The 144,179-nt window shown below is 34.0% G+C and overlaps 5 protein-coding genes and 2 long non-coding RNA genes across 19 annotated transcripts; 3 read left to right on the forward strand and 4 right to left on the reverse strand.

Moving 5' to 3' along the window:
* Positions 1 to 1,301: 1,301 nt before the first annotated feature.
* Positions 1,302 to 3,542, forward strand: LOC108337937 (uncharacterized). The gene is made up of 6 exons (XM_017574522.2): positions 1,302 to 1,914; positions 2,209 to 2,311; positions 2,464 to 2,529; positions 2,690 to 2,845; positions 2,999 to 3,095; positions 3,420 to 3,542. Exons 1-6 carry the CDS (start codon positions 1,407 to 1,409, stop codon positions 3,540 to 3,542), a joined length of 1,053 nt encoding a protein of 350 aa, XP_017430011.1. The 5' UTR covers positions 1,302 to 1,406.
* Positions 3,543 to 5,027: 1,485 nt separating this feature from the next.
* LOC108336890 (L-gulonolactone oxidase 3) lies at positions 5,028 to 17,293 on the reverse strand. The gene is made up of 3 exons (XM_052880984.1): positions 16,485 to 17,293; positions 11,856 to 12,114; positions 5,028 to 5,992 (listed from the first exon to the last, which is right to left on the reverse strand). Exons 1-3 carry the CDS (start codon positions 17,247 to 17,249, stop codon positions 5,163 to 5,165), a joined length of 1,854 nt encoding a protein of 617 aa, XP_052736944.1. The 5' UTR covers positions 17,250 to 17,293; the 3' UTR covers positions 5,028 to 5,162.
* A 25,658-nt stretch (positions 17,294 to 42,951) lies between these two features.
* LOC108338283 (ultraviolet-B receptor UVR8) lies at positions 42,952 to 57,975 on the forward strand. Its single transcript, XM_017575069.2, has 5 exons — positions 42,952 to 43,153; positions 43,266 to 43,430; positions 55,938 to 55,973; positions 56,096 to 56,259; positions 56,499 to 57,975. The coding sequence occupies exons 1-5, from the start codon at positions 43,063 to 43,065 to the stop codon at positions 57,783 to 57,785; spliced, it is 1,743 nt and encodes a 580-aa protein (XP_017430558.1). The 5' UTR covers positions 42,952 to 43,062; the 3' UTR covers positions 57,786 to 57,975.
* Positions 57,976 to 65,219: 7,244 nt separating this feature from the next.
* Positions 65,220 to 65,935, reverse strand: LOC128197977 (uncharacterized). The gene is made up of 4 exons (XR_008250742.1): positions 65,852 to 65,935; positions 65,627 to 65,743; positions 65,357 to 65,434; positions 65,220 to 65,253 (listed from the first exon to the last, which is right to left on the reverse strand). It is a non-coding gene; the product is annotated as an uncharacterized LOC128197977 (long non-coding RNA).
* Positions 65,936 to 66,534: 599 nt separating this feature from the next.
* LOC128197954 (uncharacterized) lies at positions 66,535 to 67,661 on the reverse strand. Its single transcript, XR_008250711.1, has 3 exons — positions 67,411 to 67,661; positions 67,168 to 67,273; positions 66,535 to 66,654 (listed from the first exon to the last, which is right to left on the reverse strand). It is a non-coding gene; the product is annotated as an uncharacterized LOC128197954 (long non-coding RNA).
* Positions 67,662 to 70,288: 2,627 nt separating this feature from the next.
* Positions 70,289 to 81,683, reverse strand: LOC108338284 (uncharacterized). Of its 13 annotated transcripts, XM_052880863.1 has the most exons (10): positions 81,227 to 81,683; positions 81,013 to 81,152; positions 80,844 to 80,933; positions 79,114 to 79,169; positions 78,821 to 78,889; positions 78,558 to 78,628; positions 76,548 to 76,632; positions 76,204 to 76,265; positions 75,575 to 75,619; positions 75,095 to 75,480 (listed from the first exon to the last, which is right to left on the reverse strand). In XM_052880863.1, the coding sequence occupies exons 3-10, from the start codon at positions 80,854 to 80,856 to the stop codon at positions 75,342 to 75,344; spliced, it is 540 nt and encodes a 179-aa protein (XP_052736823.1). In that variant the 5' UTR covers positions 80,857 to 80,933; positions 81,013 to 81,152; positions 81,227 to 81,683; the 3' UTR covers positions 75,095 to 75,341. The 13 variants fall into 13 exon arrangements, 9 of the variants coding, with proteins under 9 accessions (XP_052736818.1, XP_052736817.1, XP_052736823.1 ...); XM_052880858.1 differs by lacking the exons at positions 79,114 to 79,169; positions 80,844 to 80,933; positions 81,013 to 81,152; positions 81,227 to 81,683 and adding exons at positions 70,289 to 70,925; positions 78,993 to 79,071; positions 79,605 to 79,899 and having other exon boundaries at positions 75,365 to 75,480; positions 78,821 to 78,884; XM_052880857.1 differs by lacking the exons at positions 79,114 to 79,169; positions 80,844 to 80,933; positions 81,013 to 81,152; positions 81,227 to 81,683 and adding exons at positions 78,993 to 79,071; positions 79,605 to 79,899 and having other exon boundaries at positions 74,885 to 75,480; positions 78,821 to 78,884.
* A 5,110-nt stretch (positions 81,684 to 86,793) lies between these two features.
* Positions 86,794 to 111,256, forward strand: LOC108338635 (nuclear pore complex protein NUP85). Its single transcript, XM_017575638.2, has 18 exons — positions 86,794 to 87,228; positions 88,078 to 88,180; positions 88,291 to 88,401; positions 88,507 to 88,590; positions 94,561 to 94,632; positions 94,721 to 94,777; positions 98,210 to 98,326; positions 98,414 to 98,614; positions 98,766 to 98,876; positions 99,023 to 99,060; positions 99,203 to 99,359; positions 99,682 to 99,783; positions 99,881 to 99,937; positions 105,112 to 105,258; positions 105,373 to 105,443; positions 105,546 to 105,633; positions 109,671 to 109,727; positions 110,816 to 111,256. Exons 1-18 carry the CDS (start codon positions 86,903 to 86,905, stop codon positions 111,008 to 111,010), a joined length of 2,094 nt encoding a protein of 697 aa, XP_017431127.1. The 5' UTR covers positions 86,794 to 86,902; the 3' UTR covers positions 111,011 to 111,256.
* Positions 111,257 to 144,179: the final 32,923 nt, after the last annotated feature.

Consider the following 144,179-nt stretch of genomic DNA (forward strand, 5'->3'; position numbering starts at 1 on the left):
GCCGCCAATTTCTTCGATATTTCTATCATGGACATAATATGATGTAATTTACGTTTGTATATATTTTCATATATTTTTATTTCTCAAGGTATAGAAATAGTATTCTATAATTAATTTTAACTTTTAAATAATATTCTTTAAATATATTTTGACTTTTACATAATATTCTTTCGATATTTTTGAACTTATACATGATATTCTTTAGATATTGTTGAACTTATGTCTGTTTATAAACTGTTTAGTGTATGAGATGTTTTACTTTGTGGCTTTTTCTTTTTCCATGCATATTCATAAATTCTAAACAGGGACTAAATACAATAATGTTGCAAATTTGCAAGGATTGAATATAAAAGTTACAATTTGATTTGAGGGACTGAGTTTAAAAGACTTATTACTGGATTTTTTCATATTTCATGAATTTTTCCTTGCAAATTTGTTATAAAATTTTTAAAAATAAAACGTTTTTTTTTTTTGTTATTTTTTCTATGAATTTTAATTAGCAAGTAAGTTTTCGGTGAAAAATGTTTTGAGCAAAATATTTTACAAAAAAATTGGTAGCAATTTCTTACAAAATTATTATTCATAAAAAAATTTACAAGCATTTTCTAAGAAATTGTTTTTAAAAGAAAAACTTTGCAAGAGAAATAAGAGATTTTTTAGTAGTGACCGAAACATTTATGGAAATGAAATATTGTTTTAACAATTTGACCGTGAGGTGACTTTCATGCTACTATAATGTGACTCTTACAAGAGTGAATTTAACATTCGAGACAACTTGTTATAAAACAAATGAACGGGGAGGAAAATTGTTCATAACATTTTATAGAGTAAAATAGATGACATATTTATAGTGGCAAAAACTTACTAAAACAAAATGATCTAATTGGAGAACTAAGACAACTCCACAGAATCTTTAAGGTTACCACAGACATGCGTTGACACATATTATTTTGAATTATTATTCAATTATGTTTGGTCGAGGAAAAAACAAAAAAATTACGGTACGACTTTCGAATTCTGAAGGCGCACACGATAATTGTCTTCTGAAACCACACATATTCATTTACAAAAATATTAGAAAAAGAAAAAAAATATATGTGAACACGTAGATGACATTTACTGAAAAATAAAATGAGTAGATATGACATTGGTAATTACTAATGCAAGCAAAAGGATTTAGAGCCGTTCATGCATGCTAACAAATTTGTTATATAAATATAAATTGCAAAATAGGTCAACTTTAGTTTAGGTGTTCTCATTCGAACAAGGTTCTATGTCCCCTAATCAAACTCTCTCCAACCATCAATAACCGTATTTCCCTCTCATTCTTCTCTCCATATTATCTTTTTTGTTCCTTTTCCATAGCTTCTTCTCTGAGAGACTCAAAACTCAGCCAGCAGCCGAAAATGTCAAAGGCGGTGGTTTATATCCTAATAGCCACCGCCGTGTTGCTCTACAAATGCTTGTTCCCGTTGAGCCAAGATGAACCAAAGGGTAGTCTTAATCGCAGGTTTGGGTACAAGCTACTTGAACGAGCACCCAACTTTGACCCTCTTGTGGCAGATATTGAGAGAGAGGTTGAAAAGAAAACCACACATTCGGAACCTGTTCCTCGTACGTCGACCACTTTGGACAATACCACGTCGCCGAATGATGTTTCAGGGACATACCAATATCTTACATCTGGCGGTAAATTGAACACCACGTTAAGGTTGATCATCTTGTTCCCTTTGTTAGATAGAGAACCCAAAGATGGGGTGGTTGGTTTTGAAGAGTTAGAGGCATGGGTTACTCAGCGAGCATCAGAGAGATTAGATTATCTCACGCAAGCAGAGCTTGATTCCAAAGACAAGAATGGGGATTTGGCCATTTCTTTTAAGGAGTATTTACCTCAGTTTTCTGAAAAGCGTATAGGTAATATAATATGTTTTTTTTTATCGTTGGGTTTTAAATTTCTTCTCTTATTCAACCACCTTCATCCTTCATGTTTCATGTCACTTACTCGGGGAGATACGTAATACATTAATTAATTTTATATTTTTTTAATTCAATCCTTGCTTTAACCCTTTTATTAATTGAATGATGTTGCTTTCGTCATTTTTCCTTTTTGTCTTCTTGTTAAAATTATGTAGGTTCTCTATTTTTTTTTTCACTTAAAAACCAGCGATGATTGATAAATTTGACGTTGAATTCTTTATGCTAAAACAGAGGAAAACAAAATGCTGCATGGCGAAGCAGGATGGTGGAAAGAAAGATTTGAAGTTGCAGACGTTGATCACAATGGGCTTCTGAACTTCACCGAACTTAGAGAGTATAAATAATTGATCACTTTTTTTCTTTGACTTTCTCCTTTCTCTTTTCTATGTTGTTTTAAACATTTATTTGTAGGTTACACATATAATGTTGAAATTGTCTACATTTCTGCGATGAAATTTAGCTGAAGAAATTTGTCTCCTTTTGCAGTTTTTTGCATCCAGAAGATAGCGACAATAAAGAAACGCTAAAGTGGATGTTGAGAGATAGGCTAAAGTAAGCCTTCTTTTTTTTTAATTGAAATTGAAAGTAACTTGTGATGGTTAAATATCTTTTTTAGGGTTAATGAATGAAGTTCAATTTTCTGAATGATGTTCTCGAAATTCCTGTATATACACATTGACTTAGCTTATATTTTGTTTTGTTTATGATATAGGCGCAAGGACGATGAAAAAGATGGGAAAATGAACTTTAATGAATTTGTAGATCATGTATATGGTACATACGAAACTTATATGACCTTCGAAACTCATGGAGGATCGATACCTTCTCCAAAAGAGGAATTTTTCCAGCTTGATGTAAACAAAGACAAGTGAGTTTTCTTTCCTGCCTAAAGTTTTTGAAATAATTATTCAATATTTGAACTGTGTATTCGTATTATATATGCTAACAATAAGATTTTGTGTTATTATGAATTATTGCTCCTGCTTATTATCAAAATTTACTTTTGCTATATATTTGGCAGGTTTTTGTCACCAGAAGAATTGATACCAATACTTTCTTATATCTACCCTGGCGAGCTAGCTTATGCTAAGTATTTCACATGCTTTTTTATGAATGAGGTTAGTTCCCTATCCATAAAGACATATTTAAGTGAAATACAAAAGAGTCAAATACAAAAATTCAAAACAATTTCTTAAGAAATATCGTTCATTAAAACTTGGTGGGTGAAAATAAAATTATCATTGAATAAATGGTGTTTTGCAAGTGATATTAATTAAATTTATTTATATTTAAATTCACTCTAATTGACAATTTTTTTTATTTATATTTAGTTTCAGAACTATTCACAAATTCCATTTATATCTCAACACGCTGACAAATATATGCATTGACAGAAGGAGAAGGTAGCTGATATGTGAGATTTTTTATTCTATTTGATGCAGGCTGATGATAATGGAGATAGAAAGTTGACACTAAAAGAGATGCTTGATCATGAATCTGTTTTTTACAGTACAGTTCATGCAGATGGCCACCAAGAAAGTGACGATGAACATGATGAGCTTTGATGTATGAACCAAGTTACCAGAAAAGTTTTACGTATTTCAAATAGCAATCTAGCTGTTCTCCTTATTTATTTTTTCTCTGTAATATAGAACTCAAACACAATCAATTTTTCTATTTTTCACAGGACTCATGATTAACATTTTTAATTTGTCTTCGGGCATTATTGTGACAAAATTTACTAATCCTAATCTAAACATTCACTTTTAATTATTAAACCATGATTAATGAAAAATGTTGGGTTTTCACTATGGAAAAACATAATAGAGATTTACATTTTATACAAGAAAATAAAGACACCACTTCCAACCTAACATTTTAAGACAATCAAATCTAACACTTCAAGACATTAGTTGTGTGAGTATTATTTGTTTTTCTCATTCCTAAAAGTTTTTCACTTGCAAGTTTCTTCCACATACTTTCCCAAGAGCAACAAGTTCTGAGGTAGAGAACCCGAGCGGGTGGTTATGCTAATAGTAGTAGATTTTGCAATAATTTGGTCTTTTCGTTGCACTCACAATCGCCGAAGAAGATGAACATGTGTGGAAGGATGAAGGAGAGGATTCACTCGAGGGGCAACAAAGGAGCTTTAAACGATAATGGAAATCCCATCTATGTGTATGAGTTAACTTTTTTTAACAATTTTTTAACAATACATTATGTATTAATATTTTATTGATTCGTATATTTGAAACGGATCAATGATAAGTTATAATAGATGATTGCAAAAAAAGATGTCAAAAAAATATTTTCCTTTCTGTTGAACTGTTTAGTTAGATAGAATTGTTTAGTTGGATGTGATCTACTTTACCACTTAAAGCACATGCTAGTGCTTAGGAAAGTGACGCGATGAGCGTGATAAAGAATAGAAACAAATATTACAAACTAATCCACAGCATTATGAAAATTCTAGATCTCTTACTATAATTTCCCTAAAGAAATAAAATAAATTATTATATTTATTTAATTTCAAAATTTTATTTTGAAGTGTTTGAACATTGCAAGTGATGTGAATTCGTGAAAATTCCATTCCTATGCATGCGTAAAGCATTTGATAACATTTTGTTGTTGCTTGTAAGAATAGCATTGTACGAGTATCGATTGATTATGAAGCAACACTATTTTATATTACGAATTTACTTTTTTTTTTTAATTTTCTCTCTCAGTCACTCGAATTAAATCTCACCAAACATATGCTTCGACTTAAACAAAAATGTTGAAATAATTAACAAGCAAATTTTTCCATATATTGAAAGAAAACATTTTATTTTATCAGCACTGACAAAGCAAACTCTAAAACTGACTTTCATTCTCTAATCGATTGATGGGCCAAGAAGAAAAGTAAAGGCAGAATCATCAACTGAGCACCAAAAATGTTTGGTTTGGAGTTAAGATTCATATTCATATTCAAATTGAAATTACTTTAAATAGTTTCAAATTTTAGTTACATAATTTTCGTTTTTCATATTTGAAATGAAGATATAGAACTCTGAATGTTAAATCAAACTATTTAGCAGGATATTGTAGTTTATTTACTGCATTTGTAGTCATATATATGTTATAAATGTCACACTTTTATTCAAGTGGACACAGTTTAAAACAATTATATGACATAAAAAGACACATCATGCTATGGTTGATGACGGTGACATTGATGATTGTGAATATCTACAAACTCTAGCTTCGTTGTAGACAAGGCCATGGCTGCAGTAAAACCCTTTTTGTGGGCTGCAATGTCTGTCTTCGCTACATATGCAGAGTCCCTCCAACGCACACCCATCAACTTTTTCTGATTCCTTCCCATAAAGTATAGCATCAGACCATTCACTGGAGAACACATTTTGAGGATCCATTTTTTGTTTTGCTGCAATGAACATGTCAAACTTTGGATACTTATGCTGCACCCCTAGGAATGCTACATTCCTATTCTTAGCCCAATGTGGCTTAGCCCCATACTTGAAGAAGGCCAATTGCTCCACTTCCTCCAACAGATCTTGGTTTAGTCTAGGATTTGAAGGGTCGTTTGCACGATAATAGTTGAAATCAACCACAACTGAGTCCTCAGGTTGCCCTAGATATGCACTTGAGGCTTTGATGAAGCGAATTAGCAACCCGTTATAGTTGTCCACCCCACAGAAATTTTCTGGTTTTAGGTCTCTCAGTTTTCTCACGTCACGGACGAAGTCTCCAAATGCTGATGCAGGGAAGATTGCAGTGCTCTCGTAGAAAAATAGCCCTTTGATTCGTGGATCCCAAGCACATGATGTGTCAAATCTTGTTGAATATAAGCATGAACCTGAAGTTTGCATTGTGCCTTGGTAACCCACTACAGGGTAGCCGCTGAAGATTTGGCCATTGTTCTTCAACCCATTTCCTACAAATCTCTTGAAGCCCAAAGTTGTAGCTGCTGTTAAGCATTTCCCATTCGTGTTTCTCGTACTCTCTAGTAGTTTTTCTGCATTTGGTTTTTTTTGGTAAAATAAGAAAAAGATTATTTGAAAAAAAAAACATTGATTTGATTGATAAGGGCAAAATAATTATAAAAAAAATAATGTTTTGTATCTGAAAAGAAAAAGTGAAAGTGATAAAGGATAGTACAAGTTAGTGTAAAAATTTATTGTGTGTAAAATTATTACTTTGTTTTCGTACCTATAAATATGGTTGGGTACATTATATTTTATCATTTTAACAACTTTAGGTATCAAGGTTTTGTCTACCAAAAGAATTAGTCTCTGAATTGGTTATTAATATTAGATATCATGGTTTTGACTACCAAAGAAATTGGTCTCTAAATTGGTTAATAATTATGAAATTGGTCTTTAAATTAGTCTCTAATTATGAAATTGGACTCTAAACATATATTTAGTCACTAAAATGAGTCATTATTTAAGAGTTTTCTTGTAATGAAATTATTTCATTTGAAATTTACTATTAATCTCTACCATAACATATGATACAAGATAAGAATTCCATAGTGTCAAACAAAAATTATTAAAGAGACTAAACTTTCCTTATCTAAATTCTCACACAATTACATCAATTTCCATTTTATTTAACTATATTTAAATTATTACGTATATTATTATTATTATTACTTTTAATTGAACACAAGTCATCATAACTTAGTTCTTAAAAGTTTTATATTTACAATTCTTCAAAAAATATATATTACAATTGTTAGATGTTAAGATGTGTGTTTCTGTTATTTGGGCTTAGTGTATTCTGTATTAAGGGCATTGGCCCATATCTTACAATATAAATAAACTACCCTATGTGTATGCTAAACACACAAGGGATATTTTCTCCCAATCTTCTCTATTTCTCATATCGTATCTAGAGCACAAGAATAGTTCCAGTCAACTCCACGGTTTCCGGCACCCATCATTGCCGCTGTCGTTGCAATCGCCGCCGCTGTCGTCGCCTCCACCGCTGTCGTCGCCGGAGTTCCAGAATCGACCGGCGACCACACCATCGGAATCGTCTCGACCGGGCGACCACCGTGGTACGAAGATCGCGGCGAACAGACCACCCACGCGCCTCCACGCACCGCCGCAAGAGTCACCGCTGCCGGCGCGCGTGCCGGCGCGTCGCCGGGGCTTTCCGCCGCCGATCAGCACCGTCGTGATCGCCTCCTCGCCCTCTTTTTGGATATGTGGTCGTTGCGTCAATCGAAGCACTTTGAATTTTTAGGGTTTCTCCCTCTCCATGGCGTCTTCCTCGTCTACAAACACCTCTATTGGTGGCTCATCTTCTGATCCCTCAATAAATACCAATTATGTGAATGTACACTTGTCCATTGACAAGTTAGATGGCACAAATTATGCAACATGGGCGTCCGACATCAAACTTTGGTTGAAGAGTCAGGGGTACTTAGATCATCTTACTCAAAATGTGACTACTGCTCCCATAGATGACACTTCCCGCTGGATGAAAATTGATGCTCAGTTATGCATTGTTATAAAGTCCACCATTCACTCCTCACTGAAACAAATGTTTCGATCCTATGAAACATGTTCAGAAGTATGGGCACAAGCGAAGTTGTTATACACAAATGACACTCAGCATCTTTATGGTGTTTGTGAGGACCTATTAACTGTTATTAGTCCGCGCAATCCTGGTCCCATGGCAGAATATTTGGGTAAAATGCATGCCCTTCTTCATGACTTGAATGATATATTACCTCCTGCTTCCACTCCTGCTGAAGAATTGGAACAACGATCAAAGTTCTTCATGTTGTTGGCATTATACGGACTCTCTGATGATGTTTCTCATGTCCGTGATCAGATTTTGGGTTCTCCTGTCATACCCAACTTTACTTCTACTTGTTCTGCTCTTTTGCGTATACCGAGCAAACCCGTCACTGAGACATCCCCTCATACTGATGATTCCTCTGTTATGGTTGCTCAACGTGATGATCGAAGTCGGTCTCGCAAGCCAAGTAAAGGACGTCCAAAATGTGACCATTGTGGCAAGTTACGCCACAAGATTGATAGATGTTATGCTCTCCATGGACGTCCTTCTCGACCTGTAGCAATGGCAAATTCTGATCCACCTCCCCGATCACCGTCTGCAGACCATCCTACTTCATCTAATACTGTAGACAAACCTGCAATCTTTAACGAATTTCTCAGATGGTATGAGGATCATCAGCACTCTGGTTCCACTACATCTGCATCTATTGCACGTACAGGTACACCTTTTGTTGGTCTAACTCACTCCCTCGGACCTTGGGTCCTTGACTCAGGCGCCACCGATCATATCACTGGTAACAAGTCTTTGTTTTCTTCCTTGTCATGTCCGGATAATTTACCCTCGGTAACAATGGCTGATGGGTCTAGAGTCTCATCTCATGGTATTGGTACTGTTAATATTTTTCCATCCATATCCATTGATCATGTACTTTATGTCCCTAGGTCTCCCTTCAACTTATTGTCCATTAGTCGTTTAACTCGTACTCTTAATTGTGTTATTTCATTTACTAAAGATTATGTTTGGTTGCAGGACCGGAGTTCGAAACACATGATTGGCACAGGATGTGAGTCTCATGGCCTTTATCATCTCCGCCCTTCTCCACATGTTGGCGTAGTCATGGAGTCATCATCCCTTCTTCATGCTCAGTTCGGTCATCCTAGTCTTGCCAAACTACAACAACTTGTCCCGAGGTTGTCCACATTATCAAGTTTGTCGTGTGAGTCTTGTCAGTTAGGGAAGCATACTCGTAGTTCCTTTCCTCGTAGTGTCTCACAACGGGCGTCGTCCCCCTTTTCATTGGTTCATTCTAACATTTGGGGACCTAGTCGTGTTAAGTCCATTTTAGGTTTTCAGTATTTTGTTACCTTTATTGATGACTATTCCAGATGTACTTGGTTGTTTTTAATGAAGAATCGTTTTGAGTTGTTTTCTATTTTCCAATCTTTTTTCAATGAAATAAAAACACAGTTTGGGGTTTCTATTCGAAATTTACGTAGTGATAATGGCCGTGAATACCTTTCTCAACCGTTTAAACAGTTTATGGCTTCTCATGGCATTCTTCACCAAACCTCATGTGCTTATACCCCTCAACAAAATAGGGTGGCTGAGCGCAAGAATAGACACCTTATTGAAACAACTTGTACACTTCTGATTCATGGTCAAGTACCCTCACGTTTTTGGGGTGATGCAGCTCTCACAGCATGTTATCTTATCAACTGCATGTCATCTTCCGTCCTAGATAACAAAATCTTTCATTCTATCTTATTTCCTCAAGACCCTCTGCATCCATTACCTCTTCGAGTTTTTGGGTTTACATGTTTTGTTCATGATTTTAATCCTAGTCTTGATAAGTTATCTCCTAGGTCTCACAAATGTGTCTTCTTAGGATTTCCACGGTCACAAAAGGGCTATAAGTGTTTTTCCCCTTCCCTCAATCATCATTTTATCTCTACTGATGTCACTTTTAATGAGTCTTCTTTTTACTTTTCACATCTATCTTCTAGTTCTGTACCTCTCCCTGTTACTGTTGATATTCCTCTTATCTGTGATCCTCCTAGTGATGCTCCACCCATTTTGTCTTCTCCTTCTTTAGACTCTCATTCACCACAGGATCATCCTTCACCTCCACCCCTTCAGGTTTATAGTCGTCGTAATTGTCTCCCTCATGACTCACTTCCGGTGCCGCCTCATGTGTCTCCTCCGGCTCCAGCAATTGAGTCTGACTTGCCTATTGCCCTCCGTAAAGGTATACGCTCTACCCGTAACCCTTCCCCCATTATACTGTTCTTAATTACCACAAATTATCTCCATCTTTTTATACTTGTCTCTCATCCATTTCTTCTGTGTCAATTCCCAAATCTGTGGGTAATGCCTTAACTCATCCTGGTTGGCGTCAAGCTATGATGGATGAATTAAGTGCTTTACAGGAAAGTGGAACTTGGGAGCTTGTCCAATTACCATCTGGAAAGTCTGTTGTTGGTTGCAGGTGGATGTATGCTATCAAGGTTGGTCCTGATGGCACAATTGACCGTTTGAAAGCTCGACTGGTTGCCAAAGGCTACACACAGATTTTTGGTTTGGATTATGGTGATACTTTTTCTCCAGTGGCAAAAATGACCTTTGTTCGCCTATTCATTGCCATGGCCGCTCTTCGACAATGGCCTCTTTACCAACTTGATGTCAAAAATGTTTTCCTCAATGGTGATTTGCATGAAGAAATTTATATGGAGCAACTGCCTAGCTTTGTTGCTCAGGGGGAGTCATCTGGGTTGGTATGTCGTCTTCGCAAATCCTTATATGGCCTAAAACAGTCTCCTCGGGCCTGGTTTGGTAAATTCAGTTGTGTTGTTCAACAATTTGGTATGTCTCGCAGTGAAGTGGATCATTCAGTGTTCTATTGCCACTCGAGTGCTGGATGTATCTACTTAATAGTGTATGTCGATGATATTGTTCTCACAGGAAGCGACTATCTTGGCATCTCTCAGATGAAACAACACCTTTCTCATCATTTTCAAACCAAAGATCTTGGCAAACTCCGGTACTTTTTGGGTATTGAAGTAGCACAATCCAATGATGGTATTGTCATATCTCAAAGGAAGTATGTGTTAGACATCTTGGAGGAAACAGGGTTAATGAACTGTAAATCTGTTGAGACACCTATGGACCCTAACATCAAACTCCTACCAAATCAGGGGGAGCCTTTCTCAGATCCTGAACGGTACAGAAGACTAGTTGGTAAATTAAACTATCTTACTGTTACGCGTCCTGACATTTCCTTCGCAGTTAGTGTGGTGAGTCAATTTCTAAACTCCCCATGTGAAGACCATTGGGATGCAGTTGTTCGCATACTGAAGTATATTAAAAGATCACCTGGAAAAGGTTTGCTATATGGCCCTAACAACGATACAAAAATTGTTTGCTATTCAGATGTTGATTGAGCTGGTTCCCCTTCTGATAGGAGGTCTACTTTTGGATATTGTGTCTCTATTGGTAGCAACCTGATATCTTGGAAAAGTAAGAAGCAAAGTGTTGTGGCAAGGTCCAATGCAGAAGCAGAATATAGAGCTATGACATCAGCTACTTGCGAGCTTGTGTGGCTTAAACAATTGCTTAGTGAATTGAAATTTGGAGATGTCACTCACATGATACTTATATGTGATAATCAAGCTGCTCTCCATATTAGCTCTAACCCTGAGAGAACCAAACACATTGAAGTTGATTGTCATTTCATTCGAGAAAAAATCATATCCGGAGATATCAAGACTGAGTTTGTTAACTCAAGCAACCAGTTGGCAGACATATTCACTAAGTCCTTACGAGGACCTAGAATTGATTATCTTTGTAACAAGCTTGGAACATATGATTTATATACTCCAGCTTGAGAGGGAGTGTTAGATGTTAAGATGTGTGTTTCTGTTATTTGGGCTTAGTCTATTCTGTATTAAGGACATTGACCCATATCTTACAATATAAATAAACTATCCTATGTGTATGCTAAACATACAAGGAATATTTTCTCCCAATCTTCTCTATTAATCTTGTAATGACGTTCACCTTATTCATTCAAAATATTTACTTTTCAAATAATTTATTTTCCCATCTGTTATTTCCCCATATTTGCTGAATCCTCCATTATTTTTAGACGAAAAGAAAATTCAGTTTGAAAAATCAAATTCTGACTAGTTTCCAAACTAAGCTGCACCCATTTCACATTGAAGAGAATAAAGGTATTTTCTTTTATCAGCAAGAAAGTAAAGTGTATAATTTGTATGAATAATAAAAAGATAAAATAAAAATTGTGCTTGCTTGAAATTTGTAGGAAGTAGTGGAGAAAATAGAACAAATACCTGCTGCTCTAACAGATTCTGATATCAAGATGGAATTGGGTTGAAATCCAATGAAGTCATTAACTCCATCACCGGAGGCATTTAAGGGAACCCTGGAATCATATCTGTACACCACTGTGTGCCTTGATGGATACCAAGTTATATCTGCAAATTCATACTTTTTCGCATGCTCTACGTATACATCTTCGATCGCATCATCTTTTTCTGAGAAATCGTATCTTATGCTTCTTTTGAACCTATGCTCGATTGATAATTTTACCTGTACTTCAACATTCATATTAATTTATTAAACTTTACCCACTATTGGTAAAAGTAAATTATTTTTATTATAAAATTATCATATAAATAATAGTTTATTATATATTTATTGTTCAGTTGGGTTGCATCAAGTTGTGGATTTTTTAAATTACTAAACATGATTCAAAATAAAATTCAGCACGATCAAAAATCTAAAATTAAATTAGGGTAGAAAGTTCACGAGATAATTCACCTCTTACAATCCTAAGTATAAACGGTTTAAAAAGTTGAAATATTACAATAGTGGGTTTTATAACCATACATATTTAGTATTAAAAAGTAAATTAAATTATATGGCTGTTTAAAATATGTTATAATAATGTCGCTGTATTTACGAAATTTTACTCTACACGCTAGTTATATATTAGTTCATTATTTAAGAACTCCTAATTATTGTGAAAAAATATTTAATTAAAATAGTATATTCAGTTTCCAACCTCGTATCATCATTAATTGAAAAATTAAAATCTCATACATAATTTACCTTTAAAATACCCAATTATTCAAAATTGGATATTTAATTACATAGATCACCTAACATGTAACTAAAATGAATAAAATCACACAAAATAATTTATACTTAGATAAATCGTATAAGCCGTTAATTTTACATTAATGATTTTAATTAAATATTCTCACTTTTATTATTATAATTAAACATATGCAAAAGTAAGTTCGGGAAATATATTGTGCTTAAATATGTAATCAAGCATGATTATTTCCACAAAAACAAAATAGAAAAAAGAAACGTTAAGAAATAGAAATACATAAAAAATAAAAATGAATTTTTAATTATATGCCAACAGTAGAAATGTGAAAGAAAGTACTTTGAAAAGTGAATAATTTAAGTCAATTAATAGATAGTAAGATCAGATGAATAAAAATAAATGAGAGATAAAAAAAGGGTTTTAACAATTTTTCTCTTCCCTCTTTTCTAAATCAAATAACTAATTATATTTTCCTCAACAAAACTAAATATTCAGAGGCCAAAACACTATTCAATCAAATTACATAATTTTAAAATATTTGTTCTATTTTTACTTGTTTTTATTCTATTAAATAAATAAATAAATCATTGAATTTAATTTATTTATTAATAACATTTTTGTTTATATTTGTTTCGTTTTTATCTTTCATAATAAAAATAAAATTAATAGCATTATATACTTTAAAGACCACAAATAAAACCATTCTGCTTAACCTCACTTCTCAATGTTATTAAAACCCAATATAGTATTGAACCGTGGAATTATTGGAACAATAAATCACTAATTGAATTAATATAAATTTTAAATGTGCATAAAAAGTTATATAGGGTACTGATTATTTGACACAATAAATGCTTATAACTTAGAAACATGTTACTTTTACACTTAGTAAGTTTTCATATGTCACTTTATTTTTACTATTTTAGTTTTTCTTTTCTTTTTTATAAATATAAAAATTTATTATTTTAAAGAGCATATTACTTTCAAGTTTCTTATTTCTTTCACAAATATACAAATTTACTATTTCAATGATTATATTATTTTTAAGGTTTAATCCTTTCGGACATCCCTATTTGTGTAGGATTGTCTCAAATAGGTTCTCGTATTTACTTTTATCTCAATTAGGTCCCTATTTTTGTAAAATTGAGTCAATTGGAACCTTATCGTTAATTTCAATAGACGGCGTTAAATTTATTGAGTCGTGACATGCTGACGAAGCTGGTGGCGGACGCAGCGTGCATGCAGAGGCTCAGGGAGGGAGTTCTGCATGGACCACTGTAGAAGATGGTGGTTTCACGCGAGGCTGTTAGCGGAGGCGGAGGTGGGAGCAGCAGCGGTGGAGAAGGTGCTGAAGCTAGTGGAGGATGCAGCGTGCGTAACGGAATGCTGAACAAGGTTCTGAAGGGGTGTGGCGACGAAGATTAGGGTTAATTATTTTGTTATCAGTTATAGTATAAATTAGGTTTAATTATTTAAAACTTGAAATAAAATAAATTACACAACCACGTGCCATGTCATTAAAATTTGCTTCGTCAGCATGTCACGACTCAAAATTTAACGTCGTCTATTGAAATTAACGACAAGGTTCCAATTGACTCAATTTTACAAAAATAGGGACCTAATTGAGATAAAAATAAATACGATGACCTATTTGAGACAACCCTACACAAATAGAGATGTCTAAAAAGATTAAACCTATTTTTAAAAGTAAATTTTCAAGTGGCTAAGGAAGTTATAATGCTCTGAAACTTATTTTTAATGTATAGCAACTAATGGGATTTATTATTCGTTGTAGGAATGTTTATTATATTTTCATTTATTTCTTAATAAATGCAAAGACTTTATTCTTAAGATAGTAAAAGGGGTAGTTTGACTCATTTTGTCAGTCAATCACTGATAAGAACACTCGTCATTTTTTTTTAATTTGCTTTCAAATTTTTTATTTGTTAAAGTTTGTTTATATACATATAAAAAGGAATAGTAAAAATATATTTAGTAATAGAAGATATTTTCTAATATTTTAATTAATTAATTAATATTTGTAATTAACTAAATTATAATAACTATTACATGTTAAATTATTTCAATAATTAAATAAATGTTAATTATTTAAATTATAATATTATTACATATTTACACCTATAAAAAATATAATATAAAAATAAACTTTTAATTAATTTTTATTTTAATTTTAAAAAAATTGGATTAATCTGATCCACATTTTAATCCATTCAATTGACAGATTAGACAAATCATATCATAATAAACTTCTTAGTTAAATTCTTCAACCTATCTCTTTTAACATACACTAATCCGGACCCAACACATTTTTTCATCTGTAATTCAATGCACTGCATCCAAACTGAAAAGACTTTCTCACAGCTAAGACTCCATAAATTTGAACCAGTTTTGAAAGTAAGGACCAGATAAGTTTGAATAAATTTTTAAATTTGAAAATAAATTATGTTTTATGATATAAACTAACAGGAAAATTAGAACTCTCAAAACGGGTCATCCGATCTGACCCACCACAGATTGGTCACTTAGTGAGCCAATCCAATCCGGATCATTTATTAGTGAGTTAGAAAAATTTGAATCCGGCTTGACTTACCACGGGGTAAACGAGTTAGTTCACCGACTCACTTAATTAATTTTTTTTAAATAAAAGAAAATTACAAACTTTTTATAATTCAAATCTAAACAAATTTCACTCCCAAATTTCACTCTCAGTTTAATTAATTTTGAAAATAAAGAACTTAAATAATTTTTTCAAACAAAAACAAAATAATAAATATTTTTTTATAAAATTAAAATTAAATTTTAATAAAATAAAATTAGGTAGGTGGGTTGGTGGGCCAATACCAATGAGTTCAACCGCATAAGTCGGGTTTAAATGAGCCGGATTGAAATTTGACCCACATAAAAAAAACTATAATCTTTTCAAACCCAACCCGACTCAAAACCGTGATGAACCGGATTAACCCGCAGAGTATGACCCATTTTGATAGCTCTAAGATAAACAAATAATTTTGTTATTAAAGTTCTATACAAATTTAAATAAATTGATGAAATTTAAAATATTAAATCTTAAAATTGATATTTTTATTGCAATTCTTAAATATATACTATTTTTAAACTAAAGATTTAAAAAAAAGTAATTTTATAGATTGAAAAATGAATCTTTACAAACACAAAGAAATCATTAGAGATTTGAAGTAATTTTATAGATTGAAAAATGAATCTTTACAAACACAAAGCAATCATTAGAGATTTGAAGTAATTTTATAGATTAAAAAATAATCTTTACAAACACAAAGAAATCATTAGAGATTTGTTTGGGGAACAAATATTTGACAGAATAAAATTCTGTCAGAATAACCAGGATAACCTGATTTAATATCAAATGTCAAAATGGAATAAATGGGTACAATGAATTCAAAACATTTCAACAACTTTTAAAAAATAAATACATACTACTTGTATATTGTTTTTAAGAATATAAAATAAAGTATTTATTTTCTTCTAAAAATATTATTATATATCTCAAAATTCAAACTAAATATTATAATATGTTTATCTTTGTGTATTTTAGGTTTTAAGAAGTTATAAATATGTTATTGTATTAAGTCATGTTGTAATATTTATTTAATGTTATTTTAAAAAATACTCATTTATCAATATTATTTTAATAATATTAAGTAAATTTATTGTCCTAACTAATTTTATTAAACAAAATGATTTCTTAAATTATAAAAGAGTAAAAGAAAATCTTAATCTATTAAACAAAGAAATCATATATAATCAAGCTTTAAAAAGAAGAATAAAAGGACGAAAATACCCTGACCTTGGAGATGGCACCGAGCACTCCCAGAGACAGCTTGGCCGCATTAAGCATGGGGTCCTGCGCCTCCAACCTCAAAACCTTTGCATACCCTTCAGATCTGGAAGCAGGGACTACAAGAGTAATAGCCAGAACATGATCATGAACAGAACCACCTTTACCCCACCACGAACTACCGTGTGCCCCCGTGCTAATAACTCCGGCAACCGTCACACCCTCCCAATAAGGCGCAGCCACCAAGCTGAACCCTCCAGTCTCAACCGCGTCAATCAGTTGGCGAAGCCCCACACCCGCGTCCGCAGTCACTGCCATATTCGCAGCATCGATTTCGATGCCAGAGTCGTATTTCTCTGTGCTGATGAGCAGAGTGGCACCTGCACTTGCTCTGGAACTCCCTTGGGGACATGCTAACTTGGGAATGGTGTGCGAAAATTTCGTGACCACCTTGACTTTGAGGTTGTTTCGGACAGCGTAGGACACTGCCGAACGAAGCTGTTCTTCTGTGGTTGGGTATGTCACGTTGAGGGCAGAACAGTCCCGGCGGTCACCCCACGCACCGTAGGAGTTGCGGAGAATGCACCCTGAACTGCTGCATTCAACCGGGGACTGTGGGACCATGCCGTAGACGGTTGTGATTGAACACAAAAATTGAAGTGCGTGAATGAATCCCAAAATCTGAGAACAAAGCCGGTGGCTACCACCCATCTTGAAGATTGAAGATGGTGGTGATGGAGTCGAGGGAAAGTTTTTTGGTTTGTTAGGTATCATCAGTGTTATACTGCGGATGTAGAAGCACTCACGAAAGATAAAGCTTTGTGAGGAAAACAAGTTATTAAAAGTTGCTTGGAGTGCAAATAAGGGGTAGACTTCTTTCCAAATAAATTAATTTTAAGAAATTGGAATATTTACCTTAATGACATTTATTTATATTTAAGTTTAATTGTTTTCTTTGTTCTAATTTTACTGTTTCAATGTCTCATTGGTTCTATCTTTTAAAAATAATTTCAATTTCATCCGGTAAAATTTGTTCAAACATCCCTTCAATGGAGTTAATTGTAGGCCGATGTGGTAAGAGTTTGTATTTTCTTCTATCTCTTTAATTATGGGCGCGATATTATGCGAAATCTTTCTTTTCTTTGACTCATAAAGAAAAAAATATTTTCGTTTTTAATATTTTCTTTCTCTCATTTTTTACCATGGAATTTTCCAGAATTTTTTTTTTATTACTGTCAACCAAAAACATCAACAACCGATCTTCCTCCACCACTCTCTTCAACTCCTCTCTCGTCTTCTCCATCACTTCTGGCTTATTCAACAAATTCGAAATAGAGAGAGAAAACGGAACCATGTTAGTGCCGTATTATCCATTTTAAATTTCAAAATTAACATAATTTTTTCAATTATATATTTATTTTCATTTATATTATCATTTAAAGTTTTCTTAACATTGACTAGAGAGAGAAATAAAGGAAATATAATTAGTAACTAATTTAAATTTACATTGAGAATAAAATAATTAAATTAAGTTTTTTTAGTAGTTTTTGGTGAATAAAACTTAAAATCACTAATGTATTGATCGGGTCTTATTTTACTTTATGCAAATAAATTATAGTATCTTTGTAAAATCTTCTTATGATTTTTGTTTTAATATAAAATTATTTTAAGATATATATTTCAATAATTTGTAATTCACATGTTAATTTCTCAAATTTTACAATATATTTTAATAAAGAAGCGGTGGATGGGTTATTATTATTATTATTATTATTATTATTATTATTATTATTATTATTATTATTATTATTATTATATTATTATTATTATTATTACTATTATTATTATTATATTATTATTATTATTATTATTATTATTATTATATTATTATTATTATTATTATTATTATATTATTATTATTATTATTATTATTATTATTATTATTGGCTTCAGGTCATTCTGGTTGGTGGGACCAAAAAATCTCTCACTAAACATGGTTCTTGCTAGACTCGTGAATTTGACCTCCTTTACATGGTTTGGTCTTGATTCTCGTGGGTTGAGACCAGAAAGGTCCACAGAGTTAAAAACTTCCCATAGAAAAAGCCCATAGGGCTAAAATATCTACAAAAGCCCTATGGGCTAGGATCCACCCATGGACGTTCTTTTTTAAAAAAATTCATTTTAAATAAAAACAATGTAATTAATTCTCAATATCAACCATGATATGATAAAAGAGCCTAATCCAATTATGCAACATAACCCCTACTCTCACTAGTAAAAAATCGCTCTTTTAACTCGTAGATTACGCTTCGGTTCCAGAGAAACCAAAGCGTATCAAAATGCAGTGACCTTTTTGTTATTTTCAGCAAACTATATGCCTCGATTATCCAGGAATCGATGCATAAAAGGCATACTGCCTCGGTTGGATGGGGAACCGAAGCCTATAGGCCTGTCATCCCTTCAAATACCTCTGCCATGCCTGACTTGGTTAAGAAGAAAAGACATACTACCTCGGTTATCCACAGAACCGAGGCAATATCTCCTACCAGCAGCCTGCTCACCTTTACCCGAGAACGTTCCTAATTAATGAAAAGTCATATCATACTGCATCGATTCAGAATAACCGATGTCATACTGTGTTTATGCTTCAGGTAGGCGGTCAATCAATGCCTATAGTGTTAAAATATTTTTAAATTTGAAATTTACTAAGTGCTTTAGGCATCGGTTTCACTGAAAATCGAGGTAGCTAGTTGTTATTGCTTCGGTTAATTGTAGGAACCGAGGTAATAGTGTTTTTACTTAGCCAGATTCACGAACAGTTTTCTTCTCACACGAACTTTCCTGTTCCTCTGTGAATCTCCTCTATTGCTGTCGCCTGCTCGTCGTGCCTCCCTCGCCGCTTTTCGTCACGCCTCCAATGCGTGCTCACCCCACCTTCGTCACTCCTTCTTCTTTCTCTCGCGGTCTCCATTTTGTTTTCTGTCGCGTTTTTCTCGCTGCGTCAAAGGTCGTGCCGCCACAGTTCGTCCACCACCGACACCTCCATTGTCTTTGTCCCAATTGGGTGGCTCTATCAGTCGCGCGAATTGTAGGAGCATTCTCTCCAAGCGCTGCTTCCCCCATCGTCCCCGCTGCTCCGCCACTGCTTCGCTGCTTTTGCTGTCGTTCGTCACCGCTACGGTAAGTTCTTAAAACCCTTTGCATTTTGATTTTTTTGTGATTGATATGTGGTATTTGTTTGATGTAGTATTTGATTGAAATTAGATTAACATTATATGTATTATTTGATGTGTATAAGAAAAGTTAGATAATTATATATTGATTCAACATTATTTTTTACATTAGAGTCTAATTAAATTAGATATAGATTAAAAAACCAGTGTTAGAGTAATTTTTTCATATAATTAAGATGGATTACTATAGGAGTTAAAAACTGAAATTAAGGACTACTATAGGGCAAATGTTACTTTTGGTTCCCTTATTTTAGATAATTATCCTTAGGCTCTTAATTTAGATAGACTACTATAGGAGTTAAACATTTAATTATCCTTAGACTCTTAATATTCATTCTGAAACAAATTATGTAATTATTTATTTGTTTGAATATATTGTTTACTTGATTGTATGTTGCATATATACTTATTTGTTTGCTTTAATATATATTGTTGTTTTGAATTAGCCTTAGTTTCCCGTTTGAGATTCAATACAAAAATTATTTACTATCTCCAGATTTTTTTGAAGAAATGTACCTTTTAAAAATGAATAGATAGGAGATGATAATAATAATTTACAAGTATTGAATCTTTAATTGTTCGGTATAAAGAATTTACTTGTTCAATATTAAGACATGATTGATTTACTCGTTGAGCAAGAGTAAAAGTCACGAAGTCAGGGATTCATGTAACTCCCTAAATTTCAGAGTGTCACGAGTTATTCACAAATCGGTAAAATTCAAAACTTTATCATAGCGCGGAAATGTATTTTCAAAAAAAACTTTAAAATTTAAACGACATAATTTATTCAAAACATAATAGTTCCAAAACATTGGTGTAATGAAATAATGAAGGAAATAAAATAACTTCAATTACATTATTTTAAAGTTCAAACGTAATAACTTTAAATAAAAATTCCAAGTCTGTCCCCGTCATCTCTCGAATCTATCATGTCTCAGCATCATCTGCAATATCATTTACTCTCACATTATGATAATAACATCATTCACAACGCACAAACACAAACACGTATGAGGTAAACTACCGATAAAATAATCATAATAATAATAAGATATAAACACATTGAATATATCAACCACAAGCCACCCTATACCCAACAGTAATAACAATAAGATTCTTAATCCTCTGACATAACAACTTAATCATAATAATTACTCAATTCTTGATCCTTGATCCTTGAACCTTGATGTCATCACTAACATCTCACACATAGACCCTTGATTAATCCGCTCATTAGCTCCTAAGCTAACTACCTACTATAACCATTATAGTAACACAACTATCAACATAGCATCACCTGGGAATCCTCAAATACCATGATCATCATCATAGATACACCACCATCATGACTATCATAGTCATCAACAACATCATGAGCATTACCATACAATAACAACATGTACCCTACCTCACCGACTGTAGCTAGGGATGAATAAAAAATTCGCGTCAGCGAATATCCGCGTATAAAATCTGCGATGGATAGTTGGTACCTGCGGATATTTACTACCTACAAGTTGCGGATAGTGGATATTTTAATTTGCGTGTAGTATATTATCCGTACCCGAGGATATTTACTACCTGCCAAAAATAAAAATAAAAATATAATTTATATTTTATTAAATTTAATTAAAATTAACATTAATTTATATTTTATAAGGTTAAATTTAATTAATATTAAATTTTATTTTATATTTAATTTAATTTATGTTATATTTTAATTTTTTTTATTTTATTTAAATTTTATTTTAATAATTTATAAAAATATATTGTTTTAAATATTTGTTGGTATCCGTGGGAATTCACGGGTTTTAAACTACCCGCAGGTATTTTTTAAGCGAATGTCCGTGCTGGTAGCGAGTGAATTTTTTTTTTGTCGGGTCAGGTTGCGGGTAGGCATTATCCGTGCCCGATCCGACCCATTGTCATCCCTAACTATAGCTGCTTCTACAGCATAACCTGTAGCATCCCTATATAAATACACTCGAGTAGTCCCACAATCCAGCTAAGAAACATGTAATCCTGCCACACAAGGACAATACTCGAACAACCCTTCCTATGCACACAAGGCAAAGGAAGCACCTATCCGTAGATAGAACCAAGATTTACAAGGTATAACTACTAGACTTATCCTCTACTCTCATGCTCATCAACCATATACTCAGGTACACCCCAACACTCACTCATGCTCCAACCTCAACAACAAGTCAAACTTGACCCTAAACATAACCACTAATCTCATTCTTTGATTATCATCACGTTTTACAGCTCCTCATGCTTGGTCCACGTCCAATCTTCATCAAAACGCATCGTTTCCAATAAAAATACTCTTTGATAATTGACTATCATGAGTGATAATCGATTATTCCCGAAACACACACATGTGATAATCGATTATAACTTAAGATAATCGATTATCTTAGTGATTCTATACAAAAAATCACAATAATTCATCACGTATAAAGGGATAATCAATTATCATCCCAAATAATCTATTATTTCCGAAACTCAACTCAACCAATGTGAAAATAGTCGATTATAACTAATGATATTGCTGAATTGAAATACATTCTGGACAAATACCAAGTGTTTAAATATACATGCAACAACCCTATATCACGAGGGAAACTCCTCTAAAACCTCATGCATGCATTCAAGCCTCACATACCTGTTACCAATAAGGAGCATTGGTATCTTGAAGATAATGATCTTGATTATGTTACAAAGTGAAGAATAAGAAGACTTATGTTGTATGAGTTTAAAAGCAATTATGTATAAGACATCAGGACCGAGCAATTAAGGTCGAACGGTAGAAGGCATGACCAAGACCGAACGGTAGAAGGCATGAAGGAGACCGAGCGGTTGGAAGGTGAAGTATTGATAGAAAGAATTGAACCTGGAAACCGAGCAGAAGCATGACTAAGACCGAACGACCACTATCAGTCAACGGCCAAACGCATATGTAGACCGAACGACTACACACAGGATGAACACTGACCAAACACAGTTCAGGACCGAACGGAGTTGAACATTGGCGAAACTCAGTTGAGTACCGAATGGTCACTAACACTAGTCGAACACAAGTTGAGGACCGAACGATATTGAACATAGATGAAGGCCAAACACAGCTTAAGGCAGAACACTGTTCATGGCCGAACACAACTAACAGACCAAACGACATATAATAGTTGAAGGTTGAACGATGTATAACAGTTCAAGACCGAACACAGGATGAACACTGGCAAAACATAGTTCAGGACTGAACGAAGTTGAACATTGGTGAAACTCAATTGAATACCGAACGATCGCTAATACTGGCCGAACACAAGTCGAGGACCGAACGGTATTGAACACAGTTGAAAGCTGAACACTGCTAAAAGGCTGAATGACGCATAGCAGTTGAAGACCGAAAGATGTCTAACACAAGCCGAACGAAATTATGTCCAACTAACATTGTAGAAGAAAATGTTAAGAGTTGGAAAGTTTACAAGTATTGAGCTGAGCGGTGGGAAGCATAACCCAGATCGAGCAGTTAGCATCGAACGCTGGAAAGCTGTGAGGAACCTAACCGGACAGTAGAAGGTGATAAGGGGTTTGATGAGTATGAAAAATACATGTTTTTAGACTTATTAATTAACTCAAAATTTGTATTTATTCATGAAATAATGTGTTTTCCTCATTGAAAAGTTGTAATTAGAAGTAGGAAAGTGTGTAGTAAATTGTATAGGAATTTATACATCAAAGTGGAGTGCTATCAGATGTTTCTCGCTAAGCCAGCATTAAATCACTCAGCTAAATAGAGTTTTATTCGCTCAGCGCACCAGCACAACTCGCTGAGCGAATAAAGGACAATTAAAGATATCCTGCAGTTGAATATTCGCTTAGTGCATAAAGAGTTGTGCGCTTAGCGAATTAGTTATTTTTTCAATTGGCTTTTAAAGTGGGAAATAGACAGAAAGAACTCCTGACAGAAGTTTCGGACAAAGGAAAGAAATGAAAACATTTCAGGAACTTCCGGAGACTACTTCAAGGCATCAAGAAACCATTGTTGCAAGGGATTACTTCAAATGTGTACGTTCGTTCTAGATGTCTAAGAGTAGTTAAAATTTTCTTTCGTTGGAATTGGATGTAATGAACTCACTCTGATGTAATTTTCCTGTTCAATATATCGTTGTTCGTTCACATGCTCTTTCTTGAATTTACTATCATTGTATGAAAATATAATGTTATTTGAATGTCTTTGATTACTGGAAAGTAACTTTGAAACAAACATAGATAGAGCACCTAAGTGATTTGGGATCTAGGGATAGACTCAATAACTTGGTCATTTTTAGCATTGGACTTAATGCAAATTGTATGTTAAATTGACTAAGGGATTAACATTTTGATATATAAATTTAGAACTAGTTGCTAAGGGATTAGGACTAGGATGCCTTGATGTGAATGTTTGAATGAAATAATGATATATTGTATAGAGTTTTATCTTCATATGATTCATGAAACCCAATTCCAACAAAGTTTCTTTTAAATATAATTCCTTGCACACTAATTGTTTGATATACCAAAAAGAGTTTCTTGTGTTGTTTTGTGCATTTTGATGTCTAATTGAGTTATAAAAGGAAGAATTGTCATGTGTTGCACAAGTCCTTTGGGAGAACGATACTCTGAACTTACTCTATATTACTTGGAACGATTTGGTATACTTGCCAAAAAGTTATCGGGTTGAATCGAACGACATGAGGATGTGTCGAATTAAACCGAGCAACAGGAGGTGAAGAACTAGATCCGAACAGTCGAAGAGTTAAATATCCTAATTGTTCCAAGTCTCGCATATAATCGATTATAACTTACAATAATCGACTATCATTGGCAGTTGTAATGCGTCTTTTCCTTTTTGGACCAGTTGGCTATATATACCTTTGTCAAACACTTTAGAAAATAACTTTGCGAATTTGAGAATACAGTGAAATTTGAGGAAGTTCTCAAGTGCTAGTTCTTGCTCTTGTCAAGTCTTGTGAATAAGAGAAGCTCGCGCTTTCTGTGTCAAAGGTCGGAGCAGTTTTCTTCAAGTTGGCAGAGTTGTTGCTTCCGGTTCTTTTGTCGAAAAGGAAGCTCTTCCGGTTCGTTTGTCGAAGAAGGTGTTTTTGTTATTGTTATTTTCTATTCACTTTCATTGTAACTGTGAAACTGTTTTATTAAAAAAGTTAATCACTATTTATTCATAGTGATTAAGGACTGGACGTAAAATCTTTTGATTCGAACCATGATAAAAATCATTTGTGTGATTTTTCTATTCCTTACACTCTTTATATTTTTTGCTCATCAACTATTCGATAAAACGCTTATAAGAAAATTAAAGGAACCATTTTTAATTTGACCGAACACGCTTTTCGTAATTTTTTATTTCGCTGCACGACTCGAAGATACCGGTTGTTCTAACCAACATTACCCTTATGAACAAACCTTAATACATACATTACATCACTTGAATCATCCAAAACCCATCATCATAGAGATTATAACCCAACAAACTTAATATTCTGCATATAATTATCATACCTTCTTTATAACATACATTTGCATGATAAAACCCCAAATTATCATAACTTTGTTCCCTCTTAGTATCAAACCATATTATGGGATAACCCAACAAAACCATACATACATTCATAGGGAAAACCTAACACAACTGTTGATAGGAGGAGTTGTGCATAGCTGAACCCATCTCACTTACATGTTTTTGATGATGAACAAAAGAAATGTTTTATAGTTTCTTGCATAATAAATGACAAAACAATTGCTTGATTATATCTTTGTTTGTGCTTGAATTGTTTGGTGTATGTATTCATTGATTGGAAATGAATCATTGGTTGAAATACATTGCACATTGCATATCTGCATGAAATAATCGATTACACTGTTTGCATAATCTGTTAAATTTCGTCAGATATCAGTATATGCTTATCAAGGGCAAAACAATTATGTTTTAACCGATTACATTAATTGTACAATTGATTAAAACACGTTGTTATGCCAGTACATGACTGCTGAGTGCACCAAAGTGTTTTGAATTGAAAATGTTTTCAAATTTGCTTAAGTATGGAACTTAACTGGTGACATTATTTTCCTAATTAGTTAAAATGTGTTACTTGTGAAAATCATTTTCTTGAAAAGCTATAACTTTCATAACAGTCATATTTTGAATATTGTTGGCTTGTATGTTTTTTATAATCGATTGCATGCGATTTTAATCTATTAAATTTGATACAAATGTAAAACTATTAAAGCATAAGAAAAAGTTTAACAAATTACATTAAAGCTTAATGGATTAAACTACATCAAAGTTGAAAAATCTATAAATTGACGCATTGCTCTGTGTCTCAACATAATTCTATAAGCTTACACTTTCATAACTAACTTGGTTGTTGAGATTTAATTGCAGGAGCGTCCTAGAATTCTTAGAGAATCAAGATCACTCATTTGAAAGGAAATTCATAAAGATTCTTGCAAGAACATTGTGCTTTCACATTGCTGATCAAACTTGCACATCTGGTGTGTTTTATCTGGATCAGTAGTCATCTTCAATTAAGAAGATTGTGTTTCCCTGTTGCTGTGAGTCAGGAAGAGTACCTTGTGTTTTCTAGTTCTTAAAGTTGGGATTGCTCTAAGGTGACAGAGAGTGGAGATAGCTTTCTAGGTTGAGACTGTGAGGTGTTCATGTCTTGTGCTATAAGGGATATTGAGTTTGAGAAAGGAGAGTGCATTTCAGAGGGGAGTTCTTTGTATTCTTGCTTATACAAACTCTATCATTATAGTGGTTCCCTTCAACTCAGGTTGATTGAAGGAAGACTGGATGTAGGTTTGGCCGAACTAGTATAAATACCTGTGTTGATCTTTCTATCCCTTCTCTTTTACATTGTTCATATACTTGTTTGATTGCATTCCAAGAAAACTTCAAAGATTTCAAAAATCTTTTGAAAGCACAAATTTTTTAAAGGGATAACCAATTCACCCCATCCCCTTCTTGGTTGAGATTATTGGCTTAACTTTTTCTACAATTGGCACCAGAGCTGGGAATTCGAATTTTACTCGAATTTTAATCGATTAGGTTTTAAGTATAATCGATTAAATTGTTCCTGATGGCCAATATATCTCAGATTATGAGCGATGATGGCATACCCCTAGCCATGACCTAGCACATTCAAGAAGAGTCAGAGACATCTATGGAAGGTGTGCCTAAACTCTTTCTCTTGGATCATCTTAAGTCATCATGAAGATTTATTAGAGTAAGAATAATTTTGGACCTTGTATTTTGGGCCAAGTAGTCTACATTTTATTTGGGCTTTGTATTATAGGCCAAGTAGTCTAGATTTTATTTGGGCTTTGTATTATGGGCCATGTAGTCTAGATTTTATTTGGGCTTTGTATTATGGGCCTAGTAGTGTAGGATTTCAATTGGGCCTTGTATTTTGGGCCAAGTAGAATAGAATTTTGACCAAACAAGTCAATAAAGGGATAAGGCTCAAAGTTGACTATGCTTGGACATTCAAAATGGGTGTGTTGACCAAGTGGTCAACATTTTGGCTAAGCTTGGAGAACAAGGGAGCAAGATTTCGTCCTACAAATGTGGATGCTTCCCATCGAAGAGTTTTCTTCCTAGTTAGTGACCATGTGTCACTCTTGGAATGAAGAGTTTTTCCATAGGTAGTGGCCACATGTCACTCTCTCATTTGAGAGGATTTTTGCCACTTGTCTCCCTCCTATTGAAGAGGATTTCTCCTTGCTTTCAAAGCCAACCAATGTGGCTCTTTTAGGTTAAAGTTTCTGCCCATTTTGAGACACCTTAGCCTATAAATAACGGTGTTCTCCATCATGTAATAACTTTTGATTTACAGTAAAGTTATGCTGCCATTTTTGTGTCACACTACTCTTTTAAGGTCACCTTAGGCTAAAGCAACCCAAGTGGTCTCCTCTAGCCACCTTCCTCCAAGAGTTGGCCTAACCTCTCTTAGAGAACCCTTAAACACATATTTCATTACCATATATCACTTTAAAACCGCAACCCATCCATCATTCCATACCACCACAAATTTTGCATGCAAAACCGTGAGCTTCCATGGCTTGGTTGCTTCTAGATTTGGCTTGTCCTAGCTAGAGCATTGTCATCAAAAGGTGTACGTGATGATGTTTTCTTGAATTCAATAGACAAAGATATAAAACATTCTGTGATTAACTGTTCTCATGACCTTATTAAAACAAGAATACCAAGGAGATCAAATCAAATGAAGAAAAGAGTCACCAACTTCATTGAAATTGAAGAAACTGACTTAATGGCAAAAAGGTTCTTGAAATTCCTGACGAGTAAAAGGAAATCTAACATGAATTTGCAGAAAATCAAAAGCATTCTAAAGACCAAGATTCAAAGCAAAATGAAGGCAGTGAAGTTGATTGCAACCACTCAAAACAACAAACAGATTTAAGTATGATGACAAAATTTGCACATGCTGGAAGCAATGAGGAAAAAGATGAAAAAGAAGCCATGTGATATTTGGACAGTGGATGTTCCAGACATATGACTGGATATCCTACAAGGTTCATCAGCCTATCCTACAAAACAAGTGGTCAGTTACATATGGGGACAAGAATAAGGGTAAAATTGTTGGTATTGGTAAAATACAAACACCTTCCTCATACATTATTGAAAATGTGTTACTTATTGATGGGCTGAAACATAATTTTCTTAGTATTAGCCAACTGTGAGATAAAGGATTGAAAGTTACATTTGAATCTAATCATTGTTTAATTTGTCATGCTTCTTCAAATGAACTTGTGTTGATTGACATGAGATGTAACAACATATACATGGTTGATTTTTGAAAGACTTCTTTTAAATCTGTAATATGCTTGTTGTCCAAAGAAGATGAGCCCTAATTGTGGCATAAAAGACTTGCTCATATTCATATGCCTCATTTAAATAAACCTACATCTAAAGGTCTTGTTCTTGGGCTACTAAACATATAGTATGAATCTGATAGACTTTGTGATGCTTGTCAAAAGGAAAAATAAACCAAAACATCTTTCAAATCCAAGAGGATAATATCTACTACTATACCTCTTGAGCTTTTACACATGAATTTGTTTGGCCCTTCAAGAATCAAAAGTCAAGGAGGAAATCTTTATGGTTTGGTCATTGTAGATGATTAGTCTAGATTCACTTGGACCTTCTTTCTTGCTTCTAAGAGTGATACTTTTAAAAACTTTAAGAAATTTGCCTCTATTATCCAGAATGAAAAAGATCTTAGGATAAAGGCTATTAGAAGTGATCACAGGAGAGAATTTCAGAATGAGAGCTTTGAGAATTTTTGTGATGAGCAAGACATATCACACAACTTCTCTACTACTAGAACACCACATCAGAATGGTGTTGTTGAGAGGAAGAATAGGACGGTAGAAGAGCTTGCAAGGACTAGAGGTGTCAACTTGACCCATGATCCATGGGTTAGCTCTAACCCATTTCAAAAGTCCCATTTTAGGAAGCCCCTCAAGTGGGAGCCAAAAACAACTCCAACCCCCAAAGCCCCTTTTCAAGTGGGTTGGGGTCAAAGTTAAACTGGGTTTAGCCCCACTAAATAAACTTAAGTCTACTTTCATTCTCTTACTTTTCACAAATTCATAATTTAGTTATTTAAGACTCAAATTCTTTATATCATTAGATTTTATGTATTTTTAATTTAAAAAATGTGAGATTATTTTTCATGTTAAAAATTCAATTTTAGGAAATTATGAATTTGATTATTTTCTTAATTATTTATTGATTACTGTTATTAATTTTTCGGTTCAGTATTTATAACCATAATTTTTCGGTGCAGTATTTTTAGTGAAATATTTATAACCATAATTTGATTATTTTCTTAATTATTTATCGATCACTATTATTATTATTTAAAAGGGTCTAAGTTATTGTTACTTTTTCTAATATGAAATTTCTTTTTCCTAAAAATATATCCATTAAAAATATTATTTAATTAAAAACATTTAATTAGATATTTAATTAAATATTTTTTAAAATATTTAATTTAATATTAATCATCAACTTTTAACTTATTAAAAATAAATCATAATTCAATTTTAATGTGAAAAATATTTACAAGTAGATTTTAGTGGACATATCTAATATGAATAATCTAATCATAAAATTTTTAAATAAATTCAAACTCGAAAATTTAAATAAAATTCTATTTTGATCAACGATATCTTAGAGTAATAAATTTAAACAACGTTATTGTTATTTATTATTATTATTATTATAAAAAATTAATAATAGTTTTTTGAATTATAAATAACTTACAGCACTTATTATTAATCCTAGTGGAAATATATGAAACATAATAAATGTTTGACCGAATTTTAAGGTCTCGTTTTTTTTTTAAATTTCTCAATATTTATTATGGTTATGTTCTTAGTTATTTATTGATCACTGTTATTAATATTTTTTTTAAGGAGGGTCTAGGTGAGTTATTGTTACTTTTTCTAATATGTATTTAATAAATAAATAATATTTTCAGTAAAAAATATTTTTCAAAAATGGTGTTTGAAATTTTTCTAAAAAAAGAATAAATTCGAAGAAGGTAGAATCCAACTTTCTTAAACTAAAATATAGTTTCAGAAAGTTAATTGTTAAACTATTTTATATGGCAATGAATTGACATATTCTTTAATTTTTCAGTCATTTTATCTTGAAACAATCATTTAACAAGTAAATTTCTTTTAATTAAAACAAGGAGGGTCTTTGCATTGAAATAATTGGTTGAATACAAATGGGAATATAATACAGATTACAGATATGCAAAATTGAATCATATCAGTAAACATTTTTCTGATATAACAATCAGTTCAAATATGGCTGTAAAAATTTTCATCCATATTTGTAATACCTGAACTCTATTTGGACACAATTTTCATCAGCATCAGTGAATCTAATTAAATTAAAGCAACACTTCCTTCTGTTTATAAGAACAAATTACTCATGGCTATGAAAACTGGTTTATTATTCGATAGAAACAGATCTATATATATATATATATATATATATATATATATATATATATATATATATATATATATATATATATATATATATATATATATATATATATATATATATATATATATATATATATATATACTTTACTATACTTTATAATAAATTTATACTTTATTAGGTATACATTTAAACAAATTTGCCAATTATTTTAAATAATTGTATGTACACTTGATTATGGGAAATTTATAAGAACTTGAAATTTGATGAAAACCTGTCTCGTGAAGTAGACATCAGTTCAGTCAAGAGAAACGACATCGGTTATTTTCGTCTATAAATAACGGTTCCTGAACAGAGACATATACAGGCAAGGCAAAAAGTCTACACTTTTATGCCTCGGTTGTGAACCGAGGAAAAAAGATGTAGGATTTCGCCTCAGGGAAACCGATGCAGTAGGTTTTTTTTAAGGACTTTACGCCTTGGTTCCTTTTGAACTGAGGTAGTATGGCGGCCTCTACTGCCTCGATTTTGGTCCCAACCGAGGCAGTAGAGTGTTTTTATTTTTTTGCTTTTTCGCTGACTTTTTGCCTCTGTTGTTGCCTTAACCGATGCCATAGGGGGCCTTTCTGCCTCGGTTATGGTCACAACCGAGGCGTATTCCACTATTTTTTTTAAGAACAGGTTTGTTTCTACAACATTCTCAACTGTAGAAACAAACTTGCATATAATTTTACAGCCAGAACAGTTTAGAACAATCCAAAAGCATATATTTTGAATAAAAATTATATTAAAACATAAATGCATTAATGTAATCATAAATCAACTTCTTAGAAGCATAAATCAATCCAATGTAATCATAAATCATATTTGAAGCATAAATCAATTCAATGTACAAAGTTAAACTAATAATAATGTACAAAAGCATAAAACAACTTAGAAGCATAAACTTAGAACTTACTATATCCTAATATCTACTACATACTATTATATAGTTGAATTACATATTTAGCCAGTGTTTTCCTCACGAGTTTAAGTGACTTCTTTGGAATTGGAGTAGTCATACTGTATCTCTACATAAAACACAATGATTTCAATTAGTGTATATGAAATATAAACTATAGAGAAAATAAAATTCAAATCTAAATATTATCGTTTCCCATCCACTAGTGGAATGTGCACGAATAATGGTAATCATCCAATACATTACGTAGTAACCACACTTATATGACCCGGTTTATCTATTACAATACAATATATCATCATAATTATAAAATGTTAAGTACCATCATTGGAATGGTACAAAATGTAACAAAGTATGGACTAAAATATCAAACCTTAAGGTTCACCCATGCAAGCTTTTTAGCTATAGTAATAGATCTCTTAGACAACATCATAAGTGTTGCAAGGGAACTATTAAAAAAAATTGTTTTAGCATACATTTATATAATAAAGAAAGTTGAAACATTGAGGTTCTTACCAATCTACTACATGTCTAAAAGGGCTGGGATGAGACTTGTGCAATGCACAAAACCAGACAGCAGTGTTCTCCGGTATGGAGATCACAAGTAGCTGTCAATGACGCCTGAAATTGGTAATAACTTAATTGTCATATACCGAAATTAATAAATGAAACTTTAAAGTTAACAAACTTCACTTACCCAATTATATAAGGGAGAAAATATATGTCATTCCCTATTGCAAAGTAGGTGGTGATGTATGCTTGGATATTGTTAAGATCTTGGCAAATGTATTGAATCGTATCAGGTAATAATAAATGGTAAGACCAAGTATCGTTTCCCAAGAGACTCACGACACTAAACAGTCATGTAATTACTTAACTAATTAAGACTTTGAAGAACAATTTAGGGTTTTTAAATGTAAATACAAGAAATTAAATATGAATGCAATTTTGATCAATTGAAGAGAAACGCAAAAGTGAATGATGATGCTGGTACTATGAGATGAAGATGTTGTTGGGGTTTAGATTTCACCTAATCACTCTCATGCATATAAGAATTCTTCTTCTTTATTAATTGTCAATGTCACTTTCTAAATTACTTAGAACCTAATGTCTCGACGAAAGAAGTCTATCCTTAATTACTAGACCACAATGTCTTGTATCCCTAATAATAAATTTTGCATTACGAACGGAAGCTTAAGACAACCAAATGTTTTATCCCTATGTCTAGGCAATAATTCCCTTGGGAGAAATTCCCCAGTTCTAGGTTTCTAGGTATTTGCCAATAACAAAGAAAACCAAAAATCATGCCATGAATGAGTTAAACATAACAAGCATAGAGCAAATGAGAATAACCCTAACAATTAATGAAAGAAGCATATATAAATTGCAATCAATTCAAATACATGAGAGTTTAGAGGTTACATCTTTTCCCAACAACCAATGAATTTAGTTCCCCTTTGTCATGAAGAAACTAGATGTACAATAGAATGAGAATGAAAGATAAACCCTAAAAATCGAAAAGGAGAGCTTCCACATCCAATTCTGCTCCAAAAAGGTGAAAAAGTCTGAATTTACGTCTCTTTTGTCAAAATATACCCTCCCTAGAACATGCAAGTCCTTAAATAGGGTTGAATTGGATCATGGCCAATGTCGTAAGCGCTCAGGGCCCCTACTTAGGGCGCCTAGGCGAGCTTACGAGAGAAGTGGCGCTCAGCACCCCAAGAAGGGCGCCAAGGCGTGAAACGGTGCTCGAAGACTAGTGCTCAACATCCTTGAAAGGGCGCCCAGGTGTGGTTACGAGACCTTCAACGCTGAGGGCCCTAGAAAAGGGTGCCCAAGCGTCCCACGACCTTTTGCAACCTTCTCTTCTAATGCTCTTTCTGTCCTTTCTGGGTTCTAACTCCTTGATATTTTAACTCCTCTTCCAGTTCATCCCAATTTCCTACAAAATCAAGGGAATTTAGTATAACTTAAACTCTCTTATTCACAAAATCAAACTAAAAACATGAGTTCAAGCAAGCTTCTAAGTAAAAAAGGGTTGATTTATTATTAAAATTGCATCTCAAATAACGGTATTTTCAACCGTTATCAGATATCATCAAATTTATTTCTTTCATGAGTCATATAGGGGTCAATGAAACCGTATACATCATTGAACCCCATCTTGTTACTGACACCAAACATATACTTGAAATGAATAAATGATCTGATATAAGTAACTTGATAAAAAAAAATTATATAAAAACGTTCTCATAAACTTACATCATCCACACCTGAATGAGTGTAATATTAATTTCTTCTTTCCCCGACGCAAGCTTCCTAACATCTTGTTGATGCAAGTACAATGGGATATGAGCTTCTCTTCCAAATGTAGTAGAATCCCATGGTACAATCATTGGCGTATCTGAAATGATGTTAACAAGCTTGTCTAACGCACCAAAAGGGTCGTCCTCAGATAAATGAGTCTTCTTCGGTGTAGGACTTCCCTCTTGATCTGTTTGTTGTTACATGAAAAAATGGTTATGTTATGACATCAATAAGAAGTAAATATTAAAATTGAGAATTATATAGTAGGAGTGTTTATCGGGGGGTCAGATACATCACCAACCAAATGTCTAGGCCAGGCGATGAAGGACTTAAATTCCTCTTGCATAGTGAAAAACTCCTCTGTAAGCACAGGAACAAGGGCATCTAGTATGACAACTTCATCCATAGTGACCTTGACCTCATCTTCTGCTAGTTGTACACCATGCACTACAGTAGTTGTCTCATAGACTATGCCACGAGCCACTAGCATGGTCCCGGTAGGAGAGAAAATATATAGCTGACATGGACGAGTGTCGTCCATGTCGTCCCCTAGGGCACTGGCAGTTGAGCAACTTCCTTTGCCGCTTCTACTTGTCAAATTAAATGTTAGGTTATACAAAAAGTAAATTAATTAACAAAAATGATTGTTAAGTTTACCTGTAGGGGGCACAACATGTTCTGCTACAGGAGATGGCGGAGGACGATTGCCATAATCCTCATAACGCTGTTGGAACTGGCGCGCAACCATTTCAACAACTTCATCATACAACTCTGCCCGGACCTTCTTTGTGATCTCCTATGTAATCTCTTTTTTTATGTCCTCCTTCAGCTTTTCGTATGAAGATGGACGCGAGGAAGACCCAAATAACTGTCGTATTTCTATGCCAATCCCAGTAGCACGCACCTGTCCTAATGCTCAGGTCGTCCAATAACTATGCCAAGAATATCCTGACGACCTTCTTGTGTGAATTGACCTTGGGAGCTCTGCTCAACCAAGGAGTCATGTAACATAACAAAACTTCATAATTATTTGAAAGATCTATGTAATGTATATATAACAAAAATATTGTAAAAGTATGTGAAATGACATCTTACAATTCTTTCAGATATCTCTCTAGTAGTGTGGGAAGTGTAGGAGCCCGATGATCTTATACGGGCTAACTTCCACTTCTTGTGCCGAGATGGTGGTAAAGGAGGATGAGGACGGTCACTACCCTCAGAAAGTTGAATTCTACTATCTGACTTCTGCTTCATTATTTTTTCCGTAAGCTTCCTGTATCCACCACGAGACAGTATGTGTGGATTTTTATTTTGAGCACTTATACCCTGTGCTTTTGACCTTGTTTGCTTTGACAAAATGAAAAAAATTATTATGATATAAAATTATGACAGATGAATTGAATGATTTTTACCTACACTTACCTGCCATGTCGTAGATGTCTTAAGCTGTACAAACTGATGCCATGTTTCTTCGTCAATTGTAAAATATTTAGAACATGGAGTTTCATTACTTTTTGATCCAAATATATATCTAGACGTCAATTTTGTCTTAAACCCTCGAAATCTTTCTCCAATTGCAGATAAACACCTATTCCTTAGGCTGGCGACATTTGGGATATCAAATGTCATTTACAATAAAGAAAGTAATAACCTTATACCAATACAAATTTATCAATATAATTAAACTAGAAGTTGGAGCAATATTGATTAACTTACCAATAGATCTTGCTAGATAAGACTCTGATCAACCTCAAACACATGGTCAAAGGATGGAGTAAGTATAAAGATACGATCACGTGCTAGTACTCCAAGGTCAGACCTAAATTCATTTGCATTTGGTCCATATGCTACTCCAGTGACCACGTCAATAATGACGGGTGTCCTCTCACCTACATTTCTTCTAAGTTGAAGTTGTCTACACCTTGTCGCTTCTCTAGTGGGTCTAGAAGTGCGGACTTCATCCCTAGACGAATGTGGTGCCTCAGCCATATATTTGTCACAAAAAATAAGATGAAAGATTAATAAAAAACTTATAAAATAACAAACAGATTAATAAAAGATTAAAAAAAGCCATAAATTTTTACACAGATAGGAAATTCATACATAATCATATGGATTCGTCATATGTATATTCCCTCAATGTGATCTTCTTGAATTGCATGTACATCATCAATTAGAGGGTCGTCATCCAAATTTATTGTCGGGTTAAATGGATGGTTGTCAGCAATATGAAGATTACTTATATTCTCTTCTTTATCTTCAATTTGTCTTTTTCCTTGAAGAGCGAAATATCAATGGTCAGACGCAGGATCTTTGACATAAAAAACTTGACTTCCTTGATATGCCATGATAAACGGTTCGTCTCCGTAACCAACCTTTCGAAAATCAACTAGTGTCATACCAGATTCATCTATTTTGACACCACTCTTATTGTCGACCCACTTACATTTGAAGAGTGCAACAAAAAACTTAGTGTAATCAACCTCCCATATCTCTTCTATTCTACCATAATATATCATTGATCCAATTACAGGATTTTGATCTTTGGATGTGGAAAATTGTAGCGACTCAACTTCTAGACTGACGCCACTATTTTGTATTGTGCTTTTATCATCTAAAGTCTTTGTATAGAATGTACAATTATTAATTTCATAGCCTGTACAACATACAACATCAAACTTCAAACCATTTGCTAGTCACAACAAAGTCTAAGAAGACCGTGATTCTTTCAAAACTTCATATTTGAACCATGACAAGAATGTTCTGTTATGCTCCATCAACCCATTTCTCTCATTGTCTTGGATACTTGTCCTTTACAACGACTTTGTATGCTTCCAAAAACGGGATCATTTCATTGGTGTTGTTTAATATGTACAGATGTGCTTGCATCAATTCTTCACGACTTTTCGTCACCATATTCACACCTCAGATGTTTTTACTTGTAGAATATCTATTCAACCATGATGTTCGATGGACTCCTATCGGATTTGCTTTAGTCATATAATCAGAGCAAAACTCGATACTTTCTTCAGCAATATATCTTTCAATAATTGAACCTTCTGGACGATATTGATTTTTGACGTATCCTTTCAAAATCTTCATATAACGCTCAATAAGATACATCCATCTTAAGTATACTGGTCCATACAAATTTATTTCTCTAACCAAATGAACAAGTAAATGCACCATCATGTCAAAAAAGGATGGAGGGAAAAACATTTCTAGCTGACATAAGATGATGATAATGTCGTTTTGAAGTTCATCTAACTTTGTAGGATCGATGACTTTACTACAAATTGACGAGAAAATTGAGCACAATCGAGTTATGGTCTGCCTAAATTTTTTGGGCAAAATTCCACGAATTGTCACTGGTAACAATTGTTGCATTAAGACGTGGCAATCATGAGACTTGAGTCCAACAAGCTTTAAGTCCTGCATTGACACTAAGCTCTTGATATTTGAAGAGTATCCTTGTGGTACATTGATACTCTTTAAACAAAGACAAAAACTTATATTTTCTTGTCTGGACATTGTGAAACATGCAGGGGGCATATAAGTACGTTTACCAATCTCTCTTGGTGCCAACTCTTCTCGGATCTTCATGTCAACCAAATCCAAACGTGCATTCACTCCATCTTTTGTTTTTCCCTAGATGTTTAGTAATGTATCAATCAAGCTATCACAAACATTCTTCTATACATGCATGACATCTATGCTATGTCTAACATCTAACTTTGACAAATATGGAAGATAAAAGAATATTGATTTCTTCGTCCAAGGGGTCGTTACAGAAGACTTCTTGGACGTTTTCTCAAATACATGATGTACTCTATTAACTTTTTCAAGAACTTCAAGTCCAGTAAGTGGAATGGGTGCATTGTCTTTCTCTTGTTGTCCATTGAATGCTTTCTTTAACCTTCAATATGGATGATTAGATTGTAAAAATTGTCGATGACGCATATACATTATCTTCCTTCCGTGTTTTAATTGATGTGCTGTAGTGTTTTCTTCACATATAGGACATACTTTATGACCCTTCACACTGTATCCGAAAAAATTACCGTAAGCTGGGAAGTCATTAATGGTGAAGAATAATGTGACATGCATCATGAAATTTTCTGAAGCAAAGACATCAAATATTTCAACCCCATCAACCACAACAACTTCAAGTCTTCAACTAGTGGCTTGAGATAAACATCTATGTCATTTCCAGGCTACTTTGGACTAGATATCAACATTGACAACATCATGTACTTTCTTTTCATGCACAATCCAGGAGATAAGTTGTAAATTATCAGTATAACGAGCCAACAACTATGATTGGTACTTAAATTACCAAATGGGTCCATTCCATCAGTAGCTAAGCCAAACCTAAGATTTCTACATTCTTGACCAAATTAGGGGAATTCTTGATCAATATTTTTCCATTTGAATCAACTAGATGATGAAGCAGCGCATCAGTTGGTCTCCCATCTACTTGCCATCTTAGGTTTTTAATGTCTTTGGGATTTGCGAACAAACGCTTAAGTCTGGCCACGAGTGGAAGGTACCAAACTACTTTCAAAGCAGAATCATTCGGACATGCATGTATCCGTTTATACTCCATACCCATCGGACAAAGAATTTTTTTTTCATCCTAATTACGAGTGGGTAATGTATTTCCATCTGGCAATATTTCATTCAATAACGACAACAACTTTATAAAACTCTTATCAGTCCATCCATTGCCCGCCTTTAAATTCATGAGCCTTAACACCGTTGACAACCGTGTGAACTTAGTTGAACCGGCATACAAAGGAATCTCTGCATCAGTGAACATCGCTTCATACACATGCGTTTGGGCAAAAGCTTCTATGCCAACATCGCGAATCATGTCCTCTAAATTGTCTTCTTCAGGTTGATCTTCCATATCCATGGTGGAATCATATACATTTTCAGTTGAAGAGACAGTTGGAAAGTCTGTTATTTTGCCATGCCATATCCATGTTTTATAACTTCATACGAAACCATCACAGATAAAATGTTCCATAATATCAGTTGCGTTCAACTTCCTCCCATTCAAACAATTCACATAGGGACATCTAAACTTGACTTCATCATCACCGCTTGTACTCGCATTACGTTGCGCAAACTCTATAAATTCTTCTACCCCTCTCTCGTACTCAGTGCTGATGCGTGGTAAATTAATCCACCCTTGATCCGTACGCATGTTTACTGAAATCGTTTACAAAATTTCAATAATCTTGAATGATCACTTTGATCATGTTTGTATTCAAGGTGTGACCCTATCCCATTCAAGAAGATTCACTTTTTTATTTATTAAACATATCAATTTTAAACAACATATCTAAAATTTCACGAAATTTTGCGAGCATTTCGCATTGGTCTTCAAGTTACACGAAATGAAAGTGATTAAATCACAATCAAATATGCACCCGAAGATCAATACAAAATAAAACTACAAAATTTCATGAAATTTAAGACATGTATATTACTCGTATATTACATGTTCGGTATCTAAACCCAATCACATTATTGAACAAGTAAATTCACATCATACACTAAATTCAAAATTAAAGAACAATATCAATCTAAAATACAATCAATTTTAAATAACTAACTTCCCTTACATGACTATGGGCACAATACACTATCTCCTTTTCCTCCAAGCATGCCTAACCACAAAGAAGACAGTACTTGCATAAAGAAGGCTAAGATAAATTTTTTGAACATACCTTGACAATTCTAGTTGAACATAAATTCATTAAGAGCTCTTAGACCAGACATGCAAGCTCCAAGAACTATGCATGCAAACTAAAGACCAAATGACTTTAAAAAAAGTAAAAAAGGAACTTACTTTATTCAACAAATTGATCGAATAAAAAAATAGACATCGTCACCAAGAGTCCTGATCTTTAAACAAATGGATAGAAAATTCAAAAGACTTAAAAATATTCAAAAATTACTTTTTATAAAGGCAATTTATACTAGTTATAATTCACTTGTTATAATAAATAACACGATGATAAAATTGCAAACAAGATATAAAGTGTTAATAGAAAGTGATAATAGAAAATGATATAGAAAAAACACTTTTTATGCTTTTTTCACCTTAACCAATACAAAAATAATGTTTTTTTCTTATATCGAATTTTCCTTTTTCAATTGGATTTTCTATATAGTTTCAAAATTGATATAGAAAGTCTATTTTATATATAAGTTATGAAATCGTTATAAAAACTTTTTTTAACCGGTGTAAAAAGGTTTCCTTATACTAATGGATTCTACTTTCTAGATAAATAAAAAAATTTATAAAATTGAACTTAATTAAACTAATTTCTATTAACAAAATAATTATGTCTCTATTATAAAAACTATTTCTTATATTTTATAGAGTTTTATATATTACATGTGAAATTTTTTATTTATTTCAATATAGATAGATTTAAGATATAATCACAGTTGCTTTTTAAATTTACTTTAATTCTATGCTTAAGATATTTATTCATTTTTCTTAATAAATTAGTTATTTACTTTATGTAAAAGAGTGAACGCAGAGGTCTTTCTCTTTATTACTTTTAGATTTTAGATGTATTGGTTTTGGCACATTTTTAAATAGATATTTGACAAAAAGATGTTAATATTGGAAACCGAAAGACTCCTTTCTTAATTGGCAAAGGCGGTTACGTCTATTGAAGTTCAACCACAATTGTTTTTCGTCGTCATTGTCATTTAGAACTTTTGCACGAATTAATAATTAATAATAAGAAAATGATAGATCAACATCTTAGATATTACACGTCACCTCAGAGCATCTACATGTTAAGGGATTTGTACATTTTTAATTCATAAAAAAAATATACGTATATTAAAATTTACGGACAACTCACGATATGTTAAGGGAATTACGTTTTTTTCAATTCGTAAAAATAAAACACATATTAAAGATTTTCAACAACTCGCGTACTCTTAACTAAACATATGAGGCTTTTATATATAATTTATTTAATACATGAACAAAATTGATATACGTTTATTTTTAGATAATTATACTTTGGCTTTTTTTTTTTGCACGTATCTTGATTGATAGAGGTTATTATCTTTTTGAAATACTCTTGACTTTGTCCAAAAAATTATTGTGTTATTCTCTTCGTAGGTGGAGGTTGTTTATACAAAATTTTATTTGACAGTGGAAATAGTTTTTTAAGGTACCAAATTCACTCTAGATATGGATGAGAAGGTCCAAAGGTTATTATCACGTGTTTTATTTGAGTCGAGTTGATATAAGCTAAAAATTATGATATAAGCTAAAAGTTAAGTTGAGTTAGTTTAAGCTGACTAATTCAGTTGAGTGGGCTCTGATCAAATATTAAGATAAGTATATTTGATTTAAATTTCAAGTTGAACCAGTTTAAGTTGAATGTTGAGACAAGTTTGAGGTCGAAAGTCGAATTGAGACAACCTTAGCAGTTCTAACTGAAGGTCGAGACGAGTCAAATTTTGTATAGATAATCAGTGCAAATCAATCTTAACTGAAAGGTGAAATGAATCAAGATGAGTCATGTTTAATCAAATTGGACTAGGTCTATATCGAGTTAAATTTGGTTGAGTCCAACTTTATCACAAAGGTTGAGACAAGTCAAATTTTGTATAGATAATTAGTTAAATGAACCTTAATCGAAAGGTAAAATAAACTAAAATGAGTTATGTTCAATCAAATTAGACTAGATTCGTATCAAATTAAATCTGATCGAGTCTAGCTTGATTACAAATACTAAAATATAAATAGAAACAAAAATTTCAAATTTTTACTTTTTCGATAAGTTTGAAATTCTTAATTTTATATGTAACTCAATTACTTTAATATGTTATTGTTAGACATTTTAAATTTTTTGAAAAGATATTCTTTTAAAAGGCCTTGAAATTAAAATAAAAAGATTAATCTTTTTAAATAAATACTCTCTTGTCATGTTAGTCATACAATATAATGTCACTATGTTTTACTTTAAAAACTTCTAACATCTATAAAATAATTTAGTTATTTATTTTAAAATGAATATTAAGGATAACAGTTAGTTATTTAAAATTTTATGGGATTGAAAAAGAATACAGAGACTAAAATAATGATTCACGCTTATTTATAACGACTAAAAATTATTTGAAATATTATAAAAAGCAAAAAAATATGAATCAAAACTTACTAATTTTACATAAATCGAAAAAAATATTTAAAATTAAATATTACTTAATTGTTAAATATGTTCTTTAGATTATATTATTTATAGCTATCATTTTGAGATTTGGTTAAGTGACACAAGTTTCTCTATTTTTTACGTTTATAGTCATCTCCCTTTGGGAAACCCAAAGCAATGTTTTTTAAACAATCAAGAAAAAAAATGTAGCCTTTAAGAAATGTTGGTATAGTATTTCTTAAAACCATTATAAAGGGTTAGTATTAAAGTAGGAAAAAAAGAGAAATTTTAGGTAATTAAAAAGTGTACGTGGAAGATTTATTTTATTATTTATTCGTTGGTCGTATATATTTGTTGAAATTCCCACGTTAACTAAAATAAAATTAAATTATAATATATAAATAAGATACAAATTTCACTTTACAAGTTGATTTTTTAGGGTTGAATTAGACTTAAAATTCATTTTTAAATATAGTATTATAATCATGGTTAAAGTTTATCCTAATAAGTTCTAAGTGATATTTGAAAATCAAAATATATATAAGAATATCTAAAATAAAAATAACTAATAATATAAAAAAACTAAAGTGTGAATAAAATGGTTAATTTTTGTGATAATATATCTAAAATTTAGGATGATTTTGAATTAATAAAGAATGCATATATGGCATATATGCTATGATGTGATTATATAAAAATTAAATGTATATATATGAAATTAGAGACGTGTACATGGGAGGGGTAAAATGTTTTGACACGTGGTCACAAAAGAAAAGTGAGAGAATGTTTGGGCGAACCTTGGTCATGCCTTAAATAAAGTTATATTCTGTTGTGCACATCCTCTGTTTCTCTTCACATGATTACCATGGACACCGCGACTTTGCCCAACCTATCCACCAAAGTTTGCTCCATTGCTGCAGGGGAAGCACACACTCTTATTCTCACCGGTGACCATCTAACTAGCTGTTTTCTTTCCACACGAATCATACGCATAACCGTTTCTGTAACATGTTGCAGTTATTCGCCGAGCGGTAATTTAAATTTATTTATGGTGTGCAGGGGATGGCCGTGTTTATTCTTGGGGAAGAGGAATTCTGGGGCGGCTTGGCGGAGGTTCTGAACACGACGACCATCTTCCCGTTCAAGTCAGGTTTGGATCAGAAGAATACAGGCTCAGAATAGTGGGAATCGCCGCTGGTGCTTATCATAGCCTTGCGTTAGCAGGTTCTATTTTATCTTTTTCTAATAGTTTTTTATATTTAATGGATTTTTCAATCATTTTAATCTAAATTTATTTTATAATTTTTATATAGATTATTATCGATTAATATATGTCTTTCAAACTATAATTATTTAATTTTAAAAAGAATAATTATGGTGATGATGTAAAATTATAATGTAATAATTAATTTATAAAATATTGATGGTTTAATATTTAGTGTAAGTATTAGTTCTTAATAAGTTAATTTTTGTACGTGGAGGGATTTGAAGTTTGTACCAAATTTAATGGTGAATTGATTAAGCGTGTGCTTGAGGTGAAGTTTGCAACCTTATATCCCGATTTTGGATGTAAATAACATATTCATGTTTGACTTAATCTAATGTTTAATTAAATATGCACCAAGTTTGCATTTTTATTATTATTCATTTTATATTTAAATAATTATGTCGGTGAAACTTTTCTTAAATTCCATACTATTGAATATTTTTTATTTGGTGATAATTTTTAAACTTACAGTTAAACTAAAAGTTTCTTGTTGCATATATCTCTGACATCAATTTTATATTTAAAATTATTTAATACTCCATTTATACAAATCAAAATTGATTTAATATATATTTTACAAAATATATCAAATATAAATAATTTAACCATACAACTTTTATTATTCAATTCTAACAAAATTTAATATAAATAATCAAAATGTTATGAAATCAAAATGAAAAGATCGATAATTATTCTTTATATATAAAGTTGACAACGTAATATTTAATAAAAAAACAAACCATATTTTATTTTGATTCCTGTCGTGTATATATCTTATGAGTGTGTTTGAGCAAATTTTGATTTTCAATATTTAAAATATTATTAGTTTATGTTAATCTAATGTAACATCTCAAAAATTCTCTCTTTAAAATTCAAAATTTAAAATATTGTAATAATACAATTACATTAACACCATGTAACCTCAAACTTAAATCTATACATAAGTTTTAAGCTCATAGTTGACTGCAAAGATATCATTGAATCCCTCTAATCTGTTCTTCCAAATCTTCCTTCATCTACACCAGATCATGCGACAATCCTTCCTCTGCTCCCGTATAACAAATACGTTATACGATCATCGCAAAAATATAATTTTCCGGCACAAACAAATAAATAAGGGTGAGTTAACATGCAACACCGCAATTATAAAACAAGCATAAATGCTTTGATATAAACATCATATAAAATTTATGTCAGACATCCTCATATACCATCATACCACAGTTCCTACTCGACACTCATCCGGATGATACGTTGATGAGCGGTCACGGGAGGTTATGCACTTGTGATGACTTCTACTTTTTCTTATAAATACACTTCCAAAATACTTCATACCATTCACAAGGTTAGTCCCCTCACTATGTCCAAAACCGGCACATAGACCAGGACCTCCTGCTCCTCTCACCACATAATTCATCCTTCTCTACTTGAGACTGGATGAATTATTAGAGTATCAGGATAACCTCCAACTACGGGACCCTCAACATCAACATACACACTAATAACATAATATTACATAATCTCTCCATGAGATTCATACCATACTCCTATTCCTCAACTCACATTACATCATTACAAAATCTAACACCATAAAAATTAATATTAGAATGAGCATTATTCACCAAACTCTTTTGAACGAACGCTACTAGACGAACGCTACTGGACGAACGCTATAAGATCTAACCTGGTCGAACGTTCTATACTGATCACTATTCAAACGAACGCCATCTGGTCGAACGCTATCTGTCGAACACTAACTGACCGAACGCTATTTGGCCGAACACTATTCCCACACACTAGTCATCGAACGCTAATTGGACGAACGCCACTATTCTAATTGGACGAACGCCACTATGCTTAATGGACGAACGCTAATGAGACTCAACACACTCATACCGAACGCTAAAACCGAGCACCATAACCGACCGAACGCTATTTGAACGAAAGCTAATTGCCGAACACTGATCACTATTTGGACGGACGCTAGAAAATCATGCTCTGTAGGTCGAACGCTAAAACACAACTCCGTATTGACCGAACACTCTTAGAACGAACGCTGTTAGATCAAACCCTACTAGGCCGAACGCTCAAGAACGAACACCATGTTGGATTCAACACTACTGAGCCGAACGCTAAGATCAATTACTTAGGCCGAACGCTAAACCATTAGACACCATATTGAATTTTTCACTGTTTGGACGAACACTACAACCGAACATCATTTAGGTTGACTACAGTTTGGGACGAACGTTTAAGATCAACTTCTTAGGCTCGACACTAAAACATCAAACGTTAATAAACCGAACACTATTAAACCAGCGAAAAGAACGAACGCTACTAACCTAACACAAGAGCGATCGTTACTAAACCACAACTTGATGCGATCGTCATTTAGACCAATGACCGGACGCTATTAATATCATCCCCTAAAACCGAACGCTCTCCAGACAAGGACGAACGCTCCATATAGGGACAAACGCTAAATATTACACTTAAGGACGAACGCTCAATAAAACACCTAAGGACGAACGCTCACTACAACATTTAAGGACGAACGCTCACTATTACACTTAAGGACGAACGCTCAATATAACACTTATGAACGAACGCTCACTATAACACTTAAAGACGAACGCTCACTATAACACTTATGAACGAACGCTCACTATAACACTTAAGGACGAACGCTCAATATAACACTTAAGGACGAACGATCAATATATCACTTAAGGACGAACGCTCAATGAGTATTAATTCACTAATATCGAACGTTCAATATCCAACCTAAGAAAATCAACTTGAGAACGAACGCTCACATCATTAATCTAACAAAAACCGAACGCCTGAGATTACTTTACTAGAATACTAAGTTAAGGACGAACGCCTAAAGACATTAATTCACAATACGATTTGGACGAGCGTCTAATATAGTACTATCTTTACCTAAGGACGAACGCTAATACTCGCTAGCTTTAAATGACCGAACGTTCCAAACTGGCTGACATTAGTCGAGCACTATACGGACGAACGTTCTAAGTTGTTTGATTCGGGCGGACGCTCAGAACAATTAACGAACGTTCAGAATTTGGCTGACCACTATTTGGTCGAGTACTGTTGGAACGAACGTCCAATTTTGATTCACCAAAATTGGACGTACGCGCGTTCTGCAGAAATTCTGCAGAAACGCACCAGAGTCCAGAAACCCAGAAAACCTCCATCTTCATCTCCTTCTTCCCAATTTTTACCCAGATTTACAACAACCACAACATATCTCAAAAATTAAGGAAATAAATCAAACTCCCCTTACCTCTTGAAGACTTCCTTTGTAAAATTTGTGATCCATCTCCTCCAGTCATACAGCTCCAGATCTCCTAGCAAATTCAGTACGTCTCCCCTTTCTCTCCAGATCTGGCTGCAAGAACTCCCCTCTCACCAGATGCCCAACCCAGCTCCTCCTCTCAGCCCTTCAGAGTTTGTATAGCTTCCCATGGTTGCCCTTTGGACAGCTGGAAACGGGAGAAGGTTCCCTCCCTTTGCTGTTCTCCCTCTCTCCCTCTCACATGCCAATAATCAGGGCTTCTTTTTGCCAAGCCTCCCCCGTAAAATGCCCCCCCCCCTTTCCTTTTCTCTCCTTCCCTCATTATTGCACTCCAATAATGCGAAAGGTGGGTGACCACCGTGTCCCACCACCAAGAAAAATGTGGTCCTTACATCTAACATATATGAAACTATAAATTTTGGTCTCTAAAGTTATTTTGAGTTAAATAAGTAACATGGAATCTTAAAAGAAAAAGGTATGCACCAAATGTTGATCTTATCCTTATTATATGAAATAAATTGGAAAACCTTTTAATAATCTAAGTTGTTAAGTATCACTTATAGTATAGGGATCAAATGCAAAACTTCAAATTTTAGATATGAAATCAAAAAAAGAAGTTATATGAACTAAATCAAAACTTACTAATTTTATGTACACTAAAATTATACTTAAATATATATATATATATATATATATATATATATATATATATATATATTAAAATATTTGTTTAATTAACTCGAAATGTCCAAGATATTTGATTCATTATATCAAATTTTATGCTCTCAAATGAGAATTAAGAATTTCTCATTGTTATAGATTCAGCTACAATTACAAGTTGATACAAAATTCATCACATCGATATTTATGAATTAGTATTTTACAATCATAATTCTTATAAATTTAATACTAGAGATCACATTATTGACTCTAACAATATATAATAGGAACTTATTGATATATTTTAAAATAAAAAATAGTTGAGATGTCAAATATATAATAATATCTAGTATGATCATATTAAATTTTAACAATTTTATTTAGCACTAATTTCATTAAAGGATTAGGTAAAATAAAACTAATCGTGTTTATCCATCTTAAATCAATCTAGCATTTATGTAGACATGTCGCAATAACCAATATTATGCAGTAGTATATTAGTTTTAAAATTATAAAGAATTTAATAGTCAACTAAAAGAATTATTGAAACTAAAGTCAGAATTTGGAATATTTTGTAAGATCTAACAAATGTATTAAACTCGCCAAAGTCAGAATTTGGAATATTTTGCAATCTAGTTCAGTATTTACTTGATAGTGTGAAAAACAAAAGTTTGTTCTTGTAATATTTTCAGGTTCATGTATTATAATATATGTTTTAAAGTTTTTCTTCTTATTTTAAAAACGCTTAGCTTCTTTCAAGGTTTGCGGAATTTTTAAGTCACCAGTGAAAAGAAAAATATTGAAAATTCATTGAAAAGTATGTAAGTTGTATAGAATACGTTTAACCGAGGGACTAGTTAAACTTTATATTAAAAACGGGAAAGGTGACATATTTGAGATTCGTATGTCAAAGTCTTTATTATCTAATGTGGAGTATAATTTGCGTTCATGATTCTCTTGTTTATCTTGTTATTGATTCCACGTAATTTAGATTAAAACAAGAGATTTTTTTTTTATATGTATAAATGTATATAAGACTCGTGATGCTTTTTATTCTTCAGGAACATTATAAATCACTCATATTAGGAAGGTTGTCCTCTCCTCATGAGCACAAATCAAATGACGATATTGATAGTTTTTCTAATTCAGTAGAATATGCTTAATGAAGGTTATTTAATGCTGGAAAAGATGCTCATGTGATGATGGCAATCCCCTGGTTAGATTGGGTTAAAACTAGAAAGAAAGTCATGAAGGTGATTTTAGATAGATGTTTTACGGAAAATGATGATGAATAAAAGTTAATTGTCTCGGCCATAGGATGTTTATGGTGATGGAGGTAGTGTTTAATGATGTTCTAAGAGAAGTTAGGCCAATTTTGGAGGAAGGTGGTTAGAGGAAGCCACTTGAGTTGCTCTAGCTTAAGGTAACCTAAAAAGAGTAGTATGACACAAAAATAGTAGCATAACTTTACTCTAAATCAAAGGTGAATACAAGAGTGGAAGACACCTCTATTTATAGGCTAAGCGAGAAGCTAAACCTAAAAACCCTACCTTGGCTAACTTGGAGAGCAGAGAGAAAATAATCTTGAGTGGCCTTGGCCCTTTATTGACTTGAGTGGTCAAAATCCTATCTACTTGGCCCAAAATACAAGACCAAAAATAAATCATACACTATTAGACCCATAATACAAAGCCCAAATAAATTCTAGACTACTTGACCCAAAATACAAGGCCCAAAATTATTCTTACTCTAAAAGCTTCATGATGGTCCAAGAGATAAAGTCTAGGTCCACCTTTCACATATGACTTTAACTTTTCTTGAAAGTGTTTGGTCATGGCTAGGAGGTATGTCATCATTCACTCCCTCTTGAAAAGGATTTGTCCTAAAATTTTCATTTTTTCGTGATAAAACCCTTTTGTTATTATTGGTCAACTTGTGTATCACTCTTCCAGGATCAAAAATCCATATGCAGTAATCACCAATCAATATTTCATTAAACCTTTGTATCACAGACAAAATATATCTCAATGAAAAATTAGAAGACTTTCAAGGCCTACTTCATAAAAGTGTTTTTGTCTCCTTTGAGTTAATTATAACCTAGAAGGTAACATCAAATCAAAGTGTGATTTTGAATTATCCAAGGAGAGTTTATAGCAATGGAAGAAAGTGGTAAATTTGAAAAGTTTTATGATTATGTAAGAATTAAGAAAGATGAATTAATGTTAAATTGAGAAAAATATAATGATTGAAAAACTCCCTTTATCATCTTAGTTTCAATTATTTTTTAGTGAGTGGTAAGTGTCTTCAATAGTATTTTTTATTTTTTTCTTCTCCTAATCTTTTCTTATACTCTTCTCTTCTTTCTCTTTTATTTCTTTCTCATCCCTCTCTCTTCTATTTTTCTCTTCATACTCTCTTCTTTTTATCTTCTCTTTCTTTCTTAATTCTCTTTTCTTCTCTTCTTTTCTCTTTTATCCTCTATTATTTTATTTTAAAATTCTAAGTTCCTCCTCTAAAATGAGAAGTTAGACATTTTTTTAATTTTTTTTTCCTTTTGTTTGGCCTCTTGCTTTATTTTTCCTTACTCCTCTTTCTCCTTTTTTTTTCTTTCTTCTTTTAATTTTTTTTTGTATTTTTTTTAGTGTTAATTAAGAATTCTAAGCTCTTCTTCTAAGGAAGCAAGATATTTTTGCCTTCAACTCTTTTTTTTTCTTCTTTTTGGAGGGTTTCTTGCGTTTGTCAAATTTTTAGTGATTTTAGTTCTTTGGCCATATGTTTTAAACTGGTTGGGCCTCTTCACTAGAATCACTACCAATTTGGTAAGAAGGAATCCTGTACATTCTTAAAGTTTTTTTCTCAAAAACATGCTATGCATAAATACATTACTTAATATTTTAAAAGAAATTTCTTAAGAGACTTAAGGAAGAAAAAAAATACTCAAGTTCACTTCCAGGAAAGGGAGGTGAATCACAAAGGATTGCTTAAGAACTAATACTTTTCTAGCCAAAGCTTACCTTAGGTACTCTTCCTCCAAACTTCTCAAAGGAAATTAAAATTGAAATAAAACTACATACACATTAAGCTACCACAATTAAAAAAACAATAAACTAACTAAGTATGCAACCTAATGACTAAGTTAGAAGAACTTTGATTCCTAAACCTAATCAACTAAAAAAATGAAATTCACTAAGGTTTAGAGGTTCTTGTTAGAAGATGGGATTTAGCACAAAAAACTTTCCTAAGACACCTAACAAGGTCGAAACTTACAATGAAAAAAAGGAAACAAATGGTTCTTCCTCCCAAGTGTTTCTTTCTTTTTTATCACTCTATACTCCAAGCTTCCTTTAGGTCTTCACCACCTAAGATAATACCTCAAGGATATTGGCTCACCTAAAAAAGAGAACCTCCACCATAAAATAAGGGAAAAAACCAAGAAGATGGAAATCAAAAGGAAAAAGTAAGAACAAGTTTAAAACAAGAAAGGTTTTGCAAAATGATTTTAAGTATGATAAAACTAAGAAAACCAAGAAGACAAACAAGAAATTAAATGGTAAGAAAAGAAGGTTATGCACTAAAAAGAAGTCCTAAAAAAGGTACTAAAATAGATGCACAAAAACAAAAACTACTAGAATATGAAGTGGGTAGTTCTTATCTTTGGCAAACTTTAAGCAAATAGGGCTCTAAGACCACTCTTTTAGCGTCATTGGTCAATACTTAAGCTGCTGAAAAGTGAAATAAAATGCTCAAAACAGTGAGAAAAACGTTTCCAAGCAGATTAACCAATCAAAACAGTAGTAGTGGTCAAATGCACACAAATTTTTAGCACTTTTCTAAACTCTCTTTGGCACTTCTTTTGAGGCCTTTGCTTAAAAGCTTTTAATATTTTTTAGTGAAAAACAAAACCACCACACACTAGAAATAAAGATGATATTTTGGTTTTGAAAGTTCAAAGAACAAGAAATACAAAGTAGAAGAAAACCTACTATAATTAAAATAGAGTTTGAAACTTCAACACGACAATAGAGAATTTTTTCTAATGAACTTATGGATGATCTAATGGCAAGTATAAACCCACAACTATAAATATAAGGCACTCAAAAGGTTGTGTATAATTCAGTTTTGAAATCTAAGTTGTATATAATTTTTGGTGATTTTTTAAAGCACACACTAGAAGTAAATGATAATAAAAGGACTATACATGACTCTAGCAACATGGATGGATTAGAAAATCAAAATGACTCAAAATATTGAAAGTGACTGATTATATATGTAGAAAAGACTAAAAAAAAACTTAAAAGCACACAAACAATAGCCTAAACTACCAAAACAAAACCTAGAAAACGTTGATGAAAACATTATAGTAGTTTTGGCCTTTACTGACTATTTTGATCATAACTTTCTCCACAAAACTCCAAATGAAATTATTTTTTCTTTGTTGAAAACTAGACTCAAAGGGCTTTAATTTGATTATAAATAAGTATTTTTTGGACCTTTGAGCTAGGTGCAGTTTAATTTTGAAAATTGTCAATGTTAACTATAGAGTAAGAGAGATTGATTTGGACCATTTCAAAATAGCTACAACAAGACGATAAGGAGAAAACATGAACAACATAGAATTTAAACACGAAGATAAATATCAAGATACTTAGCTTTTGAAGAACCTAAGCTCTTGATACCAAATGATAGTAATCTCCTAGCTAGGTTCAACCGAAACTAGAAGGAAAGCCATGGAGGTGGTCATGGATGGGTGTTTTGTGGTAAATGATGATGGGTAAAAGGTTAAGTGTTTCAGCCTTAGAGTGTTTTATGGTGATGGAGGTGGTGTTTAATGATGCTCTAAGGTTAGGTCAACTCTTTGAGAAAGGTGGCTAAAGGAGGTTACTTGGGTTGTTCTAGCCTAGGGTGACCTAAAAAGATTAGTATGACATAAAAATGGCAACATAACTTTACTATAAATAAATCGAAGGTGAATACAAGAATGAGAGACATCTTTATTTATAGGCTAAGGGTGTCTTCTAATATGTAAAAGCTAGACCTAAAAACCCTACCTTGGCTAACTTGGAGATCAAGGAGAAAATACTCTCCATTAAGAGAAAAACAAGTTGCAAAATTATCTCCCATGAGAGGGGAACATGTGGCCACTACCTATGGAGAATCCTCTCCATCCCTAGAGTAACATGTGAGCATTAATTAGAAGGAAAAACACTTCAAAGGGAGGACGACACGTGTCATGTATGACCCACTCTCTTTGTACACCAAGTTAGGTGAAAACTTTGATCCCTTGGCAACTAAGCCAAATTTGCTTCCTACTTTGGTTAACATTGGGTCTTAGCCCTTTGTTGACTTACGTTGTCAAAACCCTATTTTACTTAACCCAAAATACAATACAAAAAATAAATCCTACACTACTAGGCTTATAATAGAAAGCCCAAATAAATCTTAGACTACTTGACCCAAAATAGAGAGCTCAAAATTATTCTTACTCTAAAAGTTTTATGATGACCCAAGATGGCCCAAGAGACAAAGTCTAGGTCATCTTCCATAGATGACTTCAACTCTTCTTGAAAGTGTTTGGTCACGACTAGGAGGTATACCATCATGTGTCTTGTTGTATAGCTAGACTAGTTTACATAATATTATAAAAAAAATATTTTATAAAGTTTTATTTATAAGACTGTAATAACTTATGGGTAATAACTATTTAGATCACACTATATATATATATATATATATATATATATATATATATAACATTTCTTGAATGAAGTATCGTATTGTCAATATGTTTCCATTGGTTAGACACATGTTTATGTGAAACAACAAACAACACCAAATCATTATGAAATGTTATTTCTAAAAGTAGTCTACTTAATTTGATTCTTATTTTCATTTCTTAGATAATACTTCTACTATTTACTTCTTAGATAATACTTCTTTAGCTATTTGCATCCTTTATATTAGTCTTCTTTTCCTTTTAATTCTTCATTTTCTTGTCACTAATCTTTTAGACAATATTTCTTCATTATTATTTTATTCGTGTGATAAGCTCTTCTATAAAAAAAGTTAGTAAAGTTAGATTTAATAATACGATCATATCCAAAAAAGATTGTGATTGTTTCTAAATTTGGATTTATTTTATAAAATTGATGAATTATTAGACAAAATAAACTAGAGAATAAAAATTGATAAAAGTGGAGAACGCAAAATAAGATAGTGATGATAGACATCACAATCTAGTAGATTGATAAGTCAATGAAGATCCGTCACAAAGATATCAATCTTTGATAAGAGCTAGCATTTTATAACAAGAACTAAGAGAATCATCTCTTAAATGGAATTCAATTTCATAAATAACCAACCAAAGGTACATTTGTTTTTTATAAACATATAAACAGACTTAAACACTTATGAACTCTAAACCAAACACACCATATTGTAAAGTAACTTAAAATTAAAAAAAATAGATAAATAGAACGAACTAGTCGCCCAACGACCGTTCACCCAATGACACTTGTCGCTTAGTGAAAATTACGGTTTGTAAAACCCAAAATTAATGCTTGCCAAGTAACTAGTGGCTCGTCCAATAAACTTACGAGACTTAAAAGAAAATTACATTAACTCAAAATAATTCAAAATTATTTCATAAGTGAACTATAAGTTATGATCTTCGTATTCGTATTCTTTGAATTTCCAAATTCTTGTATTATCATGAACTTTGAAAATATTTGTTCTTCTAATCTTTTATTCTTTGACTTTGTCATAGGCCTTTTAAACGATTGTGGTTCCTCTTTAAGTTTCTCTTCTAATTCTTCTTGTATTAATTTCTGGAATAGTTCTCTATCATTTAACATATTACAATTCATTCCTACAATAAGAAAACTCATTGTGTTCAATAGATGACAGAAGAGAAACTAACAAATTCATTCAACAGTACAAATATATGAATTAATTATGCTAGAAAACTATAGTTATTGAGTAAATGTAGCATATGATGATGCATTAACATTCTTTAAAATATTTGCAAAGTACACTAGTATAGATTATATTCTTTGGAGCAACCTCTCAAGTGATACGACCTCACTTTATTTTTTAACACCTAAATAAAAGTAACCCATATATGAATCATATCACTATTATTTTATAATTGAATACAAGTAACTCATATATACGGAGACAATAAAATAATACAAAGTTAGTTATAAATGGAAAGAGAAACTTAACTAACTAATAAAACAAACGAATTATTGTTAGCCACTATATTGTCCAGCCAAACGTGATCTAGCACTTACACTTAAAAGTAATTTATCTATCAATATGAACGAAAAAATTGTGAGCTGAAACCAAGTAAATTTCAAAATTACTACAAGTTAAAAGTCACCTATAAGTCATCTTCTATGTACCCGATTTAAGCCTTCTTTCTTAACATAATTTTTTCATATCATTATATTAGTAAGTTTTCACAATATAGTTAAGAAAATGGATTTTAACTCTAACTCAACATTACAAAACCAATTTATAAGGAGATGTTTGTTTTTATTTATATACTATAAATTAGCATTATTTCTATTCGATATGAGACTTTCAACATACTTTCCTTATACTGAAACATATATATCTCGAATGTGGGACTAAACATTAATTTATAATCCAATAGTAGTCTGATAGTGAGTGAAACAATAGATCTAACAAACAACAGACTTCGTTCAGATAGACTCTAACTTATGGTTCTGATATCATGTTAAGAAAGTAAACTTTTAACATAACTCAACCTTACAAAATCGGCTTGTAAGGTGAGATTTACACTCACTTATATACAAAAGATTGACTTTATCTCTAGTGAATGTAAGACTTTCAACAATAAAAAATATAATTTATAGAAATTTGTGTATTTTAATTTTTAATACTACAAAAAAAAATTGGAATTACTGAAAACATTAATCTGTCGGAAACAGTCAAAGTCCATCGATAAAATTTTATTTTATATAGTTTACAAAACAATGTAATTAAATAAAAATGACTATAAGTAAAATCACGTGTTATAGTACTATATAAAGATTTTTCTTTCTTCATACAAGTTTATTTTATTATCATTGCATTCTATATAAATAAAATTCAATGTTGCAATGCACATAATTTGTTCTCGTTTCGATTTCGCGATGCCAAATTTATTTAACAATGTTTATATTCAATACATGATATTTGAAAATATAATTTAAAACTAAGTTTGATGAAGCTTCGAAGTATAGTGTAGTGAGATATATTTTTAACACTTTTTTTTCTCGGAGTTGTGAAGTTAGAGTTGCAATCTTAGGAGCTAGGGAAGTTAATTTCCTCTCTTACCTTTGATGATGGGACACATATTCAAGTGACTTAATTATTACTAAAATTTAATATTGTGTGATTGACAGAACTTAGGGCAATATCATAAAATGAAATTTAAGGTTCTTTCCCCTATCTAATTGTTCATACTACTTTTGTTTGACAGATGATGGATCTGTTTGGTGTTGGGGCTACAATATATGTATCCTTAATATTCTTAGTCTATTGGTGAAATTAAATTACAGAAATTTCTTCTGCATTTGTTCTTTGTTATAATAATGAGCTGATTTATATAGTTTATAAACATCCTTGACTATTATATGGATGGTCAACTTGGTATCAATGGAGAGGACTTCCATGGTGAAAAACATAACGATGGTGATTATTCTATAGTGCCATGCTTACTAAATAAGTTTCTCGACTTGCACCCTCCTGTTTCTTCATCAGCATCAACTATTCCAGAAGCAGAAAACGAATCATCATTGAAGGTAAGATATGAAGAGTGCTGATTACTTAAAACACTTTTTTTTATCCAACACTCCGACAGGATTACATGTTGTGTTTTAGTCCCTCGCAACACGGTGTTCGATGACTGTTGAAACTATAATAGGTATAGGTGTCAATTTATGTTTAATAAGTACGAACTTCCCTTATGCATTTATTTCTAAACAAAAAAGCAAGTCAAGCTTTATGTCTCATAAGTTATGTGTTTTAAACTGTTTCACAGATAACTGTTGTGAAAGCAGGAGGAATGATGTCTCTGTGTATTGATAATCTTGGGGCCCTCTGGATGTGGGGACATTGTCCTGGAGAAAACAAAGAAGGTGGCGTCTCTCTTATAAGCAACTTCACTCCAACACCAGTATGGGATTTTCATGGTCACATTGTAGTTCAAGTAGCATGTGGAAAGGAACATGTTGTGGCACTTGTTACTGCTGGAGAATCATACAAGGGTGTGGATGATCTAGTGTGCTATACTTGGGGTAACAACAGTCATGGTCAATTAGGGTTGGGGGATAAGGAGAATAGGCCAAGACCTGAAGTGGTAAAAACATTTGACCTGGAGTCCCTTTGGGTAATTTATGAGGTAACATGTGGTGCTTTTCACACAGCTTTGCTCACTCACAGAAAGAGGTCTAGTGACACATTAGAAAGCACATGTTGGACATTTGGCCTTGGGGATAATGGACAACTTGGACATGGTACAACACAAAGCAAACTTCTTCCTGAACCTGTTAAGGAATTGCCACAAAATGTGCATCTGGTTTCTGTTGACTGTGGCTTGTTTCATACTTGTGTTGTTTCAATTGATGGGTATGTATGGTCATGGGGAATGGAGAAGGGTCTTGGCTTATGCCCTGATGATAGTAATGGTGGAACACATTCTGGTGATGCTCTTTCTCCCCTTCTTGTCTCATGCAATCCATATCAGACTAAATTTCCAAAACCTATTCAAGTTGCATGCGGAGCTGCACACACTGTTCTTGTTGCGCAAGAGGGATATAAACTTTGGTCTTGGGGTAGAGGAAGGAGTGGGGTTCTTGGAAATGGTAAAACTACGGATAGTTACACTCCCACCATTGTGTTATGGCCTCCACTGATTCAAGATTTCGAACAAGAGAAATCACATAGCTCCGGAGAGCATGATAAAAAGGAGAGTGAAAGAGTCACTGAGACAAATGACAAATTATCTTCAGCACTGAACAAAGTGAAGCTACTTCAAACAAAGTTATCCGTAATGGAAAGATATGCGAATATGCTTCATGGTTTTATCTTTGGAGAACCTTTTGATGAACAAGATATACCTTCTTCATTGCAAAATTCTGGTGAATTTGATATTTCAAGGGAATGGGAGAACATTTTAGAGGCTGCAGATAATACAAAGCTAAGTAAGTTGGAAATGGTCTACCAAAGTATGCTTGCTGCTGTGAAAGATAAGCTAATGAAAAGAAAGATTAAGGAGATTGTAAATGAATGCCTATCCTCCTCACATGCCGAAAATGAGCATATATAAGTTAGAAACAAGCATTATGTTCACAGGATTGTATAAACAAAAATAGTAAATTCTACTCAAATTGATAATGCCTGGGTCTATTATCTGTTGTGTCGTAGACAATATTATTGTAACTCTCTTCTATGATTGAGTTTTGTACAAAGCTGAGCACCAATTGCCATCGTTTTGTATGGCATAAAGTTTGCTGTTATTCAGGAGATGTATCCGTCCTCTTAGTATGACTGATTCCTTACTCACGTTGGTCAATAGAAGCTATGATCGGTTGATATTTTATGAGTTGCACGTGTGTTTTAAGAAATGTTAGGTAGCACTGTGTAACTAAATGATGTAAACTTCGTAATGTTTTATTAGAAACGAAAATATTTGTTAAAGTTTTACTGAAGGGCTCATTTAATTCATAAAATTGTCACTTGCTATATTATATTAGTCTCTATTGGATTTAATTTATTTTCCGTTCATATCTATGTTGGAAGAAAAGAATAATCCTTGTCCTGAATTATTCTTGATATATCTCAGGATTTTTATTGCTGCTGCATAGTGATCTTCCAAAGGATTGGAAAGAAATTGACTGAGAGTACTAACAGCGAAACATAAATATGGTCTTGTGTTGGTTAGATATAGTAACCTGCCAAGAAGTCTTCTATAGGCCTGCACATCTGAATAGGGTTTCCCTTCTGTCTTGGAAAATTTTGTGCCTGGCTGTATAGGAGTAGAAACAGGTTGACATCCCAACAATCCTGCATCTTCTAGTAACTCTAGAGCATACTTCCTTTGTGACAAATTAATGTCCTGTTGAGATCTTGCAATTTCTAAGCTTAGAAAATACTTGAGTTGGCCTAAGTCTTTAATCTTGAACTTTGCATTCAATAGAGCCTTCACAGTTTGGATTTCCTGGATGTCATCACCTGCCAAAACTATATCATCTACATAAACAAGTAAGATGGTAATATGAGCAGAATCACTTTTGACAAAAAGTGAATAATCTGATTTTGATTGTATGTAGCCCAAAGAGAGTAAAGTAGTTGTCAACTTGTAATTCCATTGTCTAGAGGATTGTTTGAGTCCATATAAAGACTTCAACAACTTGCAAACTTGTCCTAGTTTTTCAGTTTTATAACCAAGAGGAAGAGACATGTATACTTCTTCATCTAGATCCCCATCTAAAAAGGCATTAGTTACATCTAGTTGATGTAAATACCAATGTTTGGAAGCTGCTAAAGCCAGAACCAATCTTACTGTTGTGAGTTTGACAACAGGTGAAAAAGTCTCAAAGTAATTTAAACCTTGTTGTTGTGTGTAGCCTTTGGTTAATAACCCTTCCTTGTATCGTTCAATACTCTCATCAACATGCCTCTTTATTTTGTATACCCATTTACATCCGATAGGTTGCTTTCCATTAGGTAGATCAGTCAAAACCCAAGTTTTGGTATTTTCTAAAGCTGCAATTTCTTAATCCATGGCATTTCTCCAACAATCATGTTTGATGGCTTGGTTATAGGTTTTACGTTCACTAACTTGGGAAAGATTAAGGACATATGATTTATGAAGAGATGATAATGCATCATATGATAGATATGAAGAGATGGGATATAAGGTACCTGTGGATGACTGAGTGGCGGAAGAAGTAGATAACATGTTGCAATGATAGTCCTACAGATAAGATGGTGCATGTTTTGGCATGGTAGATTTCCTTTGTGGAGTAGCAGTGACAGGTTCAACAGAAACAGGCTGAGAAGAGAAAATAATAGGGTCGAAAACAATATAAGGAGGAGATGTAAGTGGTAAAGAGGGTTGATCAGTAACTTCTGAGAAAAGAGGTGATGGAGGTGAAATAATTTTGGTGACAAAATTCAAGGAATTTTGTGTATCAATAGGTGAGTGCTTGTCACTAGTAAGAAAAGGAAATATATTTTCATAAAATACTACATTCCTTGATAGAAAAATTTCCCTAAAGTTGAAATCTAACAAAAGGTAGCCTTTCACTCCTATTTTAAAACCTAGTAAAACACATTTTCTTGCACGAGGTTGAAATTTTGTTCTATGAGTTTGAAGAGTTGAAGCATAGCAAAGTGAGCCAAAAACTCGTAAGTAAGTAATGTCAGGTTTAACATTGTGTAACAACTGAGATGGAGAAAAATATGCCAAAACTTTGGAAGGTAAAATATTAATGAGTTGCACAGCATAACGAACAGCAAAAGACCAGAAAATTATGGGCAAATGGGATTGAAACATTAAAGATCTAGCAACATTGAGAATGTGTTGATGTTTTCTCTCAACGACTTCATTTTGTTGAGGTGTTTCAACACAAGATAATTGATGTTGTATCCCTTTTTGTCTATAAAAATCTGTCATTGCAAACTCATTACCATTATCTGATCTAACAGCTTTTCATCAATGCCAAATTGTGTTTTTATATAAGAAACAAAGCCAATAAGTTGTGATCTTGTATCTGATTTACTTGCCATTAATTTAATCCATGTGTATCTAGACATATCATCCACTATAGTTAAGAAATATTTGAAACCATCAACAGAAGAAGTACTATAGGGCCCCCAAATATCAACATGAATTAAATCAAAAGGAGCTTTTGAAACATTAGTACTTAATTGAAAAGGCAATTTTCTTTGCTTAGAATAATGACAAGCATCACAATGAGTGTATTTTGTTTTAGGTAAAGTGGCATACATATTGCGTAATTTGGTATAACAAGAAAAAGAAGGATGCCCTAGTCTATAGTGCCAAATATCTATAGAGTTATGTCTTATTGTAGAACAAGCAATAGAATTCTCAGAAGTAATAGCAGTTGGTGAACCAAGGGGTGTGGGTGCAGGAACTATCATGACATACAAGTCATCTCTTTCTTCAGCTTTCCCAATCATCTGCAGGGTTGACTTGTCTTGTATTTCACAGGAAAATTCAGAAATGTTAAGTTTACAAGATAGAGATTTAGTTAACTTTGTGACCAAAATAAGATTGACAGAAAAATTAGGAACAAACAAGACATTATGTAAAGTAAGGTGTGGGCTAAGTGAAACTGTAATTTGTAAGATTCTATGATAAGAAATAAAATGAGACAAAGAATTGGATATATGATCAGTAGCACCTGTGTCTAGAATCCATTGGGAATAGATATTACCTTGAGCCTGAGAAGAAGTGGAAGCATTATGAGAGCTCACTAGATTGATAGAATGTGGAACACTGGGATTAGATTGAGGAAGAAGTTCCAATAGACCATGAATTTGCTCTTGAGAAAGTCCCAAAGTTGAGGAATGTGATTGTGCCGGAGAATTATTATAAGAAGGAACTACTGTAGAAGAATTTGTTGTAACATTGTGGACTCTTTTGGATTTGAGATCAGGTGGTAATCCATATATTAGAAAGCAAGTATCAATGATGTGGTTTGTCTGCCATAGTGAGTGAATTGTCGAGGTGCACCAAACCTTCCCCTGAGGAACGAGCCTGAGAACCTTGATAACGAGCTTGAGAACCTTGATATGAAGATCTTCCCCAACCATAATCATTGGCAGGAGAGGGTTTACCTCTGCCATTGAAGATAGAAAAAGAAGGTTTAGATTGAGAAACTTGTGACGCCATGACTAGAGGTTGAGAAAGAATTCCTGATTGTAATTGTCGCTCATGTTGAATTATCATCGAAAAAATTTTGGGTAAAGAAGGCAAGGGATCCATGAGAAGGATCTGAGAGCGAACAACAGAGTAATTATCATTCAAGCCTCTAAGAAAACAAAGAACACAATCATTTTCACGATATTCCTTCATTGTCTTAGAAACAACACAACAAGAAGCAGAAGATTGACATTCAGGAATAGGACAAAAATTGCAAAGTTCAACCCAGAGAATCTTCATTTTAGTGTAATATGCAGTGACACTTAGGTCAGATTGATGCATTGAATAAAGATCTTGATGCAATTGTGAAATTCGAACAGAATCACCTTAGGAGAAACGATCTTTGAGATCCTTCCATGCCGCAGAGTCAATCTAGATAACACTTGTAGCAATCTCATGAGAAACAGAATGATTGATCCAAGATAAAACTAGATTATTGCAACGCTTCCATGCTGGAACCATGGGATCTGTATCAGCTGGACAAGGAATGGAACCATCAACAAAACCAAATTTATTCTTCATTTTTAGTGTCATAGACATCGAGCGAGCCCATCCATGATAATTGTGACCTTCAAGAATTGGGGAAACAAGCACTAGTGAAGAATTCTCGTCAGGGTGAATGTAATAGTCGTGTGTTGTATCTTGCAACGATGCGAGAGTAACAGAGGGAGTAGCCATAGAAGGAGAAGAAAAAGACAGAAAAGCCAAGAACGAAAGGTAGAAGATGAAGATCTGGGCAGGAAAAAAATTGGTTGCGGAAGAACATGATAAAAAATTAATTTTCTTCTGATACCATGTTATAAGAAAAAAAATGATAGAAATTGTATTTCTTATTCCATAATCAGGAGAGAGTACAATTTACATATATATAATTGTTTGAAACAATATATAAACGAAATATAAATATAAAAATAGAATATAAATATATAAACATAAATGTACATATCGAAAAATAAATTAAATCCAATAGTCTCTTCAGTAAATAAAATTAGAAACAACAAAGTTCATTAAATTATAAATGCTTCACTCACACTACAAAAATCTGTATTTTTACCGGGAGTTTTTTTAAATATTACCGGCGGTTTTAACCCCTGCAAATCATATTTCCCGCAGTTGGAAAAACCGGTGGAAAAACGTCCGTCGCCAAGCAAGTACCGGCGGTTCTGGAAAAAACCGCCAGTATTAGCGAGAGTTTCCAGAAACCGCCGGAATTTCCAGGGGTTTTGTAGAAACCGCCGGAATTAGTTGGGGTTTTATCAAAACCGCCGGAAATAGCGGGGCTACTCAAAAACCGCCGGAACTAGCTGGGGTTATCTCAAAACCGCCCCTATTTTTGATGGTTTAGTTTACCGGGGTTTTAAAACCGCTGGGAATTTGTATAGTTCATTTTTTTTATTGTAATAAAATTATATTATAATAAAAATGATTTTATTGACAAAACAAACAATAAATTAATATGAACTAAAATTTAATAATATTGCATAAAATAAACTACATTGTTCAACCTAATATCATTCATATAACTAATTGTTCATACATAAAAATTAAAAAGAAACAGGTTCATTATGTTCAATATAGATGTTCAATACTAAAAGTATGACTCATAAAAGTATTCAATAACAATATCTAATTTTTTTCTTCATTACATCCATTGTTTGGCCCACTCTCTTGATCAGATACCTACAATATAACATAATAGTTAGTCGATAATATATTTAATAAAAAAATCATACAAATAAATTTAACAATTAAAAAAATCATATGTGCAACATACTCCTAGTGTTTACATGATCATATAAAACACCATTTCAGGTCCACATGTATCCCCTTCATCACCCTTCAGTGTATCTTTTCAATCTTTCAATTAGTTTCCAGTCTCATGTATGACATTCAATTAATCGAGAAATCATTTTATTTTTGAACAGAGGTGAAATGGATTAATTTTTTAACTTCGTAATAATGACTTCTTTTATTTTATTCAATAGAATTTAGAAGCAATAATTTGGGGATGACTTGCTTCTTATTATATCTTTTCTACTATACAATATAAAATAATAATCAGTTTTACAAATTTGTATTTGATAATTTAAAATTAAAAACATGTATATATAATATAATTTGTAAAGAGGGTATTGCTACTGTTTTTATCTATGAAGAGTAGTATTATCCAGTATAATATAATCAGATTATATCCCAGTTCTAAGTTGGATTAAATTTTGAGATTATTTATAATTTCAAAGACTGAATTCACATTATAACTTATATTTTTAATTCCCTTTCTTTTTATTTATCTATTTAATTTTTTATCTTGTTAGATTATTTCTTACCCTGCTTTCTTAAGACATTAATTTTGAGGTGATTTAAGAGGAAGTGGCTATGTGTTGAGTGTGTCCCACACTAATCTTATATTTTGCTATATCACATAATGATAAATAACCTTTTTATCATCACGTCAATGATATTTTCATAGCTATATATATATATATATATATATATATATATATATATATATATATATATATATATATATATATATATATATATATATATATATATATATATATATATATATATATATATATATATATATTCAACAAATGAAACACTGATATAAATACTGTAAATTTAATTATATCAGTTGTGTCAAATTATATGTACAGTACACACATGCATTTCTAAGATCAAGAATATGGTTGACATTTGCAGGAACAACTTGAACAAGAAATAGATAAGGATATTCTTACCAGAAGCTGTAGTCTCACCAAGAATATCCTTGAATTGGTGTGAATCAAGTTTAGGACCTGAACAAAGCATTGAATAGAATAACCTGCAAAGGGAGGGAAGTTTACCAGATATCAAGCTAGAATCCTTTATCTGACAAAAACGTTCTTGCTATCACAATGTCTCTACCTATTAATTATATTAGAAAAATAATTACAAATTTGACACTTCATATTGTTTTCTTAAAAAAATATTTTTCATATATTTTATTACTGTTTTTTGTGTTGCCAATTAATATCCTAAATTAGTAGTTAAAGAGTTAAAAATATATAATGAAAATATGACGAGTTTATGATATTAAATAATTAAAGGAAAAATATATTGATAAAATATAAATAATACGGGAATGAATCAGATAATAAAGTTGTTTTTATTAAAGATAGAAAAGATAGGAGAAACGTCTAATTACAGGAATTAACCGATAGTAGCTTACGAACTTGAATCACTACAGCTATAAAATCACAAGGTTCCTTTCATCAATTCCTAAATGGAACAAACTTCATTATGATCAGAAGCCACAAGGTCCCAAGCAACTTCCATCCACTACTTTTTGCCATGCAAATTTTGTCCTTGTTCATTTTATTTATTTTCGGAACACAGCCCAAGATGTTGAAGATAATGCTCTAAATACTTGCAATAAGAATTTAGTTAAATAAAATATCACCAAAATATCAGAAAAGATGAATTTAATTAAAAACTATAAAACCAAAACCAAAACCAACGGAGAAGATTTAAATAAAATACCTCTTCATCTGAATCACTAGTACTTGAGGTCTTAACAGGCTGCTTAGACACAGGCACTGACTTGGCATTGGAAACCTTTTTGGCAGCCTTCTTTTGGAAACACAGAGACATTGGGTTTGTTTAAGTTCAATATCTGATTTACTTGATAAAAACAATCACAAACAACTAATCATTTGCCTTCCAGAACATGAACCAAAAAGCACTATTAAAAGATAAATAAAATTAGTAAATTTACATTGTCTTCATCAGAGCTGCTATCATCAGAATCAAAACTATCAACTTTCTTCTTTGACACAGCAGTTGCAGAGGGCTTGACATCCTGTATATTAACAATTATAAGAACAGAACATAACGCCCAATAACAAATTTATAAGAGTAAAATAAGCTCAGTTATCAATTGCATCCAATCACCCACAACTTACATCGTCTTCATCAGAGTCTTCACTTGAATCATCGTCTGATGAAGCAGGCAGCTTTGTAGTTGCAGATATTTTCTTTTTCTAATATTATCAAGCAAGTAAACCACGAGACAAAAAATAGAAAATTATTGCACAATGTTCCCACATATATTGGCGAAATAAAGATTGTCCAAACAGAAACACACTGAACAATCTACTTGATATAATTTCTTATTTTAATTCCAGATAAAATATACAACAATTTGGTGATGTCCCACTGAGTATAAAACTTACATCGTCCTCATCAGAGCTGCTATCAGAATCAGAATCAGAACTTCCACTTGGCTGAATTTTCTTGTTAGAAGAAGTTATATTCTTTGCTGCAGCAGGGACCGCCTTAGTTTTTGGAACCTTAAAACAATATGGAAAAAAGAGGAACCGTAAATATTTCAACAAACAAAAATCCCAAATACTGATTTGGTTTTCTCTAGTTGAGACATGATGAAACGTGTTACTCACATCATCCTCGTCAGAGGATTCCTCAGATAAATCAGAAGAGCTTGCAGCTGCAGCTGGCTTACCTTTCTTTGCAGAGGCAGTTACAGAGCCATTCTTGGCAGCAGGTTTCTGAAACCAAAAAGAAAAAAGATGACAAAGCCCATAAAAATACAAATGTGAGTGATATTTCAACTGACGTAAAATTTATATTCTGGACCAAATAACAATAAAAAATAGTGAGAAACGATAACAATCACATGAAAGTTAGGCCTACTAATGCATGAAACCATGAATATAAAAAAACAGTAATTATATTCTCAATAACTCTGTCTGCAATTCAACAACTTATTTTTCTAAAGAACGAGTAGCAACGTCAAAATCCTGAAACTCCTCATATCACCTTCTTGATTTTCGGGGTTTGTCACAAAAAGAAGAAAACAAAGCTAAACAAAAACCAACTATAAACTAACACTGAAACCAAATACCAAATTCATAAAACATGCATCATGTAAATAGAGAAGAAAAAAGCTTTTTGAAGCCATTCCACACTCAAGTATTTGACTTACTAATGAATGAATAAGTGAACTAACATTATTCTTACAATGTACAACAATCAAACACATATATGGGATGTACCTTTCACAGGGATCTCTTCATCACTTTCACTTTCCTCATCACTCTCGCTATCATCATCCATATACAATTTTCAATGATGGAAATTATCACATAATCAGATAAGAAAAAACAAGTCATTATTTCCATAACAAATTTACCATTATCTTGACCTTTCACTGGAAGATCCTCCTCCTCCTCTTCTTCACTGTCTACTCAAATTACACAAAACAAAAACATGCTTGACTATAAAAACATGCCATAGTGTATGCTTTCTAGGTTGAGGACTAGTCTCCTTGAAGAAAAAAGGTTGTCTTGCGAGTTGCAATACACAAACACATCAATAGTTCAATGAAAATGAAACTGAACATTCAGCCACAACATACGTGTTTGTATTATTGCATTGTAAAAGAACACTCAAAGTAAGTATACAGAGAGGTATGTGAACAAATTACAGCTACAGTCAACGAGCTAGGTCCCATATCAAGACAATTTTCCTTAAGTGACATGATATCTGACCACTGGATTTCCATTTTTCTCTTTAGTTTGCCTTCAAGAACTTTCCAAACTAGATTTCGTTTAACGAAGTAACATTTTGCCACTAAATCACCCTCATGTTTTAATTTATACTGCCACAAAGAGAGACATCTTTGAGTTATTTAAAACTCAATGAAAATAATAGTTTCCCAAAATTCTAGAGACAAGTAGTTATATCTAGAATATACCTTCCACGAAGCAATTCTTAAAAGTGAAGCTGGGAAATTTGAAGCCTTAAGCTTTTCAACAGAGCTTGATGCAGCCGCAGCCGGACTTTCCCCTTTCAAACTAGAGCTTAAATTTTCATTTTGTGTATATGCAATAAAAGGTAAGTCATGAAACTCGTTAGTAGAACCATGAAAAACTTTGAGTGAAGCAAGAAATGGTGAGTCACAAAAACCCTTAAAAAAGAAAAAGAAAACCCTTTCAACCTCTTTTCTTCAAGACGGAACTGTGTTTTCACAGTTTGGGTGGCGCAATGTTGCTCGTGGTAGCGGATTGCAAATTTTGGTTTTTTGCAGGTGCTGATTTGTGATTTGTGGTTGATCTATTCGTAGACTGTGGTGGTGATTTAGGGCTTTGCGTTTTGATTCAATGAGGGAACAAAAATGACGTTGTTGTTGATTCTGATGACTCACGGTGATCGATACGGGCGCGAGGTGGTGGCTGGAAGATGAAGAAGATGGAGATCTAATGAAGGTGGTGCAGTGAATGACGGCGTGAAGGAGATGGTGGCCGACAAAGATGAAGAGTCGAAGAGGAAATGAAGAGTTGAAGTGGAGATGAAGAGATGAACTCAAAACGGCAGTGAAGGAAAATAAAAACGCGCCAAGGAAGGCAGATTAGGTTAACCAAAATAATATTTTACTCCGAAAGTGATTTTTTTTTAAAATATTTATAACTTAGCTGCAGTTTCACGAAACCGCCAAAACTTAGCATAGGTTTCCCAAACCGCCGGAAATAAACCTCTGGTAAAATTGAATGTTTTTGTAGTGTCATCTCCAGTTATTTTCTCATATAAGTGTTTACAAGCACACAGGCGGATGGCTTTTATTCATTTAATTATTTATTTAATTATCTTGTAATTTACATATTTTGTAATAATCATATTTATAGTTTAAAAGGAATAAACTATATTTTAAAAACATTGTAATGTGGTGTGACAAATGTAATATTTTCAAAATATTGTAAGTAACCACATTTTAAAAATATTGTAAGTTTGTTCTAAATGAATAATTTTATTTTATAACAATTTAAAAGTATTATCTAAACTGTAGTTTTATAGAACTTAAGCGTACGGCAACACCATATAAAATGTTGGCTAATATTCAATTATTTTTTACATAACAGAAAAAAATGTTAAAATAGTATGTATCGACTAAACATTATGAATAACATTATTTTCCAAAATTTTCTAATAATGTGGCTTATTGTAACATGGCAACAATATTGAAATATGTGATCTTAAAAAAGAATATTGTGTAAGAAAACTCCACAACTGTAAATTTATTGTTAAATTATTCTAAAGTTTAAGTTAATTATAGATGAACTTTTGTATATGGAAATTATTATAATTAAAATAGTATTTATTATTTACAAATTTTAGAACTTTAATTTCTAACATATATTTTTTGAATTCCTCAATAAAATTTGTCAATAATATTTTTTAATAAATTAAAATTTTATTATTGATAAAAATATTCGTTAGTAATAAATTCATCAATAGAATCTATCAGTAATAAATTTGTTGATAAAATTTGTCAAAAAAGTTATAATATTTATTATTTATAAATATTTTCATTGGTAAATTTTATCAGTAATATGAACGCTAAAATGTTTCGTTTTGGAATTTTTCATAAGTTGTAAACTTCGTTGATAAATCCAATGGTAATGGAATGTTTTGAAAATTCGCCTAGATTGGATTTTATTAAAATTGGTCACTAATGATGTGAAGATGTGAAGCAAAGATGAAGAAATGCAGAGAGAACTAAGAGAAAAAAAGAAGATGCGCGCAGAGTGAAGCGTGAATACAAGGAGTGGGTAGAACATTTAATATTTCACACCGGCTCTAAGTAAAATAGGTGTAAAAATTATTTTCTACAATGGTTCTGAGTGTAACCGGTGTAGAATTATTTATTATTTTTTACGATATTGCCACCATGTTATTTTTTATACCTATTTTTAAAGTAACTAGTGTAAAAAAGTTCTCTTTATTTACCATTTTGCCACTGCATCATTTTCTACCCTTGATGAATTTGAACAGGTATAAACAGATGCTATAAAAAGTCTATTTTGCACTAGTGTTGGCTCCTTAATTGAATACGCAATTAATACAATCGATTCTCATTAAATGCTTAGTCAAACATATTTAAAAATATGACCGTTATAGTAGTTAGACAAGCATAAATCAGTTTTCAAATCTTAACAGACTTAATTGAATACACAATCCATGTAATCGATTAATCTTTAACACTTAGAAGATTTTTGAAAACTTTTCTTTCCAAAATTCATCACAGCACATTTGAAAAATGATATGTGCAAACACACGAGTTTTAATCGATTTACCAACTAACGTAATCGATTCAAAACTTATTGTTTTGCCACAGTTTAAAACTCAAGTTGTCTGATGACCTTAATTGATTATCACAACACTGTAATCGATTAAGTCATGCATATATGCTTTTGTGCATGTGGTTTTTCTATTTCAAAACATATATTTTTGTTATGACCTCAACAAGTGTATCGAATCGTATCAAGTAATAATAAATGGTAAGAGCGAGTATCGTATCCCAGAAGACTCACGACACTAAACAATCGTGTAATTACTTAACTAATTAAGACTGAAAATCTATTTTGTTGGTGTTTAAATGCAATTGCAACAAAAGTAAATATGAATGCAAATTGATCAATTGAGGCTTGACACAAGAATGAATGGTGTTGATAATATGAGATGATTATGTTGTTGGGGTTTAGATTTCACCTTCCTTACTTTCATGTATATAAGAATTCATCTTCTTCATTAATTTGTTAACGTCACTTTCTAAATTACTTAGAACTCGATCCCTCGGCGTAAAAAGTCTATCCTTAATTATTAGACCACAATCCCTTGCAATTTTTAATAATCAATTATGCATTACGAACAGAAGCTTAAGACAACCAAACATCCTATCCTTATCCTTAGGCAATATTTCTTTTGGGCGAAATTATCCAAATCAAGGTTTTTAGGTATTTTCCAATAACAAAGAAATCCAAACATCATGCTATGAGTGATCAAAACATAACAAGCATTGAGCAAAGGAGGAAATCACTAACAATTAATGAAAGAAGCATAAAATAATTCAAATCATATTCAAATACATGAAAGTTTAGAGGTTACATCTTTCCCAACAACAAATGAGTTTAGTTCTCTATCGTCATGGAGAACCTTGGTGTACAATGGAATGAAAGTGAGATAAAAAACCTAGAAAACGAAGAGGAGAGCTCCCGCATCCAAATCTGCCTCCAAAGGGTCAAAAAGTGTGTTTTTGCGCTTCAGCCTTCTTGAGATGTGAATCCTAGGGCGTGCAAATCCTTAAATAGATCAAAAATAAGTCCAAAGGCCCAACATGCTGGCGCTCAGCGCCCCTACTTAGGGCAACCGGGCGAGCTTGCGAGAGAAGTGGTGCTGAGGGCCCTGAAAGGGGCAACCAGGCGTCTTGCGATACCTGAAGTCTGGCGCTCAGGACCCCTTAGGGGGCAAGCAGTGCTAGTGCGTGACTGCTGGCGCTGAGGGCCCTAAAAAAGGGCAACCAGGTGTGGTCGCGTGAGAACCTGCGCCCAGGGCTCCAGAAAAGGGCAACCAAGCATCCTGCGACCTTTTGTAGCTTTCTCTTTTGGTGCTTTTTCTATGCTTTCTGAGTTCCAACTCCTTGATACTTTAACTCCTCTTCCAAATCATTTCAATAACCTACAAAATCAAGGGAATTAGTGATAAAAATCATCAAGTATAACCTCAACTCTCTTATTCACACAATTAAACTCAAAATGAGAGATTAAGCAAGTTTCTAGTAAAAAAGGGTTAATTTAGTATATAAATTGAATCACAGATAACGATAAAATCAACCGTTATCACAATCCCAAACTTGAAACTTAGCTTGTCCTCAAGCACAACAAAATGTAACTTAGCCTAAACAAAATAACATCACTACAAAGGTTTAACACACTAAAAAGCATTTTTTTTTTCTTAGACAAGTAAATTACTCATGTCTGCTCATCACAGAAATATCAGTCAAGATGTAATGATGACTTAACCCATCAAGCTTAACTATGGTGCTCACATACTCAAAGAATATACAACAGATGCAAACCTTATGACTGATCGACAACCAAGCAAGAATGTTATCCTATAGTGCATGGAGTTATTCCTCACCAAGGAAAGTGTTTCACTCAAGCTCAAAAAGTGTATAGTGAGGTAACACTTTCACTCTACTATCACAATGTCACATAACTCAACTTTGCCTAGATTAGTGTTGCTCGAAGGAGATGATCGCTTTGGGTGGTTTTTACGGTGACATTGGTGATGGTAGGTCGAGAGGCGAATAAGATGGTTGTAGTGGAATGAACCTGTGGCACCCATTGAGAAGAGGAACTCATGATGAAGCTTCTGCAGGTTGGTGAGACTTTGCACTTTTCGACACGGTGGATTGTGCCAGGTTAGTCCGGTGAGGTGATTGTTTGCCTAAAGAACATTAAAGGCGACACAAGGAAGTAGAAAGGAAATTAAGGTTTCTGGTGGAAGAGACGAAGCTGACATGGTAGAATCTAATAAGGTGGTTGCCTCTTATTGGTTGTGTAGAGGATCACCACACGTGGCAAGATATGATTGGCTCATCTTTGTATGCTAGGATTGATGCATATATGGCAGCCTTTGATTATATTTGAGCGGTAGGAGGGGTGTATGCATAGAAAATTTAGGGGTGTAGGAGAAAAGGCTAATTGTTTGACCGATTGCCGAAAAAAAGGTGTATCTTTGTAAAAATAAGGATGCCTTTAGCACTTTGTAATTTACTTTTCTTGTATATACTAATTTTTGGCTTCATTTTTAAACTTGTAAGAAAAGACTAACTTATTTTCATGTTTTGAATCAATCAAACTTTAATTTCAGTTGCATCAACAAACATTAGACTATCCAATTGTCACAACTAAAAATCACTTTTTAAGCTTTTTTAATTCCTAAACCTGATAAATCTAATTGTCACAAATTTTATTCAAATCACTCATTCAAACACTAGAATTCAGTCAAAAATTTGAATTTAAACCATAAATGTGAGCATAAATATGCACCCATCAGAAGAATATCTTGTTAAATTGGAGAAGGAACTTAGAGTTCACAATGCTAAACAAGAGATGGCATAAGAAAAGATAAGAAAGAGTAAGAGTAGAAGTAGAAGTCACATTAGGAGGAGTTCAAGAACTTCAACTCAAAATACACACACTCCCTCATATCTTGAGGTAGATAGTAGGGTTCTTAATCAATACTATCAACCTCCACCAAATACTACAAGAGGGAGGGCAAACAAGTAGAAGAATATAACCCTCTAGGAATCTAGGGAGAGAAAAGAGAGAGGAAAGAAATAAAAGAGAAGAAAAAGAGAACCATGATCACAGTAGTGAAATCAAATTATTTAAGTGTCTTAGTAGAGGTCACATTACATCACAATGCCCCACCAAAAGGACCATGATCCTAAGGGGTGTGGATGAATATAGTAGCCAAGAAGAAAAAAGTGGGAGTGGGAGAATTGATGCAAACAAGCAAGAAGAATGTGCAAGTAAGGATGTCAATCCTTGTGAGGGAGAACTTCTTATGATAAGGAGGATTCTCCATAACTAACCTAGTTCACAAGAGTTCACGCAAAAAGACAACATTTTACACGCTATATGTAAAATCTTAAACAAAACATGTTCTCTTGTTGTGGATAGTGGTTCATGTTCAAATTGTTGTACTTCATCCTCTTACACCTTCTCAAGTGGAAGAGGATTAAGCGCAAATGAGAAAGAAAATAGAACAAGAAAGAGAAAAGAAGAAGAGGTAAAAAGAAAATAAAATACACCTTTTGTTCTAAGTGCCAACACATGATGCACAATTCTCAAGAATGCTCCAACAAGAATATTATGATGTTAAGGGATAAAGGCTTCTGTAAAGATCTAAAGGTCTCCTTACCATCTTCCTCTAGAAGCATGGCAAGAAAAGACCCAAAGGATCCTTATGTTGGAAATAAAATCTTCAAGAAACATGTTTTTACTTTCCAAGACCTTAATCATTCATTTGATTTAAGGTGTATCCTTCTTGGGAGCTATATCCTTCACATAATCATAACACTTGTTCTAACTCGTGCTATAAAATGTTTAAAGTTGAGGGTGTTGATAAGTGTTTGATATTGTCAACACCCAATTTTGTCTGGGTAAATAAATTCATCACAAAAATAAATATAAAAAAAAGAACAAAAAAAATAAATAATAAAAATACTATTTGTTTTACTGTTTGCACCTATAAATTACCTTTTTAATTCTTAGTCCAATGGCCCAAAATAATCCCACATTTTTTTTACTTCCTCACCACCTCTTTTTTTCTTAACACACCCCACTCTCCACATCACCTTCCACCTCATCCTCCACATCATCTACCTTTTTCATTTATTTTTCCACCTCATTTCTATATTAATTTTTATATACCAACTTTTCTAATTATTCCACTCACATTTTTAATTTATACTTTATCCATCACCTTCTCCGCTAACTTTTTTTATTCTTTCCTTCATCCATTTTCTTCATCTACTTTTTCACCACCTTTTTATATTAAATTCTCTTTCTAACTTTTAAATCATATTTTATTCACCATCTTCTCCACCAACATATTTTATTATTTCCTTCCTCCATTTTCTCCATCTACTTTTCCACCCCACTTTTATATTAATTTCTCTTACTAACTTTTATTTATTCCATTCACTTTTCTCCATCTACTTTTCCATCCCACTTTTATATTAATTTCTCTTACTAACTTTTATTTATTCCATTCACTTTTCTAAATCATATTTTATTCACCATCTTCTCCACCATTATATTTTATTATTTCCTTCATCCATTTTTTCCATCTACTTTTCCATCCCACTTTTATATTAATTTCTCATACTAACTTTTATTTATTCCATTCACTTTTCTAAATCATATTTTATTCACCACCTTCTCCACCAACATATTTTATTATTTCCTACATCTGTTTTCTCCATGTACTTTTTCACCCCACTTTTATATTAATTTCTCTTACTAACTTTTATTTATACCATCTACTTTTCTAAATTATATTTTATCTATCACCTTCTCCACCAACCTTTTAGTATTATTTTCTACATCTACCTTCTTTCTCTAATTTTGCCACCCACTTATTATATTATTTTTATTCATCAACTTTCTCCATTCATAACTCTATAAATACCCATCCATTCTTCACTCCACACACACACACAATTACATAATATTCATCTCTTCTCTCTCAAAATCTCTTCATTCCATCCCAAAACTCTACTTCATTTTTCTCTCACACTTTACTATTTCCTAATCCCATTATACATATTAAATCACATACCATATTTCTACTTCAAGGTCATCTTCTTCACCTTATATCTACCTCTTCTCACAACTTATTACACACTACAAGAAAAAAGTGTATTATATACAGCAAAAATCCGTATATAAGACCCAAAATCCGTATATAATACCGTCGTAGCTAGGTTTATATACGGATTTATCCGTATATAATTTATATACAGAAATTATATATCCGTATATAATTTCTGTATATAAATTATATACGGATAAATCCGTATATAATTTCCGTACATAAATTATATACGGATAAATCCGTATATAATGGTTTAAGAAGAGCTAAATAAATGCCCTGTATATAGCAGTTTCCCATGCACAATATACAAGCAGAATAAAAGTTCTTATTCTATTGACAAACCTTCTGGATTAGACCAATAAATATAAATATAAAAATTAATGTTAACCTATCTAAACCAATATTCATTATATATTCTAATTTCTCTGCATATGTTATTTTATATATATATATAAATTATATAAAAAGAAATTGTGATGTTCACCATATGCTTAAAATTCCTCAAACTCATGGTATAACACTTTAATGGAGTGATGTCTAATATTTAGTTTAATGAAGCTCAACCTAATAAGAGTAATTTGCTGACTCTTAAGAAAGACCCAATATATTATCAAGTTCAGAGTTAAACAACTATTAATCAACAGTTCCAATAAAAATTAACAAGTAGCTCAGAACTCACTGTCTCTAAAATAGGTTTTTTAAATGTTAGATAATCGATAGGGACATACCACTAAACAGTTTAAAAGACGTGGGAAGGGTTCTTCGTTGAGTGGTCAATGCTAAATCAGATTTCTTTGATAAGTAAAGGGCAGGATCAATAATGATGGGCCTTGCTCTTTGATTCCTGCATAGAATAAGTAATATAAGTCAGGGGAGAAAAACATGCAGAATATAGTCTACAAAAAATTTTCAGATGCATAATAATCAAATTCACTTACAATTTCCAACCAGCAATGTGTGTATGCTCAATGAAATTTAGATTCCTTGACAGATTCGAGAAAACATAAAGCAAATATGCAAAAGCAGAAAACAAATATCAAATGGGTTTAGGGAGTAAACTTTTTGCATGTTTGTCTTGATAAATGCTTAAACTAAAACTATAAACAGCATGGAATGATCTATACGAATCTGGATTTATGCCAAATGATACACTATCAGACAGAAAGAAGATGTTGAAACCAGAAGACTAAAATCATTGAGTACAAAATACCATGAAGCAAATTGTTACGCAGTTATGCAGGTACTATAAGCTTTCCTTCTTGGTAGCAGAATCTATTTCAACAACTTAAAGAATAGAAGAAAAAAATCAAGCAACCTCAAAGAAAAGTGAGACAAATTATAAGATAATATATTCATATGTACAATAATCATATAAACTATATACCATGAAGCTGCAAATTCAAGTGCACAAGTCTCATTACTATAGTGCATGTGCAAAATCTTAACTACACTGGCCAATTCTTAAGCAATCAACTTTGCAACAAAGGAGTTACAAGTTTTCAGAACAACAAAAAACATTAATTAGCAAATATAAGCTCAATCATTAAATAAGAGGATATCCTAGTACCATAAATGCAACCAAAAATGCACTGCAAGGTGGATGGGAAATTGTTTTCTGCTGCAATTGACCTGCAGAATATAAACATCAATCTTTTAACTGTTTACAACTATTGATAGTACATATAACTTCACAAAAATGCCAACTAATAAGAGTAAATTTCAATGTGCAGATTAGAAAAGCTACCCTTCAAAGTAGACTATAAGCTTAAGCGATTAAAGGAACTCGTGGTCAATAAATTTTTGTGAGTGGAAATTGACAAGCTATATAGACAGCACAACTTGCACAATCTAAAGTTAAATATCCACATGGTTAAGAGAGAGGAAAAAAAATAGCACATCTTGTTTCCTTACTAATTCACCACTCAGATTCATGTAAGTCCGAGGAGGCTTTGCAAGGAAGACAAGAACTTCACCAACAAAACCTGCAACAAACCAACTTGCGAAAAAATTTATCAATACAATAAACATAGACAGAAAAACAGAAAATAGAAATATCTAAGCAAGGCAGTGGGCAAACCTTTTCCGAAAATGGCTTTGGAATAGGAAGTGTTCATAGGAATCCCCTAAGATTCAGCAAATGCATCAATCATCTCAAAGCCCATCTAGACAATCATCAAATCAAACTTGTATTTCAGATTTAGCCATTTGTTCAAGAGGATTTATTTTTTCCTATTTAGCTATTGATCTGATCTCTGTTCTTATTTACTTAGCAGTCTTTAGAAACTTATTTTTAAATGTTTTAATGGTTTAATAACATTTTAACCATTTTGACAGTTTTAAACAAAAAAAATGCCAAAAATAAAAGGTGACCAAAGATGAAAGGAAAACAGCTACATTAATAAATACATCACCATATGCTATAAGCTTGTGCAAAACAACCATTGATTAATCTTAAAGAAAAGTACAAACCAGTATATGGACAAAGCAATTGAACATCAAAACTCTGAAACTCAAGCAGAGCAATGTACTATATTTAAAGAAGCATGTAAGTGTATGTATGTTACATGAAAATTCAAAACCATCAATACCTGCCCCTATACTCATTGTATTCATCTTATTCAAAATCAAATCACGTTACTGGATAATTAAAACCAAAGGTTTCTGAAAATGTGAGTAATATTTTTGCAATTTTTTTATATTATCATATTATCGTTTCTGTGTATATTCTTTTCCCCGAATAATTTATCATCTAAAACTAAAACTTGTTTATTTTATTCCCATTTTAAAAATATTTTTATGAAATGAAATTGATAGTGTAAATGAGAATTCGTTATCACCAAAGATTATATAGCATGAGCTATAAGGATCTATTACAGTTAACAAGCAAGGAATAACTATACAAAACAAAAAAGAGAAGTTAATTCATGACATCAAATGATTAACATTTAAAATAAACACTACTAGTAAGGTAAGTTTTTTCTCTGCTATTTTTTATTCCAGTAAGCTTCAAAGAAATTGGTCAAAGTGGGAAGTAAGGCATGGTGCATGATGACACACGGCTGAAAACAATAAGTGGAGGACCCTTTGTGACATGGAAAGCACTATATTATTGGAGAAATGAGAGACTTGATACGTGAAAGAAGAAGGGGGCAGTGTGGAATTAATGGAAAGGAAATGACCTCTTTTCTTGGCTGAAACAAAGTACATGATGACAAGGAAGCCACCCACATATAGGACAGACTAAGGAAGAAAGTGGAGAGCACATAGTTAATCACAGTGAAAAACAAATAAGTAAAAGTAAATAATTAGCATGCATGGGTTTTACTGTTACAGAGTTAAGCATAAAAAAAAGATAGTTATGGGAACTGTCAACCTTCTTGGCCTTGTTGGTGGCTTCCTTGCTGATGCCAAACTTGGGAGATACCTCACTGTTGCCATATCTGCAACCATAGCTGCTGTGGTATGTTAAAAGATTTGCATATTTTGATACACTCAATAGTCACTTAACTCATTTCTCTGGCTTTTAACCACACTTAGGCAACCAATTTTCTCTCTTCCCTTAAGGGAAAGTAGTTTTCAAGTGCAAATTATACAATTAATTTTAAAAGAATGTTCACTATTACTCTTAACATCTTTCTATCTATACTAGAAGTCAGTAATTAGTTTTCATGTCACTTGTCTTGGACCAGGGAGTGAGTTTGTTATAAAGAGACTGCATGTACCCAAAAAAGCTATATCTTGATCTTTTTTATACCTGACATAAGAAGATATGTATGTGAATTCATCTGATAATACTAGTTGATATTTTAAGTTTCTTCATATTTTAATCTAGTGAGAAATCAAACATTAAATAGAAAAAAAAACGAATTAAATATGAACCATACATAACTAAAATATAAAATGCTTTAAAGCCATACTTACAAGTCCAATATTGTAGGGATAAGCCTTGGTAGGGAAGTCTTTAACTGTACTCGTGTTATGAGACCTACCATCTAAAACAATCAAGTAAAAAAGTCATAAATTATACACTAAAATACTCATTTATGTTCATCAACCACACAAACAGAACATGTTCAAAAACTTAACTTTTATAGATGTATCAGCAAAAAAAGGATCCAGAAAATTATAAAGACTCCTATAAGGAGCAGAATGCAAGAACAAAAGTAAAGAAAAATAGTAGTGACCTTAAGGTCTCTTGAAGCTGCCCAAACTCTCAACAAAAGCTCAAAAGCTGAATTTAGAAATGACCTGCACTACATAGAGAATTAGAGATATTTCTCACCTACAGATAAGAAATAAAGGGAACAAGATGTGTTGAATCACAAAATAAACTAGAAGATTGTATATTGATCTCACATGACATCAGCATCTTGAGGAAAATGTGAAGGAAAGTCTATACTATATTGCCAAGACGCTTGACACCAACACTTAAATGCTGAAAAAAATTATAAATTATGAGATAACTGGATCAGATTACCAGTAACAGTAACATCTTTGAGCAATGTTGGCCAAAAATCATCCTCCCCCGTTCGCCTACCATAAAAAAATGAAAGCTCAACACAAACGGATCATAAATTTTCAAAATTTATATTTTAAAACAACTTAAAAATATTTCAATGATGTATCAGTCATAATATAACACATTACCAACTAAACCTAGAGTGAACTTTAGAAAAACGTACAAAGAAAATAAAATCACCAAAATTGACATGCTCCAAAACCAGGTAGCCAAGATTTTCACGCCCATGCTAATACAAATCTCCAATTTTAGCATCCATTCAAAATGTTAGCCTACTAATAACACCAATTTATCTTAAAATGTTTTTCTTTGGCCAATGTCTCTTTAAAATTCCAGAAACCAAAAGATGCACGTGTCCTTTAAAAATCAAATGGTCTAAAACTACAAAAATTTCAACAAACCTTGCCAAATTAATCAAAATCCACAACTCAAACCATCATACAACTTACAACTTCTCTTTAGCTCCTTCCTCGTTAACGTCTGAATTCTAGCAGTAATCATATGATTTCTCACATGACTCAAATAACAAGTTCGGACACCATAGGCCTAGCCATAAACATTTTCTTTGATAGAAATGTTTTTTAATACCCTCTGTACCAACCAACAATATAAGAATGATGTAAACATAGACAAAGAATAAATTAGCTCTCCTTATTCCTTAATTTTGTTAGTTCCAACTATATATGTAGTAACACTTTTGAAGTTCATAGTGATCATATTGACCAAACTCCAGCTTATGCACTGACTTACTTTAATCATGTGACCACAGCTGGCATCAGTGTGTCTAAAATCATCAACAGGTCCAGCATGTGATGCCTTTTTTTTCGAGTCCTCTAGTAAAGTGAATTTCAATTTTGACAACCTTCGTCCAAATCTTCTCTCCAGGCAAATTTGAAACCATTCAATTTCCAGCAAATTATTTGTCCATGTGGAAAATAAATTGGGGGAAGGACAACTTCATTTCAAACCTTGAATCACTTTTTGTTCAACCATCTATTAAATGAAGACTCAGGAATTATGCTTATCTCTCAAAAAAATTTATGTCAACAAGCTTAACATCCAATCCCCCAAAAATCAGACAAGCTATTTTTTTTAGGAAATCATCTTTCAAATTAAAATCAACATAGTCACGGTCACCTTAAGCTTCCTTATCATCTATTAAATCATCTAACAAAGTAAAATCACACAATAAAACAAATCCATCAAATGTGAACATAACACCAATTATCAACCCTTCTAATCCTCAACACTCTTGTCTGGATCTTAAACTGATCATGGCCAATGCAGCATCACAGATAATATCCATATTACGTGTCAGGTAGATAAATTAAAATCTAGCAACAGTATGCAGATATAGAATCTTTGCAATTGGGTAACATATGCCAGGATCAACCATAATTTCCAATATGCCAATATCTGATTTGCTTCCTATGCCTAAAGACCCTCATATAATGCCAACAAGTCTTAATGGTCAGACTGATTCATCAGAGCGCACACAATATAAGTCAATGGAAGATCTTGGGTCAAGACGTGGTACGAACACAATATAACAGAAAACCACATCATTTCCACTAACAATCGAGACACACAACAAACAATTGTACTAAAATAGACGGTCATCATGAGAAGACAATACTCATTTTCAATAATATCAATTAAACACAAACCCAAGTCTAATGAATTAATACCTGGAAGGTGCATAAGGCAATTGGAGCTCCACCTTATCTCTTCCAACGGGAACAAACCAACCTAGGGTTTCAAAATTCGGGATTTCCAACCTCCAAAGAAACAAGAACAATAATCGGTCAATGTAACATTATAGATACTATGAAAATGAAGCAAATTTGGATTACTTACCAGATGAAGGTTTCAACTAACCACGGAGGTCGTCCTACAATGTTTGCTGAACGAGATTGTTTCGGCAGGCAACGACGCACAACCACATTTAGGAAAAATGCTTCCAAGCCCTTTAGTGTGTTCGATAGAAGAGCCTTTCACTGCGTTCGACAGAGGAGACTTCAAGTTAGCCTTTGAGAGAGGTTCAACGAGGGAGAAGGTTGCAGTAGCATACAGAATAACGCTCCATGAGGGAGAATAAGCCTGAACGAGGGAGAAGGTTGCAGTGAGTGAGGAAGATTAATGACGAGAACGAGGCATAGGTACGAGTGGAGAAGGACGAATAGCTAGGGCTCGAGAAGGGGAGAAACTTGGCTCGAGGGAGGGAGGGAGAAAAGTGATACTTCTATATTATTTAGTTTTATTTTTTAATTATTAATTATCTCCATATCCGTATAAAAAATCAGCGGGTAAATATTTTGTCAACTTACATACGGTCTTACATACGGATCTATCCCTGGAAAAGGTCCCGCTTACACACGCCAATTTTACCCACCGATATTATATACGGATAATCCGTATATAACATTTTACCTCATTATATACGGATTTTTCCGTATGTAAGGCTATTCCACAGATCCGTATATAAAATCCGTATATAACATCCCTGTTATATACGGATAAAAATCCGTATATAATAATCTGTATATAATTGTCATTTTTCTTGTAGTGACAAGTAAGGTTTTGCTTTATCATTCAAATCTTCGACAAGGTACACATATTCTTTTCATTCTATTTATATATGCATTTTGATCATTTTTTTTAGTTTATAAATTTATCTTGTTTTCTACCACAATTTTATCATATGCTTTTTCACATTTTTATGTCATAGATATTTCAACTCATCTCTCTTTCTTAATAAAAAGCAAATAAAAAATGACAAAAATATATAAAACTTTAAAAAATATATAATAATATAAATAACTGTATGAGTACTCGTGCGATCGTACGCATCAGCCTAGTACTCATTCCCAAAATATAAAAATAAACAAAAAAATCGTATGAGTACTCGTGCAATCGTATGCATCAGCCTAGTACTCATTACGCAAAACAATAAAAATAAACAAAAAAAGTCGTATGAGTACTCGTGCGATCGTACGCATCAGTCTAGTATTCATTACCCAAAATATAAAAATAAACAAAAAAGTCGTATGAATACTCGTGCGATCGTACGCATCAGCTTAGTGCTCATTACACAAAACAATAAAAAATAAACAAAAAGCTGTGTGAGTATTCGTGCGATCGTATGTATCACCCTAGTGCTCATTATGTAAAATCTAAATATTATATCAAAATACCAAAAAAAATATATAAAATCTCCAAAAAGTAAAAAAAAATATCAAATTCTCATGTATTTAATCTAAGCCAGAATTACGTGATCCTTGATTCTCCATCAAAAGTGGAGATACGTAGGAGCAAGGTCAATCCTTATCGGGTTCACCTCCCAAAAATCCAAAATTACCCATAAGCATTCTCAAAAAATTTCTAAATCATTTTCAAACATATTTTTAAAAGAAATACGTACCCTTGATTTCTCACACAAAAATACGTAGGAGCAAGGTCAATCCTTGTTAGGCTTCCTAAAACTAAAACAATAATTTTCTTTTATTTTTATTGTCTTGCATTGTTATTTTCGGGGAAAAATGACATTTTGAAAACCATATCATCTTTGCACATTTAATTAAAGGTACTGCTTTTGGGCAGGCGTTGTAGGATGCTAATACCTTCCCTATGCGTAACCGACTCCCGATTCCATAATCTTTTGTTTCGTAGACAATGTCTTTATTTTATGGTTTTTCTGTAGTTTTCCAGAATAAACTATGGTGGTGACTCCAAACTCTAATTTTCAAAGATTAATTATTTTAAAAAAAGTCTCGCCATCAATCCCTATCGTGATCCCGGTTGCGACAAATATTAGTGAAATTCAATGTTTAATTAACACTTATCTTATTTTGATTACTTATAAATTCTATGATAGCTACCCCAATTTTACTTGTTTTGTAGAAATACACGAATCTAAGGAGTTAAATTTGCAATTTTAAGAAAAGAAGAAGAAATCCAACCACTTTTAGAAGAATCTGCCTTGTCATAGCTAAAGTGCCACCTGAGGGCTTGAGCTATGAAGCAAACTCATCCATGAAGGTTTCCTTGAGCCATGAGCTGGAGTTTGAGCCTTAGAGGAATGCTTCAATATTAAGCAACCTTGAACAACTCTAGCCCATGATTTCATAGTCTGAGCCATGGAAGAAAGCCATAAAGGAGGAAACCTCAACGTTGGAGCTATGAGCTACCGCCTGAGCCGTGATACGAAAGTCTATAAAATAAAACATTCTAGATAGATTCAAAGAGAGGTGGAGCAAAAGAGAACTAGAGAGAGAAAATACTTTGGTCTTAGCCATCTTAGGGTGATTTTAGAGAAAGACTCTAGCGAGTCTCTCACACATCATCCTTGTAATTCATAGACACATTCTTAGAGGATTAGGAGATGTTTTCCTCCTCCTTCATTGTACTTATTATCATACTCATGAGAAGGTAGACCTCCATTGTTGTTGAAACATAATGTAGTATATTCAAACTCTTTTGTATTCAGTGACACTTTCATTTACACAGTTTTCATTTGATTTAAAGTGGTTAATTGATTTATGTTTTATTGTGGGATGAATTGATCACTTATCCTGTTTAACTAGCTTAAGATTGAGCAAAAGCTATTATTGAGTTGTGGTCCAATCAGTTTTCCTGTATGTTTCTGGATGAAATAAGCCAGGGATGTGCAGTTGGAATAGAGTCTTATTCGTAATGCAGGTGAGTCGTACACAATCACTAACATGTTTCATACTGGACAATGGGCAAAATACTAGTCTTTGGGTACCGAGATGGGCCTAGAGTACCATATAGAGCACTCCTAAGACTTGATCACTTGAAGCTACAGACTTGAGGAATATCTGATATAAGAGAGGAGGAATATGTGAAATCAGACTCCAACACAATTTTAATTATTATAATAATTTATTTGATAGCTTAAATCAATTTCTAGATTAAAGTGACAATACTGTCGACCTCCATACTCACTTTTTACACAAAACGGTGTCATATTAAAACATGGAAAATGGGGACTTGAGGTATGTATCATGATGCAATGATTAAATGGGCTAGAATGGTGTTGGGAGTGGTATTTTTGGACAGGTGCAATTGCTATTTGGTTGTCATTGACGCTGGTTTTGTTATACTTTGGTGTATAATTTTATTTTGGTTTTTCTCTAGTTATCGATGCAAGTTCAGGTTCATTTTAATTTTTGTTAAGCGTTGCAAGTGATGGAATTGGAATGAGGCCTAATGCCCAATATTTAAGAACTACTGACCCACTTAACATGCTGGAATTTAGGTAGTTATACGCTTTATCTGTCACTTGGTTTTAGAAAATGATTTAGACTGTATTAAAGCTCTTTGGTGCAGGTTTTTAGTTGATGTCAATGTTAAGTCCTTGGACATGTTCTAAGGCTAGAATGATGACTTTGTGGTGGTTTTTGCAAGCTATCTTGGTGTGGAAATGTGATACTTGGAAGTGTACATGCTTTATGATTTAGTGCAACCTATACTTTAGATATTATATTATTGAGTTTATAATGATGGCGTGATGGTGCAATATATAACATAAATGGATATGGGCGCTATATAGGTTCAATACTTTTTAAGTATATAAATTGTTTGTTATGAATGATAAGGAAGTAGATAGGTTTTAAAGTTGGAGCATTGAATTAGTGGTAGCATTGTGAGAACTAATGAGAGAAGACTATTAGATTTGTACTATACATGGGTAGCCGACCGTCCTAGGAGAGGACCATCTACACCGACCGGTAATTCAATGATTGTGAACCAAGTAAGATGGATGTCGTTAATGACCAATTAATACACTTGTTGACCATATTAGTGGGAAATATACGGTATTTATGGGCAGTTAGCAGGTATATTATTAAATATTAATGGTTTGATTGCCGTATCAAATATGAATATACGACATTATTGCCATATCCAATATGAATTAACGAGCTTGATTGCCATAAGCCCTATAAATATAGGGTTAATGTCCAGGTAAAGACATCTTTATCTATTACAATAAAATATAGACCTCTTTATGAAACATATCTGACTTGAGCGTCGGAGTGTCTTCTGTAGGTCAACAACCCATCGGAGTGGATTACGTTCTCGGAGATGATTGAAGATCAAAAGAGAGAGGACAGAGCAAGGAAGGATGACTGATCCTCGGACCAATTCAACCGAAACAAGATCTATAGGTTCAAATGAACTGAAGTGTGGGTATAGATAATGCATGCAATGTGAGTTCGTGGCATGAACATGATAGTCTTATTGAAGTGGAATCCATCCATGTAAGTGTGGGGAGGTGTGAATGAGGGAGGTAGGGAGAATTTTGGTGTAATTATATTATATATAATATGATGCATGTAAACATGTGGCATATGGTTACGTGAAGTGGAAAAAGGGTGTAGGGTCACATGGGTGTAAGTGTGTTTTGCATCTAAATGATGAAAGGAAGTTATGTGAGAGTGAAAACATGAGAGGAAAGTGTATATAATTTGGTGGACCCATGTGGGACCCACTTGGGGATAAGTGAATGATTTTTCGTGATTAGGTAAAAAAGAATGATATGATGAAGTATGGAAGATGACACATTTGTAGAGATAGTTAGTATTGACACATATTGCCTTTAATTGACAGGTTGTGTAAAGCTAATGGGTTGACCATGATTTTGTTTTAAGGAAAAGTATGGTTTGCTATTATATTGCTCGTTATAGTCTTGTTATATATTGATGTTGTTTGATGTATAGGGTTATAGTATGGACTTAACGACTGAATTATAAATGTTGTATTGGTGTTTTGATGTTTATTCTGTTAGCTCACCTTTTCGTGTGTTTTGTTGTGCAATGATCGTATAATTTGTTTTGTTATACGGGAGGAGATGTTAATATATCTATTTCAGGAGATGCTTAGATCGGTGAGGTTACTGAGAGAATGAGAATTTTATTTTCTTATGGGTTATTTTAAATGTTGTTGACTATTAAGTTGGAATGATTTATTAGTTTTTTGAGATTGTATACTTTTGTTTCAAACTTTTATTAATGACGTTTAAAGGATTAAAACTTTTATTAAGATTATTGGTATCAAAATGATTTTAATTGACTTTTTTTTCCATAATAAAATCGGTTTGGTCAAGACATCCTAGGTTAAAATATTACAAATGTAAAGTTTAAAAGTAAAATGTTTGCATCAAATTGAATATCCTTAAACATAATAATGACTCTCTTAACATAAATAACTAAAGTTTAATGTCTTCACAAGGGCCAACCAAGTAAATCTTATAGACTCCTTAAAGAGTCAAGAGTCAAAACTACTCTATGAAACCTCATTTAATTTTATAATAATTAAATAATACTTACTCGGATAGAGTATTCACAGATATTTTTTTTCTCAAACTCTTGTCCAATTATTTAAACCCATTTTATCGATTTTAATTTATACACTTTTATCGAAACCTTGAAAAACCGACCTATCAGTTATGTCTTTGGTCGGGTATCTCCTTTTCCTCCCCTAGATAATGGAATGACTAAGATTAAGATTGGAAAATGATGATCATTCTTTTATATAAAAAAAAATATTACAAGTGTTAGATGAGTTTTAAAATTATAAATATTAAATAAAATATAAAATTCTTTAGTCGTCCTCTGCTAATTATTTCCCGCCTAAACATTTTTTTGTCTGCGAACCTGAGCGTAGCTTGTTCTATTTGCTTTTCCCTTAAAACCCTCTAAACCCTAAAACACTCCCCCTTTTGAAAATGCCGTCGGACACCGTCGGCAACGGGGCTCTGGTCCCCCTCACCGGAGACCTGCCGACGGTATACCCTCTCCACCATGGCCTTGCCTCTTCGATTTGTAGCCTCTCCATCTCCTGGTCCCGCGGTAACACCCTCCACCTCTCCCTTTTCTCCGCCACCGCCGCCAAGGTCGTCGAAGTTAAGCTTACCAGTGAAGATCCAGAGATTCCTGATGTTCACTGGCGCCGAATTGCCTACGGCTCTGTTGCGCCCTTCGCGCTGCTTCAGAGTCGGAGAAGCTCTATTTCCGCTCTCTTGAAGACTCCTTCTCCGTATCATTCTGATTGGTAATTGACCACAAGTTTGGGTGCCCGCTTGTTTAGATTCAATTTCGGAGAAACAATTATTTTTATGTTATTTTAATTAATTTTCTTCCTATGAATCAAAATAGAAATGGTTTAATTTTCTTTAATAAGCTGAGCGCAGCCAAATTTTTTGTTCTGAAAAGATTTGGATGATGTCTTTGTTTCTTCTAAGGACCAATGCTATGAATGTAGTGTTGTTAGATTCGTTCAACTCAGCAGTTTATCCGTCTCGGTTGTTAATGAGATTGAGAAATTGAAGGCACACGTTATTTCTCTTTGTAACATTAGATTTTACTCTTAATTGGAGGCTTCCAGTGTTTCCATGTAGTATGTGCTGTATCAAATGTCAATGATGATCTTCAATTCTAATTTTTATTTTTCTATATTGGCTTTATCTGTGCGTTGGCAAAATTGATTATGAATGAAATTTATTTTGTAAAACTGATTTGAAGTGACGTGATTTACATTTGGATGATTTTATTATTATAAAAGCAAGTTATTAATATAAAAGCAAGTTAGCAGTAAAACTAAGCATAAATGTATTATCCAACTAAAGTTATCTAAAATTACTTTAGCTCAGAATCAATTCTGGACACATTCAATTCTTCAACGTGATACTAAACACGTGAAAATGCAACTTCAAACCATGTTAGCGGGGATTTCAACATGATTTTGGAGAAAGCAAACACAGTTCATCTCTTTTCTAGGGTTATTTACTCTGGTTTCATTGGAAGTTTCTCACTTATATTACATGTTTTGAATCGTGTTTTTGCTTAGGAGTTTTGTGTAACTGTGCCTGTTGACAATAACTTCATATTGTTTTACTTTCAGGTGGGAGAATGTCCTTCAGTATAGCAAGGAGATAGGTTCTCTTCTAGGGGTTTCAAAGTTGCCCCCAAGTCCTATAATTGATGACTCAAAGACAATTGTTAAGGTGTTGTTTTAGGTTCTAAATTGTTTTACTGTGCATACTGGGGCTTAGTCCTGCTTTGTGGGACTTACAATATTGAGAAGTCAATCACTTGCTTTTAACGCTTGATGTAGAGAGATGAAGAACCAACATCTTTGAAAGCTGCATGGGAGTTAATTGAAATATTTTATGTGGACAAGCAATCTCAATCATGGCTACCTGAAAGGCTGGTTGATTGGTTAGCTGTAATAATCTACTTTTATTTTCTTGATTGGATTCGTAAATGGTTGCATTTTGTTTTGACACTGATCACTGTGCTTATTTTAGTTTACTACTGCATTGTATGACAGGATTATGACAGCCTATTTACTAGCACACATGAAACAATTCATGGCAAGCTTGTTGATTTTCAGAAAGAACTAATCAACATACAGGTCTGGTCATAGCTGATCTGATGAATAATAATAAATATCTTCTTTTGTCTATGAAGTCAAAGTATTTGGAATGTTTAGGTCTTAATTCAATAGTCTTGAAATGGGTGAATATATATCTCGTTTTCCTACAGAGTCTCATTCCATATGTCATCAGGTTGTCAATATAAATATGTTTTGTAAAATTTTTTTCTCAAGACTCAAGGTTATACTGCATTTAGTTTTTGCTTCACTTGATGGTATATAGTGGATCTGTCTATTGGGTAGTAGACTCCTTTTATTAATGGTGTTTTCTTGACTTCTAGTTCTATCCTTTTGATACAGTTCTCACATCTGCAATTTATCGTGTTTAAAGATTACCTTTTCTTGGAATCTCTACTAAATTTTTTGATAAATTGATTGTCATTGTGCTCTAAATTGGATATTCTCTTGGACCTTAGTTCAACACTTTTGTCCTCTATCTTAGATAGAAGGTTTTGGTCTTATCCTTCTGGTATGTTTTTTTGAGTCTTACATGTGTAATCATATGCTGAGTAGGGGTTCCATTTCCAATTTGATGAACCTATTTGGAAGGACTAAGTTCTCTTAGCTAAATTAATCCTATTTTGAAACCATCATTGTTAAAATAAATACCACTTGAGATTGAAAACAGAAAAAAATGCTTTAGAAATAAATAATCTCTAAGCTTATTTATATATTTATTGGGGCCCTTACATCAAAGATGCTTAAAAAAGATATGAGCAACCTACATATAGGTGACAAATCAGTAATACAAAATAGATATGTTAACAATTGGTTAACCTATTTTGACAATGTAATCTATTCAAATAAGTTAAACAATTCTGACACTCTTTCACTTGAAACATATAAATTGAATTCCAAGTGACCAAATGCTCTCTAACATACTGCCATGTGTTGATCGTGGTCAACTCATCAGGCATGTGTGTACCATGTGCCGCCTTTCCAGTGTTAGAATTGCACTTAATTGCTCCCTTTTGTCTAATTGGTGTCTTTTGGGCATGTTTCTACCCTAGCCCTTAGTTCGTTGCATCTTGCTTGCTCCCCTAATGGATAGGGTTTCTTCCCCTCATGACTAGGGATTTTTACCTCTCTCATCATTTGTTGTAATTTGAGATAATATCTTTAGAATCTTTCTAATTAGAGAAAATAGATATATAATCTTTTATTTTATTTTACTTTCCTAGTTTCCCTATTTCCCTTTATTTTACTTTCCTAGGAAAGTAAAATAAAGGGAAATAGGGAAACTAGGAAAGTAAAATAAAATAAAAGATTATATATCTATTTCCTCTAATTAGGAAGATTCTAAAGATATTATCTCAAATTACAACATCATTGTTTGGGGTTGTCTTTGGAATGACCTTACCTTTTTTTTTCTACTCCTATTGTCTCCATGACAGAGCTCAATTGGAAAAATTTCTTATATTGGTTTGTGTCTATGTAGTTATGGTTCCTTGGTCAAAGATATCTTGACCATTTGGAAAAGGAAGTCAGTTTTGTTCCAAATGAAGAAAGATCTCAGTGGTAGAAACTAGGCTTCTAGTTATTTTCTATATTATGATAGTCAATTGAAAAAGATGTCTTAGAAATACTTAGATCCTTTAAGACATGTTCTTTTTGGAAAAAGGGCATAGTATGGACAAAACTTCAGGTCAATTTTCATTAGATAAACCTAAGTACATTTGGAATACTCATCAATAAGATTAACTAAATATCTAAAAGATGAGACACGACTTGGTCCAATTATCAAGAGGGATGACAGAAAAGACAAAATTACATCTTGATTGAAACTTTTTAGGAAAAGAGCTAACATGTTTTTCTTGTTAAGTTGACTCAAATTCTAGTGCTTGAAGTCTATTAAGTTTAGGAACTGTTTTCTTTGACTTTGCAAGTGAATATGATCTAAGTGATTATGTAAAAGTTTTGGAGATGGGGATGCAAAACAGGAGGTAGATCAACTAGTTCCAAAATAGTATAAGCTTTTAGATCCATATTCTGTGTTCCCATTTAACAAGAGAATTGACATAAAAGGTTATTAAACAATTTAGAAGGCTTGGTTAATTCACTTAAAGATATAAGATTGAATGGACATGTGGGAACAAGGAGAGCATATTTTTTAAATCTGAGTAATGAGAAAGGGACTTGATCAACCCTTACGAGATCAGGATTTTTAGGAAAAGAAAGGGATGATAACAAAGTGGTATTACTAGAAATATTATTAGAAGAACTTGAATCAATTATCTATGGACTTTGACTTTCCACAAATTGTGAGATCTAAGCTATTAACAAGCTAGGATTTGTGTATGATTTTGTGTTCTTGTATATTTTATCCATAAATATTCCTGGTAATCTTTATAGAATTTGGGTTCAACAACTTTAAATTTAGACATATTCCCTTTCTCTTTCTTTAGACTTAAATTGTGTTCTATTTTTTCTTCCATGCGCCTCATCTCTTTAAGTCAATTAACACAAGCCATTAAATTGTTGTATAATCTTTGATGTTTATTCATTTGTTATGCAAAAGGATGGTATAGGTCGACTTATTGGCCCATTTGTGTCATTCACTTTAGTCAAAATTAAAACAAATGGTTCATGAACTTTGTAAACTTCATGTCTTAAGAGTGTGTGTTGTGTCAACTTGGACAACATGTCAAATCTTCTTTTTCCAAGCAAAATGAATCAAGATGTAAATTTGTTTTTTCTGTCATTAACTTTGACAAAAGGGATGTAATGCCCCAATTTGGGTGTCACGAATCGTACTTAAAATTAAGATGTTTCAAAATTCTTATTTCACAAAAAACAGTATTCATAAAAACTTTGATATTTAAAACTTGCGGAAATAAAATAAAGTCCTAACTGTACCAAATTTATTATTCGATTACATAGTTCCGAAATTAATGAAATAAACAATGAAATAAAATAAACCCAATTACATTGTTTCTAATGTTTTTAGTATAAAAACTTTAAATAAGGCAAGTCTTTTCCCCACTCTCGTGTCTCTATCATGCATACAGAGCATCTTCAACATTCTCTGCTCCCGTATAACCAAAGGTCGTACGATCATCATAAGACACAACAACAAACACAGACAATTATGGGTAAACTACCCTTAAAACAACCAATAACAATATAATATATGAATAGCAAAGAAACACGACATAACAACAAAATGTTCATCCCAACATTATCCTTAATAACGTCATCCTCATCAACACCATGATCGTCGTCAATGTCCTTGTCATCAATATCATAACCATACTATTATTGTCATACTCATCAATTTGGTCTTCAACAACATCGTCATCATGAACCTCAACATCGTTATGAAGGACCTTAGTCTACCTCTTGTACCCAACCTCACACACTTGTTCTATCGAACAAGGTGATTCTAGTCGTCTTGCCATCGCGACTAAAGGACCTGCTTTCCTACTCTACAAGGACTTACAAGTAAAAATGTTGGCACATCGCACATCGGGCACTATACTCAGCAAACGAGTCGGAGTCTAGGCAAAACATCATTGTTCTCTTACCGCATCGCACAGTCGAAAAGGGTGCATCACTCGAACTCCACTCTCTTCCCGCATTGCAGGATCGAAGAGAGTCTCTTTCTCGCATTGCATGTTCGAAAGCCTAAAACTCAGAATTTACTAGGTACACGAGTAGACACGTCCATCACCTTATAGGCATCCAACCAAAAGGCAAAACCCACATATAATAATTCGTAACCCATTCAATGCGTCTTCACATATTGATATTAACAACTACTATCATATAAAGTCAACCAAACACATACACAACAAATTATAAAACCTCATCCATATTCTAATGTGAACCCCCCCACGGGTCCCACCCAAATAATAGGTTACAAATGCAAACCAATCTAACATCAAGCGAAATAACCACTCAATTATTCAACCATATACTTATTGGAATCCAATTTATATTTCTTTTCAAGCCCAATTACTTTTATTCCAATTTTATTTCTATTGTTGGCCTGAACTAGTTCATAGGTATATATTTATTTTTATTTTTATTAATGTTTCCATCTTCTTCCTTGTGGGTACAACTGCCCCATCTATCCACAAGTCGAACCAGCTAGCAGGTTCACTTGTGACGTGTCGGTAACCACCACAACTCCTCACCCTAAGCAATGGAAACCAATTGCAAAAAAATTGGCTGACTCCTCCTTAACTAAGTCAATTTATGAGAAGGAACTAATAGCTTTGGTGTTAGCCATTCAGCACTAGAGACCATACCTCTTGGGTCAAAAATTTATTGTGCACATAGATCATAAAAGTTTGAGGTATTTATGGAACAATGAATAACTACTCAAAATCAACAAAATTGGTTGGCGAAATTGTTGGGTTATGAATTTGAGATTGTGAATAAAGTGGGGCAAGAAGCATGGTGGTTGATGCTTTATCATTGAAATTTGAAGATTCAAGTGAGGAAGAACTAGAGTTGGGTGTGTTATTAAGCCTTTTTAGTTGGAAGTGCACTTGATTGATACCAAAGTTCAATGAGACATGGTTTTAAAATATAATTGTGAAGACTTATAGACCAGTCCAGATTTGCATGGTCATTGTACCCTCGAGCATGACCGGCTATGCTACAAACATAGATTAGTTCTTTTAGGATCTTCAAATCGACACTAGCATTGCTACATGAATATCACAACACATATTGGTGGGTGGGGGGACACTTGGAAATGTTTTGCACCTACAAGCCCATAACGCAGTCTGTTTAATGGAATGGCATAAAAAAATGATAACAAATTTTATAGCTGCATGCCTGGTTTGTTAGTAGAATAACTTCTATACAAGGTCTTCTTCAACTGCATCCCATTCACCTGGCAGTATAGGAAAATATAAGCATTGATTTTGTAACAAGCCTTGATGATAAGAGATGAAGCATTTAGGCAGTTGAAATTTCATTTGGAAAGAGCTCAATGACAGATAGCTAAATTTGCTAACTGACACAAGATAATTTCAAAGATCAAAGTTGGTTATTGGGTATATTTCAAAATTTGTCCTCAGACATGTATCAATGCCCACAAGATTATACCCAAAGTTCTTTCCATGTTTTTGTGGTTCATACCTTGTCCTCAAACAAGTGGGACCTGTGGCTTACAAATTACAACTCCCTGAGACAGAAAAGAGCTGCTAGTTATTCATGTGAAAGGAAAGATCTCCTTTGTGAGCATTTTCTGGTTTTTTTTCCTAAGCGATAAAGACAGAAAGAACACCAAATTTAATCAGCGGTGCTTTGGGTTCTTTTGTTCGTCTCTTCGATCTTTTGTTCAAGTATCATATCAAAATTTTGATTCAATGTTCCCTCTAAAACATCTGACTTGCCAGCAAATCTATGGCTTCAGATGTAACATCAATGCAATATTAAGTCTTCTTACCTTGTGTGAAGCCTCTTTCCCATTGAGATAGAAGTTAGTAAGAAGAGGTTAGGGACAGGTAGGAGGAGTTTAAAAAGCAGTTAGGGGAAGTTTTAATTAGTAATAGTTCTGGTTGTTGAGTGTTTTATTTCTGAACAGGGAATGCCCTGTGTAGAAGGGTATGTTTTCCCTTGAAGACTGTTGATTGTTTTTAGTATTTTCCATTCAATAAACTGCTGCCTCATAGGGAGGATTCATTTACTGTTTCTGATTGTTTATTTTGAGATAGAATCTAGGTTTCTTGACACCAAGAAACCTAACACACACACACACACACATATATATAAAATCACAGTCTTAATGTTTGTTCTCAACTAATATTGAGCTATTTCTCTATTCTTTGTATTCCAAAAGAATCTACCTCAACAAATATGTAATATTGTCTATTACTTTTATATTATCTCTCATGTTACCTAACATGTTTTTTGTTTAGCTAATGTCTATAATCAATGTGTTTTATCAATTTCTTCAACGATGAGAAAATAAAATTACAGAATCTATGTATGCAGGTTATTGAGGATGATCCCAGATACTGGGAATTATTATCATCTGCACTGTCAGTTGGTTGGCTCGATATTGTGGTAATGCTACTGCATTTCTGACATTTTTCTTCAGCATGTATTTCCTTTTAAATAATGACTTTTATATTATGCTGCTTTTTACTTGTAGGTGAAAATGCTGCGGTTGCATGGATCTTACCAATTAGATCAGCTCAGTAATCGGGAGGTTGGCATGGCAATTATGAAAATGTTATTATATGAAAGAGATGAATTTACGCAATTTTGTTTCAGTAATTTTGTAGTTTGTATGTTACTTTCTTGGTAAAAATCCGTTTTTTATTGTTGCCTGTAGATGAAAAGTACTCAACTAGATTGAAATCTCTTTGATAGTTTGATCCTTTATTTTTCTACTGGTTTTTGTTATTGATATTTTACTTGAAAAGGAGAATGATTTTTATTATTATCATTCATATCTATTACATTTTCCTTACACCTATTTGTAACAATTCAATCTTCCAAAAAAAGGAAATAAAAAAAAAGTATATTGAAAAATAAACTAGAAGATTTGTTAGAGGATTAAAAGTATATGAGAGAAGGAAGAAGAAAGGAGTGCTTAGTAAGGAGAACTAAGAGCGGGAAAGGTGGTTGATAGTTAGTTAGTAGAGGGCAGGGGAGTAATACTATAAATAGGAGTCTGTTTGCGTAAGGGGGGGAATTAATTCTTTTGTACATTTGAGTATAGACTGGATCATTGTTCCGGTGGAGGGAGAGAGGCTTCCTAGAAGGGGTGATTCTTGTATTCAAATTCTCATAACATCAATATTCAGTTCTGTTTGTGTGTTTTGGTGAGAGGAGAGAGTTGATTGACTTCTTGACTAAAGAAGCCTATCAAGATTTTACAAATATTTTCTCTAATTAGGAAGATTTTCCTCTAATTACAACACTCCCCCTCAAGTTGGTAAATGAATATCAATCATTCCCAATTTACCTAAAATATTTTGAAATCTATCATGAGGGAGCCCTTTTGTAAAAATCTCTTATATCTGAAGTTCTATAGGAACATGAGTTGTAATTACAAAGCCTCTGGGTAGACTATCTTTGATGAAATGCTTGTCAATCTCAATGTGTTTGGTCTTGTTATGTTGTACTAAATTATGGGCAATGCTCATGGCAAACTTATTGTCAGAATATAATTGCACATGGTTATCCACCTTGACTTTAAGGTCATCCAAAATGATTTTCATCCAGAGTCTTTCACACATTCCTTGAGAAGAGCTCAAAATTCAGCTTTTGCACTAGAACAAGATACTCCGTCTTTCTTTTTGCTCCTCCATGTTACTAGACTATCTCCAAGAAACACACAATACCCAGAAATAGATTTTTTGTCAGTAATAGCACGTGCATAATCAACATCAGTATATATTTTCATAGTCAATGTGTCTTCCTTTTTTAATAATAGCCCCTTTCTTGGACTTGACTTTAAATACTAGAGAATTTTGTCAACTGCTTGCATGTTTCTCTCTCTTGGATCATGCATAAATTGGCTCACTACACTAACTGCATATGCAATGTCTAGTCTTGTGTATGATAGATAAATCAGTTTTTCTACCAATCTCTGATATTGGGCCTGCTCTACAGGAGCACTTTCTTCATTTTTAGTTATGTGATTCTATTCTATAAGAGCGGTTGAGGTTCTACATCCTAACTTTCTTATTTCTTTGAGGGGATCAAATACATATTTTCTTTGGGAGATGAAAATTCCGTTCTTGGAGTAAGCAACCTCTATTCCAAGAAAATACTTGAGTTTTCCTAGGTCTTTCATTTAAAATTGGGTTTCCAATTTTTCTTTTAATGTCAATTTATCTGTTTCATCATCTCTTGCAATAATCATATCATCCACATACACAAGCAATGGAGTGAGTTTACTTGTAGAAGAGTGCTTTATGAATAGAGTATGATCTCTTTTGCTCTGTTTGTATCCTAGGGAAATCATTGCTTTTTGTAAATCTTCCAAACCATGCTCTAGGGGATTGCTTAAGACCATTCAATGCTTTCTTTAGGAGGCATACCTTGTTTCTTTCATTTTTCACTTCAAAACTTGGGGGAATCACCATGTACACTTGCCTATTGCTGTTGCACACTTGATAAAGTATATTAAACACACCAAAACTTCTTTGTTTGTTATGATCAAAACCTGAGTATCTAATGTTAGAACTTAAGGTATTCAGACTTTCATCTTATGAGAGCTTAACTTGTCTTTGCCATAACAGTTTTATGTTACAGCAATGATTTCTCTTGTCGTAGCGGTGATTTCTGTTAGACTGGTGGTTAGCGTAACCAAGGTAGTTAAAATCAAGATCTTACTCAAGATCGGAAAGGAAAATATAAATCCTAAATCGGAATATCGTAATATGGATCATAAGATCCTACAAATTTTATGAAATTTATATTCACACAAAAAATCACTTGAGATTAAAAAAGAAAGTATATTTCTAGAGGACTTAGTTGATCCATCTTACAATTTTCTATTTATAATAATAAACCGATACAAGAGTACATGGAAGATTAAGGGACAGCTGTAGACACCTAGGTGCAGAATTAGGTACTACTATAGATACAACTCATAAAAGCTAACACACTACACCCTAAGTAGGCCTAATGATGATACATAGATATAATTATTCTAACAAAATCATTATGTGCCACTCAAAATTTATAACTGAACTTCATAATATATAAAATGAAATAGTACATAATTAAATAGCTCAAAAAAAAGTGAAAATTTGTGTATTTTGGGGATGGAAGAGCAGCAGTCTAAACACATTTTGATGAAAGGAGAGCAGGGGATTCACTGTGGGAAGAGAGGGAGTCACATTGTGGCAGTTTTCTCATTTGTAGAAGGGAGGGGAGTCACGCTTTTATTTCATCAGTGTGTGGCAGTTTTAACAGAGTCACTTTTTTTTTCTGGGCGCAACAAGGGCTGCTTCTTGAGAGGCACCTTCTTTTTGTTATTCTTTGGGTATAGTAACAGTTTTAAGTAATTGGGCTTAAATGGGTTAAAGTTATTAGGTCAGAAAACAGTTTCAACCTATTAAGAAAAACCCTAGAGCTGTTTCCCACCACCCTTCACCAAGAGTTTAACAGTGAGGCCAACGGAGGCCACCACTAACAGGTAAGTTGACGCTACCAGAGTTGCTGCTGCGAGTTACTGTTGATAGAGGTGGCGCCAAGAGAGGCGTCACTGCTGAGAGAGGTGGCGCCATCGATAGAAGCACCGCCATGAGCTCTGTCAGCTTCTCCCTCGTTGGGAGGACTGCATTGCAAGAATTGCTGCTCTTGCTGGAGTTGCGATTTATAAGGCCAATCCACTACAGTCTATGAAGAACGTGAGTTTTAAGTGAAGCGAGATCAGAGAGGGAGTAGAAGATCGTAGACTAGTACGATCTTACGATCTAGGTCCTGATTTTGACTACATGAATGTAACTATTTTGTTAGACAGTTACAACTAACTTGTAACTAGTCTGTATATAGTCTTTGTCAACGGTGTCTCATATTTATCTTGTGTCTTTTACCCTTTTCATAATAATAAATCAATGGATCAATTTTCTAACTGCTATATTTCATTATTTTTTCTCACTCTCCTTAATTTTTTGTACAGTTAGAAAATGGACTTGTAGAGACGGTTGCTACTCTTATTTCCAAAATGCCCCGCTTTCACCCTGAATCTGTTGGAAAATTAGGTGAATGCTATAAATCCAAGCCTGACTTTATCAAGGTATTTCCAGATTCCATTTTATTTTAAGATGTACTATTACATTTGCTTCTTGTCACGATTGTGCTGTTGCATATTTCTATTCTATAGAGCTGGGAAAAATGGAGGTCTCAAATTACAAAACTGGACTGCAGTCCATTCTGGATTCAATGTGATAATCAGCAAACTGTTGAGGGCCTGAGAAATTTGCTACAAATTATGCTGGGTAACACTGACAGTCTCTGCATGGCTACATGTTATTGGATTGAATTATATATTTCTCATTTTCTATACATCAGGCCATTTACAATGGTATGTTCAATCTACATATGCAACTATTAATTTTAAAATTTATTTTTGCTCATGCTGTTGGCTTAAATGATTCCTTTCTTGTATTGCCTGTTAATTAAGTGGACCTTAACATAACATTGTATATCCCCTTCTCTTCTCCTTTTGCGAACAGGGAATAGAAAGCATGTGTAGTTTGGCCCAGAAATGCATCCAGTTAAAACCACAATCTAATACCCATAGGTTGGCAGGACTTATGGTCGGAATTCTTGAGGAAAATACTGAGGTGATTATTAGACTTTTACTGTCCATTCACGTTTTTAAAAAAATTGGGCCTGCTACTGCATATTTTCCACCATTATTCTGTTATTTAATTAAATTCTTCTTTCTAAATTTTAAACATGAATGAGCATTTTACAATGTATGTCTCAGGTTGTTTTGGCCGAGTGTTCCAGAGAATTTGGCCCTTGGTGAGATGCTTGCATTTCATTAGCTTATTTTGCTTTCAAAATAATTGTTTCATCAAAACTCCAGACAAATTATGCATAGTTTCTCATGTAGTTTGGTTTGGTGATAATGGCACTGTGTATGTGCTATGTATCAATAAAATAGGTTGGTGGCACATGCCATAGAACTGTTGACTGCAGGGAGTGAGCAAGCAGAGGTTCTTCTGCATGAGCAACGATATAACTTGGGGGGAATCAGCATAGTGGAACTACACCGGCTTGTATATGCTCAAATTCTATCATCACATGCATTGACTTGGCAGGTAAGTTTAGCTACTTCTGCATGAATCATGAATTACATGAAACTAATCAAACTAATGAATCATGAATGTCTTAATTCACATCAGAATTTGCTGTTGCACATAGATAAAGGTCTTGGATTTTGACATATATGGTTGATAGATTGAAGTAAGGATGATACTGATGTCTCATATAATAAACAGGATTTAGCAATACCAAGAGACCAAAACAAGCTTTGCGAAATGAAAGTTTTTTATGAGATTAGATTTTGATGATATATGATAATGTTATTTGAGCAAGTAATCTCTTTGGTGCTCTTATGGGATAATATTTACATATCTGCAGATAGCTCCAATATATTTATCATCGTGCGTGAAGCAAGGAATGGGCTTATTAGAGAATTTATTATATAGGCAATCTATTCAACACAATAATGTGTTGCTTAAGGTAACTGTTTTAGCTTCTTAATGTTCATTACTATTTGTTCCCAAGTATATTGTTTATATACATTTGAGTGACAGACATATACTTGCTACTCTTGTAGAACATTGAGATATGCCGGTTGTATGAGCTTGATCATATTAGCTCAAACATCATGAAGGTAACTTGCACATCTTGATTGTGTGTTTGGCTTCAGTGTTAAAAAACAGCCCCACCGTTCTTTTCACTATATGCACTAGACACTTGAACTATGTAAGAAAATAAAGAATTATTTTATTGATAACAATCACATCAATTACACGGTCAAAACTTTTGATTGTGTCGGTATATGTAGTACTTGAAGTTGAGAGAAAATGAAAAGTCTTGTATTTTGATTAAGAAAGTCTGATACAACTTACTACTGTATTTATAGAAGACAGTAGTTCTGAAAGATAAAAGGGTGGGAAACCCCTAACAAAACCCTAACATAAATATTAATAATAAAATAAAGACATTATACTTCAACACTCCCCCTCAAGCTGGAGCATATAGATCATATGCAGCAAGCTTGGAACATATAAATTGAATATTAGGCCCCCTTAGAGATTTGGTCAGAATGTCTGCGAGTTGTTCATTAGAGTTGACAAACTCAGTAACAAGATCCTTTGACAATAACTTCTCTCTGATAAAATGACAATCAATTTCTATGTGTTTTGTTCTTTTACGAAACACTGGATTGGAGGCAATGTGAAGAGCGGCTTGATTGTCACAGTACAACCTCATCTGCTCATTTTCACAAAATTTCAACTCTTGAAGGAGTTGTCTAATCCACACAAGTTCACATGTAGTTAGAGCCATAGATCGATACTTAGCTTCAGCACTACATCGAGTAACAACACTTTGTTTCTTACTTTTCCAAGATACAAGGTTCCCTCCAAGTAAAACACAATATCCTGTGGTAGATCTTCTGTCAATTGGACAACCAGCCCAATCTGCATCACAATATCCCTCAACTTGAGTGTTTCCCTTGTCCTTATACAACAATCCCTGTCCTGGGTTCCCTTTTACATATCTAAGAATGCGAATCACTGCATTCCAATGATCAACATGTGGATTTTGCATAAATTGACTCACAACTCCCACCGGATAAGAAAGATCAGGTCTTGTTATGGTAAGATAGATGAGTTTTCCAACAAGCCTTCTATATCTCTCTGGGTCTGAGAAAAGTTCACCTTGGTCTTTCATTAACTTTTGATTTGAGTCCATAGGGCTATCAATGGGCTTGCAATTTGTCAGGCCTGTTTCCTCCAAAATATCAAGAGCATATTTTCTTTGTGAAATGATGACACCTTCCTTTGATTGTGCCACTTCAATACCAAGGAAATATTTTAGCCGACCCAGATCTTTGGTTTGAAAGTGGTTGAACAAATGATTCTTTAATTGAGCAATTCTAGTGACGTCATTTCCTGTAATGACAATATCATCAACATACACCATAAGATAAACACATTTATCAGGAGAAGAGTGACTATAAAATACTGAATGATCCGCCTCACATTGTTTCAATCCAAAATTCTGCACAACCCGACTAAATTTACCAAACCAAGCTCGAGGTGATTGCTTCAAGCCATAGAGGGAACGGTGTAATTTACAAACTAACCCAGACTCCCCCTGAGCAACAAACCCAGGAGGTTGCTCCATGTATATCTCTTCTTCTAGATCACCATGAAGAAAGACATTTTTAATGTCCAACTAGTAAAGGGGCCAATGACGAATGGCAGCCATAGCAAGCAAAATACGAACAATACTGATTTTAGCCACAAGAGAAAATGTATCACAATAGTCGAGGCCATAAACTTGAGTATATCCCTTAGCTACTAGACGAGCTTTTAGACGATTCCAGTAGGACCAACCTTAATAACATAGACCCATCTACAACCAACAGGCTTCTTACCAGGAGGAAGAGGAACAAGGTCCCAAGTGCCATTGTGTTCAAGTGCCTGTATTTCATCAATCATGGCTTATCGCCATCCAGGATGACCAAGTGCCTCATGAACATTATTAGGAACCTTAATGGAAGATAAGGAAGAAACAAAGGAGAAATATGGAGGAGACAAACGATGATAACTCAAAAAATTATAAACAGGATAAGGATTACGAGTAGAGCGAATACCTTTTCGAAGGGCAATAGGCCAATTATTATCTGAGTCAAGAGAGGGTGAAGAGGATGAAGGATCCATGGTTTGGGAATCTGATGAAGGAGGATCTGAGTCTCGAGGATCTTCAGTGTTCTGAGTTTGAGATTGTGTCCGACGCTGATATGTCAGAAGAGGTGGAGGAACAATGCCATTTGCATTTTGAGTTTGAGGTAAAGAAGCAGGAGTAACCAAGGGATCACATGATGATAGAGGAAACATTTGTTGAACAAATGAACGGTCCTCCATGGAGGACAAGAAAAAAGGTGTATCTTCAAAGAATGTGACATCAGCAGACATATAATACCTCTTGGTTGAGGGAGAATAACATTTATACCCTTTCTGAAGGCGAGAGTATCCCAAAAAGACACACTTAATAACTTTTGCAGAGAGTTTATCAAGATCTGGAGAAACATTATGAACAAAACAAGTACACTCAAATATACGAGGAGAGACATGGAAAAGAGGGTCATTTGGAAAAATGATAGAGTGAGGGACTTTATTCTCAAGAGAGGAAGAAGGCATCCAATTGATCAGAAAACAGGCAGTAAGCACTGCATCACCCCAATGATGAACAAGAACATTAGTATTCAACATCAGGTAGCTTGCAGTTTCAATGAGATGTCTATTCTTTCTCTCTGCAATGCCATTTTGTTGTGGAGTGTGGGGACATGTTGACTGGTGTAAAATTCCTTAGGAAGATAAGAATGAAGAAAATGTTGCAGAAAAGTATTCCTTAGCATTATCACTTATGAGGATTTTAATTGTCTTCCCAAATTGGTTCTTAATTTCATTAAAAAAGGACACAAATATAATATTGCCAAAAGTTCAAATCTCTCTTTCATTAAATAAACCCAAGTACATCGAGAAAATTCATGAATGAAGGTTACAAAATAATTAAAACCAAAAGAAGTAACATGACTTAGTCCCCAAATATCAGAGTGAATAGTTGAAAAGACAAAATTACATCGCGTCTCAGACTTTTTAGGATAGGATAATCTAACATGTTTTCCTAACTGGCAAGACTCACAATCTAAGACTTGAATGTTTTTGAGACTTGGAACCATCATCTTCAACTTAGATAAGCTTGGGTGGCCCAACCGATAATGCAAAAGTTTTGGGGATGAAGTTGCAAAATAGGAAACTAAGGAGTTAGGTTTTAAGAAATAAAGTCCTCGTGACTCATGTCCTTCTCCAATCAGACGACCTGTACCATGTAACTTTGCCAATCGACTCAAAGAGATTAAATTGTAAGGACAATGAGGAATATACAAAATAGAATTCAATTTTAGTGAAGGAGATAAGGAAACTTTGCCAATCCCCTGAGATGCAACTTTGGATCCATTGGCAATAGTAATGAAATGAGGAGTTTTCGAAGAGGACATGGAAGAAAATGAAGGGATGTTACCAAAGATATGATCTGAGGCACTTGAGTCTAGAATCCATGGACTATGACCTTCCACAGATTGAGAGATGCAGGTAGTTGACACATTTGGCATTGAGGAGGATTGGCTAAGATTAGAAGATTTTTCAGACTTGTACCTCAAAAACTCTTGGTACTCTTCATAAAAAATTCTAGATTATGAATTATCAGATTTAGACACATGAGCAGCTTTGTCTGGAAAGCCATGCAAGGAATAACATTTATCTTGGGTATGACCCATTCCCTTCCAATATGAGCATTGAGGACGTCCACTTTGACCACCACGTCCTCCTCGATTGCTCCTACCTCCTCCTCTTCCTTGCGGTGTCACCCTTGCTGATGTTTCAATAGGATCACTTAAATTCTCGTCTTTTACCCATGAAGGTACCCGAAGGAGTCGAGTAACTAAGCCATCCATCGACGGGATTTGATCACTAGCTAAAACTTGATCACGTAAATGATCAAAATCAGAGTGTAAACTTTTCAAAATTAGGACCATGTAAAACTTGTCAAGTTTTTTGTTGAGATTTTCTAATGAATCAGCTACAAAGAAGTTCTTTAACTCTTCTACCGCAGCTTGAGCTTTTGCTACATGGGAAACCATATCATGGTTGACTTGTTTGAGACTCTTTGGGTTGCATCGAAAAGACGTTGTACATCATTAGCAAAAATATCTTGGGCCCTTTTCCAAAGAGAGGAGCATGTCTTATAAGGTCTCAAGATATCTAGAACCTCTTGCTCAACCGATTGCCACAAAACAACACATAACTAAAAGTCTAATTTTTGCCATTGGGATTTTTCTTCATCTGGGACCATAGAAATATCTTGTTCAAGGTGATTATGGTGTCCTTGACCAAGAAACCACAATTCCACAGCAGAGGACCATGATAAATAATTTTTCCAATTCAGTTTTGCAGATGTAATGATAGGGGTAGCAGGTAAAGACGAATTACTTCCCGTAGAAGAAGCCATTTTAAAACTGTGAGAAGAAATGGGACTTAAGGTTTCAAAAACATGAGGGAGAAAACCCTAGGTATGAGCCCAAGCCAACGAAACAAAGAAACAGGAACCAAAACACACTTAAGAAGTCCCGGCGAGACGGTCTGCAGTGATGCGGTGTAACTCCGGCACTGGGAAGACGGCGCGTGCAAAACACGCGGTCGAGACTGGCCGAAAAGAAGCTCTGGTGCGGAGGCTTCAGAGGACGAGACCACCAGGGTTGGGTTGCGCTTCTCAAGGCGCACCTAACCCTTGACTTCGTCGGAGAAAGCAACGTTGAGCGGCGGTGGCTGCAGAAACGGCGGCGACGACAGCGGACAGCGGAGCGAACGACGGCAATGATAGAGAGACGATGCCGCCGACGATAGACAAAGAAGACACAAGGGTCTGGCTCTTGATACCAACTTGAAGTTGAGAGAAAATGAAAAGTCTTATATTTTGATTAAGAAAGTCTGATACATACAACTTACTACTGTATTTATAGAAGACAGTAGTTCTGAAAGATAAAAGGGCTGGAAGCCCTAACAAAACCCTAACATAAATATTAATAATAAAATAAAGACATTATACTTCAACAGTAGTAATCAAAACCTTTGTAGAAGGAAGTAAAAATATGCTGAAATGAATCGGAATATTTGAAGATATATTTTCCTAATTACTATGTAGATGTTGAGACTATATTTTATCCTAATAATCTTCTGTTCACAACAAGAACTGATCTGCATAAGAAATATGTAGATAGCTGGAGTATACCACTGGAAGCATGGTCATAAGGGTGCTGGGGTATTCTGGCTACAACAAGCCCAAGATTCTAGTTGTCTTGATAGGATTGCCCAACAGTTGTTTGATTCTGTTGGAAAGTCAATATCTGATGAAAGCTTCAAGGTAGTTCTCATAATACTCCAATAAACAAGTTACTGAGATTTTCATATATTCCTATTAATGAATTTGTTTTCTTCATAATTATTTAGATTTCTAATTTTTTCCATTCTTTTACAGCAATGGGAAGGCATGATTGAACTACTGGGTTCTGAATCTAAGCCTGCTGGGGGTCTTGAATTTTTGCACAAGTATGAGTGGCTATTCAATGCATTTTCTGGTTTCCTTGTCTTTGTCTAATTATATATTATTTTCATAGTTCTTGCATTCATTGAATATTGTAAAAATATCAGGTATAGGGATTTCAAGAAATCCCTTCAGAAGGTATCTGTTGGAAAATCAACTGAGATAGCCAGGCAAGCTGTAGGCTCCCTGATGCTGGTATTGCTCACACTCCTGTGATTACTTTTACTATTGTAAAATTTTGTGCTGATTGAACAATATGGTCTTTTCACTTGTTATTAGCTGATCTAGTTGGCAACACCTTGTGATAAGCACCCAAGCACTTGAGAAACCCATGCTCAAAAGCTAGCTTTTAAGACTTAAATACATATATTACTCAATGTGAGACTTATGCACCCATAATAACCAAGTCCCTATCATAGCACTGTCCTAAGAACCAAATCTTAGCTACTTTCATTTTATGAATCTTCACTCAACTATCGAGCAATCCACTGGTCATACTCCTTTGTAGGTTCCTTTCTGAGACACCAATGATCCACTTTGGTAGCGATAGATTTCTTTTGTAAAGAAATCAATCTATCCCTCAAAACAACACTCACACACACAGTTTACTGGAAAACAAGACTGTATGATTCTTCTGATCAAAGAATACAAAAGTACAGTTCAAAACTCTCAAGGGAACACTTTCTCTCCATAGGAACAACTCCTATCTATACAAAGAATTTACCAAAAGCTACCCCTGACACAAGACCTCCCTGCCTTCTTATAAAGGCTCCCCAACCAACTAACAACTAATTCCTAATCTGTTTCCTTCTATTTTGCACACATTATATCCTATCACATTATATTCTATCATTACACCCTGCTGCAGAACAACCTTCTCCTCAAGGTTGGAATCCCGAAACTTGATCTCATGGCTCATCTTCATCAATGTGTTATCATATGAAGGGAACCCATTGGTTACTGCTTGCAAATTCAGGTTTGGAGACTTGGGTGGTGGACGATATGAGAGAATTGTTGACTTCTTCTGTTCCATTAATGACTTCTTGTTAGTTTGAGCCGAAGCCTACCAGAGTGGTAGTGGACTTTCCGGGGTACAATAGGATAGCTGCTTGGGAGGAAAACATCAACAAGGAATAGGCGATCATGATAAGGTGTTCCCTCTTCCCAAGTAATTACCTCCCTAAAAAAATCTATTATTGATTCATAAACTTTGATAAATATTGAATCCAGAAAATCCTCCTCCAATGACTTCTACTCTTCCTGGATTCTTTTATCCCAATTTTGTGAAATCCTCAAAATCTCATCTCTAACTTCATCGACTCTTGTAGCAACAACACTTTCGGCAACTGCTGCTCCATTATTTCCAACAAAACTTGATTTAACAGTACAACTAGAGAGTGGCTAAAAGTGAAACTTTTTTCAACCACATATCATTACTAAATCTGGTTCTAGGAAAATGAAATGAAGATCCAACCAGATTTGAATGATTCACAGGGTTACCTCCATCTACTGTCAAACTCTCACGTAAAATTTTCACACTCACTCCCAATCTGTGTTACTGCTGCCCAACTCTCACATAGCATGCTTCTCCTATTCCCTTCGACTATCCTCAGTAGAGTTGTTGCCATATTTTTCCAAGAAAGGTTTTGGATTTTTGGTTCCAGGTCTTGAACCCTTGGACTACATTTTCTTCGCTATTTGGGTGTACTTTTGTTTATCCTATGGTGTTCTGAACTTCAGAAGCATTTGTTGCCCTTGTTTGACCTTGGATGTCTGTTAGGGATGGAGAGTTTACGAGTGAAGGAATAAAACATTAAATGCCTAACTGCCTTAATTGCCTTAGCAGTTAGGAAGAGCGGGGTTATTGGTTGAATAAATAGCAAATAATCAATTGTAGTGGGGGGTCGATTGTTTTGATTGTAGTCTAACAGGGTTTGTCATCCTGAGGAGGGAGGTTAGGCTCTCTAGAGGGAGGTTATGCTCCCAAACCCAGTCCTTGTAAAGAGATTTGTTTACGGTGAATAATAGCAAAACTCATTCTTTCATTTCTGTTTCTATCTTTTGAGTGTTTTCTTGTTAGGTTCCAAACCCAAGAACCTAACAATTGGTCCGACCTGCCGTTTCGAAGTGGGGGTGAAGGATCAAGAAACTGCCGGATCCCAAATTGGGCGCAAGAACGAGTTATGGAGAGAACGACGAAGGGAAGACTGGAGGCGTTGGAGATTACGATGGAAGGGGTGAAGGCTGAGTCTGCCGCTGTACGACGGGAATTGCAACAATTAATACGGATGATGGAGGCGCGGACTAATAACCATGACGAAGACTCAGATGGAAGTCAAACATCCGTAAATGATAATCCGGGGAGGCGCGATGAGGAGAATGCAGGAAGAGGGAGCAACGATCATCAAGGGGTGCAACATAACTGGAGGAAGAGGGTGGACTTACCCACGTTCGAAGGGCTGGAACCTCACAGTTGGATCAATCGGGCGGAACGATTTTTCGATATCCAGAAGGTAGCGGAGGAAGATAAGGTGGAACTCGCGTATATCAACATGGAGGGCAGCGCGAGTTACTGGTTCAAGTTTTGGAAGGAAAAGGCCACCAATCGTTCATGGGAGGGCCTTAAGGCAGCCATGATCGGCCGATTTTGGAGTGGATTTTGGGGGTCCGTATTCGAACGAATGGCGACGTTGTGGCAGGAGGGAACTGTGGAAGAGTACATTCGCGAATTTGAGGTGTTGGTAAGGCAAACCCGTGGCGTACTGGAGGAGCAGGTGTTGGGTTATTTCCTTGCCGGGTTGCGCGAGGACATCAAGGGGTAGGTGCGCATTCAGGACCCCCAGGAGTTGAGGGTGGCAATGAGAATCGCGAGAGACGTGGAGGACGCGGCGCTCAGAACGAAAGGGGGAAGTTGGAATGTGACCAAGAATTCGCAATCGTGGGAACGAGTGATCGGGGCAGACACAAGAAACGAGATCAATCACCCAAATCCGAGTTGATCGAGCAGGGCAGAAAGCGGACGATCGGTGAGAAGAGAAGAAGTCGCAACGAGTAGTGTGATGAAACTGAACGATAAGGTGGGGCAACCGAACGGTGAGGAACCTGCCCTATCCTGAGTTCAAGAAGAGGGACGATGTTTTCGATGTGGAGGACCATTCGCGCCCGGTCACCATTGTCCAGAAAGGAGCCTGCGGGTGGTACTCTTAGCAGAGGATGAGGAAGACGATGAAGAGGAGGATTTGCCACCACCCAAGCCTCCTGATCAAGCCGAACGGTAATGGGGGACAACCGAACGGTATCAACAGGATAGACCGAGCGATTGCGATAATAGACCGAGCGGTTAATGGGCAGCGATAACAGACCGAGCGGTTAAGGGGTAGCGATAACATACCAAGCGGTCGAACGGTATCAGCAAGAGAGACCGAGTGGACAAGTTTCCCGTTTCCAACCTTGAGGACAAGGTTGTTCGGCAGCGGGGTGTAATGTTAGGGATGGAGAGTTTACGAGTGAAGGAATAAAACATTAAATGCCTAACTGCCTTAGCAGTTAGGAAGAGCGGGGTTATTGGTTGTATAAATAGCAAATAATCAATTGTAGTGGGGCGTCGATTGTTTTGATTGTAGTCTACCAGGGTTTGTCATCCTGAGGAGGGAGGTTAGGCTCTCTAGAGGGAGGTTATGCTCCCAAATCCAGTCCTTGTAAAGAGATTCGTTTACTATGAATAATAGAAAAACTCATTCTTTCATTTTTGTTTCTATCTTTTGAGTGTTTTCTTGTTAGGTTCCAAACCCAGGAACCTAACAATGTCAGTCCCTTCATAAGTGGACAACTCTTCTCTTTCCACCCACATAAGGTACACCACACACCTTCAGCTCTCTTCTCCATATTGGCTATTCCCCCCTTTTCTGGGTCTACCATCATGGTCGGTGACAGGACAAAAGGACACAGTGGCTGTGGATACTATTCATCCAAAAAAATCCAAGATCGAAACCTTAAACTACCGATACCATAAAATTGTATATGTTCTGAATGTATTGTGTCTAATGCAAACCATACAATATTTTTATACTATTTTACAGAATCAATAATAATTAAAATATCTAATAATTAGGAATCAATCATCCTAATTTCCTAGATTATCTAACGGTTAATTCCTTACAAATCTCTGTAACAGCTGAATACATTCTATCAAGATTACTACAAAATATGATATGATTCTTCTTTTGCTGCAGCTTATGAAAAATCCATCGACTCCCCAGCGCTTTTGGCTGCCTCTTCTGTATGACTCAGTGAGTTATTTTATATTGTTCATTATATTGAGTTAATATGTAAATTGTGTCCTCTCTTTAGATACCTTTCATAGTTTTTTGTACCTCCAAAACGAGTTCGTACTTGGTACCTCAAGTTTTTTGATATCAAACATTAAGTATATAAATTTGGTCCTAGCTGTATTTTTATTGTTCTTGAATTCACAATGTTGACATGCAACCATCCTTGTGAGATATTTTCTGATATGTAGAAAAAATATTAACTACCAAAATTTGTATGCCACCACTGTCAGTGGAAAAGTAACCAAATAAATGTGAGGAGTAGCAAATTCACATATTCATTTAATGTTTGTATAAAAAGTACCGAAAATTTATAGCGCTAGCAATTTTAGTATGAGACAATTTTGGAGGGACTAAATTTATTTAACCCCTTTAACATTATGCATGTAGTGGACCCAATGAAAATCATTATGCTGAAATGATTGCGACAATAATAAAATTGATATTTTGAAATATTTGTGCTGAAATGAATGTACCTCTCTGAGTCAGAGGGCTCCTTGCTATGCGAAGTTGTGGGGAAAGGTCATTGTGTGCAGCCAGCATATACAAAGATGCTATCCCAAATTTGAACCGCTGTTTCTGTTGAATTAGTGCTCGTCCTCAAACCCATTTTCCATTAAGCTTCTCATTAATATTCCTTTTAGAAATGCCATTTGGCACATTCTTGTGTGGTGGTCTCTTCGCATATTGTATGCTTATTATTTATCTTTCTACCATTAGTATCTTATTTCCTATTTCCTCGTTGATAACGAGTCATTTTAATTGACGCCTTCACCATTTAAATATATATTAATAATTCAACACTTTCTTTCTTTGTTGATTTAAAGCATTGAATATGTTAAGTTTTTGGCACTTAGCATTCGGAAGGTTATATTTGCAATCATATATTTTAGTAATTAATTTTTTCGTCGCCTTTTCCTATGTTTTATGATTGATTCTCTATCTTTGATTTTTGAATCATATATTTGCATTCCGTGTATATTTAAATGCCCAATAGTTCCAGCTGTATATTTTACTTATGGCTGTACTGTTTGTTTTCTTTGGGACAGTTAAAGCTGCTCAATTGGAAGGATTGCCCTCTTTTAGGTGTCTCCGAGACCAATCTTCTTCTGAACAAACTTCAAGATTTATCTCTGGCAAAGCTGCGCCCGTACTATACTGAGCCTAGCTTACCCCCTGATGCACTAAGCTCTATTAGGCTGGCTTTAGCTACAAATCTTGGTCGTGCCATACTTGATGAATAATCTCACCATTATATATGTTAGTAAGTGAAGACTATCCACATCATTCAAACCACACAAGGCAATTGGAAGAGGTTGTATATTGCTATTTTTCAGTGGTTGTCCCTTGTAAATTTGTATGGAAATAGGGCAGTTCGGGCTTTGGTTGTATGCTTATTTTTTATTTGGAGAATTATAGCGACTATTTTAGCGGGAATTTTAACCTATTTGTTTATATTTCCAAGAATTAAAATCTCAGCTTATCATGTAGAGTTTGATCAATTTTACCTTTTATAACAATCCAACGAAGAGAAGTGTTGGATATAGTAAAACTAGATATATAATTAATCTTTCTTGCACAAATAATACACAATTGTAATGTGAAAACGTGAAAACGAAAGTAGAAGAGGATCCCAAAACGAAAATGTAACGGTAAGCAAGGAGAGAAAAATGAAAATGGAGAAATCCAAGTGAAGAAACGAAATCAACTATGGAAATGCCATTAAAATGAGTTCAATACATAAAAGGAAAACCTCGAGGAAATGATAGAATGGAGAGGAAGAGTAAGGGTGGTGGCTGCTGGGCACTAAAACCTAGGTCTACCTTTAACATGGGGTTTTCCAAATTTTCCCAAAAATGGGTCAAAAACCTAAATCTAGTCCAATAATTAAAATATGATCTAAAAATACATTAAAACAAAATAAAAACTTGATAGATAAATTTGAGGTGGATAAATGACGACAAATGATGTGACAACTCTCTTTATATCTCAAAATACAATTCTTAAAATTTTCTTGAAAATAATAATAAAAATAATTAAGCTTAGATAATTCAAATTAATTAAAATAAGAATTACTGGTCAAATTATATCCAAATAGCAAAATTGAGGAAATATTGAACAATTAAGCATAATTCACTAATTAAATTTGGTGCACAAAGCTAAGTGAAAATGAAAAAAATAATGATTTATCAATCATGTATGAAGTGATGCTTGACCTGAATATGTTTAGCGTATGAAGGCAATGTTGGAATTTTAGACAAGCTAATTGTAGCATTGTTATCACAAAAGATAGGAAATGTACCTTAATTATGATTATAGTCTTCTAGTTGATTACTGATCCATAATAGTGAAGAGTAGTAGTATGCAACTGACTCATATTTAGCTTCAGCGGTTGATTGTGCGATTGTGTTCTACTTCTTGCTCAACCATGATACTAGGTTTCCTCCAATGAAGTGGCATCCTCCACTTGTGCTTTTTCACTCAACTTTGTCTCTAGGAAAAACAACATCACAATATCCTTCAAGATCAAATCTTTCTCTCCTTTTGTAGCATAGACCAAGAGATGTTCTTCCTTTTAGATAGCGAAATATGCATTTAATAGCATTGTGATGTGTTTCTATGGGATCTGACTGGAATCTTGCACAAAGACAGACACCGAACATAATGTCAGGTATAAATGCTATAAAATACAAAAGTTAACCTATCATTTAATGATAAAGAGTATTGTCCACTTTTGTTGAGCTTTCATCTAGCCTTAGGATAGTTGTTGGATGCATTGAAGTCTTCATCACCTTTGCGTCATCCATTTTAAACTTCTTGAGCAGCTCATTTATATACTTTGTTTGATGTATATAAATTGCGTCGTCTTCTTGCTTGATTTGTAGTCCAAGAAAGAATTTTAGCTCGCCCTTCATACTCATCTCGAATTATTTTTGCATCATTTTTGAGAAGTCTTGGCATAACTTTTCATCAGTAGCACCAAAGATAATGTCATCAACATATATCTAAATGACAATGAAGCTTTGATTGACATTCTTCCTAAAAAGCATGGTGTCTACGTGACCTCTTGTGAAACCATTCCTTATAAGGACAAGACTTAACCTTTCATACCAAGATCTGAGAGCTTTTTTTAGACCATATAAGGCTTTGTTAAGTCTGAAGACGTGTGTGAGATTAGTTTTGCATTCAAATCCTGGGGGTTGTTACACATACACTTCTTCCTTAATATCGTTGTTTAAGAATGCACTCTTGATGTCCATTTGATAAAGATTAATTTTTTTGAATGTCGCGAATGATAAGAGAATGCGAATGACTTCTAACCTTGCTACAAAAGCATATGTTTTTGTGTAGTCAACTCCTTCTTGTTGGGAGTAGCCTTTCGCAATTAGTCTGATTTTGTTCCTGATTACATTTCCATGTTCATTAAACTTGTTGCGATAGACCTGTTTAGCACCGACTACATGCTTTCCATAACGCAACTCAACGAGTTCCCATACCTCAATTTTCTTGAATTGATCAAGTTGGTTTTTCATAGCTTCAATCCAAGAATTGTGTTCAAGAGCCTGATTGACGTTTGATGGCTCAATATGAGAGATGAGAGGAGTGGTTACGATCTTGTCCTTACGTTCGCTGATACTTCCAATAATTTTTCTAAGGGATGATCCTTAGTGATCAGACGATGTGGGCTAGTTGGTTCCCTTCTTTCTTCACTAGTATCGTTGAATGACTCTTCGAGTTGATTCTCAACTTCATGGTTGGGATCTTCTGATGCATTTCCTTCCTTGGATATACAATCGTTTAACTACAATTTAGAAAAGGAATCTTCTAGCTCTGACTTACTCTTGTCAAGCTCATGGTTAAATTTCTCATGAATGGGTTCTTCGACCTTCAAGATTCTAGAGTTTTATACCCTAAACGTTGAGGTTTCTGAGTAACCAAGCATGATTCCTTCATCACTATGAAAATCATATTTACCTAGACTATCCTTGGTATGATGAATAAAACATTGACAACCAAAAGGATGAAAATAAGAAATATTTGGCCTTTTGTCCTTCCATAGCTCATAGGGTGTTTTATTGAGGATTGACCTGATATAAACTCTATTTTGAATGTAGCCGACAGTGTTAACTGCTTCTGCCAAAAAATGTTTAGGAGTATTGAAAGCATCTAACATAGTGCTGGCCATTTTTTTTGCAAAGATCTATTTTTTCTCTCAACAACTCCATTTTGTTGTGGATTTCTTAGAAATGAGAAATTATGTTTGATGCCAGAGTTTTCACAAAAGTTTTTGAAAAAATCATTTTCAAATTCTCCTCCATGATCAGATCGAATAAACATAATTTTCAAATATTTTTCAGTTTCTATCCTTTTACAAAGTTTGCAAAAGACATTAAAAGCCCCATCCTTATGTGTTATAAATAGAACCCAAGTCCACCTAGAAAAATCATCTACAACTACTATTCCATAGCGTTTACCACTCATAGATTCAATATGTAGGTCCAAACAAATCTATGATAAGCAGCTCCAGAGCTCGTTTGGTCAAAACCATATTTTAGTTTTGAAGGATTCTTTGACCTGTTTGCTCTTCATGCAAGCACTATAAAAGAATGTATCGTTGATTGATACATCTGGCAGTCTTCTTACGAGATCATGGCGTTGCAACTTAGAGATTAGTTTTATACTTGCATGTCGTCTTTCATAGAGACTAAACATGAGACACTTTGAGATTGCAATTCATCCAGATTTATTTTATACAAATTACCTTGTCTATTAGCAGTAAATACTAAAGATTTATTACTATCTAATACTCTACATTAGCCTTTTTCAAAAAGATTATAGCCACTATCACACAATTGACTTATGTTAAGAAGATTATGTTTAAGACCATCTACTAACAAAACATTATCAATGGAAGGGAAAATGTTTGTACCTATCTTTCCAATTCCAATGATTTTTACTTTTTGGTTTCCTCCAAATGTGATCGAACCTCCTTTCTTGTCCCTTAGGTTTAGGAACATACACTTTTCTCCCGTCATGTGACGTGAGCAACTAGTGTCTGAGTACGAGGACAAAACTTTCTTTTCGATCATTAAACACATCTACAAGAGGAATTATTTGACTCTTAGGTATCCATAACTAGTTCGGTCCTGACTTGTTAGAAATATGCACTTTCTTCTTTTCAGATGTTAGTGCATCACAACTTGACCTACTAAAAGTAATAGGGTTAGATTTATTTACATGTTTTGTATTGGGTTTTCTCTCAACAGACTATATAACATATCATTTCGCTTAAGTATTCTACTTAGGATTTTTGTAAGGTTATTGTTTTCATGCCTAAGGGATTCTATGACTTTATCATCCTTATCTACTTTTGTATTATCTACATGTGTTTTAATTTCTGTCCTAGTTACTTTCTTCTCATTTTTAGTGACACTCAACTCTAACCTAAGACTATTGATTTGTTGAAGAGTGTTAATATTGTTTCTAGACATATTTACTTTATCCTTTTGGTTGTTTCTATGTGCAAGGAGTTCTATACGAATTACATAAATTTTTATATGTACAGGAGAGTTTAGACGAATACGACAATAGTTCATAATATGCATTTCTTATTGAGTGTAGATAAGAAAAATTTACCTTGTCATCGTCTACGACCAAACATACTTTGACGTCTTCGTCTTCGTCAGATGTGTCCAGGTCTTCCAAGTGCTCATCAACATCTTTGTATTTTTTTATCTGGGTCATACTAACTTTTTCTTCATCTTTTGAAGCTCGAAACATTCTGATATGAAATGTCCAAGTTTGTTGCACTCGTAATAGACAATTGTATATTTTGGTTGTCTGTTTGTTGTAACGTTCTTGGAACCAGATCCAAGACGTCTGGTCTTGAAAATTTTGCCTTTTCTTTTCCTCCATAATGTTTGGAGCTTTCTCGTGATGAATGAAAGCTAATCTTCATCGTTCTCGTCCATGGAGTCATGTTCATCGCCTTACTCCTTGGAGGATTCGTCCGTTCTGAGAGCCTTGGTGGGTGTCTTCTTTACAACTTTGAGCATGATGCTTTTCTCCTTCTTGATGGAGCCATCTTGAAGAAGCTCGAGCTCATGAACTTTTAGTATCCCTACCAGCTCTTCTGGACTCATCCCGTCTTGATTCTTTGACGTACGCAGAGTTATGACCTAATGTCTCCATTGCTTGTTTAGGATAGTTTTGATATGACTTTCCTAAGGATTTCAAGTATTTAGGATCTTTTGGAATCTACTAAACATGCTTTGAATGTTTTCATTTTCAGGCATAGAAAACAGTTCATACTATCTTGTCAGCAAGCTCAACTTATTCCTTTACACTTCGTTTGATCCTTCGTATGCGATGACCAAGGTGTCCCGCATTTCTTTTTCTCCTTGAAAAAGCATGAACCTTCATGTACTCTTCTTCTAAGAGAACACACATCATAGAGTTACGAGCTTTAGAGTTTAGTAGGTATTGCTGTTTCTACTCGTTCCTCTTTCTTTTCGAGAGTGACTCTCCTTCTTTATCTATAGGAATGTAGTTGTCATTCTCTACAATGTCCCACATGCCAATTTGAAATGATTCAAAGAATGCAATCATTCTTGGCTTCTAGTAGTCAAACTTCTCTCCCTTGAAAAATAGAGGACGGTTGACGACGTATCCTTCGTTTTCCATTCCTCAGGATTGTTTCCTCGAGTCTTGCTAAGAACTAACCCCGTGAGGTTAGGTTTGATACCAACCGAAGTACCTGAGAAACATTAGAAGGGGAAGGTTAAATAATGTTTATGGAAAACATTTTTCACAACCCTTCTAATATAACACATTATCGAGTGTGTGAAATATTCTTTCGAAAGCTTAGACGATTGACTTGAAATATATTGATATGCAATGATAAGATTGTCGTGCTATTGATAATGTTTCCACTACAGTGCTTTGTGAGAACTTCCTTAAAAAGAAAGGATTATTTAGCTTGCAAGTTCTTGTCTTTTGAAATATAAAACTCAATTACAAGTTTTTCAAGAGGATTGTTTAGTAGATAAGAGAAAATAACACATGATATTTTATACTTGTTCGCTCCAACTGAGCTACGTTTAGTCTCCTCCATAGAGGATTTCACTATAATCTTCACACGATTACAAATAAGTATTATGCTAACGGTTGAAAATACCATTATTTGTGATGTAATTTTGATACTAAATACACCCTTTTTCACTTAGAAACTTGCTTGGACTAATGCTTTTTCATTAAGTTGTGTGAATAAGAGAGTTGAGGTTGAATTTGATGATTTTATGACTAATTTCCCTTATTTTGATAGGTAATGAGAGAATGCGGAAAGCAGAGATGAAGTGCTAAGGAGTTAGAGCTCAGAAAGGGCTGGAAAAGCACCAAAAGGAGGAACCGCACGAAGCTTGGGCGCCCTATCTGGAGGCTTGAGCCTCAGAAAAACGACGTCCACCGCCTGGGCGCCCTCCTAGGCCGCTTGAGCGGCGGACCCCAAAGCCTGGGCGACCAATTGAAGGCTCAAGCCCTACATGAGAACCGTCCACCGCCCGGGCGCCTTAAATGGGGCGCCCGAGCGTCGTGCATCGTGGATTAGGCCCAATTTTTGTTCTGTTTCGACTCTTTTGGACCGGGCCCTATTTTTACTCTTTTTCGACTCTATTTAAAGGACCCAGGTGCTCTAGGTTTTGTATCTCTGGCTGGAGCAACACCATAACACACTCTTCTACTCTCTAAAGGCGGATCTGGAGGCGGGAGCTTCCTCTTCTACTCTTAGGGTTTCACTATCTCATGCTTTTCCATTATTCATCTAGTTTCTCCATGTCTATGGGGAACTAAACTCTATTTGTTGTTGGGGAATGATGTAACCTTGTGAACTCTCATGTATTTGAATCGATTCTTAATTTATATGCTTTTTCATTAATTGTCAGGGAATTCATCTGTTTCAATGCTTGCTCTATTTAACTCATTTAGTAGCATGATTTATGAATTGCATGAGTGCCGGGAGGTTCCTTACAATTCAGGTTCTTGTTGAATTCTCCCAAGGGTAATATTTCTTAGGGGTATGAGTACTTGGTCGTCTTAAGCTCTTGATCTTCAAACTTAATTTTCTAGGAACGCTAGGAATTGCACGAACTAGGAATTAAGGCAAGCTTATTACGCCGAGGGATCGGGTTCTAAGTAATTTAGTGAGTGACGTTAACATTAATGTAAAAAGAATAATTCTTATATACATGAGAGTAAATTTGGTGAAATCAAACCCTAACAACATATTCATCTCATATTAAACAACATTCGTTCATCTTTGTGTTACTCTACTATTGATCAATTTGCATTCATATTTAATTTTATGTCTTTGCATTTGAAACCAACAATCTCTTTTTATTTAAGTCTTAATTAACCGAGTTATCACACAACTGTTTAGTGCCGAGAGTCCTTTGGGATACGATACTTGGTCTTACCATTTTATATTACTTGTGCGATTTGGTACACTTGTCAATCCATCAACATATTAGCACCAGACTTGGTACTCAGCGACCTCACAAAGATTTCCTTTGAGTATTAGCACCACACCTAGTACTGAACACCTTGTCGAGATTTCCTTTGAGTATTAGCACAACTCTTGGTACTCAGCACCCTACAGATATTTCCTTTGAGTATTCGCACCACTCTTGATACTAGAGTACTGCGCCTAATTCCTCAATTCAAAAGAGTTCAATTGTAAATATTTTAATTCTGTTCAAAATTGCAATCAACGATTGCTTACGAGTACTTTAGACTAAATATCTCTATGAGAGGATTTGATTGCAATACAATGCAGTCCAAACACTCACATATGTTGATGCTTAAGATCGTGAGTATCTCTTTCCCTTTTTCTCTTATCTTCTCTTTTCTTCAGCTCAGATGTATTCTTTTTTTAAGCTCTTTTCGCTCTATTTCTCTTTAGGATTGATATGTCGTTGTAAGCTTTTCTTTGTGCTCTTTAGCTATCCTCTTTTTTATCCTTTTGATTTTCTTCTTGACAGATCTTTTATTTATAGGCTTCATGAATATTTGTTTGTTAGATTGAGTTTGTAGTTTGTAGCCTTGATACTTGTGTTGTATCTTTCTTCTTTTCACAGCAGCCATTGTGTAAGTCAACTTTGTCAGAGCAGGCATGCTTTTTCAGTCCTTTGCTTGAAGTAGACTGTACGATCTTTTTAGACTATGCTTCCAGAAAGGAACATTCCGTGATTATCTTCTTTGTCTCTAATGTCCACATTTGATTTTTGAACTGTAGCATTATGGATGCATGTAGAATAACTTATTTGCAAAGTTAGAGTAAACTGTGCATGCAACATATATGACTTTCGACATGTATGGAGTTGCTACTGCTCTTTCATCTCCGAAGCCCGACTCTAGTATTCCTTCAAACTTAAAACTAGTTGAAGGTGGACTTACGCAAACCAGGTATGCTGACACACTTTGCTTAGTGTACTTTCTAATGACTTGTTCGATGTGTGTTGTTCCTACTAGGAAGCAAAAGATATTTGGGACTCGTTGATTCTCAAATTTACTACTGAAGATGTTGTCAGACAAAGATTCGTCATAGGAAACTACTATCGTTGGGAGATGATTGAAGCCATGGACATAAAAACTCAAATCAATGAATACCGCAAGTTGCTCGAAGATATCAAAGCATAGGATATTCTTCTACCAGGTGAATTTGTTTCAGAACTTCTGATCGAGAAATTGCCGCCATCCTAGACATATTACAAACAATAGTTGAAACACAAACACAAACATATGTCTCTACAATAACTCATTACACACATAATAATTGAAGACACCAACTGCAAGGCCCAAAGCTTTATTTGCAAAAGAAAATATCGTAGTAGTAAAACATGCGCTCAAAAGGTATGAACACAAACCTGATCACAAAAGAAAAATAATTTTCTTAAATCCGTCCCAATGAATCTAAACCTACCTTTAAGAAGAAAGGAAATTATTTCGTATGGGGAAAGTCAGGCCATCATGCACCACAGTGTAGGCGTAAGAAATGACAATCCTCCTTGACAAATATAACCGTAGGAGATGACATTATTGCTGTCTTCGTTTCTTAAGTAAATTTGATAACCAATGTGAGCAAATGGGTGGTAGACTTTGGTGCTACCAGGCATATCTGTGCAAACAGAAGTGCCTTTACCACTTACACTAGTGTAAGAGATGGAGAAGAACACGTCTACCTCAGAGAAGGACCACTTTTGTTCTGGGAAAAGGGAAAGTTCTTCTTAAACTCATTGATGAATTAATATTTTCTACTATTCACTTAGCTTCTTGTACTACATTTAATTAGGGAATTGTGTTTAAATGTCCAATATTTCCTCAATTTTGATATTTGAGCTTAATTTAACAAATAATTCGTATTTTAATTAATTTGGATTATCTGAGGCTAATTATTTCCATTATTAATTGTAGAAATATTTTTGGAATATTATTTTGGGAATCCAAGAGGGTTGCCACGTCATCCTCTACTCTCAACATCAACATTTTAGTTTAAATTTAATTATAATTTCATTTTTTTGTAATTTTTGGGTGGACCTAGCACTATTGCGCACAATTTTGGTCATTTTTGAAAGAGGCTCATATGTGGGCTGACCTAGGTTTTGCTGCCCATGCAGCAACCACCTTGGCACACTTCATCCCATTATTTTACGTTTTCTAGAGAAGCTTGGACATGAACAAAGGGATCTCTTCATTTAGGTTTTCGTTTTCTTTGTTTTTCTCATTTTCATCTTGTTTGTGAACTTGTTTTTAGATTAATGAAATTTCAATTTACGTTCTGGATTGTGTTTGTCTTTGTGTGTTGCCATTACATTCTCCTCATTTAGTTTCCCCCTATTTTGTTTCTATAAGCATATCCATTTTCGTTTTTGATTTCATCTTGTAGTTTGAATTTTGTTTCTGCATTGAGTTCATTTTTCTTCATTAAGTTTTGGTTTACTAGGATATGTTCTGTTTGCATTTCTAGTTCTGTTGGCATTGCTTAATAATGAATTCAAGTTCGTTTGGGTGTTTTAATTTGTATTTAATGGTAGCTTAATTGTGTTGGATTGGTAATTGGTGAAACTGCAATATTTCCATAAGATAATTGCTCTATCATTATGCTCTTACCTCACCTCAAATAATCTGTTTACACTTGCAGTTAGTTACACACTTAGTTTTCTAATATGTATTTAATCTTCGCTTAATAGATTAGAACCACAAATGCTTAAATGAAAGATTAATGAACTAAGTGAATGTTTGAATTCATAAATCTGGTTAGTTACAAATGAACCACAAATGCTAAAATATTAATGAACCACAAATGCTAAAATATTAATGAACCACAAATGCTTAAATGAAAATATTAATGAACCAGATTAGAACCACTTGCAGTTAGCTACACACCGATTAAATGTGTGCATTATCAAAACTGTGTTCAGTCTTTGCTTAGTACGCTAATCAGTGTTGGATTAGGGTGAAAGAAGCGTATAATTATTGGCATCAGGGATTGGAAGCACTCTAGGGGAGCCAATAACCAACCTGCTCTTAATCAGTGTTTATATTCCTGTCTTTGTTAGTAAAGTGTCCAAAATTCCCCCCACTACGTGTTTGATCTATTACCTAAACCACATTTGGTCCTTGAGATATGACCTAAGGGTCACTTCCTAGTATATACTACAATTAACTGCACATTAATTTGATTCGGGTACGACCCGACCTGATCAGTCACATCTGGAAAGACTTTAGCCTTGAGTGATGTGTTACATGTGCCATCAATCAGAGTGAATTTAATCTCTATAGCACTACTAGGAAAAATGAGGGTTAAAGTGTCATTTGAGTCTGACAAGATGATTATGAAAAAAAATAATGTTTTCGTGAGCAGGGGATATTATGATCAAGTACTCTTCATACTGAATGTTTATGAAAATATTAATGAACCAAGTTCTTCTACTTATATTGTTGACTCTAATGATATATGACATGCTAGATTAGAACATTTGAATTCCTTGTATATTTTGAAAGTACAACGACTAGGAGTAATTATTATGCATGATAAATAGAGTAATAAATGTGATCTATGTGAAGAATCTAAAATAACAAAGAAAACATGTTATTTTGTAGAACGCCAAACTAAACTGTTAGGGTTAATTCATACTGATCTAGCTGATTTGAAACAAACCATGTCTAGAGGAGGTAAAAATTATTTTGTGACCTTTATAGATGATTATTCTAAATACACCAAAGTTTACTTATCAAACATAAAGATGAAGCCTTTGATGTGTTTTTAACCTATAAAGCAGAAGTAAAAGATCAACTAAATAAGAAAATTAAGAGGATTAGATCAGATAGAAGTGGTGAGTATGTTTTGTGTAATGAATTTTGGGTTAAAGAAGGAATTATTGATGAAGTGACCCCACCATATTCACCCGAGTCTATGGAGTAACTGATAGAAAGAATAGAACTCTTAAGGGAATGATGAATGCTATGGTTGTTAGTTGTGGTGCTCATGATAACCTTTTGGGAGAATTCTTGCTTACTACATATTTTTTACAAAAATAGAATACCTCATAAGAAAACTAGTAAAACTCTTTATGAGCTATGGAAAGGCTACCAACCTAACCTTAAATATCTAAGATGTTACCAATGAGGAGCATTGGTATCTTGAAGCTACTGAAGTTTTGATGATGTTACAAACTGAAGAATTGAAGACTCTTGTTGTATCTACATTAAAAGCAATTGTAGAAACAATTGTATAGGAATAACTTCGATGATGTAAAAGTACTTAGAAGTTTTCCTTTTTGGGAGTCATTGTGCAAATAATCGATTATCAAGTGTAATAATCGATTATCACGAGCCAAAGTAGAAAGAGATTGCTCGCGCAAATAATCGATTATTACACAGAATAATCGATTATCACTGTTTGATTTAATATTGCCCAGGTTGCGCAAATAATTGATTATCGCTTAGAATAATCAATTATCATTTTTTAAAAACACCATAACGGACACAAATAATCGATTATCATTTATAATAATTGATTATCACTGGTAGTTGGGAGATGTCTTTTCAGTTTCTGACCTTGAAGGAACCTTAGGCTATAAATAGTGTTTTCCATAGCTCTTAAAAAGAACTTTTCATTTGAGATTTTTAGAGCTGTGTCTGATAACGGTTGAAAGTGCCGTTATCAGTGATGCAATTTTGATATTAAATCAACCCTTTTTGACTTATAAGCTTGCTTGAACTCATGTTTTTAGTTTAGTTTTGTGAATAAATGAGTAGAGGGTTTACTTAATGATTTTATCACTAAATTCCCTTGATTTTGAAGGTTGTTGGAATGAATTGAAAGAGGAGTTAAAGTACCAAGGAGTTGGAATGCAGAAAAAGAGAAAAAGAAGCAGTGTAGAAAAGTCAAGCTGAAGTTGAGGGCCCCCTTAGGGGCCTTGAGCGCCAGCCAGTCAAGGCTGAGTGCCAGTTAGGGGTCTTGAGCGCCAGTTTCATGTATCACACAAAGCCTGGACCCCTTCCAAGGGCGCTGAGCGCCAGTTCTCTCGCATTTTCGCCCGGTTGCCCTAAGTAGGGGCGCTGAGCACCAATATTATTGGGCTTGGACTTTATTTTGGATCTATTTAAGGACATACCCGACCTAGGGTTGATATCTCTTGATGGCTTGAGCATAGAAACACACTTTTCGCCTAGGAGGCAGATTTAGGGATATGGGAGCTCTCCTCTTCAGTTTCTAGGGTTTGTCTATCTCTTTCATTTCGTTGTTCATCTAGTTTCTCCATGATAATGGAGAACTAAATTCAATTGTTGTTGGGGATGATGTAACCTCTAAACTCTCATGTATTTGAATTGATTCTGATTTATATATGCTTCTTTCAATAATTTTTAGGGTTATTCTTCTTTGCTCAATGCTTGTTATGTTTAACTCATTCACGTCATGATATTTGATTTGTCCGAGTATCGACAGATATCTTACATTTCATGATTTGGAGAATTTCTCCTAAGGGAACTATTGCCTAGACACAGGGATAGAACGCTTGGTTGTTTTAAGCTTCCGTTCGTAATGCATAATTAATTATTAGGGATGCAAGACATTATGGTGTAGTAATTAAGGATAGACGTCTTTCGCCGAAGACATCGGGTTTTAAGTAATTTAGAAAGTGACATTGACATTTAATAAAGAAGAATAATTCTTATATGCATGAGAGTGATTAGGTGAAATCTAAACCCTAACAACATTATCATCTCATATCATCAACTTCATCCATTCATTCTAGTGTTTAGCCTCAATTGATCAATTTGCATTCATATTTACTTTTGTTGCATTTGCATTTGAAAACCAGCAAAATATCTTTTTCGTCTTAATTAGTTAAGTAATTACACAATTGTTTAGTGCCGTGAGTCTCTTGGGAAACGATACTTGGTCTTACCATTTATTATTACTTGATATGATTCGGTACACTTGTCGAGGTCTTAACAGTGCCTAAGAGAAGCTCTCTGTGTGTGAAAAGAACTAAGTGATTTGAGAATACAGAAATTTTTTGAGGAAGTTCTCAAGTGTTAGTATGCTCGAATGAAGTCTTGTGAATATGAGAAGCTTACGCTTAATGTGTTTAAGGTCGATGTGTTTCTCTTCAAGTTGATTGAGCATGTTCTTCCGTTCGTTTGTCGAAGGAAGGTGTTCTCTGTTCTTAATATTTATTTGATCTGATTATAATCTGTAAACAATATTTTAGTGAGAAAGTTGATCATTGTTTATAGTGATTAACAACTGGACGTAGAATCTTTTGATTCGAACCAGAATAAAACATTTTGTGTGATTTTCTCTATCTTTACACTTTTAATTTACCAAATGTTTGTTAAAATATCTAAAAGAAAATCACAATTTTTAAAAGAACCAATTCAACCCTCCCCTCTTGGCTTTTTATCGATACACGCTTTCTAAACCTTTCCGCTGCGCGATACCGGTTGTTCCAACAATTGGTATCAGAGCTTGCTTTTATAGTTTTTCAAATTTTTCGAAAATGGGCTGACATAACCAAATGTATGTAGAGGGTGCTTCAATTGATAGACCTCTTTTGTTTACGGGGGAAATTATGCTTTTTGGAAAGTAAGAATGCAAATTTTTTTGAAGTGTATTGGTAGGGGTATTTAGGTTGACCTAGGTTTTGCTGCCCATGCAACAGCTACCTTGGCACACTTCATACCATCATTTTACGTTTTCTAGAGAAGCTTGGATGTTAATAGAGGGAGCTCTTCATTTAGATTTTTGTTTTCTTTGTTTTCCTTATTTTCATCTTGTTTGTGAACTCATTTTTAGATTTATGAAATTGTAATTTACTGTTATGGATGGTGGTCGTCTTTGTATGCTGCCATTACATTTCCTCATTTAGTTTTCCCCATTTCGCTTCTATAAGCAAATGCGTTTTCGTTTTTGATTTCATCTCATAGTTTGAATTCCATTTCTACATTGAGTTCATTTTTCTGCATTGAGTTTTGTTTTTCTAGGTTCTGTTATGCTCGTATTTCCAGTTTTGTTCGCATTTCTTAATAATGAATTCAATTTCGTTTTGGTGTTTTAATATCCATTTAATGGTAACTTAATTGTGTTGGGTTGGTAATTGGTGAAACTGCAATGTTTCCATGAGATAATTGCACTATCATTATGATTCTGCCTCGCCTTATATAATCTGTTTACACTTGTAGTTAGGTACACGCTTAGTTTCCTAATCTATATTTAATCTTCGCTTAATAGATTAGAACCATAAATGCTTCATTTGTGGTAGAGCAAACCGATTAAATGTGTGCATTATGAAAACCGTGTTTAGTCTTCGCTTAATAGACTAATCAATGTTGGATTAGGGTGAAAAGAGCATATATGATGGAAACCCATTTAGGGTAGTCCATTCAAAGGAGTATCAACTTAAGTTAAGGCTAAGAAAGGGAAGTGAAGAAGGACTGTTAAAGACTCTTTCTTAATTTTCTTTCTCTAAGTCTTAGTAGGATTTTCTTTAATATGTTTATATGTGTTTTGTAGGGTCTAACAAAGCTAGGAGATCATGAAACAACAAGCCAAGAAGTTGTTTAGCCAAGAGAAGCAAAGGAGTAAAAGGCATAATTTTGCACCATATGAAGCTTGACATGCATCCAACACCAGCTGTGATCTTCCACGTGCATCCAGCACCTTTCATGTGCAACCAGCAGCTTCAGAAACGTTTCAGCAGATTCAAGAGATCTCCACGTGGCTCTTCACGTTTTCTTTCCACTTGCACAGCTGGCCCTTGCATCATAGCTAACGTTGTAGACGTGAACCAGGAGCTTGGTTTCTCCTTTAAATACATTGCTCCATTGGTTGTAACCCACCTTTGATTTGAATGAAGAATTGTTTTCTGTTGATGTTGTCCATAAATTTCTTCTTATTGAAGGTCACCGAGAGAGAGCTTGAGAGTTTCCTCTAGCCTCTCTCCTTAGCTAGGCTCCATTACTAGCATATCTCCACCCATCCGCATCACATTTCAGCACCCAAATCTCTGCCTTCATTCCATTTTCTCCATCCCCGCTTCATCAGTTTCTCATCACCGAATCATCCTTTCTTCCTCTGGTCATCATCATCATAATAAATCTTCTTCCGCTGCAACAAAATGATGCTCAACCTCCTTTCCAGTTCAGATTCCAAAAGTTCCTAGAAGAAGTTCTGTTGATTCCATCTTCCACCAGAATCAGCTGGATTATTCTTCCATCAAGTGGTATCAGAGCTTAGGTCGTCCACGCACCAAGAGCTAAGCTATTTCATCCATTTTTATTCCAATTCTGTTTCTGTTTTTGCATTCTGTCCAGTTTTTATTCCAGCACCGTTTCTATTTTGTTTTGGTTCTGTTCTTCTTAATTTGGAGTGTTTAATCATTGTTCGGTGTGTTTCCATTATGTTATCATGTTTATCCTTTATTTTAAACGGTGAATTTTCTTTGTTTGAGTCATTTCCAGCTTTAATTTTCAATTTCAGTGTTGTCTTGGTCATGTGCAAGTGAATATTGCAGTTTTAATTTCTGTCACAGCTTTGGTATTCTTTTCTGCTGGTTTAATTCGTTTTCCTTGAGTTCAAGTGCTAGATAAGCTATATATCAACCAATAAAGGCAATGAGAAATTGTTCTAGCCTTGGTGATACAAGCTAAAGCACTAGAAATCCATTTTGATTTCAAATCTGTGTTGAACTCTGCTGCAAAATTTCAATTCTGTTTTTAAATCATGAGTCTGTTTTCCAGTTGATTTTATTTTGATTCTAGTGCTTTATACAAATTTGGTTGATGATATTGAATGATGCTAAAAGTGTAGCAGACCATTACAAGCAATGAAATGCAATTTGCATAGCTTGGTTGCTCACAATTAATAGCATTCCACTGTTTCAGCTTTTAATCCAAGCTTTTCACCGTGCTAAGTTTCTTTGAATTGTCCAATCTGAGTTTGGTCATGCTAAGCATCTCAATTCTAGCTTAGTTCCATAGAGTAACATCATCTTGAGTCATTTTCTTTGCTGTCCATTCTTGATTCCTTGAAATCTGATTTTTGATGGTGTTTTTGTGCATTTTTGCTTCATAAATAGGTTATAGCAAGGGTGAATTGTTGAATCTTGCTATTTCTGTGCATTTACAAAGCTTGAGCAAGTTTAAATTGTCATTTGAAAGTTGTTTGCACTGTTCATTTGGTCATTTTCCAGCCTATATGCAGATTTGCCTTTTAAACCTTCAAATTATGCTTTAAATGGAAGTGAACCAGTGATTTTGCATTGAAGTATGTTTCTGATTGGTTTAACAGTTTGGACATGCTTAAATTCATTATACAAAGTTGTTTGAAGAAGAAATTCAGCTGTTGAATCACTTCCACACAGTTTTGGGTTTAAAACCACAAAATCAGTCCAATTTTTCTGGTGCAGAGTTGAAAACTGAATCTGTTTTGATGAATGTGCTTTGAAATCCAATTTGGCTTGCAGCAATACCTGGTTCAGTGATTTAAAATAGAATTAAATGCTTAAAAGAAGAAAAGCAAAGTGTTAAAAGGGATTCTGAACCGTGCAGCCCAGTCAAAACCCAAAAACACAAAATCTGGGTTTCTTTGAGGCATTTCATCGAACACCTTCTGTTTTTATCAAACAGTTTCGTGCTAACTGTCTTTCAACCTGCATTTTGGGTTTTCTTGCTTTATTAATCAGTTCTAGAACCATTCATAAGTTCCTTTTGACGTGCCAACCTATTTTTAAAACTTTAAACTCATTGATTGGTCATTCTTGGAATTCTGATTTTGTTCATCAAAGTAAATCTATTTCAGTTTAAAATCCTGTTCATTTGGTCACTTTTAATCTAATTTGTGGTGCTGTTTAGATGCCTATTGGTGCAGATTTTGTGCTAGGGTGATTGCTCATGCTAGTGGTAGCCTCTTGAGGGGTGGAAACTCATATAGCTCTTGATCTAAGTGCCTCCACAGCAAGGAAAAATAGCTTCCTGAAACACCATTCTGAGACACAAGCCAAACAGTTGAGTGATGGTGAGATTGAGTGTATATCCTTCAAAAGCAATTTGTCAGTGGAGTGAAAATACCCTGAAACCGTTCAGAAAGTGAGATTTGAGTGGATGCACATGAAGCCAAAATACTTGGCCGAGAGGAAAATCCTGTTTTAGCTTCCAATGCTGAAAAGTCCAATTTCTTAAATCTGACTTGTGCTATTCAATATGTCTACACAGTTTTTGTTTTGGAAAAGCAATGCCAATGATCAAATATATTTTTGAAACATTTTTTTTGAACTGGTTTTTCCAATTGAAGGTGCAAATTTCAGTCTATCCAAACTGCTCAAAACAGATTTCATTACACTTGACCAATTGGGTTTTCTGATTTTACTGGTGCTGCTATATATTTTGACCAGCTTGGTTCATTATTGGTGATTAATTAGAACAAACAATTTTCTCATTTCAAGTTGATTGACACTAATGAACTGAGTCTTTTGCTGCTTGAGTAAACTTGATTTTGGAAAGCTGTAGTATATTTGCTGGTTATGGTGTGTAACAGTGCAGGTTTCTTTGAACTGAAAGGAGAAAGCAGAACAGATTGAACCTTCAGCACCTGAAACAGTTGAACAGCGTCTGCTTAAAGTGCAGTTTCATATGACCATTGACCTAGGCAATCTACAGGTCATCAAGCCTCCCTTTGGGTGCCTTCCAGTAGCAGAATACAGTTGTCCAGAAGCCTTAATGTGATCACGTTAATAATTTTCTGCAGAAGTGGACCAAATTAACATAGTGGCAGCAACACTTTTATTTCTTTTGTAGTTACTTTGAGTCATTTGATTTGTAATGTTCCTGTTTTAGATCTTTTTCAACTTTCATTGTAAAAGGCCATTAAGACCAAGTGTTTGGAAGAGTCCTTGGTGCTCTCTCTAATCTTGGCAATTTTCTTTGCTTGCTTTGATTGTAGACGGTGAGTGTGTCTTGTTAGCCAAACCTACAAGCCTCACCTAGGATTTCTTTTGTTTGATTTTCATGCTCTAAGATTTTGTGCCATTAGAAGTATAGGTGTTTTATCTGTCATTTAGATTGTTTGAGTCCATTTTTAAATTCAATAGTGAATCTTACTTTGAAAATGGTCAAGTAAGTAACCTTAGACATTCTGGCTAGGTAAGACTTGGTATTTAAGCGGCCTTTGGCTCACCTCTCTTACCTGGGAATTGTCTCTAGGTAAAATCTTAAACATTTTCAAACTAAGAATCCACTTTTGAAATTAAAAAGATGAATGAGGAAATCATGATCACCAAGAGAGAAATAGAAATGAGTGAGCTTAGGAATTTGTTTGCCCAATACATGAAAAATCAAAATAAAGGTGAACAAAAAGAAAGAAGGAAGGATGAAAGGTATAACCAAGCTAGGAAAGATATTCCATTCTTTGGTAGGGACATTAGTTCTTTAACATATTTAGCTTGGGAAAGAAAAATTGATAAAATACATCCTTTTCTTGCTAGAGATAGTGAATCCTTTGCTCTTAACATATATCTTTCTAGATTAGAAGAACATGCAAGTGAGTGGTGGAATCATAGGCAATATAGTGTCAAGAAAGGTAGAAAATCCTCCATTCATGATTGGTATGAACTAAGAGCTTGCATGAGAAGAAATTTTGTTCCTTCTTCAGCAAAGAGAGACCTAGAATTAATGGGACACCTCATTCAAGAGGGAAAAACATTTATGAAAGGTCTAGATGGTTTCTCTAGAAGGGAAATTGAATTTAAAGAAAAACTTGAGAAACTCTTGGATAAGAGAAGAAAGAGAGAGACTAGAAGGAGAGAAGAGGAATTGAGAGAAAAGATAGAAGAAGAAAAGAGAAAGAGAGAAGAAGAGAAGATAGCAGAAGATGAGAGAAGAGAAAAAGAAAAGAGAGAAAAGGAGCATTTGCTACTGATGGCAAATTCTACTCCTACAATTCAAAGGGAGCCAACAAAAAGGGAAGGTTTCCAATCCTTTAATTCTTCTTCAATTATCTTTAAGTCTTTGCATGATAACTTCTCTTTTAAACCAATTGCCACACAAATTATCATTACACTACCCTCTTCAAAATATGGAAATTTAAATCTTGAGTTATTGTTACCCTTAGGGATACAAGAAACTCAAGATAAAAGAAAAGTGACTTGTGAAATAGGACTTTCAGATTTCTTTAAAACTATAAAACAAAGTCCTTATTCTAAAGTTACTTCCATAAAAAAATTCTTTTCTTGGATTGATACTAATTGGAGATATATTTGATGCTTATTGTAGATATATTTTTGATCCAGGAGGAAAGTAACAAACCAAAGTTGTGCTTCTTTATATCTTCCCGATTTGAGGACAAATCGTTTTTTTAAGAGGAGGGTATGATGGAAACCCATTTAGGGTAGTCCATTCAAAGGAGTATCAACTTAAGTTAAGGCTAAGAAAGGGAAGTGAAGAAGGACTGTTAAAGACTCTTTCTTAATTTTCTTTCTCTAAGTCTTAGTAGGATTTTCTTTAATATATTTATATGTGTTTTGTAGGGTCTAACAAAGCTAGGAGATCATGAAACAACAAGCCAAGAAGTTGTTTAGCCAAGAGAAGCAAAGGAGTAAAAGGCATAATTTTGCACCATATGAAGCCTGACATGCATCCAACACCAGCTGTGATCTTCCACGTGCATCCAGCACCTTTCATGTGCAACCAGCAGCTTCAGAAACGTTTCAGCAGATTCAAGAGATCTCCACGTGGCTCTTCACGTTTTCTTTCCACTTGCACAGCTGGCCCTTGCATCATAGCTAACGTTGTAGACGTGAACCAGGAGCTTGGTTTCTCCTTTAAATACATTGCTCCATTGGTTGTAACCCACCTTTGATTTGAATGAAGAATTGTTTTCTATTGATGCTGTCCAGAAATTTCTTCTTATTGAAGGTCACCGAGAGAGAGCTTGAGAGTTTCCTCTAGCCTCTCTCCCTAGCTAGGCTCCATTACTAGCATATCTCCACCCATCCGCATCACATTTCAGCACCCAAATCTCTGCCTTCATTCCATTTTCTCCATCCCCGCTTCATCAGTTTCTCATCACCGAATCATCCTTTCTTCCTCTGGTCATCATCATCATAATTCATCTTCTTCCGCTGCAACAAAATGATGCTCATCCTCCTTTCCAGTTCAGATTCCAGAAGTTCCTAGAAGAAGTTCTATTGATTCCATCTTCCACCAGAATCAGCTGGATTATTCTTCCATCAATATAATTATTGGTAATCAAGGATTGGAAGCACTGTAGGGGAGTCAACAACCAACCTGTCCTTAATCAGTGTTTTCATTCGTGTCTTTGTTAGTAAACTGTCCAAAATTCCCACCCACTACATGTTTGACCTATTGCCTAAACCACATTTGGCCCTTGAGAGACGACCTATATGGTTCACATCCTAGTATATACTACACTCAATTGCACATTAATTTGATTCGGGTACGAGTCCGATCACTCACATCTAGAAAGACTGTAGCTTTGAGTGATGTGCTACATGTGCCATTAATTAGAGTTAATGTAATCTCTATAGCACTACTAGGAAAATGAGAGTTAAAGTTTCATTTGAGTCTGACAAGATCATTATGAAAAAAAATAATGTTTTCGTGGGGAAGGGATATTGTGATCAAGGACTCTTCATACTAAATGTTTATGAAAATATTAATGAACCAAGTTCTTCTGCTTATATTGTGGACTCGTATGATATATGACATGCTAGATTAGGACATTTGAATTCCTTGTATATTTTGAAATTAGAATGAATATGATTTATTATTATGCATGATGAATAAAGTAATAAATGTGATATATGTGAAGAATCTAAAATAAAAAAGAAGACATGTTATTCTATCGAATGCTAAACTGAACTATTAGGGTTAATTCATACTAATCTAGCTGATTTGGAACAATTCATGTCTAAAGGAGGTAAAAATTATTTTGTGACCTTTATAGGTGATTATTCTAGATACACCAAAGTTTACTTAATCAAACATAAAGATGAAGCCTTTGAAGTGTTTTTAAGTTATAAAGCAGAAGTAGAAAATCAACTAAATAAGAATATACAAAGGATTAGACCAGATAGGTGGTGAGTATGTTCTGTTTAATGAATTTTGGGTTAAAGAAGGAATTACCCATGATGTGACCCCACCATATTCACCTGAGTCTAATGGAGTAGCTGATAGAAAGAATAGAACTCTTAAGGAAATGATGAATGTTATGCTTGTTAGTTGTGGTGCTCCTGATAACCTTTTGGGAGAAGCCTTGCTTACTACATGTTTTTTTAAAAAATAGAATACCCGATAAGAAAACTGGTAAAAGCCTTTTTGAGCTGTGGAAAGTCTACCAACCGAACCTTAAACTGGTAAAAGCTACTGAAGTTTTGATGATGTTACAAGTTGAAGAATTGAAGATTCTTTTTGTATCTACATTAAAAGAATTTTGTAGAAACAATTGTATAGGAATAACTTTATGATGTAAATGTACTTAGATGTTTTTATTTTTAGGGAGTCATTATTCAAATAATCGATTATGAAGTGTAATCATCGATTATCATAAGCTAAAGTAGAAAGAGATTGCTCGCTCAAATAATCGATTACTATAGAGAATAATCGATTATTATCGTCTGATTTAATATTGCCCAGGTCGCGTAAATAATCAATTTCCCCTCAGAATAATCGATTAGCATTTTTTAAAACTACCAAACGGACACAAATAATCAATGATCACTTATAATAATCTATTATCACTAACAGTTGAAAGATGTCTTTTCAGTTTTTGACCCTACAGGAACCTTAGGCTATAAATAGTGTTTTCCACAACACTTAAAAAGAACTTTTCATTTGAGAGTATTAGAGCTGTGTGCCTAATGGAAGCTCTTTCTGTGTGAAAACAACTAAACCATTTGAGAATATTGAAAAAGTTTGAGGAAGTCTCAAGTGTTTGTGTGCTCGAATCAAGTCTTATGAATAGGAGAATTTTGCGCTTAGAGTGTCTAAGGTCAAAGCAGTTCTCTTCAAGTTGATTGAGCAGGTTCTTCCGTTCGTTTGTCGAAGGAAGGTGTTCTCTATCCTTAATCTTTATTTGATCTGATTGTAATCTATAAACAATATTTTAGATCTATAAACAATATTTTAGTAAGAAAGTTAATCATTGTTTGTAGTGATTAACAATTGGACGTAGAATCTTTTGATTCGAACTAGGATAAAACATTTTGTGTGATTTTCTCTTTCTCTACACTTTTAATTTACCAACTGTTTGTTAAAAGTTCTAAAAGAAAATCACATTTTTTAAAAGAACCAATTCACTCCTCCCTTCTTGGCTTTTGACTGATACACGGTTTCTAAACCTTTTCGTTGCGCGATACCGGTTGTTCCAACAGAAGAGTGTGGGGGTGCCTAACTAAGGTGATGTTACCCAATCCTAAGAAAAGGAAAATAGGTTCTAAAACCTCTGATTGCATGTTTTTAGGCTATGTTGAACATAGTGCTGCCTATAGGTTTTTAGTTGTTAAAAGTAACATACTTGAGAAAAATTCTATAATGGAGAAGAAAAATGTAGAGTTTTTTGAACATGTTTTTCCCTTAAAGGTGAGTGAGATGTCTCAACCTGTTCATGATAATAATAATAGTTATACCATAAATGAGGATTTGAGAAGAAGTAAAAGATAAAGAAAGGAAACTTCCTTTGGAAATGACTTTTATACTTATCTTGTTGATAATGATCCAATATGCTTTTTACAAGCTACTAGTGCTTTTGAATGGTGATTTGGAAGAGAAAATTTATATGACTCAACTTGAAGGGTGTGTTGTACCTAATCAAGAGGATAAAGTATTCAAACTCTTAAAATCCTTGTATGGGTTGAAACAAGCACTAGTTCAAAAATCACGTACAACATCAAATATTTTGGGCTTTTAACGACTAATTCGCGAACGACGTCATATTAGGAGACGTTAAATTGACGTCGAATTTTTTAAATTCAACGTCAAATTAACGTCGAATTTTCTCAATATACCACGTTAACTTGACGTCGAATTTTTTCAATATTTGACGTTAATTATTATTTTTAATTAATTGTGATCTTTTTTACAACTCCACGAAACCTGAAAAGCAGAAAAATAACAATTTTCAGTTTTTGGTATTTTATAAAGCATGAACTATGAATGTGTAGTGTAGTATCAACAACAAACAATAATAACCAATAATAAATAAGTTCAATCAAACAACAACAACAACAAACAAGTTCAACAAAAAAAACAACAAACAAGTTCAACACATAAGTTCTTCAAAACGAAAACGAAAACTAACATTCAAAAGGTGGGTTCATCAAAATAAAGTTTCGTCACCAGTGAGAGAGAAAGCTGAATGCGCCTATGAAGGACAAGAGCACGAAAATAATCGGTTAAAACAAATAAAAATCATACATAAAGTAGTTAGTTAACATGCATTTGTATGAAATGAAAGAAAGATTACATGTGATGCTCGTCAAACTTCGTTCAAGAAAAGTTTGAGAAGAGAAGAGGGTATTACGCGCTAAGATAAAGTGAATGAATTTTCAATCTCTCACTCAAATTTTTATTGAATTCACTAACCTTTTGACATCGAATTTAAAGGGCATTCGACGTTTTATATCCTTTTACGTCGAATTACAATTCTAAACGACGTTTAATAATTGTATTTATTTACAAAAATGTCACCGCTCATTTTTAACGTTGGCTATTTAGTGGTTGGATGTTGAACGCGTGACATTATACGCTGTTTTTGTATTAGTGAAACACCAAAACAATGACATGAAAAACTTGATAAGGTGTTGCTTTGTGATAGTTTTTCACCTAATGATGCTTATAATTGTGTGTACTATAAATATGACATGTTAATCTTGGGTACATGCAATAAGATTGTCGCTAGAACAAAATTGTTTCTAGGATCAAAATTTGAAATGAAAGACATGCTGAAGCCAATGTGATTTTAGGTATTAGAATCATAAGGAAGGGAGATGATGAAATATTACTATCCCAAGAACAATACATTGAGAAAATTCTTAAGAAGTTTAGGTTTTATGACCCAAATCTAATGATTACCCCTTATGATGCTAATTCTAAATTAATGAAAAATAAAGCAGAATCTATATCTCAGCCTCAGTATGACCAGATGATTGGGAGTTTACTACACTTGATGAGCTTTTCTAGACCTGATATCGATTATGCGGTAGGTAGACTGAGTAGGTACACTCAATGTCAAAATCAAGAATATTGGGATGCACTTGCTAGGATTATGAGATACTTAAGAGGGTCAATGGATTATGCCCTTGAATTTGGTGGATTTCCCGCTATACTAGAAATGTACGGTGATGCTAACTGGATCTCTGATTCAGATGAGACAAAATCCACTAGTGGTTATGTATTCACACTTAAGGGTGGTGCAATTACATGGAGATTAGCCAGAAAAACAATTATTGCAAGATCAACAATGAAATTTGAGTTTGGTGCTCTTGAGATGGATGGTAATGAGGCTGAGTGGTTGAAAAACTTTTTAGCAAACATTTCACTATGAATGAAACCAACCCCATCAGTATCAATACTCTATAGTTGCCAATCGACAATAGCTATAACTAAAAACAAGAATTACAATGGAAAGAAAAGAAATATACCATTGAGACATAATTTAGTGAAGCAACTGCTAAAGAGTAGAACTATTTCCATTGATTATGTGAAGTCAAAACAGAATCTAGCAGGTCCTTTGACAAATCCCCTAGGAAGACAAATGATATTAAAAACATCGAGAGGAATGAGACTTAAGCCACTTGCAAACAAACAAGTGATGGTAACCCAACCTTTATGATTGGAAATCCCATGAATAAGGTTCATATGAGTAAAAACAAGTCACTTGTTAGTTCTGATAACACTAAATTGATTTTGAACCAATTATGTCTTTTCCTATGGTGTGAAAGTTCTAGAGACTGCATTATTGAGAGACTAAACTTTGTCATTAAAATTCTAAGTGGTGGAAGAATTTTAGCTTAAACAAAGTGATGGACGAGGTGAATCTGTGAAGAGTGAAATGGAGTAGAGGCTTACTGTGATTATGATGCTTTTGAGAGGGAGAAACCCTAGCCGATGAGGTTTCTTCGAAGTGGAAATGTGAATAATGAGGATGCGCGAGTAGAAAAGTGGAAGTGATGCGCTGACGATGATGTGACAGAAAACGCGTGGCTGAAGGAGCCTGACGCGTGCCTGAAGCGGATTGGAGGAAGGAGTACGTCGTGGAGGAGAAGCACCGTGGAATTTGGAAAATAGAAGTGAGAGAGTGTGCTTGGAAGGTGGCTAGAGGGAATCTTTGGACTCTCTAGCATATGACTTTCAAGAGAGAATAGTTTCTGATTCAGAAAACTCAATTCTCATTATTCTCAAAAGTCCCATTGCAAAGAGAGGAGCTGGGTATTTTGTAATAACCCATGCTCCTTGCAAGCTAATACACGTATACAAAAATACAAAAATAGAATACTGAAGAAGGTACGTCAAGCAGGATTCCATCATAAAATTTTTAATGATTTTCATATCCCTTATGGGTGGTGTATGATTTACAGTATACACCTGATGAAATCACTTATATGAGTGTTGAGTAGGGCTGCTTGCATGAGATCTTGGCATGATCTCTAGAGCACTCATGAATACTGGACACAAGCATGACCTAGTAAGTGCAACACAACGCTAACAACAAGGATTGTGGGGGCGTATTATGATTGATAAACCTCTAACACACGTCAAGTGTTTATGGTTCATATATCTTTCTATACCAACTATACTATGTGTTAAGTTTCTCAATCTAAGACTGGTTCATATAGCTTGTTATACCAACTCTGATGTATTACATCCTATGAGATCCAGGATAAAAGTTTATTATCTTTCTTTTAATGTTTGTTTAATCATCAGAACTATTTGGGTCAAAGACTTTTCTTTCAATTCTCTTTTGCAATAAGATGGGAATTGTTGTAAAATATTGATTACCAAAGAAAGTTTGTAACGTTGGGTTGCAACGTTAAATTTTATTAATTAGCAACGTTAAAATTTTATTAAGCAACGTTCAATTTTTTTATTAAGTGTTGCAATGTTCATTTGGCAACGATGCTTTTGCTACCTATAAAATGGACCTTTGCTCATTTCCGGAATCACGAAAAAGAAAAAAACACATTACAAAACTTCTTCTCTATTATCTTCTTCTCTCATATTTTACTATTATATTATCATGTGTTTAAACTCTTTTTAGAAATCTTTCTTAGTTCTGAAATCCTGTTACATTTTGGGGACTTTCAAAATACACTGCAAATAAGTCTTTAAAAACAATAAAAGTACACGTTTATTCGTAATTCTTTCAACTTTTTCTACAGCACCTACCAAAACTAATATTCTCACGTTATTTAAGAATCAAGATTAAAAGAAGATTAAATAGTCTTTTCACCCTTGAATCCGCTTTCTAACATAAAACCATGATTTATATATATATATATATATATATATACTTTTTTTTATATATATGTATATATATGAAAATATCTATTCTAGACACTTACGGTAGTAGTCCAAATAATGGACCCTGTACTATTTCTGAATGGAAAGAATTAATGTCGCATTGAAATCAAATCTAGCTAGTCGGGGACATATATTATTATACGTATGACAAATATGATGGGAGATGAAAACGCATATGATATGTGATGAGTGCAAAACTATTGCTGGCCATCTCATGAAAAGTTGGTGGTGAGGATTGCATATCCATAGAGACCCAAAGTAAACGGTAAAGCCATAAACAGTGCCACTTCAAATATTTATTTGTTTTTACGTGTGTCAGTATGTGGTGGTAAATGGGGGATCAGCTAAGGACATGGAGGGTGTTTCCTCTGCCACTCCATCAACAGTTGTTTTCTTTGGCCTTCATATGTCCCATAGCATGGCAAACCACCGACTCAAATTAATTTTTCAAAAGCTTCTAGGTCATGCTTGCCACCCATGTCAGATATCATGATGTTCCACTCACCCTTTTTTTTCACTTCTAATAATTTTTTATTTTGTTTTTAGTCAAAGAACAATGCTTAGGATTTTAGATAAAATAAAAAATGAAAAATTATTGGATATGAAAACAAATATTTGAATTAAAAATATAGTTACCAAATTGTGTGTCAAGGTAAGAGTATCACTTCTACACACTACACAGAGTACGAAACATTTCGAATATAAAATTAGTAAGATTCAATATATGTAGTAATTTTGTGATATTGAAATGAAATCATATCATGTGCACGTTGAATAATGTGAAGTCATGAGAAAAAAGAGTAGGGAATGGGGAATATGCTAATTCCCTATAACTAAAAAAAACAAGGAGAAAAGAAAAAAAGAATGGATACTTTAGGCAAAAATATATTTACGTACCAGCAGGACAAATATATTTGTCGTGTTCATGGTGGTCAAATCACTTGTTTAAACTCTTCAACATTTTGAGGTTTATTTCCTCTTTGTCAAATGTTTTTCCATGGGCAAGAAGATGGTTAACAATATGAGTAAATCTTTTTTGTACATCGTAGATAGTTTTACCACTCTTCATTCTGAACATCTCATATTCTTGAATAAGAGAGTTCTTCCTTGCTCTTTTGACCTCATATGTGCCTTCATGGGTAACTTATAAAACGTCCCACATTTTCTTTGAGGTTGAGCACATAGAAATTCTATAGAATTTATCAATTGTGAGTGTTAAGGAAATGACGTTCTTGGCTCTGACATCGTAATGAGCTCTTCGGTTTTTATCTACATTCCACTAAGAGAAATCTTTAGCCTTTGTCTAACCATTCTCAATTTTCGTTGGTTCAAATGGACCATTGATAACAACATCCCAAACACCTTTGTCCACTAATTCCAAGAAAATTTTCATCCTTATTTTTCAAAATGAGTAATTTTCACCCGAGTGGTGGCCTATTTGTGGAGGCACCTTCTCCAAATGTTTGAGATATATTGGCCATCAGGATCGATTTAATCGATTAAACAATAAAGGTAGTCTATTAAAATTTGAGCAATTTTTAAATTTCCAGTTCTGGTGCCAATTATTAGAAAAGAAATGTCTTATGTCTCAAACCAACAGGGGTGAATTGATTTAAGCCTTAAAAAATTGTTCTTTTTAAAATCTTTGTGAATTCTTTGGCTTTCTTGAAATCAATAAACAATAAGTGATGAGTCAACAATAAAAGAGAAAGAGTAAAGAGAAAGATCAACACAAACAATATATATTGTTTTGGCTAATCCCAAGCCTAATCCAGTCCTCCTTCAACAACCTTAGTGGAAGGGATTCCACTATAAATTGATTGAGTTTATAGAAATACAAAGATACCCCTCTCAATGCACTTCTCACCACACTCAAAATAAATATAGCACACAAGAGATGAATACCCTCAATCTCTTACAACCCTTGAGAACACTCACAACTCTCAACACCTGACCAACATGCACAGGTAGACAATACAAATTGTCAATGATGATGCTTGTTGAGATTGTTGATAAGGGGAGCATTGGTTTAGCTGAACCAACAATCTCAATGATATCTGAGTTTTTGATGATGACAACACATAATTAATAACACACATGTATTTCGTGTTACATGTTCTATGCTTACATGTTGTATGCATTTTTGAGAACATGATAACGGTTGAAAATACCGTTATCTGTGGTGTAATTTTGATACTAAATGCATCCTCTTCTACTTAGAAACTTGCTTGAAATCATGTTTTTCTGTTAAGTTGTGTGAATAAGAGAGTTAAGGTTGAACTTGATGATTTTATGACTAAATTCCCTTGTTTTGGCAGGAAATGAGATAATATGGAAGCAGAGCTGAAGTGCCAAGGAGATGGAGCTCAGAAAGATATGAAAAAGCACCAGAAAGTAGGAACGACTGAAGCTCGAGCACCCTTTTTGGAGCCCTCAGCGCCAAAGCCTACCGCACACCGCCTAGGCGCCCTTTTGGGACGTTGAGCGCCACTTTTCCTGAAGAACCATGCTTGAAGCTGAGCGCCAGTTAAGGATAGACTTTCTTCACCGAGGGATCGAGTTTTAAGTAATTTAGTGAGTGATGTTGACTTTAATGAAAGAAGATGAATTGTTATATACATGAGAGTAAACTTGGTGAAATCTAACCCCAACAACATATTCATCTCATAACATAAACATCATCCGTTCATCGCTGTGTGCAGGAATGGCCTCCCCATGAGGAAAAATGATCAAAACTCTTGGTAGAAAAGACAAAGGAACCAAGAGGAAGGAGAAGGAGCAATTCTACTTTAATAAGTTCAGAACTGCAGCTCATGAGAGATACTTCCCAACTATGAAGGGAAAGAGACTGCTGTTGGAGCGGAAGATGGCCAACATACCATCCTTGGCTCTTCAATTTGAAAGGGAGCTGAACAATAGAGACTGTGGCCACTTGGCAGCCTACCTCTCTCCCGCCAACATTGCCATCATCAAAGAATTCTATACAAATGCAAAAGAATTAGGGGGAGAGCAAGAGACGTACTTTAGCTACGTAAGGGGTAAGAAGGTTGCTTTTGATGCTGATACCATTAACAGTGTTCTTGGTATAGACTAGAGGGGGAGCAATGCCAATATCCAATGTCCATGATGAAAGGAGTGGACTATGATGATGTGGAGCGGACTTTATGTGTGCCCGGAGGGCACTTTTAGAGAAACAGGACTGGGCTCCTATCCACATCATAAGACCTCATTTGACGCCTCTAGCAAAGTATTGGATGACTTTCACTCATGCTAACATCCAGCCATGCTCCCATGTGTCAAACATCACTATCCAGAGGGCCATCTTCCTTTACTATGTTCTTAGGGGTCTCAATATCAAGATTGGGCAGGTTATAGCTGATGAAATCCAAAGTTGTACCCATGGTGCAAGCAACAAGACACCCCTGGGACACCCCTCCTTGATCACCCATCTTTGTGAGATTGTAGGTATTGATGTGTCTAGACCACCACTGGAGCGTCCAAGAAAGGAGTTGGACACAACCTACTTTACACATTACTATGCAGTGGATGAGCCAGGCCACCCAGTGCCACCACTACAGCAGCCCAGGGTACATAGAAGAGCATCACCACTAGCCCAGGAGCCAGTTCATGAGGCTGCTCCTTTTCAAATGCGAGACATGTACCTGTCTCTACTGGATGCTAGACTGACTGCTATATACAGGGGCGAGCAGGAGCTGTTGAGGACACTGACGTCCGCCTTTCCTGAGCGACAGTTCATATCTCAAGAGGACTTTGCAGCCCGAGTAGCATGGCCCGCTGACCCAACACAAGAGGATGGTAGAGCTGAAGCAGCTGAAGCTTCAGCCATGGATGAGGACATTGAAGATGAGGATGAGGAAGCTGAGGAGGATGAGGACTCTGATGATAAGTGATGAATTGTACTTAGCATCTACTAATAGATGCCACTTTTGTTCTAGAACAGGATTTCTGTTATATTACTGTCTTTATTGCTTTACTTTATTTTGTTCTATTTTCATTGTTTTCCTTTTGATTGTAGTATAGGATTATTGTGTCAGTATAAGGACAACCAGTATCGTAGAGTCGCGTAGGGGAATAAAATAAGCGGAAAGCGTGTTACGGTCACAAATCAAGTTTCGATAGTCCGTTTTAGAAAATTTATTTTCTTAGAGAAAATTTATCGAACAGTTGATGTACGAAAAATATAAAGAGTGTAGGGAGTAGAAAAATTCACACACAGAATTTTTATCCTGGTTCGAATGAAAAGATTCTACTCTAGTTGTTCATCACTATAAAAAGTTATTAACATTTTCACTAAAAATAGTTCAACAGATTACAATAGAGTGAAAGAGAATGTAATGACAAGACTTTCCTTCAACGAACGAACTGGAAGGGTGTTTTCTTCGACCAACGAACCGGAAGCAAGAAACCACACTTTTCTTCGACCAACGAACCGGAACAGTGCAGTCAGAATCTTCCTTCGACCAACAAACTAGAAGAATAGTAGAGTTTCCAACTCGAAGAGACCGACTCCGACCTTTGACACACAAAGCGCGAGCTTCTCCTATTTACGAGACCAAACAATGCAATGAACCATCTTTTTAGAACTTCCTCAGTTACACTGTATTCTTAAAAAGGTCAGAGTTAAACCTCTAAGGGTTTTAAAACAACTATTTATAGACAGCTGGTCTGAAATTGAAGATACACGTTACAACTACTAGTGATAATCGATTATTTTTAGTGATAATCAATTATTCAAGTCCGTTAAGGGTTTTTCAAAAAGTGATAATCGATTATCCTGAGGAACAATCGATTATTCCAAGGACTTGGGCAGTTCTCAATAGGACCAGTGATAATCAATTATTTGAAGTAATAATCGACTATTCCAGAGCGAAATGGTTTTTCAGTAAAGCTCATGATAATCGATTATTCTACCACATAATCGATTATATATGTAACTAACTTAAAGATACGAGATTTCTAAGTGTTTACATGTTGAAATCTTTCCTACTACATTTGCAAACTACAAAAATGCTTTTAAAACAATTATAACTTGATTCTTTGAGTTTATCACTTGCATCATCATAAAAATCTTTTACCAATGCTCCTCATTGGTAACATATTGTACTCTACTTGAACGAACTAAATTGCTTTGGTTCAACTGTGTTGTGTTTTGTGATAAGTATTGCTTTGTGATGCTCTAGTGTATTGATTGATGTTGAGAAGTTGCATGATGTGCTAATATGCAGGTGCTGTCTCACAATGTAGGAAATAGGTGCTTGAGGTAAAATTTGATTGAGATACTGAGCATGGTGTTTTTCTGAATTCTAGGACATGAGAGTTTACCTGTGTGAGTTTTAGGCTTCAAAGTTTGTGTGAATAATTGCTCTTACTTTGGAAGCATGAAAGATTTTGCCCAAATTTTCTGTGATTGAAGTACTTGTTTGCAGGTTTCATATGATCAAGACCATCTTTTGTTATCCCTTATTCTTTTAGCCTTCACATGATTTTTGTCCACTAAAAAGAAAATAATTTGTCTTAACCTTTGAACCTTGAGCCTTGTGCATATTTTGAAAACTCTTTGTGAAAATCTTTATCTTGAGTTAAGTTGAGAACATTTGTGAGGTATTGATAAAGGTTCAAGTTTGGGGTTATTGGAGAAAGGAAAAAAAAAGCATTGAGTTAAGCAGTGAGTACTTGAAAAGCAAAAGCAAAAGAAAAAGAAAAATGAAAAGAAAATAAAAGAAAAGCTCAATGCAAGGGTAAGCTGGGAAAAAGAAAGAGAGTTTGTGCTTGAATGATGAAAACATAAATGTCTCTCTTAACTCAAGGATTTTGCTGACCACAAAAACCAATTTCCTTCTTAGCCCAGCCAAGTTACAAGCCATGAAAAGCCCTTGTAATGAGAACTTGCTTGTGAGTATGTTTGATTGTGGTTAAATGGAAGACAAAGTTAAGTTGTGTGACATTGTGATAGCAGAGTGAAAAAGACACCAACACCTCACTATACACCTTTGAGTTGAGTAATACTCTTTTGAGTGCTTGAGTGATACACTTTTGAGTGCTTGAGTGAAACACTTTCCTTTGTGAGGAGTAGTTCTTTGAATTTCTGATTACATCTTTGCTTGTTTGATTAATCATTCTTAAGGATAGCATCTGTTGAATTATATGTGCATCACATTGATTTTGATTGAACTAAGGCATCTACACATCTTGACTGACATCTGTATGTTGAGTTGATAAAAGTGATTTCATATCCTGGAAGGAAAAGTTTTGAAAAATATTGAATCATTGTAGTAAGTGTTTTGAAAAGCTGAGTTA

This window comes from Vigna angularis, chromosome 7 (genome assembly GCF_016808095.1).
Source record: "Vigna angularis cultivar LongXiaoDou No.4 chromosome 7, ASM1680809v1, whole genome shotgun sequence".
In the NCBI taxonomy this organism is placed as follows: Eukaryota; Viridiplantae; Streptophyta; class Magnoliopsida; order Fabales; family Fabaceae; genus Vigna; species Vigna angularis.

What these genes read in the sequence shown, in the direction of transcription:
- LOC108337937 (XM_017574522.2), top strand. Translation starts at nt 1,407, where the DNA reads ATGTCAAAGGCGGTGGTTTATATCCTAATAGCCACCGCCGTGTTGCTC. An exon ending in GTTTTCTGAAAAGCGTATAG is followed by an intron (nt 1,915 to 2,208) that starts GTAATATAATAT and finishes ATGCTAAAACAG; the next exon opens with AGGAAAACAAAATGCTGCAT. An exon ending in CATGCTTTTTTATGAATGAG is followed by an intron (nt 3,096 to 3,419) that starts GTTAGTTCCCTA and finishes TATTTGATGCAG; the next exon opens with GCTGATGATAATGGAGATAG.
- LOC108336890 (XM_052880984.1), bottom strand. Translation starts at nt 17,249, where the DNA reads ATGATACCTAACAAACCAAAAAACTTTCCCTCGACTCCATCACCACCA. An exon ending in TGCTCGGTGCCATCTCCAAG is followed by an intron (nt 12,115 to 16,484) that starts GTCAGGGTATTT and finishes GTTGAAGTACAG; the next exon opens with GTAAAATTATCAATCGAGCA. An exon ending in AGAATCTGTTAGAGCAGCAG is followed by an intron (nt 5,993 to 11,855) that starts GTATTTGTTCTA and finishes AACCAAATGCAG; the next exon opens with AAAAACTACTAGAGAGTACG.
- LOC108338283 (XM_017575069.2), top strand. Translation starts at nt 43,063, where the DNA reads ATGATTACCATGGACACCGCGACTTTGCCCAACCTATCCACCAAAGTT. An exon ending in GTGTTGGGGCTACAATATAT is followed by an intron (nt 55,974 to 56,095) that starts GTATCCTTAATA and finishes ACTATTATATGG; the next exon opens with ATGGTCAACTTGGTATCAAT. An exon ending in AAAACGAATCATCATTGAAG is followed by an intron (nt 56,260 to 56,498) that starts GTAAGATATGAA and finishes ACTGTTTCACAG; the next exon opens with ATAACTGTTGTGAAAGCAGG.
- LOC108338284 (XM_052880857.1), bottom strand. Translation starts at nt 79,656, where the DNA reads ATGATTACTGCTAGAATTCAGACGTTAACGAGGAAGGAGCTAAAGAGA. An exon ending in ATCCCTACAATATTGGACTT is followed by an intron (nt 76,633 to 78,557) that starts GTAAGTATGGCT and finishes TTTTTTCGCAAG; the next exon opens with TTGGTTTGTTGCAGGTTTTG. An exon ending in TGAATCTGAGTGGTGAATTA is followed by an intron (nt 76,266 to 76,547) that starts GTAAGGAAACAA and finishes TATATTCTGCAG; the next exon opens with GTCAATTGCAGCAGAAAACA.
- LOC108338635 (XM_017575638.2), top strand. Translation starts at nt 86,903, where the DNA reads ATGCCGTCGGACACCGTCGGCAACGGGGCTCTGGTCCCCCTCACCGGA. An exon ending in GGCTGGTTGATTGGTTAGCT is followed by an intron (nt 88,402 to 88,506) that starts GTAATAATCTAC and finishes ATTGTATGACAG; the next exon opens with GATTATGACAGCCTATTTAC. An exon ending in ATCAGCTCAGTAATCGGGAG is followed by an intron (nt 94,778 to 98,209) that starts GTTGGCATGGCA and finishes TTTTTTGTACAG; the next exon opens with TTAGAAAATGGACTTGTAGA.